General features: G+C 33.9%; 4 protein-coding genes, 1 long non-coding RNA gene and 6 pseudogenes across 6 annotated transcripts; 3 read left to right on the top strand and 8 right to left on the bottom strand.

The window, feature by feature from the left end:
• Positions 1-1239: 1239 nt before the first annotated feature.
• LOC122607055 lies at positions 1240-8087 on the bottom strand (annotated as a pseudogene).
• Positions 8088-29968: 21881 nt separating this feature from the next.
• On the bottom strand, positions 29969-31441 carry LOC122606513. Its single transcript, XR_006324925.1, has 3 exons — positions 31295-31441; positions 30554-30638; positions 29969-30456 (listed from the first exon to the last, which is right to left on the bottom strand). It is a non-coding gene; the product is annotated as an uncharacterized LOC122606513 (long non-coding RNA).
• A 6045-nt stretch (positions 31442-37486) lies between these two features.
• On the top strand, positions 37487-41758 carry LOC122607054 (annotated as a pseudogene).
• A 3258-nt stretch (positions 41759-45016) lies between these two features.
• On the top strand, positions 45017-47092 carry LOC122607053. Its single transcript, XM_043779976.1, has 6 exons — positions 45017-45109; positions 45286-45388; positions 45896-46006; positions 46216-46254; positions 46464-46517; positions 46711-47092. Exons 2-6 carry the CDS (start codon positions 45294-45296, stop codon positions 47090-47092), a joined length of 681 nt encoding a protein of 226 aa, XP_043635911.1. The 5' UTR covers positions 45017-45109; positions 45286-45293.
• Positions 47093-47687: 595 nt separating this feature from the next.
• On the bottom strand, positions 47688-53142 carry LOC122607900 (annotated as a pseudogene).
• Positions 53143-53295: 153 nt separating this feature from the next.
• On the bottom strand, positions 53296-72931 carry LOC122607069. Of its 2 annotated transcripts, XM_043779988.1 has the most exons (3): positions 72852-72918; positions 56559-56908; positions 53296-53781 (listed from the first exon to the last, which is right to left on the bottom strand). In XM_043779988.1, the coding sequence occupies exons 1-3, from the start codon at positions 72910-72912 to the stop codon at positions 53602-53604; spliced, it is 591 nt and encodes a 196-aa protein (XP_043635923.1). In that variant the 5' UTR covers positions 72913-72918; the 3' UTR covers positions 53296-53601. The 2 variants fall into 2 exon arrangements, with proteins under 2 accessions (XP_043635923.1, XP_043635924.1); XM_043779989.1 differs by lacking the exons at positions 53296-53781; positions 56559-56908 and adding an exon at positions 69281-69766 and having other exon boundaries at positions 72502-72931.
• On the bottom strand, positions 63695-69050 carry LOC122607071 (annotated as a pseudogene).
• A 13455-nt stretch (positions 72932-86386) lies between the features above and the next one.
• LOC122607052 lies at positions 86387-88968 on the bottom strand (annotated as a pseudogene).
• A 695-nt stretch (positions 88969-89663) lies between these two features.
• On the bottom strand, positions 89664-93835 carry LOC122607198 (annotated as a pseudogene).
• A 12248-nt stretch (positions 93836-106083) lies between these two features.
• LOC122607051 lies at positions 106084-106497 on the top strand. Its single transcript, XM_043779975.1, has one exon. The coding sequence runs from the start codon at positions 106084-106086 to the stop codon at positions 106495-106497; it is 414 nt and encodes a 137-aa protein (XP_043635910.1).
• A 3613-nt stretch (positions 106498-110110) lies between these two features.
• Positions 110111-116188, bottom strand: LOC122607196 (periodic tryptophan protein 2-like). Its single transcript, XM_043780123.1, is given in 8 exon segments — positions 110111-110547; positions 111124-111351; positions 111835-112179; positions 113144-113515; positions 114140-114232; positions 114311-114345; positions 114348-114561; positions 114919-116188. Coding segments are annotated over 8 exon segments (2685 nt in total). The 5' UTR covers positions 116146-116188; the 3' UTR covers positions 110111-110376.
• Positions 116189-117655: the final 1467 nt, after the last annotated feature.

Raw genomic sequence — 117655 nt, 5'->3', positions numbered from 1 at the left:
ACTATATATATAATTCTATTGCTTTAGGCATTTGTAACAAATTTTGATAAACTATTTATATTCGTTGGAATTTATTTGAATTTGTAGTATTTTAAATATTTTACTTGTATCTCTCTAATATCAGATATATAGTAGTAAAATACTAAAATATTATACTTACCTATTGCATTTGTCCCCATTCGGTAACAATACGAGTACTAAATACCTAGTTGCATTCATGGAGTGACTTCATAGCATGCAAAGTCAAATAAGCTGAAAGTATAAAGTAATTACAAATTTATGGGCAGGGCATAACCATGGTTCATCAAGGTCATTTCGATTTGAATCGCCAGATATACAAAGTACGTATTGTAGAAATATTCCACTTGGTGTTTGTGCTTCTCTTCTACCTGCTGCTACTCCTCCTTAAGTTCTCTAGAAATATTATGTTGACAGATTTAGGAGACAATTGATTGGATATCCCTGTCATTGCATTTGTAACAAATTTTGATGATAAAGGTTTGATGTACTTTTTCCACGTGAACCCGGTAATAGGAAACCAGTGTGTAGTTCACATCAAGTCATAATCCCAGCCTGCATGCTCACTGTTTAAACTGTTGCTCTGCAAAAGATGGTACAAAGTCTGAAACCGGTAATTGATTGAATACCGGTTTCAATGTCCTTTTTCTGAAACCGGTATTTCAAATACCGTTTTCGAGCCCAAAATTTGAAACCGTATTTCAAATACCGGTTTGACCTGGTTTTATAAATTTTGTTTTTCAAAAACTTGTTTGACAAAACACCCTTATAGAATAATACCGTTTCAAAAATACAGTAAATACTAAAGACTTTCTATTAGGGTCTATATAGGAATTCAGGTAAAAGAATTTGCACTTAAAATCATTTTGCGAGGTGTAAGCTATATATGCGTAGGTCAATTTTTTAGGACTTTTATTTTAGGCTTCCCTATTATTTCTCATTAAAGAGAAAATTCAAACATAATAATTAGCTCTATCACATCTAAAAGACTAAATAACACATTCAATTTAATCAATGTATTCACAGCAAGAGTTAATTTTGTGATAACTGATAAATAGGAAAATGCTTACAACATAGAACCTTATATGAGATGATCTAAGAATGTTTGTAACAAATAGGCCATGGCGTAGTTTTAAACGAAAAACCACAAAATCCTGCCTTAATTACTATTATATCCTATAACCTACACACATTTCTAACAAATTGACATCTCAAACGTAATGAGCCAACTCTTTGCAAGCTTCCTGCAAATACTATAACATACATTGTAGATACGTTATCATGGCTTGGAGCTTGTGGAGCATAGATATCGAAGCATATACTCATTCGAAGAACATGTGTCACCTAAATCTTGATGTACCTTGTAATTGCCTTCTGCAATGATTTGAGAGAAGAGCAGATTCCGCGCTTTTGCTGAATCGAGTGACCATGGCATTTGGACACGCTCCTGTAAAGCAAAGTGATTACATATTTTGTAGTTTATATCAAACGAATCTGAAACCAACTAGAGAGTATAGTAATGTAATAAACTGTTTTTTCAACTCATTCACTTGTCAATTTAAGTTGTGTTTTCTTCTTCTTACTGGTCACAGAAATAATAGCTAATAGGAGTATAGAACAAGTTGATAGTCTCCAAAGATAATTTTATTCATCCGATAACAAGTGCTTTTCAATGCACCTAAACTCGGTTCATTATGACCCATACCAAAAAGTATTAATTCTGACCTATTACCCAACACACCGGTTAACATTTTATATCTGATTTAGTTGGTATATAAAAACCAGAAGCTGAAAACAGAAGGGATTATATTTGCCCAAAGTAGATCGTTAATCACTAGATTCGAATATGTAGTTTATTACTAAAGATTTTCTGTAATGATATTTAATAAAACTTAACTGAAATATTTTCAAAGAAAGAGCAACAAATGATTCAGGTCAACCCATCTTGACCCATTGCACACCCCCCTCTGGATTACAACGAGCCGGGTATGGGTCGGTTTTAGTAATCCTGGACCAGACTTAACGCCCCCCCGTCTTTAGTAATTAACTGTCGGGTAACGGGTTTCCCGCGGTATAACAGGGATCCGTTATTATTTTTATTATTTTATATCCTATCTCTTCTGTTGTGTATCCGGCGAGTGTGCGACTCACAGGCCAGCAGGCCCTTACAACTCTTTGTCATTCATTTTGGTGGACATTTTATTGTTTGTATTTAGAATCGAGCACATCAACCGTTTTAGGAATAAACAACAGTACATTAGAAATAAGTAAATGAACCCTCACTTTTTATTAAGTCTTCCTTTTATTTTCTATTCTTCTTTTTTGAAAAAAAAACAAATAGACACACTTCAAATCGTACACATATATCATATTTATTATGTAATGTAATATAAGGGGTCGGTAAACGGTTCGGACGGTTTCGGGTATACGGGCCAGGTATATGAGTTTTCATCTAAAACCGTCCCCGTCCCGGACCCGCAAAAAAATTAATATCATCCCCATACCGGTCCTAACCACCCGTATACCCGGCCCGAACTCGGCCCAAAACATCGGGTTTTGGATTTCCCCATAGGGGTACGGGTTTATTTGCGATCCCTAGGCACAATTAATTTACAACCTCTCTAGTATGGAGTATGCATATGATACCTGCACCATCGAAAATAAATTCCAAACGGGGGCATTTTCAAAATCTCAGCAAAAGCCTGAATCAATCTATTAGATATTTGAAAGGGACTGACGCAACTACAGGCTTTATGTCTACAGGGGAACAGCAATGATACACTTTTGATTAAACCGTCATCATTTAAGCGTAAACTTAGATTAAAGCTCTGCTTGGTTGATCTTCACCAAGCGCTGCATCAACTGCCTGTGCGTCAAAAAAGGTGAAATTATCATTAGTGGAGTCCATCACCATCAAATAAACTATTTTTTGTAGGGCTTTGTATGATTGAAAGTGGCATAAACTAAACAGCCAGGCCACATAATCAGTTGCAATATATAGGCTGTCGAAAGTAGTTTTTGCATGTCTCTGTCTGAAGTTGGAAAGATCAGATGTTCAGTTGTTTGAATAATACACAATTATCATTGTTTCAAAAATTAAAAGAATAGAAAGCTATCAGAATGGCTATTCTTCTTGATAAGAGACTAATGTAGAACAGGAATGAATGTGTTAGAAAGGTAACTAGGTAACTAGGAACCAGAATCTGTTTAGTTTAAACAAATCAGTGTAAAATGCAACGTTTACTCATAAACTGATACATTAATCAAATTTTCTTACCTCTGGCGTAACATCTATGTCAAGATCTGTGGGATCAAATATAAATTATCATCCATTGAGTAAACCAAAACCCCTTCTGTTGTTGCAGCTGACCAACTTCGCCGTAGGTGCAATTCTTATGCACTTGTTCTAACTATAGGCCTTCCCGGTTAGCCACCGCTCCTGGCAGATCATAACTTGACTTGACTCGTGTTTGTTTATCAATCCATCATCTATATCACTATCACAATCATCAATTAAATTCAAAGGACCGGCATCAGTCATTCTTGGAATTCAAAACATCTAGAACTCCATCCAAAGACATATTGAGGGTTATCTGAAATCTGCGCAGCAATACCTGCAGATTCAACAGAAATGACATTTTAAATAGTCTACTATCTGAATAACGATGAAGAAATGGCGGAATTTGACCAATTTGTATGAACAATCACAGAAATGAAATCAAAAATAAAAGATATGATTTGCTATGTATAAACTAAAGCTTTCTTGGCATACTAGTAGCATGTCAATTCAGCCCCATATACAAGGTCAAACCCGTAAATCTGAAAAATAGAACTAAAACAAAAATGGCCAAACTAGTCGAAAATCATCCAAGGGATTTGCTAAGTATTAAACAATAAGCTTATTTTGGCATACTAGTAGGCACGTCATTAAGCCCCATCTAAAAGGTCAAACCCGTAAAATAGAACTAAACAAAAATGGCCAAACTAGTCGAAAATCATCCAAGGTGTATTCTTTTATGCATAAGCCTTCTGATCATCAGCAATACACTAATTGTTTTTACTACATATTTACATCCTAAGGTCGACCCAACCCCACCAACAATATTTTGGCCAGTACCAAAACAACCTTTAGACCTAACTACCAAACCATCTATTTTGCCACCTCTACATATTTACTAGTCCACCTCCGAGTCAACAGAATACAAGATGACACCCCTCATATCCAGTATATTCGTAGCATAAATATCTAATCTAAAATTGATTGCTACTTATTGATAGATTTCGTTCCTTGATATATGACAAACACAGAGGTGGTCAAAAGGACGATCAAGTAACGAGTCAGGTGACAGACAGGTCAAATATTTCTTTACAAGTTGGACAGGATTACACCTACCTCTTTTGGTCTAAAAACATAAAATCTGATTTTATGAATGATTATTGGTAAAAAGATAACGGAACTTTATTGTTAGAATAATAAAGTTACGAGTAGTTCTTTATGTTGAATAGATAAGGTCTCAGCCTCTCAGAGATTAAGATATGTCCATTAGCAAAATTCCACTCATTTGACCCATTTCCATTAAGAAGATTATGTTTTGGCCCCGCTGGTGATAGAATATAACTCAATCAACGAATTCAAAAGAAATCAGGTCAAAATTCTCAACTCTGAATATCTAAGAGAAAAGTGATAGCTTCACAAACAGAATCAGTCAAAAATTCAGGAAAAAGGAAAGGAAAGAAGAAACTAACCTGATCAGCAACATCATACATACAGATGTATCTACTACTTCCTCCAGCTAATATGTAATTGCCATCAGCAGAATAAGCCAAAGTTGTAAAGAATTTGCCAGATGAAGAGTGCTGCTGTTCTACGATTAGTCATCAAGCGTCCTCCGGAAATGTCTCGACGCCCCTCAATGGTGTACATTAGCATGCCACCAATTGGATCCCAGAAATGAATTTGACCATCCAATGTGGTGCTAGCCAATTGCTTACCATCTGGACGATAAACGACTTTAAGAACATCATGAGTGTGAGGAAATGCTTCTACAGAACCTTTTCCATCAAACACATCCCACAACCAAACAGTTTTGTCCCATGAAGATGAAGCAAGAATTGCCTGTAATAGGAGAAAAGAAAAAGTAAGCAAGTAAAGAAATGAATTATTATTTGAAATGATAATGGAAATGGACTTTTTTGAAAAAATGGAACAGTTTATAAAATTAGCTAATAGAATGTATTTACATGGAAGGAAGTGAATGGTTAGCAAAAGTAAATAGAATTAGCACGATTATGTTCAAAAGAGGATAATACTTGATTTTACCCTTAAAAATAAAGTTTTGCTGCCAATGGGGTTGGTGGCCCATCGGCAAGGCCCTTGACCTTGGGGAATTCCACCCAGATTCTAGGCCCACTTCCTATATTTGTAAGGGTGGATTATTGGGAGGTTTTTCAGAAGTCCTGGGATAACAAGACAATCGTGTAGCTTAGGAATTAGGAGTAGGATAGTTGGATAGTTTGCTGCTCTAAAAACAAAGAGTTTTGCTGCAGTTGGTATAAAACTTCTATCCCAACTAATCATGCTGTTACATAACAAATAATTAAAACCGAACATGTTTATTAAAAGAAAAGCAACTATTACCACAACTTCAAGTCGTGTTAATCATATGAACAATCCCGAATGCAAATCCAAGCACATAAATATTTACAACATGTAAAGATCCACAACTTACAGTTGTAGAGAGAACATCAATCCATGAACTGGACCTTCATGCCACTAAGAACATCCAACAATCGACCAGTCTTCATAGACCAGACAAAGATCTAAAGAGAACAGAAAATGCTGAGTCAAAACAGCTCACAAAAGAAGGATAGTCAAAAATCACATTTAGGGATTGATACCTCAAATGAATCGAGCGTTCCAGCACAAATCACTTCCCCACTTTGATCCGCTGCTAAGGAAACAAACTGTCTAGAAGAAGGGGTGGTGAAAGTTCTAAAATTACGATAACGAAACAGATCCCATGCACGAACAGTTCCATCTAGGGATGCACTTAGTAAACAGTGGTTGCTAGCCATAAAATGCAGTGCAGTAACTGCATTTGTATGCTCAGAGAATGTCACAAAACAGAATCCCGAAGATACAGTCCATACCTATAACAAGCAAACAAATTACAAAATTTTCAAGTCATATGTTCAAGGGTGTTAAGGATTGCTCTTTCAAATAAGATTTTGCAATTCGCAAAACAGCTTTTTGAATAATCATATCTCAACCTTCTTTTTCAATACTGCATTTTCTCTCTAGGGTAACACAGAGAAATCACTTTTTGTAACTTGTTTGCATATTACTTTCTTCTGATTACTTCAATTTTGCATACACAATAATCATATGATCTCTACTAAAAAAAGCAATCCTGAACAATGAAGTGTGACAACATGAAAAATAACCAGAAATGTATATATAACTATTAACCCTAGAGAATGATATAAACACCCTCTTCTAATCAAGAGTAGACAGTGTATCTCAAAAAGTAACGAACCTTAATTCTATTATCATCAGCACCAGTAGCCAAGAGTTGGGAATCTGGCGAATACACAATGGTATTAACATCAAAATAATGACCCTGTTGCTTCAATATAACTTTCCGACTTCCACTCCCAAACAAGCAACTGCCCAAGTTTCGCACACCCAAACATCAACCAATTCCCAAGATCATTAAAAGTGGCCGTAGTTATCTTTCCTCTAGATATCGACAACAAATGTATACAAACAAAATCCGGCATCTGATACAATCCAAACACCCCACTCGAAACCGATCTCCAATCAATTGTTGATTCATCATAAATATATATATATATATATTCACGAATTAAATTCTATATACATCAATCAATACATATACACATAATAACAACTCAATTAACTGCAGCACATTCCACTTAATCCTAATAAAGCAGTAAAATAATAGCTTCTAAGTAAATCATAAAAGCTCTAACAATTCTAAACCCTTAGCATTGATTTCAATCTTACAACTTTAGAATATATAGATAATAATAGGTAAAACTAAATAACTGATTATATAGATAAGATTTAATAGATTTAATGATAGTCACTATATTGTAACACTAACTAATTTCTCAACAACTAACTCCAAGCTTTCTAACTTTGCCCCTTCACTTGAGTTCTTTAGTATGGTATTTAAAGACATAATCTCCAGTTTCAAATCACAAGGTTGTTGACTTTTCATGGTAAGCATCCATTGCATGCCATTCTGTAAGCGTATTTCCTCTCTTCAGCTGATAAATTCAACTTATTTAACTCATCTTCATTAGTGAAAAGCTCGAGGTTACCCCGATTGAATAGATCTGTCAGTTCTTCACTAAATGGAGTACAACTTCCAATTTTCTTGCTTGTTTTGTATGTGAACCCCACTCCCAGAGTAGGGAGCAACCAACAGCCCAAACATATTCTCAATCACAAATGACTCGTTTAAAACTCTGTTATAAACTTTGGCCACAAATAAGTTCCGGGCTGATTCACTGAATACTTGAATTATCATGTGACAACTAAATTCGAGTTTCTTAAGCTCATGTGGATCGAGTTCTGAATTACCTAAAGTTTTCATCACATAGTCATACGCTTCTAGTATTTTCTCATAGCATAACCCGTTGTATGCACCCCAATTGTCTTTATCATACCCAAACCCGAAATGTATGTGTTCGGACCCCTTTATAACCAATTTCATATGGTCCGGAGTACCTTCTTTCTCATGCATTTCAAAAGGAGCTGTAAAGGTAGCTCCGTCGTCGTTACTTGTTGCGACCACTACTGAAAAAAGATTATCTCGCCTCATATAATATTGTATAACAAAGTTTTTATAACGGTCATCTCCATCAACACGGACGTCATACAGTTCAACCTCATCTTTACTCAGAGTTTTTGTTCTGTCATTTTGAAGTCTTGTCCTTGTTATACGATGAAACTTAGCGATGTCTACACTGAAGTCTTTTCGCCTTTCACCCAGGTACATGTTGATGGGTATGCAATCTTTATATTCATCCTCTTGTTCCATAATAGATCAATCTCTTATTTTCTGTTAGATAAAATCAAATGCATCGTTATAAATATATATTCCAAGCCAATCATTTCCGTCTAAAAACAACAAATAGACGACAATATTCGTACAGTTTAACAACTATTTTTTTGAAAGTTTCTACAATAATTAGTAATCACATCAATAAAATGACATATAATCACATATATCACAATAATCCAAAATATACTGTTCTATTGGATTTTAAAAAAAAAACAAAGATAAATTATCCAGAAAACACATAGTTATATTTGAAAAAACGACAATCGGGCGTCGTTTTGCTCGCATATATACAAAACATTTTCATAACACAAAGTCACATACATACATACATATATATATTTGATTAAAAAGGTGAATTGTATCGATTATTATCAAAATATTTACAGCTTACAAACAAATACTGAAGCTATCAAACTGAAACTATCAAAACGACAATACACTGTATACAAAAAAATAAAAATAAAAACATGAAGATAACATAAGAAATGTAGTAGATACCTGAAAAAGAAGGGGGGGGGGGGGGTTGATGAACAAAAGTGAGTGCACGCGCCGACCGGAAAATGCAATGAGAGGGAGAGAGACAAAGACAGTGGTGGTTTATTTTTGTTTTATTTATTTCCCTAAAATATTGTAAATCTGGGATCAATTGTGAAAAAGGGTTTTCTTGTAAAGATTTCCGTACAATTGGACAAATGCCGATTTGCTGACTGGGCCACTAGTCATCTAGTCAGGGAACAATTATTTCTAACCATGATCATGTAAAAATGGTTATACTTTTTTTAATAAAATGTTTGTTTATAGTTTCAAGTAGCACTCTTAATTTAATAAAATACCTCTCTATCTATATATAACCCTTATAAAACATATTGAATTATTCTATTTTAAAAAATTCAACACTTTTTTAATCTTAATTCCCATATACACGTAATTTATACTTTTATACTATCTAGTAAAAAAACAACTCTCTTTAAATGTTACAGTGGAAAACAATCTAAAATATCATTAATGATTAAATTACACCACTATTCTTTATCTTTTAAATCAATTACTTTTACATCAATAATCTACACCACCACACCGTCGTTGCCACGACCACCACTGCATTATGCGGGTACCGTGCTAGTCTATACTCCTTTATAAAGGAACTGGATTTAAGTAATAAGAACTTGATATTAAGACTAAATTACCCTTACAAAACAATCTGACACAAGTACACACCTTGAAACCTTTACTCATTCGTCGCCCCCCTCCTCTTTCAACCCTCCAAAATTTTTCACGTCCCCGCTTCAATCCACCATGGTTGTCCAACGAATTTTAATACACCGTTCGTTGGAAGAGAAAGGGGGTGAGGAGAAGTCATTTTAATTCAATCCAATCGACTTCAAAATTTTCAATCCACCCGATTTCAATCTACCGATGTTGATGGCGTTGCGGCCCAACGGAATTCAACATGTTTATTTCAACCGCAATGGGTTTATATTATTTTGCAATTACCATCCGCAATTGGTAAATATTTATGATTGGTATTTTTTGCTTAACTTGGATTTGTGTATTTTCTTAGAACATTTTCAATAATCTTCATCATAATTATTATCTTTATCCATCCATTTACTACAACAAACTAGATTATTTTCCCGCGTAATACGCGAGATAAATATATTAGATTTCCATAATAACTCATGGTTTATTATTTTAGCATGTGTTCACAAGACACATGTTTAGAAAAGTTATATGAACGGAAATTCTCAATAAATAAAGAATAATATATTTAATAGTCATCAATGAAGTATGAAATTTACAATTTTATGATTAAGATTGAAATATTAACTTCATTAATGCTTCTAAACATGTGCAATGTGAACACGTCTTAGAATAACTTATGACATAAGAAATGAGTAGTTATAGATAAGTCATATTGAAATATGATAATTCATTATTAAATAAGTATTTTGATACCAAGGATGGCCAATAAGATATGTGTTATATCTTTGTAGAATGATATTGTAAAGTTAAATATTAAATTCTATATTTACCAATGTCAAATATCAAATTATAGGTAATATTGTAATAAAGAAATGTCACACCCCACCTTAGGCGGAATCGTAGGATATGACGAAAAGACATAACGTAGCACATGAAATTTATAATAGAGTTATACTAAATGAAATCAATATAGTAATTCCCAAAAGCGGGATAAGACTAGGCAACACGCCCAACAAATAGCAAATGATGTAGCAAATAGAATTCAATGTTCAAATGCAACTAGGAGTCCATGAAGGATCTCTTTATTAGTCTTCCTAAAGTCCTTATACTCAGTCTCCTTAAGCATTGTTATTACCTGAAAATGGATACTCGAAAATGTCAACATAATGTTGGTGAGTTCGTAGGTTTAAAGGAATATAAATGAATTTGTTGTGCATGATATATGAGGTTTGGACAATAGTGTAAATATAAACATGTAGTAGCATGTATGCATACCAAATACCTGTAACACCCCGACTACGGCGGAAACACGAGATGTCACAGAACGACATGGTACAAAAGGTTAATTGGAAAACATCTTAAATAAAGTCTTAAACCATTCCAAATTACACGATTACATGGTTCAAAGTAAAGTGTTTAAAATCATAACATAAGTCCAAATCCGAATAAAAGATAAACTTGTTTGCATTACAAGTCTTCGTTCGCCATGCAAACACATGGTCCAAAAGCGGTCCATAGGCAAACCTACTGCTCTAAACCTGAAAAGCATGAAGAAAAAGTGTCAACTACGAGAGTTGAGTGAGTTCATAGGTTTTTAACTAATACAATAAGCATATATACACATCATTACAACATAAATTAGGAATCACCAATTTAATGAATATTTCCAATTCATCCTTTGATAATCGTTCGTTCAACTCAATTTTAACCCATGTAAATAAATTCTTGTCATATGACCACAAGGTCTAATTCCATTATCTTAGATGAGTAAGTACTTGAGCCACTACTACTACCATTTTATTCAAGTCCGATTACAATCCAATAATTCAATTCATAGCACAAGCTGTCAATCAAGTGCCGTAATAATAATAACAATAATGATAATGGGTCGTGCCATGGAGACGCCCGATTATCTTAAGGTAGTTAGAACACCCGGGGGCCAGACTAGAAGTGGAGGTTGTCACGAAGGCAACCAACCTTCCAACGGTACGCTTTGGGTGGGCGGACGAAACCTAGTTGCGCAACTAACTAACTACAGGCCTCCCCTTTCGGAGTAAATAGTAGTGTACCGAACGACGCGGTTTGACAGAACTCAAGCTCATCACATAAATTCTTTATTAACATTTCATACTCATATATCAAGAATCATTTCATATAACAAACTCTCTTTCAAGAAATATTCCATATATATAAAACAGTTTCATTTATCATGCTTTTCACCCCGAAAGTAAAACACATAAAAGAGTTTGAAAGGGGCTATGACTCACTTGATTTGAGAGTAAAGGGGGCTGATCAAATACGAGATGTGTGCCTAGCGATGTCGTTCCCCAAGCAAGCCTAAACCATGGTATTCAAATATACACAACGTAAGTGCGTATTACATGAACTAGTGAACTAGATCATGAGACTTATGCTAGTAGGCTTGCCTATCTTTGGTTGTTACTTAATTATGGAATCAAAGTGTATTATGATGCTCAAGATGTTTGGTTAAATTGGGATTGATGGTAAGAGTAGTTTTTGCGTTAAGCGTTTTTGCGCGTTTGTTGGAATTTTGGTAATTCGGCTTTGATTCGCGAGATTTCTTTTGCACACTTTGTTTTGTACTATTATTTGATATTGGTACAGTAGTATTTTGGATTTTAAAATATATTTTCTGATTTATATTAATTTCCTTGATTTATTATTATTTAATTAATTATTCATTCCATTTATTCATTAATTAATTAAATAATTCCTTATAATTATTCTTAGGTTCTTAAATTACCTTTAAAATTCATAGATAATTATATTTTGATTATCTACTGAGTATTATGCTTTTAAACTTGTAATATTATTTATTCATTTATTTATTTAATAATAGTGATTAATTAGTGATTTTTAACTTAGTTAGTTATTCTTAAATTATGTAGAACTTGGTTCTTTCCTTGAAATTAATTTTCTCCAGTAGGTTTAAGTTATTTTAACCCTATTTATGTGATTTTGTCCAAGTTCATTATTTATATAATTTATTATTGATTTATTTATTCCTTAAAATCCCTTTTAAATTCATTAAATTATAAAAACACTTAGAAATCATCACAAGAGCTTTTGTCTAAAATCCCAGGCCCTTTTTAGGCAACTTTTATCAGATAAAATTTGTAACCATTCAATCTCTCTTGTGTTCTTATAATTTGAGGACTTTTAAACATAAAATCGTTTACCGAAATAGTGATTTTTGCCTCATTTCTCAACCAATTCAAATGCTTCAAAAGGGATTTTTGTTCTTGTTTCATTTTGTCCAGAATGTCCCTCATATTTTGATGGACTAAGTCGTGATTGTGGTGGTGGTGTGCTATGTGTAATTTTGTGCTTTCGGTTGGTGATTATTTGACCCGAAAAGACTATTTTTGAGCTTATTCTTGCCATGCATCAAATAACTTGAGTTTTATACTTTTAATATGTCATATTTCCAGTATGTTCATCACATTTTCATGGTCATATAGTTATGGTGCATGTGTGTGCTCAAAATGCATTTTAACAAGTTTTCGGTTTTCGATTTCAAGCCTATTTTGCCTTGTTTGGTTCCATAGTCATATTTTTGTTATTACCATAACTTTTCCAGAATATTAACTTTGATTTTAACACATTTTTCACTTATGACAAGCCTAGCTTCATCTCATAATCCAAACAATAATCCAACCTTCTTAAATCTAGCATATATGCACTTAAATCAATACTTTTTAACATAAAGCTTTAACTATCAAAAATCCATCAACATAAAAATATATTTTTCATGCAATATTCCAGAAATATATATACAAATATTTATACATCATGTTCATCTTTTTATATAAAAAGTTACTTTACAATCTATCAACATATATCCACCTTTTTGATGCTAGCTTTTATAGATCCAACACTTTATCAATGAAATCTATATTTTTATAAATATTTCCAGAAATATCACTTTCATAATATGCATGAATATAGCCATCTTTCAAAAGAAAATCACATCAAAGACTATTAAACTTATATTCACACTTTTGGGTCTTAAACTAGTTGAATCCTTGGATCTTTCTTCATGGATTCAACATGCATGAGCATGGAAAGAAAGATCCTATCAACTTTGCCCTCATCAAGTGTATATTCAAAAGAAAACATAAAGAAAACACAATCTTTTAATAAAACCTTTTTAATATAAACAAGAATAAGATTAATCTAATAAAGAGATGAAGATATATACCCTTGAAGAACACTTCTTGATGATGAAAATATGCAGATTTTTGTGACCCAAAAAGTCTCCAATAACCCTTGTTTCAACCTCAAAACAACCCTTAAACCTTAGCCTAATCAAACCCTTGCTTAGCCTAACTTAAACCCTTATTATTATCAAGTATTAAGGTTGATTTTTGTTGGTGTTGTTCTTGTTTGTGGGCTGCCAAAAAGAGAGAGAAAAGGGAGAGAAGAGTTTTTTTTTTTGAGAGAGAATTGATTAGTGTGTGTGAAATGGGAGTGTAGTGTGTGTTGGAGTGGTGAGTTCCAAGACTTAAGGCATGCAAAATTTGAAATGGATGGATGTATGTGTGTGTAGAGGGGGCCGGCCTAAAGGGGGAAATGGAGGGTTTTACCTTTTTTTTTTTTTATATAATTTTGTTGTATAAGTATAAGTGTGGGTATATGTTAAGTGTGGATTTAATTTGTAAGTGTTTTGTTAGTAAAATATAAGTAATTAGTTGTTTTAGTTAGGAATATGTATATGTGTGTATAAGTCATGTATATCTATGTGTGTGGATATATTTTTGTATTTTTAGTTGGTTTCATAGGTCATTGGTTGTAAATTTGTATTAATTTTTAAGCTTATATGCTTACTTATTAAGTTTTCGACGCTTTTACGTACCTAACATTTCCAATTATATTTTTAGTTGAAAATTTTATTTATCATGATCATATCCTCTTGATTTGGTTATATTTTTGATTTGTTGGGCATTCCATAGGAATTTTGGTTGGTATCTCAATTTGCGAGTCTTAAGTTATTATTATCGTATCGATTGATCACTTCCTAGAATATTTGTTCCGAGGTATTTTCATTAGGGAATTCTTTTACATATCATTAGCTTTAGATTACTAATTTGGGGCATTACCTACTAGCTTCAAGTATAACTAGGGCTTGCGGGAACGTAAACAACCTAACTAGCACATATATAATATTAAAAGTACGGTTGTTACATCCTTACCCCCTTAGAAGAATTCCGTCCCGGAATTTGAGTTTGCTTAGGGAGTAAGTGCGGATATTTCTCACGTATGAAGTCCTCGTGCTCCCATGTAAATTCGGGTCCGCGCTTTGTATCCCATCTGACTTTAACGATAGGGATCTTGCTCCTCTTAAGGCGTTTCTCATCGCGGTCAAGAACTTCTATTGGCTCCTCGCGAAATTGGAGCTTATCTTCCACTCGTAGTTCCTCGAGTGGGACTACTTTTGAATCATCCGCCACGCATTTCTTTAAATTGGACACATGGAAAGTGTCGTGAACATCTCCCAATTCTTGAGGTAATTTCAACTTATAGGCCACGGGGCCTATTTTAGCCACAATTTCAAATGGCCCAATGTATCGAGGACTTAACTTTCCTCTCTTACCAAATCTCACTGTTCCTTTCCATGGTGACACCTTTAGGAGCACTTTGTCGCCAACCTCAAATTCTAGGGGCTTCCTTCTTTGATCCGCATAACTCTTTTGCCGATCTCTGGCGGCTTTAAGCTTTTCTTTAACGATAGCTACTTTGTCCGTTGTTTCTTGGACAAAATCGACGGTAGCTAGACTTCTTTCGCCCGTCTCTATCCAACACATTGGAGACCTACACTTGCGTCCATATAACGCTTCAAACGGTGCACATTGTATGCTAGAGTGATAGCTATTATTGTATGTAAATTCAGCATAAGGCAAGTGCTCATCCCAGCTTCCACTAAATTCTAATGCACAGGCTCTTAACATGTCCTCCAACGTTTGTATTGTGCGCTCACTTTGTCCATCCGTTTGGGGGTGGTAAGCCGTGCTTAATGCTAGTGTTGTGCCCATTGCCTCTTGCACGTGACCCCAAAAGCGTGAGGTAAATCTACCATCCCGATCGGATATTATGGACAAAGGTACACCATGTAGTGTTACAATTTTCTCAACGTACAAGCGAGCTAAACGCTCGGTGTTCCAATCTTCTTTGATGGGAATGAAATGGGCTGATTTCGTAAGACGATCAACTATCACCCATATAGCATCATGACCTTTCTTTGTTCGAGGCAACTTTGTCACTAGGTCCATTGCTATTTGCTCCCACTTCCATTCGGGAATCTCTGGCTGCTTTAATAGACCAGACGGCTTTTGGTGCTCAGCTTTGACCATCGCACAAGTCATGCATCGGCTCACATATCGGGCTACGTCTCCTTTCATTCCAGGCCACCAAAAATCCCTTCTTAGGCCTTGATACATCTTATCCGCGCCCGGATGAATTGAATATTTCATATTGTGAGCCTCATTCATGAGTATATCCCTTAAACCATTCACTTTTGGTACCCAAGCTCTTCCCTTGAAGTATAAGATGCCTTCATCATCCTTGTCAAACCTCATTTCCATACCACACAATGCTTCGTCCTTAATGTTCTTCCCTTCAAAGGCCTTTGCTTGGTCTTCTAAGAAACGATCTCTTAGAGACATTCTTACTTGTAAGTGGCTGATTCTTGCCCTTTGCACCTTGGTATTCACCTTCCTACTAAGTGCATCGGCAACGACGTTTGCCTTCCCCGGATGGTACTTGATTTCACATTCATAGTCATTTAGCAGCTCCATCCATCTCCTTTGCCTCATATTCAGCATCTTTTGATCAAAGATGTGTTGCAAACTTTTGTGGTCGGTGAATATTGTGCATTTAGTGCCATAGAGATAATGTCGCCATATTTTCAAGGCGAATACTACGGCTCCTAACTCCAGATCGTGTGTCGAATAATTTTTCTCGTGTGGCTTCAATTGTCTAGACGCGTAGGCAATGACCTTGTCTCTTTGCATAAGCACGCACCCAAGTCCTTTATTCGACGCATCACAATATACCACAAATCCTTCCATTCCATCCGGCAACGCTAGTATGGGTGCTTCACACAACATGTTCTTAAGCGTTTGGAACGCCCGTTCTTGTTCTTCACCCCATATGAATTCTCTTGACTTTTGGGTCAATTGGGTCAGAGGTACCGCAATTTTAGAGAATCCTTGGATGAATCTTCGATAATAGCCTGCCAATCCTAGGAAGCTACGCACTTCCGTTGGCGTCTTTGGTGCCTCCCACTTCTTAATCGCCTCTATCTTGGATGGGTCCACATGAATTCCTTCTTCGTCTACGAGATGTCCAAGGAATTGGACTTGGCGGAGCCAAAATTCACACTTAGAAAACTTCGCATACAACTTCTCGTCTCTAAGCAATTGCAGTATTATTCTTAAATGCTTCTCGTGTTCATCCTTACTACGAGAATATATCAAAATATCATCAATGAATACTATGACGAATTTGTCCAAGTATGGCCTACAAATTCGGTTCATTAGATCCATGAAAACGGCAGACGCATTTGTGAGACCAAATGGCATCACCAGAAACTCGTAATGTCCATAGCGCGTTCTAAAAGCCGTTTTAGGTACATCTTCTTCTCGTACCCTCAACTGATGATAGCCGGATCTAAGATCGATTTTCGAGAAATGCGATGCTCCTTGAAGTTGATCGAACAAATCGTCAATTCGTGGCAGCGGATACCTATTCTTGATCGTCAGCTTATTCAACTCCCTATAGTCTATGCACATCCTCAGAGATCCATCTTTCTTTTTGACAAAAAGAATTGGAGCACCCCATGGCGAAGAACTAGGTTGGATTAATCCTTTATCAAGCAATTCTTGTAATTGCTCTGAAAGTTCTCGCATCTCGGAGGGCGCTAGCCTGTACGGTGCTTTAGCTACGGGGGCTGCCCCGGGAACTAAATCAATCGTAAACTCCACCTGCCTCGTGGGTGGAAGTCCGGGTAGTTCGTCAGGGAACACATCTAGAAAGTCCCTAACTACCATGACCTTATGAGGATCCTTACTTTTTACTTGTTTATCCACTACTTGTGCCAAGTATGTGTGATATTCCTTACGTAAATATTTCCTTACTTTCATAGATGACACTATCTTGGGTTGGACTCCCGCCCGATGGCCTTGTATTATGAGCACCTCATCATTATCCAAGGGAATTCTAATGACTCTTTCATGGCAAAGTATTTCAGCACGCATCTTAGACAACCAATCCATTCCTACTATCACATCAAAACTTCCTATCTCGATGGGAATCAAGTCTATACTATAATCTTTCTCGTCTAAAGTTAACGTACAATCAAAAATAATTTCCTTAGTCCTATACTCGTTTCCATTAGCATATTCGATATAGTAAGTTTCATCAAGCTCATTAGGTTTCTTACCAATCATATCCTTAAATTCAAAAGAGATAAAACTTCTTTCGGCACCAGAATCAAACAACATAGAGGCATATACATTATTTAATGGAAACGTACCTACGATGACATTCGGGTCATCACGCGCCTCGTTCACTCCCATTGCATAGAGCCTTCCTCCTGCTTGCCTTCCTTGGTTTCCTCGGTTTCCTTGGTTGTTGTTATTCCCTTGATTCCCCATGTTCGCTTGATTCCCACCATTTCCTCTGTTCCCACCATTTCCTTGATTCATTCGGTTTCCATTGCCTTGGTTCACTTGGTTTCCACGATTTCCGACATTCCTAAAGTTCCCACGGTTACCATTTCCATCCCTACGGTTGCCTTGTGCCCTTCTCAATCTAGGACATGCATTCCTCCAATGCTCGGTACTCCCACATTCATGACATCCATTCCGAATCCCTCCAACTCTTATTCCACTTCGACAAGTTGCAGCGAGATGCCCAAATCGGCGGCAAATCGTGCACTGCTTGCATTCATCACGATGGTGGTTCCCACAACGGTTGCATCTTGGTGACTGCCCGTGGTTCGGGTCGGGGTTAGCTTCATTGATACCATAATTTCTCACAATCTTCTGCCTCTTATCAGGCCCACTCCCCTTATAATCACCGAATCGGCTCCCTCCACCTTGCTTCGAACTCGCCTCGCCTCGCGAGTACCTCCCAGTCCTAACTAGGTCATTGACTAGCTTCGTCGACAAACTCACAGCTTCTCCCAGTGTGGCGGGGTTCGCCGTCGTGACCATCAATCTCACTTCGGGTGCCAATCCATAAACAAACCTTTCCACTTTCTTTGCTTCGGTGTTCACCATGTCCGGCACTAACACACACAACTCATGGAAGCGAATCGCATACGCCTCCAACTCCATTCCTTTCATGGTGTGATTCCAAAACTCAATTTCCAACTTCTGAACTGCTGGTCTAGGGCAATACTCCCTTTTCATTTCTTCTTTGAACTGGTCCCATGTCAATGCATTCATTGTGGCGACACTTCTCGTGGTGACTTGGAGGTTCCACCAGGTTAGTGCCCTCCCTTGAAGCTTACTTGCTGCAAACTTGACACGGTCGGCGGGTGTACAATCAATGATGTTTAGTACTGCCTCCATGCTTTGAAACCAAGACAGCAACCCAACGGGACCCTCCGTCCCATAAAACTCCTTTGGGTTGCAAGACGTAAAAGTCTTGTAAGCATTTCGGTCATTGGCATTTCCTCTACCTTCTTGCCCTCTTGCCATGTTGATGGTAGCAGTGACATTCTCAGCAATTTGAGCGGCGATGTTCGGCATGGCATCATTGATTTGTTGGGATATGAGAGTCGCCAACTCAGCCCTTCGCTTAGCCTCTTCCTCTTGGCGTCTAGCCTCAGCGCTCGTCTCAGCATCGACCCTTCTTGGTGCCATTTCTCTACAAAGGAGAACATAGTTTAGTTAGGCGTATTTAGAATTTTAAGTCGTAACCCGATTCACAACCTTTGATCACACTCGACTAACTCCTAAGTTTTCCTAACGTATGAAGGTCTCGTTTGCACCTATAGGTCAGTATATACCTCTATTCATGTTCCATTTACTAATTGCGTCACACACATCCTCATGTATAGTTTAAGCGGTTACACAACTAAAATCATGTCAACCATGTTTTTATTTTTCTTCAGAAAATTTCCAGAACCTAAGTGCGAACTTGGGGCACGATTTAGAGGTTCGAGATGAACGATCTGGGAAAAACTCATAAAATATGAAATGTAGCCCAGTGAGTTAGCTTTCTTCTCCAACTGGAATCAGGTCAAAAGGACACTCAGAGCTCCAGATATGGCCGTTCTACCAAAAGTGGTCAGAACTGATTTCCTGCTGTACTATCTACTTTGCGATGGCGATAACTATAATATTATGGTAATAACACATCAAATATCAATAACCAACACATAGCATTCATTCATATTCTTCCAAATATATTTCTCAAAACTTGCTACATGTAAAAAGAAGTGATGCATCAATATCCAAGAAAAGAAGTGATGTTTCTCATAATATATATTCATCAAATAGGCTACTTATGATAAAAGATTAAAAAAAAAATATAGTTATATATATGAAAAGAAAAGATAAGTAATTTACCCCAAGATTGAAGATCACTCCTTAGATACTAAATATCCAAGAAATCTTTAAGATGTAGGCTTAAATATATGATTTATAAAATTTTGGTTTTAGTGATGTATTCCACGGCAGAGAGCAAAAATCACAATTGTGGTTTAATTTTTTTTTTTTTTGTTTAAGATATTCACTTTATATTTATTATGGAGATAAGTGTTTTGAAGTTTGAATATAATTAGGATACAATAGTATATAATCTATCAAGAATTCTAATAGGATTATGATTTCTAATACAAGTTAGAGACTATTATAAAATAATGATTTTGGTGACGGATGTCACAAGAAACATGAAATTACAATGACGAAAGTCATTGAATATTATTTTATCGATCTCATTTTAGATGTCATAGTTTGACTTTACAAGTCTTTTTCTTTCAAATTTGACCGTAAATGTTTTCGATTTTGTTATATAACACTTGATATTAAATATATAAATAGATTGAGTTTTATACCTTTTTTATTGTTATAATTTTTATCAAATACTATATAATACAAAAAATCTTTACGGTCAAAGTTGAAAGAAAAAAACTTAAAGAATCAAAATATGACATTTAAAATAGGAAAGAGGGAGTAACTCATTTGTTTTAAAGTCATATTCATAATAAAAATAATACATAACTAAAAAAATATATAACCATCATATACATGTTCATTGGATGACAATATTACCATTAACTTTTGCAGAGACCTTTTAATGTATTATTTGAAAAGACATGTTACGAATTGCACTTTTGCTCATCATATGAAGGTGATTTCATTAAGGATAGACTACATTATCTTGACCGCGTCTGTTCTACCGCACATTGGCATCTCTAAAAAACAACTTTACAAACACCTCACTCCCAAGTATCGAACCCATTACCTGTGAAAAAACCATGGATACATCTGCTAGCTACTGACTTCCTTTGTTTTTTATAATTAATGTGTGGGTAAATATGTTAGGGGTATTATAGTTTAAAAAATAAAAATACAATAATATAAAAAAAATTAACATGTTATTCTCAAAAGTGAGCACTAATTAGAACCAAAAATCAAAATTAAGTAAAAAATGTAACATTTATCTTGCGATGGATGGAGTAATGTATTTTCTTTTATAAATAAAAATATTAATATGTATATATTAGTGATGCTTAACAATCAAATTTGATTTATCTTCATATGAATGTCAGTGAGGTATTAAATTTACTTTTCTCATAGGTCTTGGGTTCGACTCTTAGGAGTGACAAGCCTGTGAGTTTTTTTTTCTTCTGAATTACCTGTAATGGCTTATGTTCTATATCTCGTAGTCTAGAGTACGTGCAGGACTTCACTTTTTTACGGTGAGGTGTTACCTGATGTTGAATACAAACTAACTGTTTAAAAAATATAATATAAATAATTTTAAATATAATTTTATGTTATTAGTTACTTTTTTTAAAATAAGAATAAAATAATACATTACATTACATTACATGTATGCATATGTTTTCAAGTCACATCAGAATTAAACATGGTTACTTAAGATTTTATCCCTTATTTATTTGTTTATTTAGAAAAAGAAAATATAAATTACATAGAAATTAATAATGCTACGGAGGCAATAGGAACAAAATTTTAGTTATGTAAACTTTCAAAAATTAAAAGTAAATATACATTAAAAATAAATATACAAGAGAGATATATTTTGACTAATCATATAAAGTGTAAGTATTAATGTCATCATTTAAAAAAGTTAAAATAATTAAATTTGATCTAAGGGTTCTAAATCAAAGTTGGAATTCATCCAAAGGTTCTTATTTGTTTAGGAATGAATTTAGGACCTTGTTATATATATTGATAGATATATCATTTTTCACACTTGTTTTTTATTACTTTTAAAAAATGTGAAAATTTTCGTTAATTCAATCACATTTATAAGTGTATAGAAATAATTTACATATAACGGTGTGAAGAAATTAAAAAAATCACAATATTTATACACTTATACATGTTTAAAAGAAAAGTTCACACTTTCAAGTGTGTAAAAACTTGTCAATTGTTCACATTTAAGAGTGTGAAAATTAATTTGTAACACCTATTTTCTTCACACATGTAGAGTGTGAAGAAACTATGTGTTACAAATTGTCTTTCACACTCTTAAGTATGAAAATATTTGACAATTGTTCACACTTTTAAGTGTTAATATTTTGTTTACACATTTATAAGTGTGAAAATATTATAGTTTTTAAAATTTATTCACACTTTTAAATGTAACTTTTTTTTTTTACACATTCTTATATGTGAATAAATTCATAAATTTTTTTACACTTCTTATAACCAAATGTAAATAATTGATTTTTTTTTTTGTAGTGATTGTTATTTTTACATGGATACAGTAACGTTTCAATATTTGATGGCTCAACTCTTTTGTCCTTACAAGTCATTTATTATTGATTATTGATATGTATTGTAAATAGTCATGTAAGCTCGGTTAATGTGCATGTAAATCTTCGAATTCTTATGGAGTTTTAGATGAGATCGAATAGGGTAATTTTTCATTCCCAAGTTCATATGATCAGTAGGGTTTTAAATATTCCAGTTGGGTAATATTTTGAATGGGTATATTCGAGTTGATTCAATGGATGTAACTTCAACTATCGGTTGGTATCATTGTTCTTTATATATATTTTTTTGGTTTTAGCAATCTTATATTCTCTTGATCACTTCACACCGCTATCATGTGGTTTGCTATGTTATATATACTGTTATTTGTAACGGATCATGACTTTGTGATCATTTCGTTGTTTGTTAAGAAAAGAAAGAAAAAACATGATTAGATTTGTTTAATGGAATTGATTGTCGTCTTAAATCAAGATTTTGTGTGTAAATTTGCGACGTTGCAGGGATTGATTATGCCAGCATTTCTATAATGTTTGATACAACCTCAAGTAAAGCTAAAACTATGCCTGTTCGATGACCTGCTTATGGAAGGGGTAAGAACTTAACTAAGAACCAATGTTTTTAAACCGGCCGGTCGGACCGAACGGACCGCGGTTCGATCGGAACTTTGAAGATGTCCGGTTCAACGCCCACCGGTCCGTTCATTGAAAGTGAACCGGAACAAACCGGGATGGGATAAACCGTGCGAATCGGGACGAACCGGATCGCTTTAAATCAGTATTAAACCGGTCAAACAGTCAAATATATGAGTGTTTCGTCGGAATAACAGGCATAATGACTGGAGGAAGCTGAATCTGACGGGCAGCGGTGCATGGACGAGGTCGTCGGAGATAAGTGGAGTCCGGCTGGTGACTTTATTGTGTCGCCGGAGATGGCCTTGTTGGGTTGCCGGAGCTGCTTGCGCGCATAGATCCGCCGTTGTTGGTCAGGCTGCCGCTGTCATTGTATTAATATTATTGTTTGTTTGAGATTTGATTGGATTTGGTTATAGAAAGAGAAGAAGATGGGGACTTCAAAAGTCTGTTCCACTATCTAATATTCTATGAATTGGATTAAAAAATTAAATAAATATAAGTGAACGTGTGCAGTGGAATGGTGGCACATTTTTAAGAGCCATATATTTCCTATTTTAATTATGGAAAATAATTTAATCTAACTAAATATTAATCGACCTAACTTATGGGGAAGTGATAATTGTACAATCATAAGTAATACATTTACCACACAGAAACAACAGTGACTTTTACCGTATGTTGAAAAACTTATATTTTGTGGTAAACTAATAATAAAAAGAAATAGTACATTTATCATTTCTCTAACTTATGTGTCTAAAAATCAACCTAATATCTTAAGAATATGACATGTGGATTCCACTGATTCTCTTTCCTAATTTTGCCCCATGATTTTTCCACTTGTCATCATCCTATAATTAGGTTGATTTTTAAGCATACCAATTAGATTGATTTATCATTATCCATTAATTATATACTATATAAATTAATATGTATGATATTGTTCACTATAATAAATATATATAACACATATGTATTGCGATAAGTAAACTCAATTATAAGTTATCTAATATATATATATATATATATATATGGGGATGAGAATATAGTACTGTTAGATACTTAAGCTTAAATGCCGGATATTTACATATTAATTTTTTAAACCATAAAAATCATGGGAGACCAGACATTTATTCATTAAACAATAAATAATAAAATATTAGTATGTGAGGGGTTCCACACCTAAGCTTAGGTACTGGACAACTTTATATTCCCTTTTCCCATATATAATATGTGTATATATGTATATCCCGGTTCAATTCCGGTCCGACCGATCCGACCGGTCTGACCAGTGAAATGTTGTCATACCGGTTCAATGTGCGATCTGGTTTTCAAAACATTGCTAAGAACCGACCATACATATTGTATAGTCGCTTTCATGTAGAGTTATCACATAGTATTAATAAACAAAAGTAACTACAGGAGACGCGAGAAGCAATAGAGCAGTCAGAAGTGGGGCTCCTTAAAAAAGCGTTGCCCATTGAAGTACGAAAATTTGGCGTTGGCTGAGTTAACCAAGATTAATGATAATTTTGGTAAATATAGCAAGTATTTGGTCGTCATAAAATTATACAATCTATTAACTATAAAAACTATATATATGCATCTATCGACGTATAAAATTGTATAAATTCATACGCATACTCACATTGTGGCATACACATACTCTAATCGACCTGGATTATGCACCTTAAACGTGGGGTATAAAGAAATTTTATATAATGGGTAGTTGTTAGAAAGTGCATGGTTTTAAGTACCATCTCATTTTCAATTCATCTTTCAATGTATTGTTTTTGTCAAGATTTCTTAGATTTATGATCATTTTCGCAATGGGTCCATCAAACGATGCCTGCTCCAGTTGTTCAGGTTAGAACTTTTATTTTTTAGAGTTTAATGTTTCGTATTGATAACAAACATGTCTTATGCCAAGATAGGTGGAAATTGTATTTGAGTAATATATTAAGTGAAATAAAAACTTGATAAAGTAATGGATAATAAACGAAGACCATGCTAAGATCAGTCACATGACATATGACAAATGGTTGTAAAATTCACTTTGTAAAAGCTTATGTATATAAGTATTTATCATTGATTGTTTTAGAGTAGAGATTTTTATATCTATAGTTACTTTAAAGTTAGTGATAAAGGTAAGGTCGAACTAGCATATAATAATGGATGTTGTGGTATGTTGATGTATGGAGCTATGCAGTTGAACAACTATGCATTAACAATACATTCAAAGCAAAGCTCAAAAAAGCAACTCAATGCCTCAAAAACGCAGCTCAACGTATAGTAATATAGATTGAAAGTTTACTTTATAATCTTTAAAACATTGGATTGATAACGGTTGGTTAATGTAGAAGACAAAATCTCGGTTTATTTTCTACATTAATTAGATTAAAATTATTGGTTGCATTGCATGTGTAAGTCTACTCTATAGAACCCATTCGTTTTTAGTCATAAATTCACGCAACGGGAAACTTACCGCCACATTTAACCATCGTTTTTTAGAATTAACGCTGCTGCAACGTGCGGGTACCCCTCTAGTCCCTTATAGAACATATTAGACTCCATATTTTAGGAAATTCAGCAATCTTTTCAATATCTCCATATTACCCCTCATTCATACATTACCTCTAATTCTAATTATATCTCTAAATTCAATCAGACAAAACTCGTACCAAGATCTAACACACAGTCATTTTCTTTCTCTCTTTACTATTTACACACACACATATTGATTCATCCCCCACTGTTTTATATTATCATCACCGTTTAACCGCCGCAACGCGCGGGCACCAACCCTCGTCCCTTATAAAACATATTGAATTATCTTATTTTAGAAAATTCAATATTTTTTTATACCCAAAATACCCCTATTTCTTAATCTTAATTTTCCTATACATCTAATCTATACTTTTGTATTGTCTAATAAAAACTCTCTTTTTAAATGCTACATGGGAATATTATTTAAAATAACATTAATGATTAAATTACACTCTCAGACTTTTATCTTTCAAAATATCTTCATTAACCTTTTAAATAAATTACTTTTACATCAATTATCTACACCACTTGACGCCGCCACCACCGCCACCAGTCCCTCCCACCACCACACCGTCGCCGCCACGACCACCGCCGCATTGTGCAGGTACTGTACTAGTATATATATATATATAAATATTAAGACAGTAGGAATCCTAGCCTTTTAAGCCATCCTTCCTAAATCAAAGCTGTGCTTAAATGTTGCCACATAAGATTTATCCTATGTGGCATCTCCATGTTTTTTTTAAATTATCAATCTTTTTTATAAAAAATATAGTATAAATTAGAATATAAAAACTATAAAATTGGATATATCGTATATGAAAAACAATATATTTATGGGATTGATCAACATTAATTTGGCAAGAATATTACAAATCCACAAATTCTTACATACCCTTTATTATTATTGTTGTTATTATTATTATTATTATTATTATTTATTTTTATTTTTAATAAAATCGTCACTTTGTACGTACGATTACAAATTCTATATTACTAAATCCTTATATTTGTTAGAATTGTACGTACGATTACAAATTCATTTGTTATTGATTCCATTTGTATGTATTTAGGATGAATGGTAATATAATCTAATCACATTAGTAATTTTATAAAAAGGGTTTTTTTTAAGCTTTATTTTGTGTATGTATATAATTGTTATTTAACAAATAGTTAAACATTCATCAAACTCTATGTAGTCAAAAGATTCAATCATCATGATGTGGAAATAATATACTCTATATGAACTAATAGACGATAATAGATGTATCAAAATAGGTTGGTTCAGAGTCCAGACATCTTCACCTAATTCTTGATCATATACTCTATGAACTCCAATAAATCGAATTCGCGTGTTTCAACTTTACATGTAGGTCTACACTACACTTCATTGTTTTGTTTTGTTGACCTAATTGTATTTTGTGGGTATTCGACCAACTATAACAATTCTTTAAAGTATAGACAAAGTCCTCAATGCCAAATTTCAACCTGATTTTAGGTCTATTTGTATCTTAAAACATTATGCATGGAGTTCACGTTACATAATCTATCATCCAAAGATTAGAGGTCACTATATTTTTCATGTTTCATAATATAGTTTATTATTATACTGCTTTTAAAAAAATCGCATATTGCGGGTAAAAGACCTAGTATATATAATAAAAGAGTAGTTATTCGAGCTTTTTTAGCCCTCCTCCACAATTCAAATGTATTCTTAAACATTGCCACGTAGGATCTATTCTATGTGTCATCTCCATATTTTTTTCACAATATTTATTTCTATTTATTTATATTAAATTAATATATCCAAAAAAATCTTTCAAATCTTATAAATCCAATATAATAATTCAATAAATCCTGTACAAAATATATGAAACAAGATACTATATGTATTTCACTAATTACATCCAATTTTATAGCTAATCATTACTTTTATTGACGGCCATTCAAACTGATTTTTTCAAAAACCCGAATCAAAATTCTACATATATGTTACAAATGTTGGCACATATCATCAGGTATGCAATGTATATGGATTTTTTTCTAATTTTATATTTTTTTTTTATTATTGATTCATTATTTATTCAAACTTTATTGATATATGGATGTTTTTTCTTATTATAACTTATTGTTAGTTATTTTACATTTAAATTTTATTGTGTTATACAAAACTCAAAAAGACGATTGGATGGAGTAAAAATATAGTTTCTTTTATTTTCTTTTTTAAAATCTAAATCTGAAGATAAGTAATAATTATATTTTCTATTATAATGAAAGCTTGATTTTTAAATACACGAGGTCTTAAAACCCGTGCGTTGCACGACCAGGATGAATTATATTTGTTTTCGCGTAGTAGTTGTATTTAAAAAGTATTCTTTTGATTGTTAGCGTGTAGTTTAAAAATGATCTATACTAATACGATGTTGAGCTGTGTGTAAGAGTAAAAGTTATTATATGGACACAAATGTGAAAATAGAATGTAATGAAGTAATCGCAATATAATAAACCTTTTACAAACATCTATACATAAAACAATTCTACTTCTACCTACAAACCTTTTCATCATAAATGAGAAGTTGGTACTCATGTACTTGTTATTCACGCTGATCACATCTGAACGCTTAAAAATCGTGACAACAATCGGGCCAGAAGACTCTTTGTAAAGTTGATCTAAAGTAAATTGCATCCTTTTTCCTTATGTTGTTTTGCAATAATATCATTACTCTTCCCCATTTGAACATGTATATTTTGGCTAGGGATACATTTACAAAAACTTAATGCTTTCAGGAGGGAAGAATGTAATGTGAGATGTGAATGATGGATTTCTCATATATATAAACCCTTACCAGGAATCAAACAAATTCTATAACTCCTAACTCAATAAACTCTTATTAACCATCTACCTATTTATCACAAACCTCACGTTTACATATATACATACATTTACAAATATATATACATTACTTAGTCTCTTTCACATTCTAACCTTTGAACTTCCTAATCATCATCAATATAATCAATAACTACTCTTCCATTAATGCACATGTACCTAATAATAAACTACATAACAAATCAAAAATTTACTACCCATGCTGTATACATTTGTATACTACGCAATTAGAGGTATAACAACAATTATGAAGATGGATTATTTAAGTTTTAGAGTTGATTCATGACTCAACTTTTATATTAGATGAGGGCTTAAAATGCGTGCATTGCACGCTGAGGAGAAATTATAATTGATTTCGTTTGGTAGACGCCTTTAAAAAATATTAAGTTGGTTGTTAGCGTGTAACATGACAATGATGCGTAACGAAGAGATATTTTTTTTTGAAAACGACCACAATACCATTATATTGACATTATATTTACGTGTATGCATAACCATTGGGTAATAGTCTAATGGCCACCAGCCGCCACTTTTTATGAGCGGTCTTGGGTTTAAGTCTTGCCGATTAATAGGTACCAAATGGTATATGGGATCAGGGGGTTTCCATCCAATTATTTTTTTTTCTTCTTTTTTTACATCTATGCATGATTTTTTGGACAGTCTTATTTTTTCGAAAATGACTTCAACATGTCAAGGTGACACCCTATCACTTACATATATCCCTTCCCTGCCCCTATCAAGAAATAGAACTGGTTAATTTTAAGGCAGGGGGTTGAGAAACTCAACGACGCTTATACAAATAATTAGAAAAATCAAATTCAGTTGTCAACTGTTATTACGCCAATTAGGATTGACTACGGGTTCGAACCATAGAAGCATACAAAAGTTAACCACCATCAACTTGATTCTATATCTGATCAACTCAAATGTTGGTGTTATAATATCATGGCCGGATTGTTATATAATGTTTGTTACTACCTTGATATCTACAGTATTTATTACTCATTATGTTTCACTTGAACCATGGGATATTAACAATTATAATTATAACTTAGAAGTATAATAATAGGTGTTTGTTTTTCCAGAAAATAGTTGATCGTTTTTCTCAAAGTTACAAACACCCACTGTTAATAGTTTTTTATATTATAATTTAGGAAATACGACTATCATGACGCTGAAACAAATCCGAATGGATATCATAGTTAGATCCTAAAGAAACCATTTGGCGTATACCCATTACAAAAGGATTAGGTTCGGATCCAAAGATCATAAAAGAGGTAGTTATTGTTTAGGAATTACAGAAACAAACAGTTTTATAAAGATGACTTATAGTTCAATTGCAATTATATAACTACGCTCAAAGTGAAATCTTTCCTAAAAAACGTCTTGCATCTGGCAATTGTTCATTATAGTTCTCCAATGAATCAATCCCGTCACACAAAGGACCAGTGAACTTGATGAGATATCATTATCAATCCATCAACTAAAGGTATTACCAAAATTGTAAGTACCCAAGATATTGCACGACCAACAAACTCCTGCTTGGAAAATTCACACATCGAAGCCAGCATATGTTATGCTAAGTCAACTACGTACTTCAGAAAGAGTGATGATATAGTTTTTAGATCTCTTTTGTTGCGTTTGATCATATTAAAGTAGTATATATATGTTAGTTATAATTCATTCACATCTACTTGGACTGGTGCTTCAGTAAAGATCAAATCTCGTGGCCGGCACCAGAGAAGCTGCACCACCCAATTCATACCATACACACCAGATATTCACTCTCGTTTTTGTTCTAGACCATAAGCTTGACTTGGACCACCAAAGTTATACTCCTCTGCTGATCTCTCCCTGCTTAGAAATAGGCTCCCAAATTTTTTGATTGCATACTCCTCACTGGCCCTCAAGAAGTGTCCTTTTAAAATCTATGTCAAATTTCCAATTCAAGGACCTTCATAAGAACAAAAGGACAATGTTTACCATCAGGTGGGTTAGATGAGACACCAAAGGGTACCATTGCAGCCAAATTAATTCCCGAACTTGGATGAACAACCAGATGAGAGTGTTGTAATATTAATCTGCATTGGGAGACAGTAATACATAAATATTACTCAATTAATATATTTGTAAGAGAAGCATGTTACCATCAAAAATCAGAATGGTATGTTGAATTACCTTATTCAAAAACATAAAACCGCTATTGAATGCTTATGATGGTGGCCGGGGCTTTTGATGTCAAACTATACATTCTTATAGCCTCCTATGATACAAATTTGAAACAAAAAGATCAAGATACGACTTTATTGTCATTGCATTTAAAAGAATGATAGTCAAATTTTATTAAAGCAATGAGAGGGTTGATTCAATGATCTTTAAGGGAAAGTGAAGTAATTTTATGCATGAACGACAATGTTGTCGGGCTCCAAAAGAACTAATACCCCAACCCGTTGGGAAATACTTGAAACTACAGTCGATCCAGGCTTATTATGAACACCAACGTACTTCTTTATATTTCACCTTGCGCCTTTTTACCAATTAAAAAGTCTAAAAGCTCAATAGCTCATACATGTTCCAGTCTATTGACGTATGCTTGCAATAGGTCTCCAATGTGATTTATGAATTGATGAAATAAGCATGATGCAAAGAAATATCACGACAAATCAATGTAAAACATTGTACTGATAAATAATCAATATACGATATAAATAGTTTCAATATTACTGCAATACACTAATCATCTAAAAAAACCAATTTAACAAATAGAAACAAATGAGAGAGACAGTAAACAATGATGTGTCCTGATTTGCTTCCATAACAAACACAAATATGATGTTTACGAAACAAACATTTAAAAACAAATTACTATTAGAAACAGCAAGGAGTTACTTGAGAAGAAGAAAGACTTAAGGTATTTACCCTCATATAGCAACTGAATTTGAGCTCCTTTTGCGATTCATCTATAAATCTCGGCAATGGATGAAATAATCTGGAAGAAACAAACCGAAAAAAAATAATAATAATAATATATAATAATAAACAAACATTAAAATCAGGATTTGTTCATCTAGACATTAATAATGAGGTATTTTTTCTATTAAGATGGTTTTATATATCAAAAAAAAAAAACATTTGAGAAGGGAAGAATGTAGATGGGAAGTGAAGGATGGGTTCATTTTATATATAACATCCCATCATGATCTAATGGAATTCTATAACCACATCTCAATAAATTCTCATTAACCATCAACCCAATCAATAATAGCTCATGGAATCCTCATATATCATCATATATAGTGTATGTATAGATAATATCTAGAAACCTCATTATGTAAACAAAAAACCAATATAAATCATAGGAAAATAATAATGAATAGGATAAACAATACCATGGTGAGACTGATGGAATTCCAAAACCGTTTCTTCTCAATAAAGTATACTTATTTGGATCATCATTACCATGAAAACGAAAAGCGAAGGGTCATCATCACCAGGATTAAATCATATTATTAACACACATTATTAACAAACAAAAGAAGAAATTAATATCATGATATTGGTTTAGATTTGGTTCACACCTTAACTTTTATATTATATATATATATAAGGATATAAGGATAAGGATTTCAATTATTTTTACATTTTTTTTATATAAATGTTGTTTATTATAAATTTTATTGATTATCAACGTCAATTCTAAAACCATTAAAAAATCAATTTTAAATCAATTTTATGGTAAAAAACCTCGTATATATATATATAATTCTCTATCTCCAAGTGCTTACGTGGCATCTTCATGTCGTTTTAGTTTAACAGCTTGACACATCAACCACCGTATCATGTCCTTTTTTTTAATTTTAAAATAATATTCGTAATTAAATAAAGCAAGTTAATGTTGTTTTCTAAAAAAAGCCATGGGAAAGTTTCAAACTTGAGTTTATGCAAACGCAAGAAGAAACCAAACCATCACACCATTGATTCGGTTTTGTTTTATTTTTACATGCATCAAGATATATATCAGTAAAAGATTGGTACGTAGTTAGCATTTGAAAGAGTAATTAATTCCCATGTATTTAATTTTTTTTTTTAACATTATTTAATTTTTTCATTCTCTATTTTTGTTACATCTTATATTTTTGTAATAATTATATTTCTAATGAATTTGATTTCAACTTAGGTTAATGACTTTTTATTTATAATGAGAGTATTTACACATTCAATTCCTTTGGTGTTTAATGTGTGTAACATTAGTCCTCATAGTTCCAATCATCTAATGGGAAACCCTATACTACGTCTTTAAGAGTAAATACGCTATTATATATTTACTAGACATAGAAATTTCAGTTATCGTCAATTATTATATCATGAATGATACATGATCAGACTAATATGGTTCCTAACATATATTACTCCACTATACTATCATGGATACCACAAATGACAGCCATTGTGACTCTAAGGCTTCTCGAGCTTTATGGCTTGATCTCCTATACTCCTGAACAAAAAGCCGAGCTTAAGATGGGAAACGAGTCAACCCATGTCATAATTGAGGTTTTCACATTATTCATTCTTTTAACTGTTTTTAAAGCAAACTTCATTGTTTGTAAGATGTCATAGTTGAGGTATTCCCCGTCATTCATTTTGTTAAAAGCACTTAAACATTTTTCTGGGGTCCAACTTCATATAAATATTTAGACATAGAAATATTCAACATTAACCATAGCTTCCCTAAAAGTAAAAGATATCATACTTGCTTTCTTCGGACACTCTAATACATATAACTATATAAGTTAGTGAGTAACATGTTTTTTATAATGTACTACAACTATATTAAAGTTAAAATCCTTTGTTGTAGTAACAATCACAAATATAAGAGGTTTCCCTTTTTGAAGTTTATATACGATTTCAAGCTATTAAAGTTGAGAAATGATCCCTACACAACTATTTTTAGCCATACACAACATTGTATGCATTATATAGTTGTAATGTACAACCATATAATGCATACATTATTGTGTACGACAAAAACATGTTGTGTAGGGATCACCTCCCATTAAAATTATATTTTTAATTTTACTAATATGAATTATCATCCATATTTTGTGCTTATATGGTTATTAAAGTTAGTCCAAAGGTGTTTGATTAAATGTTACCCTGAGGAGATCCTTCTAAATAGGATGAAAAAAATTTATAATGTATTTACCTACTCTAGCATGATTGTCGTATTCACATAACCTGAAAAATTTATCTAATGTATTCACCTACTCTAGCATGATTGTCGTATTTACATAACTTGCTCTAGATAGATGGTCGTACAAATAGACAATACTGGTTCCGTTTGACACATAATTTGATTGCCAAGCCACCTCAAAATGGTCAAAGTTTTACATAAAATATTATTTGGATATATATGGCAATTATATAATTGTCATTCATAAGTTTTTGATTGGTCGGATACATATAATATATACAAAATTTGAAAGTTTAGTAAAAGCAACTTTTGTATTTTGACATTAACACTACATACATTCATCTATCAATGGTTACATTCACAGATATTAAATCCATGGGAAGTGATAATCGTACCATTTGTTTTGATGTTTTTACCATAATACTGCATTACTGACTTGTACAGTATGTTGTATATATTGTACATAACGTTGGATTGATTGAAAAGTATGGTATTAATATCATTTCTCTAAATCTATTTAAAAACCCGACAACATTATATATGGAAACAATATATTACAAACCAACCGTCTCGTATATAATATATACTATATAATAAAAAAACATCTCCTATGTTTTGAAAGTTACATGAAAGGAAATGACTAAAATATGCTTAATGGGTATATAACACAGTCAACCCTTTTTCTTTTAAAATATCTACATTAACCTTTTACATCAACTATCTAATATCACTCGACGCCGCTCACTATCACCAACATCCGTCCCCACCACCCCGCCGTCATCACCACGAAAACCGCCGCATTACACAAGTAACGTGCTAGGCAATGAGAAAATAAATATACACGTGCAACACAAGGACTTAACCTAACGCCGCCCTCCATATCTTTGGGGAAAATATTTACCCTTTGAAAGGGTTTTACAATTGTCACGACCAATTTATTTTCTCCGGCGAACCCACGGTGGCGCAATGACGGCGCTAAGCCCAACATTAACTTTCAGGCAACTCCCACGTCTCCACAAATTCCGCCCACCCCATTTTCCCGTCCATTTTCTTTTTCTTCAATAAAATCTTGTTATTCATTAAATGAAGATATTAAAAACCAAAAAATAGATACAAACACTATATCTGTAGATATAAAGCAAAACCCTGAAACTATATACAAATATAATGATAATAAGATTAAAAAGGCGAAACCTTTTTTTCCAAAAAGGGGCGAGACTTCGGAATTAGTGTGTGAATCTTTAGGGTTTAAGGGAAAAGGTGTGTGTAAAAGTGGAGGAAACTGGGTATGTTGTTATGTGTGATTGGGTGCTTCCCGGTGAACGGTTTCTTTGTCGGGTTACTCGAAATAAGAATAATTACTCTGAGGTTTGTTCTTTTTTTTTTTTTGAAGTTACTTGATTGATTTTACTTACTTGTATAGAGCTTGAATGCAATAAAAACACACTATATCTATAAAGGGCCGGCCCTGCTATCCATTACTAGGTTCATTTGGCAGAAATTTAGAGCCCATATTACACCTTTAAGGATTATTAAGCCCATAATAGTTATGGATTAGTATTTAGTAATTACTAATTAGAATAAAGAAACGGTTAATATTATTCCATTTGTGTGGTTGGAGCCGACTGAATGAACAAAAACAATCAACAATAGAAGTCTAAATAATTATGTATATTATAAAGGAATAGGACAAAGTCAGAAATCACATATCAAAGTCAAAGGGATTAAATGTCATCAGGTGATGTTTTATCCAATACTATTCTTTTTATTTTTATACGGAGTATTATCTATTTGCCTTTAGTCATCTACGAGAGCAAGTACCCGCGCGTCGCGGCGGTGAGATATTGAGGGTGATAGGTCATAAAGTATGATAGCCAAATGCCTTAACCGTACGGTTCCGCCCTCGGATTTAAAAATTCGTCGAAAATATATCGGATGACATCTCTAATGAAAAAGCATGAAATTTTAAGAACACCCATATAATTTTTATAATTTATCGATGTACGGTTTGTGAGATAAAAGATTTTGAATGAATTGGAGGAATAAATGATTTATGGAGGAGAGAGAAAAAAGATGATTGGTTGAGATTTGAGAAGAGAGAAAGGGTGTTTGGTAATATAAAATTGATAGAAGGGGCATTTTAGAGAAGTAAATGTTGAAACTTAAAATTTAGACAGACACTTTTTGCTTTATAATATAATAATAGTATAGATATCATGGCTCTGGTGCCCAAAATAGGAAAAGAAAAAACAACAAAAAGAACTTACCCAATCTTTACAACGATCTTTAAATAAGTATTTTATTAGACATGAAAATAATATTAATACAAATAATGTTGATGAAAAGAATGAAAAAACAATAATGTCAAACAAACTAATGTTGATGAAAATAATGTTGATAAAAGTAATGTTAATGCGAATAATGCACAAGAGAATAATATTGGTGAGAATAATGTTGATGAAAATGAAACCGGGTATGTTATAATTTCAAATCTTAAACATACGATTATATATTTATTTAATAAAATCGGCGTGGGGATGATCTGCCTAGCTTGAATACGTTCCAAACCCTTAAAACTTTTGTGTTGATTTGTTTAAAGTTTATAACAAGGGGCAAATTTTTGACTGTCGAGCCCTGAGCATCCAAATCCTCAGGACCGGTGCTTTTATCTTTATACATTCCCCAAATATAAAATATGTGGAAAGAAAACGGATAGACATTATTGAAAATGCATACAAGTCGAAAAACTTAGGTGCACGATTTTGTGCTTTGCATTTCATATTGACACATTGGGCATCTATAGCTTTATCTCATTGTACTTTATATGATTTTAACCACCACTAAGGTGGCCTAGTGGTCACTAGTCAGATGTCTTGATGTTTTTACAAGATATTTTAGGTTCAAACTTCCGTAGGTAAGCATTTGGGGGTGGTCACGGAAAGGGTTGTGAAATGGTCACCGGGATATCCTGGTTAGACTGTGTATATCCGAGTCAAAAGATTCAACTTCATAGGTAACCTGAACATAAAATTATCTATGTTTATTTAGTTGTATGTTTAATGTAAGTTTGTTAGGTTTATTGTGGATGTGGGTTCAAGTGGTTCTGTAATTTTGTAATGGTGGGTGTTGAACGATTGTTTGTTGGGGTACCAATTGCATGAAAAAATGATGTAGGGAAATTTGAAGTTATAAACATGTAGACGCTGTGATAGCTGCGTTAAGAGTTTTATGATATGATGTGGAAAAGAAGTGTGTCAACCTATCCTAAATGGATAGAGACAAAAAAGTTTAAATATGTTGCAAGTTATACGGGTTTCTAGTCATTTTCTATATGGTTTTAAGTTAGAGCATCGGGGTCAAGGTGGGATTTGATTTATTAAAATAATTCCTTGGTTGACTTTGAAGTTAAACCCTATTCATGGTTGACACTTGTCTTAAAAATAGTGAGTTGCGAAAATGAATGATTTTGATTGTAACAGAATGTAATGATTATGATTGCAATAACGTTGGTTTTGGATAAATGAAGTTTGCTTTTTAGTCATGTAAAATTTAGCAGTCAAATTATTAGTTTTTGGATCCTGATTTCCATACAAATATCACCAAATCTGCTTATTACAGGTGAAAATAATTTTACCTAATCTCACAACTCACAAGGCATTTCCCTTTTAAACTCTAACAACTTGGAGTAATTATCTGAATATGCAAACCTTTGAGTTTAGACAACAAAGCACATTAAAACAGGATCTCCAACAACCGGTTTTATTACCCACTATTATTTGATTTTAATTATGTAAGATCAAATAATTACTTTCAAAACGCTTGTCTTAACACTGCTTTTGGCATTTTGAAGTTTGATATCGTATAGTCATATGTTAGAATTGCAGGTGACGAAATTGAAGACGCTAAGTCTTCATAGAGATATGGTGGAAGGACCATGTGAATACGCTTCTCATTGTGGAGGCTGTAAGACGCAAAACCTATTATATGAGGCCCAGGTCAGAGCTAAGGATGTACAAGTACGAGACTTGGTGGTACATGTTGGGAAATTCTCTCATAGAGACCCAGAATATGAGAATGTAATGAAACCCAATGTTCCATGTGATATGCAATTTCACTACAGAAATAAGGTCAGCAAGAATCTTGCTTCATAGTGTGTTCAGATGTGTAATAGTATCTATTGCTTTATATCATTTAACATCAGCAAGAATTTTTTTAAGTTCTTCTTTCGTCGATGAGAAGAACGAATGATTTGTTGATTATGCAGATGGAATTTTCTTTGGGTCCCAAACGATGGTTGCCTAAAGAACAACTGGATGATAAAAGCCAAGATGCTAATAAGGTAATGTCAACAAATGCTCCTGGTTTTTTTTTTTTTTGATAACGTGTTAAATGTCGACAAATGCTTTTTACAAAGTGAACCTGCAAATAAGGTAATACTATTATTCGTTTTATGGATCCCTTGCTTATAGTTCTTGCTGGATAGAACAATTTTGTCTTTTGTTAAGACGACAGATTCATCATTGATCATATACACAGCCACACGAATTAAAACAGTGCATTTGATTAGGATTTCTTTTGTTTAAGTTGCATTTCTGATGTTTGCAGCCGTCCAAAATTGTTGGAGGGATCCAGAGCTAGGATTATCACCATATGATTGGCATTCTCATGATGGATTTATCAAGCACCTAACGATAAGAAGCGGAAGGTACTATCAGTTTTCACCTATTGGTATCACTCTATGATTAGAATTACCTTACATAAACTACCTTCTCTGTACTTCTACTGATAACTTTTCACAAATTGCTGAACAATTGCGATACGTTTTTCAGAGATGTCGAGACTCAGCTCCCACAGCTTATGGTAAATTTCGTGACATCTTCCTACAAGCCAGAGTTATTGAAGCCTCTTGTTGACAAACTTGCAGTGTTTCCAGAAGTGGTATGTAGATTTTATTCACATTTCACATTTTCAGTTGGGTGTGTTTGTTGCGAGGGAATAGTAATGGAGGAATGTTGATACAAAGTGATTTAAGATTTGTTTAAAGGTAGTGGGTTTGAATAGTCCCATGAACACTGTTTTTTTAGTAAAGCCTTCTGCAAGATATGTTTTTTGTTTTTTGTATATTGTAAAATCAATCTTGTTATCTCTCTCTATTCCAAAGGTACCGAAACCACATTTTATGAGTAACATGCTATTTCTATTATAACCGATAACCAAATCCGCCATCATTCTCATTCCCATTCGCATATAATAAACCCAAGCACCAGCTTATTCTTCTTTAAGAATATCTTGTTATATACGTTCATTGCATTACCTGATATTGATGGCCAGTAGATGTGGCAAAATCGGCAGGTCAGGTCTGGATTTCTAATGGAAACGGGTAATGTATTTGTCGTGTCCTGTAGTCTATTGCTATATAGTTAGGGATCAACTGTATTCGTAGGATTGAGACGACCCACATCGAGTTGGGTTGACCTGAAACATTTATTGTCTAGTTTTTGGAACCTCCCGAAGTTGGCTATACTAAACTAACTAGCCAAGTCTGTTTCTTAAATACTTTGAAATTTCTCTCTTCTTGTCATGTTCACAGTGAAAATAGTGTAGCCTCTCTCTGACGTAGTTAGTCATTATATGGAAATCATAGCATGGTCGTTTTTCAAGTAAAAATTAAAACACCATTCACACTGAAAAAGAAATATAATTGTTCTTTGTTTAATGTTTAGTAAATATTTATGTAATCTTTTATACGGTCCAAAAAGAAAGAGTTAGTAATATGATCCTCGGCTGTCTTATCTAGTTAAATCGTGTTAATTATTAATTTTATGATAATTTTTGGTGGACAGGTAAGCATCGTGAACAATATAAACACATCCGTTGGTAACACATCTGTTGGAGAGAAAGAGTACACACTATATGCGAAAGCTACTATCACTGAGATCTTAAGAGGATTAGCATTCGAAATTTCAGTGAACTCTTTCTTCCAGACAATTGCGCACCAGGTATGTAATCAAAGCAGAAATTAGATGCTTCACAAGCCTTCTAATTCATTCTGTTACTTCCTGGTATCTTCATTTGTATTCTTCCCCTCAATGGTTATGATGATGAGTGATGACTATAAATGGAAAAATGGGCAGATCAGATGGGTTGAATAACATGACGAAAATTGGGTCTCTGTATGGGTAAACTCTCAGGACAGATTATAACGAGCTGGGTCATTTTTGGTTGACCAGCCTACATATTTTTTCTGACTTTTCAGTTTTTTATAAGTAGTTTATACACTTGATCCCTTCACTATATGTATATATATAAATCATCAAATTCACTTTCAGCAGAAGACTGACCCATTTTGCCCTTTCTAGTTATTACCCATTACCAATGAAACATAACTCAAGTTAACCCATTTTGTTATACATGGATTCAAAATGCTGCCTCTAATAATGAAATGCACGGTGATGCAGGCTGAGATTCTGTACGAGCTAGTAGAAGATTGTGCTGGTCTGAAAGGAGATGGCTCAGATATTGTCCTCGACCTATTTTGTGGGACTGGAACCATCGGCCTGACATTAGCCAAAAAGTACCATCACTGAGATCTTTTAGGTTTTATCTAATATGTATTGAACACCTCTGAATATGTTTCTACTTTGCGATACGTTATTTCAGGGTAAAACATGTTTACGGTTATGAATTAGTCCCTGAAGCCATCTCAGATACTCGTCCGAATTCCAATCTGAATGGGCTCCACAATGCCACATTTATCCAAGGAGATCTTAATAAAATTAATGAAAGTTTTGGAAAGGATTTACCCAAAACCCGACATTGTCATATCAGGTTATTACCTGGCGTGCTCATTAATATTTAAAATTCATGCTATCCTAGGATATTTTTTTTCCGTTGATGAAACATATTGATGGAGAACTATCTATGTTTCTTTAATTAAAGTGATGAGTATTTTGGTCCCAACATGGGTGAATTGGGTCAGAGGTCCATATCCATATTTCTTTCATCTGAAATAAGATTTATAATAAAAGAAACTACGACAGTATTCAGTCTGTGTGTATAAAGATTAGAATAGCACAGGTTTTTTATTTTTTAAACCAAGTTTAATCACATTTACAGGGCAAGGTGAAAGCCTTATCTAATCTAAATAGATGATAATTTCTTTGTGTTCTCTTATATATGGCTCAATGTTGATTATCCTTCATTTCTAATGGGTCAATTAGGTTGAATGTCGTCCGAAGTACAATGAAATGAGTTAAAGCCTCCTAAATTGCTTTCTTATTAAGGTTACAATAGTTTTGGTAGAATACTCTTAATGTTTGTTGTCACACTTGGCCTTGACCCATTACCCCACCTTCTCATCCCCCCCCCCCCCCCCCCCCCCCCCCCCCCCCCCAGAGGATGAATTTATTTAACTATATAAACACTGATCAGAATACAATATATACTATGTGTGTACCCGAGCTTCTCTGCAATCTAAAATATTACTTAAAGAGTATGATTCTGTTAAAGTTTTCTTGCTCTCCATTTTTTGTCTCTGACCTTAACTCAAGGAATCTTCCATATCTGTCTGCAGATCCTAACCGACCCGGTATGCATACTAATTTGATAAAATACTTGCTAAACCTGAAAGCACCACGGATAGTGTATGTGTCATGTAACCCCGCTACATGCGCACGTGATCTTGATTATCTTTGTCATGGTTCGGTAAATTGTAAGTTTATGATAAACATTAGAGGCGGTAATGTGGACCCTTCCACTTATAAATGGGTCAGTTTGGGCTAAGTTTTATCGCTAACAGGTTAAATGGGTTGCCCAAAGTGAGTGTGTATTTTCATAAAACCTTTTTAATCATACGCAAAAATTTAGATAATTTTTTTTATAAAAATACTTTATTTTTTATTTAACACATCAGTTTGTTTTTAATTTTATTTCAATAGTACAAATTATCCAGTTTGATCTATTACTTAGCCCACCCTTCTAGGTACCTTGCACCAGTATTTGAACTGTTACCGTCTCTCTGCAGGTGGAACAAAAGTTACAGGGATGTTACACACTAAAAAGCGTACAACCTGTTGACATGTTTCCTCACACTCATAGAATGTGTTTGCTTGCTTGAGCTTTGTTTGATTGCAAATTTCTCCATTTCAAAGACTACAATTTTGATGAGAAGTCTGGTTAGGAAAGAAACGTAAACGAGTGTAATATCGTATTTCATAGCATATCTTTTCAAGCAAATGAACCAGAAAAATGATCCCTCATAATATCAAATTTGGTTTTTTGACGTATATTTTTCTGCTCATTCTAGGTTGTTGGCATTGATTTTGATATCCAATATTTTTACTTATATTGATATTGATGAGTATGCATGTTTCTCTTGTCATCCCATTACCTTTCAATGTAGCTCTATATTTAGTCTATTTCGTTTGCATCTCATGTGTGATGTAGATATGCAAAATCTTTAGCCCTAAACCCTAAACATTAAAACCCTAGTTGATCCATTGGTTGCTAAAGTAGACTCCAAATGTCATATAGAATTATAGATGTATGTATAATTCGACTTGAGTAGGACTTTATGGTGAGTCTTTGGTTGTGATAATTGAAATTAGAGGAAAGTACCAATAGGAAACACCTAACTCATGTTAAAACCGGGTCAAAGGGGTTGGGTTTTTATGGCTGGACATCCATGCATGTTATGTGTTTTTTTTTTAACTTAGTAATTAGTAGTTAACATTTGAAACATCATAATAATATTCAATTAAACAATATATGTTTTCTTTTACATTATGGTTGATGGAGGACTAATGTATCATGTATACCCTTTTTAAACCATCTGTATCTATCTATCTATCTATCTATCTATCTATATATATATATATATATATATTGTAGAACGTTTGTTTGGCGCTCTCCTAGCCTGTCATGTCAGAAATTTTTGATATGACATTACGAGAATGATCTGAATAACAAATCAACAACCACATTAGCAATTTCAGTGTTGATGTGTAGGGTTCACATAATCAAATGAGCCATGATATTAGAAAAAAATATAAGGATGTTGGCTTCGAATCCGCAACCACCCTTCCACAAATTAGCAATTTCAGTTGTGATTTTAACTTAAAAAAGTGGCACATGCATAAAAGAATACAACATAATTGGGTAAAAAAAATATAAAAAGAATTTGTTTCTTTTTTGAGTCGAGTCCTTTCATTTCAAGTTCAAGACATTTAAAGGAATTTCACAAATAAAGTTCTCTAGTGAAACAAGGTTTGAGTTTTGCAAAAGGGGAGGGTTTTATCACAACTAAATGTCGTACCTTCCGACAGTTTAGTTGGAGGTTTCCCCTTCTACTAATTACTGACGGTGAGAGGGCTCTCTAGCGCGGAATCGATTAAGACAACATTAGTTAGATCTTCTTTTACGAGCAGATGCACACCTTTTTTTTAGAAAAAAAAAAATTTAAAAGAAAGGATCGAACGTGAAATGTTGTTATCCATGCACAAAGGACTGTCAATGTATTTTTTTTAATAGGTAAAGATAAAACTTGACTTTGTAGGTAAACTATATAGACGACGGTCGTTAACTTTTTGTATTAAAAGATAAGGATAACTCACAATCATATTGCTTTCCACCTAGCAATAATTCACAATTTACACATATAAGGTCATCAGACTCAATTACTTCATACACAAGGCTAACAAGACATACTTTACTATCTTTACTAGCATCTCAATGCCCAACCCAACTTTTACATAATTCACATGCTCATCATTCTCTAAAGTTGGCTTCTTTCAAAATCTCATTTTACTTTCACAACGTCATGGTCACAACTCATTTTAATACAAAAATCACCAATTTATTATCTCGTCAATATGACCATACGACATTTTACTCAAAATCATTCTTTCCATCTTTTCATGATCACTACTATTTTGTCATACAACATTATTAGTCAAAATCTTTATTTTCTTGCTTTGACTATAAAACCATCAAAAACACTTTTATGAAATCATTCATGCAACTACACATCATATATATGCTCCATTACAAGTAAGAATTTTACGAAAAGCATTTCAACATAATCAACTATTTAAAATTCCTCAATTTATCAATTGGTATGAACCCAAGCTTGAAGTTAAGAAAATATTTCATTTTCAAGAAAAAAACCCCAATTTAATTCATAATAAGAACCCTAAATTGATTAATAACAAAAGCTCTTAGGCAAGATAACTATTTTTTTTTTTCAAAACTTAATTTCAATTAGTTGCATGAACCCTAATTTTTAAAAATATAATCAAACTTTGTTAAAGAAATCTTTACCTTGATAAAAAGGTTGGAGTTAAGAATTGGAGTCACAAATTTCTTCCCTTTTTTTTCTAATTTTCGTCACCCACACATACATACCCACAAAATCTCCCAACTTGATTACTAGACTTTTTGGAGATTATTTTCATATAATTTACTTATTATTTTAGAGATTAATCTTTTTAGAGATGCATGAGTTCTTGAATTTGAGAATAAGAGAAAGGGAGGAAGAAACTAGGTGAAGAAAATTGAAATGAATCATCAGGAGGTTCATATCCTCCTGCCACGTTTTTTACAAATAAAATGGGGTATTATACCCGCTATCCACTAGAGTTCCAACTAAATTAATCCGTTATATAAAAATAAAATACTAGGAAATTATTTTAATGCTAAAACTACAATAATGGTTTGTTTTATTTACTTTAAAATTTTTGGATGTTACATGTCAGGAATTTTTGATGTGGCATTACGAGAATGATTTGAATAACAAATTAGCAACTACATCAGCAATTTCTGTGTTGATGTGTAAGGTTCACATAAACAAATGAGCTATATATAAGCCTTTATATTAGAAAAAAAAATATAAGGATGTTTGCTTCGAATCCGCAACCGCCCTTCCACAAATTAGCAATTTCAGTTGTGATTTTAACTCAAAAAAGTGGCACATGCATAAAAGAATACGACACAATTGGGTAAAAAATATATAAAAAGAATTTGTTTCTTTTTTAATCGAGTCCTTTCATCTCAAGTTCAAGACATTGAAAAGACATATAAAAAAATTTCACGAATAAAGTTCTTTGGTGAAACAAGGTTTGAGTTTTGCAGAAGGGGAGGGTTTTATCACAACTAAATGTCATACCTTCCGGCAGTGTAATTGGAGGTTTCCCCTTCGACTAGTTATTGACGGTGAGAGGACTTTTTAGCGCGGACTCGATTAAGACAACATAAGTTAGATCTTCTTTTACGAACAGATACACAACTTTTTAAAAAAAAAAAAAAGAATTTAAAAGAAGATACCGAGCGTGAAATGTTATTCATGCACAAAGGACTGTCAATGTATTTTTTTACAGGTAAAGATAAAATTTGACTTTGTAGGTAAACTACATGGACGACGGTTGTTAACTCTCTATATATTAAAGGATAAGGATAACGGTTCTTTCTTTACGATATATATTTATTATTATTATATTAGTATAATTCTCTGTCTCTCATTTGCAGCCGCCAGCCTAACCCTCTCATCGGTTAGTTTTTTTCTTTCTTTGTTTTTAATTTATTTCTATATCGATTTCAGTTGGCACCAAAGACAAATAATAATATTTTCAATCTAATTGTTGTTGTTGTTGTTGTTGTTAGATTAGAGGTATATATATATATATATTGTAAGAATAATAATAATTGTGGCGTCCGGTATATATAGATCCCCCAATGGGCTTGGATACCGAGTCGGGTAAATCAGTAGCACCCATGGATTTGGATTCTGTGTCGGATAAATCATCACCACCACCAGCTGTCGAAGAAGAGTAATAATTTTTCTCTCTGTTTTTGTATATCGATTTTAGCTTGTTGTTAGATTAGAAGTATAATTAAAATTAATTTTTCTAACAAAACAAATATATCATCATCATCATCATCATCATCGTTGATGTATAATTAAGTAAGACATGATTATTAGGCTATCTCCAATGGGGTGCCCTTAGGTGTTCTTGGATATCCTTTGCCGTTGAAACTTGTCCAAAATTAAGGATTTTTTGAAGGATGCCCTTACGTGCCCTTACTTGTCCTTAGTTAATATATTTTTGTTTTTATTTGGAGGTAAAGGATACGTAAGGATATGTAAGGATGTTTGTATGGTTGGAGATAAAATTATAGAATTTGAAGGATTAATAAGGATGTATAAGGATTTGTAAGGATATGATGTGACAGCTCAAGCACGGCTAAGGGCGTCCTTAACATTGGAGATAGCCTTAAAAGCCAAAGCCGTAGTTAACAACCAACTAACAAATGGATCGCCTGATTGTAACGTACAGGAGGCCCATTAAGAGAGGAAAGCATCCGGTATTTGGTACTAGAATTGCGGATTCTGAAAAATATAGAGAAACTGCTTTGAATCACTATTCACAGCTAACTAAACCTGAACAGTTAGTTAGCCTCCTCCTATCTAATCTAATTTTGCATCTGTTTCTTTTCGATTTATTATTATTATTATTATTATTATTATTATTATTATTATTATTATTATTAAATATATAAACAACCCAACCATTTGTTGTATGTATATGCATAATATATAATGTTACCCGCCTGATTCTAATTGTTGTGGTTATATATAATATTGACTTGATTGCAGACGTAGGTGCTTATTAACGGCTTGCTCCTCAATCATATGGTGAGCCTATCTATTCCTTCTTTCACTTTCATTCATTACTATTTTGTTTCTTCAATTCTTTCCTCAACGGCTCTACAATTCTAAAATTATTAATTATGTTGTTGTATACGTAATAATGGTTTCAACTACTACTATCTATCTATATAATATATATATATATATATATATTAGTAATAATCCAAAGGTGTGTTTTGTTTGTTTCTCTGTAGTCAGGAGATGGATTTTCAATGGAAAAATAAAACGATCTTGAGCGAGGACGACATGTGAGTACCTAGCTAGTAATTTTTATATATACGACTAGTATAGATTGATATACGCTCCTGAGCGAGGACGACATGTGAGTACCTAGCTAGTAATCCAAAGGTGTGTTTTGTTTGTTTTTATTGCCATTGATTCCTCGGTTCAGTTACTCTATTACTATTATTTTAACCATTTGAGAGATTATTGTTGTTTTAGGGTGAAGATAAAGGAATTGGCATTAAAGAAGGCTGAGAGTATAGGCGAAGACGCCTCTGCGCAACATGCTCGTATCAGAAAGACAGCAGTGCAACCATGCATAATTAATGATGAAATAAGAAATGAAATAATTAAGAGAGCTCAAGATTATTGGATGAAGATGGAGGAGGCGACGAAGTGTCTGCGGGAAAACCCTTTCAAAAATAAACTCAAAAATAAATCTGATGATCAAGGAGCTTGTTCAGTAACAAAGTTCCATCAGTCTGATGACCAACAAAGAAAAAGAGTTCAGGTTGTTGCCCAAAAGAAAACCACACCATGCACCAAGTATATCCGTGTCAATAGAAAAGAGGTCCGACATAGGTGCGACGCAGTTTCCTGATCGCAAAATACAGTCTAGGCTCGACTATGGTGCAGGTGGATGGATAGTGTCAAAGCAGTTCCCGTCAAAACGGGTATTTCTTTTTGAGAATGGATTGGGGTTGACCAAAAACACATTTGTGCACTTCTTTATAAAAATAAATGGTTCAGTATGATTACAAATTTTCAGGAAAGTGATTAGAATGTATGAACTCAAAATATAGTCTAGGCTTGTGACCCGTTTCACCATTATAAAACAATTTGATATTTTCGTTTAGTTTTTGAGCTAATTTATTTGTTTTACATGTTTGACCCATCAAAGATAGCACATAACCTTAATCAACCCATTCATAATCTATCAAACATATCCTTTGATATGTATGTTTAACCGGAAATTATGGCATTCATCTTGAACCATTAAACCAATGGCTCATTGCTTGATAACTTTTGAGATTGGAATCATCATGTTTTAAATTAGTAAAATCTTATCATCAGGTTTGCAAATTGAATAGTCCAAGTTCAGATACACCGAAGCAATCCAAACCAAGTATCGGAAAAAAAGAAACAAGTCCCAAAAAATGGAACTTTAAGTGCATTTTTAACCATAGAAATCAGTATGTTAAAAGTGTTTTAGAGCATTAATTATATATGAACATATTACATGGCTATCAAGCTGTTCAATAATTGATTGTGTGGTAAAGTGTGGGCAACATCACGACCAAGTAACCATAATAATAATACACAAATCATTTACAAAGTGTTGAAAGCACCGACTTTAGCAATCTATTTATTTCCTTATACCGTCGAATTTCAACTTCCTTGTTTTGACACGACCAGGATACCCTTTTTCCTAATCTTTTCTTTTCTAATTTTTTTTGGGGGGTGATTTTACGTTTTCATGACAATTCCTTTTATGGTATATCTCCTACCATTTAGTTCTGAAGGGCAATCTGCATCCTTTGGATGAGAAAAATCAATCGGTTCATCGATAAGATATCTATTTTTAATGGCAAAACTGATCAATGGAAAAGCAATCCTCCATCCATAACCCAATTCACAAACTCATCAGCGTATTCGCCTGCCCTAAGGTTCCTACCACCTTGATTTTCTTCCTGAGAATAATACAAGTAATCATTAGTTTAAGTGACAAACAGAAATAAGACATAATGAATAAGTTATGAGCTATACAACTTCAAAATACATATAGAACTTTGGTAAACGAAAAAGAGAACTAACTTTTAAATGCAGACATGATTCAGAACCACATGGTAGAGGGCCCGTTCCATTGACTATATTCTCAGATGATTGACCACCATAAGAGGAGCCTGTGAGAAGTGACCTGTAACATCACTAGTGTTGGTGATGGTAGCAATGGAAATGTTGGGTAAAATAGGATAATGCATAAGGTGGGCGATTTACCACCTTTCGAATATCTTCACATGAATTTCCAGATGAAGAAATCATATCAACATCCAGAAATTTTGAACACTTACAAGAATCCAAACGTTTGTTGTAGAATATGCGATCACTGTTGGGATAATCTTCAGCATGGGCATTTAGGAAAAGCTGTTGACCAGACATTGCAGGCATATACCTGCATAGATTTTAAACCTTAAAGCCAAAACTAACCAACGGCTGTCAATTTCAGATGCAAAAGAAAGAAGCTTACATGTTAATCACGGAAAATTTCAATAGATGACAAGAGCAAACCTTGAATAGGATGAATCACTTTCACAAGTTGAGATTTCAGGCGATGATTCTGATAAACCGTTCCAACTATCTTGTCCTTCATGATATGAATGCCCAGACTCTCCATCCTCTGTCCACGATCCATGGGTGAGGTGGCATCGCTGATAATGTTGCCATCTGACAGTGACCTTTGAAATGGTGCCCTGCATATGCAGGAAATCAGATTTCATCTCAACGTAACAATTCTATATCGGTTTAAGGAATACTTTATGGCAACAATAGTACAAAATATATCAAACAAAGCAATGCACCTTGCATTTTCCTCAAATGAGCTACAGCCACGGTTTCCAACAATGTAATGGCGATCAGAGTCCAATTGCCATAATGAGGGTCTACCATGGTGTGGCCGATAATGGCCCAGGAACCTGCTCCATTAAAATCCCAAACCAACAAGCACCAAAATTTTAAAATTTGTTAGAGAATAATATCTAAAACACCTACAACACCAATACGTATATAAATCTCGTCCTGTAGTCTAGAAATATATACTGGAGACATGACTTGAGGTAAACTAGCAACGTTGCACTGTCACTGACAGAATAAACTACAAAGTGAGATTGATCTAACTTACACATTGATCACGTCCTGTGTTTGAGCATCCATATAAGCATTACTGTAGTAGCGTTGTATAGTTCTGAAGAACTCCTGGGACTGGGTAGCTGCTTTCCATTTCTCTGACTAAATATCTGCGTAGCAACATTACTTAACATGAAATTCCAACTGAACCATGCTATAAGCTCTTCCATATACGAGCTTATAGCATAAACCTGACCACAGCCTGCATCAACTGTCAACAAGGTTATACTACAGCACACAAATCTGAGTTGACATTACACATGATCTTGGATAATGACTGAGTTAGCTTAATACCTTATTTTGAGCTGCAGATCTACCATACTGTAGAGCAAGTGTGTCGCCCATTTTCTCATAAACTTCCATCAAATTATAGGCTAGAGGAGAATCCAACCCAATAGTTGGAACATCTAGGTATCCTAATGCATGCAGTTGATGGCCAAGTGCAGCCCAACCATAGGCATATTGGGCAACATTTGTTCGATCCAGACAATCGATACAATTTGTTCGCAGGACCCCAGTCTGATACTTAAAAGGCTTGGAACTGTGTTTCCTACTTTCATTGTTGGATGTCACCATCACTGTTCTCAGTACCACAGTTCTGCAAATAGTGATCACCACCACTTCCGTTTCTGTATCAATGATTAATAAAAAGAGCTAATGGTCAAAATCCACAAAAACAAGCATTGACAGCGATTACAATGCTCTGACTCCGAGCAATATGATAAAAACCGTGAAACGATAAGAAGTCTATTACAAATAAAAATATGTCAAAAGTAACTTACTCAGATTGATTTGATAACTTTTGTGACTTTCTACTTGGGGTTACTCGACAATAAAAGAAGCCAGTTAGGTCCAATGCATAGGTAGCCACTTTACCCAAAAGCGCCAGCACATTTGTAAATCTATGAAGAAACCAAGACCAATCGAGTTGTGTCAGGAAATAATGTCAAAAAGAGGCCACAAATGGAAAAAAAAAAAATCTGAAAAAACTTACTTTCTGGAATATTTGTTCAGATCCCAGTGAAGAAACTTCAAGCGGCTTTCCCGCGGGTAAATCTCTATTAATCGACTCGATAGCCTTAGCAAATTCCACTCGAGGAAGGGACTCCCTGGTTTTTCTTTCCAAGTCTGTTGAGAAAAACGGTGACACAAATGTATGAAAGGACTCTCAGACTCTAAATGTCAGACCTAAATTGAATAGGGTTGGTGACTTTACAACACGTGACGTGACACGACCCGCGACACGACACTAAGTAATCGGGTTTGGGTTGAAGCATGGGTTGTGTCATAAATGGGTCGACACAGCTAACACGTTTAATATATGGGTTGGGTTTGGATTGACCTGCCAACCCATTAGAAACTACCAATATAAAAATGTTTAGTTCTAGAAAAACTGCAACTATTTTATGTTTTCTTATAGTTCTATCTTTATATCCAATATGTATATCCAAAGCATGTATTTGTGTTTACCCAAAGAAAAGTATGTATTTGTTAATAATTGGTTCATATTGCTATGTTGGCAGTTGTTGTCATTCGGTCCACTCAAAGGGCCGCTATGTTCAGAGACTAAAAGGGCAGCAGGTCTTATTTAGTTGAGCTTAGTAAAACTGGCCCAGTAGGGAATTAGGGCAGAAGGCCTTAATTCTATTAGGTCCAGTTTTAGCTTTCTTGGGGAACAATCATTTAACCTAATCAGTAGCCTATAAATACACATATCTCTTGTACATGTAATTTTGGTTTTGGTGGAATCATTAAAGAAAAACCCACTTGCCCCCGTGGATTAGTTCACACAGTTTAGTCACTTTAGTGAGAGATAGCACGTTAAATCTTGGTGTTCCTTGTTCTTTCCTTTTCTGTTTTTATTCCAGATTCGTGTGTGTGTGTGTTATCAGAACCTGTTAACTTTATTCCTAACATGTTGGCCCCTCGGATCATCTCGAGCTCGAATCAAACATGTCTATGAACAAAACTCAAGACACAAACTCACACATTGTATATAGTGAATTCTGTTGCGTTTAACAACACACAAACACTTGTATTTATAGACACACATACGAACCATTGTGACTGTTCATGAAAAGTCACAACTTTCCATAGATTACTACCACTGTGACTGTTCATGAAAAGTCACGACCCTTCATAACTAACTTCCTCTAACCGAAAACTACCATTCGGTTATTAATGTTTACATTAACACATTAGACCCCTTACCTTATACACTTTATCTATACGACTCTAGATACACAGATAATTAATTATATAACGACCCCTAAACATGGATTAATGAATTAACATCCAACACATATTACATTACGTGCGGATCTAAAATATGGAACACCTCAGTTTACAATTTTATCATGTGTATTTTGATTAATATGGGTTACATGGGTGAGTTGGGTTTGGGTTCAAATTTTGGACACAATTACTAAATGGATTGTGTCTAGATTGAGGTATATGAATCCGGTAACACGCAACCCGTCAACCCGAACACGACACGATTGCCACCCCTATATAGAACAATATAGAGAAATTTTCACTTACCTTAACTAAATATAATATAGTAACTGGATTCCCATATCTGTTGTAAAGATTCTGAAAGTGGAGCCTGGTGGCTTCATAAATCTGGTCTTTAATTGACACAAAAATGAACAAGCAATCGTTAGTAAACTGAACAACATTTACACTAGACAGTGTGAGTGTTGTTATTCTTACAAATAATATCAGGCTTCACTTTCAATCTTGAGGTTTCCTGCGACAAGAATAGGGGTATTGAACCTCGACTTTGAACAATGGAACTAACTTCAACAGCCATTTTCATTCACCCCTCTTTTCAAGTATCTACATCAGAAATAGAAAAATAAGTAACAAGTACATAGAATTCATGATTTCATGGAAACTATACAACTATCAACACAAGTTTCCCTTTTTTCAACCAGATAACAAAGAAGATAAGAAAAAGAATGATGAAACTAATTTGCAAATCCAAAGGTCACTCTATTAAATGATTAAACGACAGTAATAATGTCATAAACTCCAAGAAATGTCCAAACATTTGATACGCCTGACCAATTAGAAATATGTAAACTGAGCTTAAATGGATGTCACGTATATCCCCGTATACATACAATGTTGATATAAAGTTGAATACACGCAATTGACCTATTTAAAGTTCGACACATACTATAGATTTCAAGCTATACTTTGATACTTTCCAAACATTAACCATGAAGCAAATGGTAAATGTGCATTGTCATCAAAAACATAGATTCATAGCAGCCATTCTTTTCATATGCAGCCAGAAAAATAAATCTTAGATAAAGAATGTTAGAACCTGGTACCAGCATAATGAGGGTCAAGTGGAATTACTCTCCAGATATTAATAGTTTGACCTGTCACAGTGTTACATGTCATAATGTAGACTTATAACCTTATATAGAACTCTATCACAAAGACTTCAAGATACAATTGTCTCCAAAAGACAACTATTAATAATAACAGAGTAAATTGGTTCGGTAACTACTAGGAAGATATTTGCAAAGGCGCACACACCTTTCATCCTTTTGCTTCATCATTTTTGTAGCGGCACCGGCAATCAACTCAGCAATCCATTTATTTACTGCAAGTTTGTAACTTTATCAGTATGAAAACTTGTTTCCATAGATATAATGTATAAAAAGAGAATCTCTAAAAGGAAAATAGATCAAAGGGTCTAAGTTTACCCACGATTTAATTTGAAGAGTATTAAACTAAGGCTACTAGACTTAAATTTAAGAGCTGTTGTGAGGAATTGAAGGCTGCATGGAAAATAAAGTAAAGGGCAATGATAATGCAGAATTAAATGATCGGGAAGGCTTGATATCTCTAATGATGATCAGCCCATTTTTTACAAAAGAACACGAGTGGCAAACGACATTAATTTCATTAAACGGTGTTTGAAGGAGATAGAAATGACAGTGACACACACAAAATACATAGTTTCAAAACAAACATACTTCCAACATACATAGTTTAGAAATGACAGTGACAAACACAAAATATATATTTTCAAAACAAACATACTTCCAATATACATAATTCCACGTTAGAATAAAAACGATTAGAAGAAGAAGCGGACATCTAATTATACAAACAACGGCTGCAACGCATGTCCTCTTCTGTAGCCCATATTGTGTTTTAAAGTTGAATGTGCTTTCTGGGTTGTGCTTTTTAGAAGCTATCGCGCTCACTCATTTCAATTGCATCAAAACTAAAAATATATCGATTGAAGAATGGGATTTTTGAATCCTTAATAGCAGGCATGTTCAAGATAGCATCAGCAAACCCCCCTTCATGCATAGTATTAAGCATCAGGTTAATGAGGCTGTCGATCCTCAATTGCACAGCAACCTGATATGAGAAGAGAAAATCGTGAAGCAAATTAAACAATAAACATATTCATAAAGGAGCTGACAATACACAAACATATTCATAAAAAAAAAGTTCAAATTAAAGGGCTAATCAATGGAAAGTTAAAACAACTTTTGTGGGCATGATGTGAAATCAGTCATTGCTTAAGTGAAATCTACCTTGGCAAACCACGTGTACACTGGGATCCCACTTAACCCCTCCCAATTTATTTATTATCTGTATAGATAAATAGATGTGATCATATTTTGCAGCCATTTTCGTGATGCTATAATGAAAATTGGTTGCTGGTTTTTTTGATGTGGTCATAGGTCAATAAAGGAGGAGAGTCGGCAGGTGAAAAAATCAAGTGACTTGAAGGGAATTGCTAGATATAAGAGCAGATTAACAGAACCTGTCTTGTCAGCTCAAGATTCTGTGGAAACTTGGACAATGATACTTCTCAAGCAATAAAAGAACGTAAGTTACCTAATAATATGGATTGGCAGTTAACAAGCTTCAAATCCTATAACTCAAGAATACTTGAAAGTCTTCTCAGTGTGACCTTCTCTAAGTTGTTAAATGTTCTTAAGGTATATTCCTTGTGGACAACTTTCGGCCTTGTTCGAGAAAAAGCATACTCAAAGTCAGCCATTACTAAGTAAATGGGCTGCCGGGCTGGGATTACCACTTGTAGTTTTTAACTATTGAAGATTGTTTGTCTGCAGGTTGTTAATTTAAAGCTGTCTCAAACTCGTTATCTCGTGGAACTTGATTTTGCTATAAGGGATATTTTCAAAAGTAAGTTTGGTCCAAAAAATACTTACACCCACTCCTGCTTAGTTTGACTCCAATAATACATTGTAGATCTTATAAATCTTGCCGAATAATAGGTACAAAAAAGTGACAGCATAACAATTTTTAAAGCCGTTATCTTAAAAAAGGTGTTAACCTGTTATGAACATTTTATGAACCAACCATCACCAAGTTTATGGTTTACACATGTATCTGCAAGCATCTCAACAAGTTGCAAAACCCAATTTTGAAAGAAAAGGTTCAGCAAGGATAAATGTTTATACGTATATATAGATAATGTACCGCTGGGGCTGGGCACTTGCATAGCAAGATGGATAAAGTTTTCACGAGATTAATTTATATACATTTTTGAAGTTGAAATTATTTGCTCTAATGGAATCTTGCAGCTATTAATTAGACTCAATCACTTACTCAGCTTTAAAGCAAGTTCAAAAAAGAATCATTAGGGTTGCACTAGAAAGCAAGACCATGACAAGGATAGTTATGTATCGGTTTAAATCTAACTCTATGTTGTTAATAACGGTGGTATTTACCGATATTTAGCTATTAAAATTTCGGTTCTAACGGTGTTATTACAGGGTTTTTTTTTTTTTCCCTTTTTTTGGCCCAAAACTAATAAATACTTGATAGTCCATACTAATTTAATAAAAGCCCAGCAGCTCTCACCAGTTCAAGCGAATGAGCTATCCATCTAATATTTTAACAGAAGATTTTTTTTAAAAAAAAAAAAGAAAAAAACAAGTCCAACCCTAATTTTTCAATCAATCGATCGATCTACACACAGCAGCTCCCAACAGTTCTCAAGCGATCCATCACAGCAGCTCCAATCAGCTTGACTTTTAAGTTTTAATATTAGTATCAAGTATTAATTATTTTGGAATACATCTTAATATATACTATAAGACAGTTGAACTAATGACTAATTAACCAATCACATCGTTCGATTTCATCAAATTGACTTTTGATGATGTTAAACTACAAATTAAAAATCCTAATAATCATTATCAGAATATATTATTATATTAATATTTATATTAATTTGTAGAAAAAGTTTCATGAATTTATACTTTTTTGTTTTACATCAATAATTTACACTTTTTAGCCCTGAATACTTAATTTATATTTATTTTTAGCTATCAACTTGAGAGAATTTTTTAAAATTTACAATCATTTAATTAAATAAACAAAATTTAACCTATGAAATATTTTCTACAAAAAATTATTTGAAAACCTAATGACTTATTAACAAATATTAGAAGAGTCCCAATTGTTATCAAATTATCATAAAACAAGTGATTGAAAATAAACATATGTTTGTTATGAACGCGCATCATGATTAAATACATATACTTGAATGTCAAGTTCGGGATCACAAATATGTTTATATTTTAATTCTTAATTATTTTTCTTAATAATATCACATTATGAGTACATATGTTTCAAAATATATTATAATAGAGAAATAGTTATATATAACATGTGCCTTGTGGAATGACTACGACAAACAATTCCATCAATATGTCTAGGCTAATAATGACAGTGAGGAACCTATGATTATTGTACTACAACTTGCAAAATATAACACTTAAAACCGTGTTTTTTTAAAAAATTGTAAGCTTTTATGACTTAAATGTATGAAGATCTAATATTGTTAATATCGTAAATCTCGTGTCCAGTGTTAGACACGGGTCTAAAATCTAGTACATATATATATATATATAGACACATACATATAGCATAATATTATAATAACCGTTATACCGCCTCTATAACGGATATATCAAATATTGGTCCTCGCCCGTTATAACCGATATTCGACTATTAACAGCATAGATCTGACCATCTCTGAGGTGAAGGCGAAGTGGCGGGGGTAACAGCATAGATGTGATGAATGATATATAAAAAGGAAACTAGAAAAAAAAAAAGAAAAGAAAAAAAAAGGGGGGGAATAAGAGGCGGCGTACATTGAGAAGTAGAACAAGAAGGATGGGTGTCATATCTTGGACAAATTGGGTATCGAACTCCATCAACTTCTTTGCAAGGAGATCGACGCCGTCGTCATGTTGATGAGTTCTCATGATGTTGAAACGTCCAACGCAGTATGTATTAACCAATAAAGCGACGTCGCTTGGGCAGGTCACTTTTCCAGTATAGCTTATATCTCTGGGATCCTCATGACGAAGACTTGGAACCTCTTCCTCCTCATCATATGCTATGCGCTCATCCGTCGCTTTCAAATAGCCATACATGCATTCAGACTCATAGACACATTTCATATCCATATTCACAAACTCATTGTCCGTACAAAAATAACCAAACGTCGGCGGCGGCTGCTCCTCCGATGATGATTTGGACATGGTCGGTCGATGATTTGGAAATAGAAACCCTCATTTTCCCCCGATCAACAACTTATATTCCCAATTTTTATTTCAAATCAGTCCACACTAAATACTTACTTGATACTTTCAGCCCTTCATCTACATAATTTCAACTGCCAAACTCCCTTGCTTTTTTCTTCCTTTTCTTTTTAGAAAATAAACCATACTATTAGATAATACTGTTATCTCACCGATTTTATTTGTGTAGGTGCCTAACTTGTACTTATTTATTTCTTGCATTCTCTTTATGTAAATTAGATATCTATATATTGTATTACCCTCAATGTGAAATACTTACAGTTAAATTGTAATATGGTATCAGCCTAAAAGTGGTTGACCTCCCCCACCTATCTTTTCGTGTCTCATCCGTTTCTTCTTCCTCTCACTTCTTTTCAACTTCCATTCTGTGTTTTTTTTTTTTGCCTTTCCTTATGGCCTCTTCCTCAACCGATCCTCTTCCCTTAGCACATATACTATCAATCAAACTATCATCCACCAATTACCTATATTGGAAAAATCAAATGACACCCATCTTAACTATTCAGAATCTTCTTAGTCATGTTGATGGCACTGAGACAGCGCCTTCTGCTCTTATTACTCAAGGAGATAAGGAGGTGTCCAACCCAGCATATTCGGCTTGGCTCGCTGCTGACCAGAGAACCATTATTATTCTTAATGCTTCACTCACTGAAGAAGCTATTTCAGTGATTATTGGTCTTTCTACAGCACGTGAAATATGGAGTGCTCTTGAAGCCGCCTACAGCAATTCCTCAGTGGAGCGGGTTCAAAATTTAAGGGATCAACTTCGCCTCCTTCGTAAAGGCGATAAAACCGTAGCAGAATTTGGTCAATCTTTCAAGTTTCTCTGTGACCAACTTGTTGCTATTGGACACCCGGTTGATCCTGTTGACAAATTACATTGGTTTTTGTGTGGTCTCGGTCCATCTTTTGAAAGCTTCTCCACAACCAATCGTGATGTCCGCCCTATCCCTACCTTTTCAGTTCTCTTGGCTCGTGCGGAAGGTCATGAGCTTTTTGTTAAGGCTCTCCACGGCTCGCCAACTCCATCTGTTGCCTTCACGGCACACTCTACTTCTATCAGGCCACCGCCTTCTGTCCAAAACAGGAACCGTAGTGGTCGTGGTGGCCATGGTGGTCGTGGACCGTTCACTCACATGAACCGTAGTCCTGGTTCTTCCACTCGGCCTAGACGACCCCCTCATTGTCAACTATGTCGCACTCAAGGTCACTATGCAAATGCTTGTCCGCAGCTGCCATCCTTTGCTAACGTTACTCCTTCAACAGCAACCGATGCTCATTTGGCTAATGCTTTTCATGCTCAGTGCCATGTTACATCACATGAACCTGATTGGTATTTTGATTCTTGTGCATCTGATCACATGACTCCCTCATCCGCGACTGTGGCAAACCCTTCGGCTCCCAAAGGTAATCCAAAGGTCGTTTTTGGTAATGCCAACACCCTTCCAGTATCTCATGTTGGTAATTCTAAACTTATGGATTCCCTCAAACTGAAAGATGTTTTGGTTGTTCCCAACTTAACTAAAAACTTACTTTCGGCCAGCAGATTAACTGCAGATAATGATGTGGATGTTTTATTCTCATATCCTTACTTTTACGTTCAGGACCGTCACACCAAACAAGTCCTGGCTCAGGGTTGCCGTGAAGACGGCCTGTTCGTTTTACACAGCACCAAGCATGAAGCCCTTGCTGCTAAGTCTTCCATTCCAAAGGCCTCGTATGAAGTTTGGCATTCTCGTTTGGGACATGTCCATTTTGATATTATTATTATGTTAAGAAAACTTGGTTATCTATCTTTGACTTCTATTTTGCCTAAGCCGGCTTGTGTCCCCATGTCAAATTGCGAAAGCAAAGCGTTTGCCTTTTGATATTAATAATAAACGTGCGTTGGAACCATTGGCATTAGTCCACTGTGACCTTTGGGGACCTTCACCAGTCAAGTCGTCTGATAACTACTCGTATTATGCACTATTTGTTGATGATTATTCTCGCTTCTCATGGCTTTACCCATTGCGTGCAAAGTCTGAGTTTTATGATGCACTCTCCATTTTTGTGCCTTTTGTTCAAACCCAATTTTCCAGGAAAATTAAAATCTTTCAAAGTGACGGTGGGACCGAGTTTGTTAATCATAGGGTGCGCAAACTGTTTGAACAAAATGGCACATTGCATCGCTTATCATGTCCTTATACACCAGAGCAGAACGGGCGTGTTGAACGGAAACATCGACATGTCTTCTAATCAACCTTTCTTCTACTAACTTCAAATCACCAAAACTAGTTCCTTCTTTTGGAACCACGTATACAATGGTAAACAACTAAAAGGGTAAGCAAATGCTTAGTGAATATGTTTTCATACAATCATATAAACGAATGAGGGCAATGCAATTGCATATACATTATGGCACCGTCGTGCCATATCTGTAATACTCACCTTTGTACCAATGCATTACATGGATCCATATAAGCAAATGATTACAATCACAATCAAATATAAACAATAACAATGCTCCACATAAGCTATGGCCACTACTTAGGCCCTTAATCAAAGACAACCCCTACTTAGGCTCAACGCTAAATCAATTACCACACACGGAATCCACCATCGTATGGTAATTGACCCAACGAATATACAAAGGTATGCAATTATACTCACATCCTTCGCGACACAATAATCAAAATATACACAACAAGCTTTTAACCTATTCAAACCATCACAATACACACATAAGACAATATTGACCATTTTGGCTAACTCAACCTACCTTACAATATTCACTAGCATTTTAATTCAACCATCTTATTTTGCAATTGTGTTTCATTTCTTTCAAAAGTTCACTTGATGAATTCAACTCATCAAGTTCATCATCACTGTATTCAACTAGCAAAAATCATCATTCTTCCATAATCAAAGTTTCAATGTCAATCATTCAAAATCTTAATTAAATTCATCATGCAACTCGATAACAAAAGGGAAAAATCATATAATAACCCAATTCTAGCAAAATCCCTCCATTTGAACCTCCCAAGAACCCTAATTCTCAGAAATAAAAAGAAATTAGAATGAAGGAATCAATATGTTAAAGAATGGAAGAGGAAAAGTTTAACTATTAAATTCATATTTTACCTTTTTTCCCTAAAGAATGGCCACTATCACCACCACACTCTCATTTGTGCCAAGTTCAATTTTCCTATAGTTATTATTTTATTATGTTATGAGCCAACTGAATTGAATAATTGCAAGAGTGAGATGATTTTATTGAAAAAAAAAAAGAGATGAAGGTTGAAGAAGGTTTAAGAGAAGATAGTGGAATGGTGAATAAAGAAGGAAGAGCATGGCTGGCATCCTAAATGAGATGCCATGCCCCATCTCAAATTTTTGGTGAAAAAATATCTGTTATCCGCTAAAGTTCCAACCATATTAACCTCATTCCAAAAATTAAATATTAGGAAATAATTAATGTCAAAATATAAAAAAGATTAATATATTACTTTATAATTCTTAGGATGTTACAGTAGAGTTATTTTCATGCAAATATCCAATAATAACGAATATTCTAAAATCTACACAAGTCAACTCATTTAATAAGAGTATAGGACACAGGGTGCTGCAGCTTGGGGGCACTTCAATTTTAGTACAATGTAGTTTTTTAAAATTTAAATGGCATATTTGTAATTTTTTTGTAAAAGTAAAAAAAAATAAGTAGGAAATAAATATAAATGTTAACTTTATTGTCAACTTGTCATAAACTTATTTGGATGTCATTGGTCATCAAACATTAATTTTAAGATAGATTTTTCATTAAGAGATTAAAAAACTCGAGTGTTTTGATTTTTAATAGAAAAAAATGAAGTATAGTTTAAGAAAAAAACTTTCGTTGTTTGGGTATGTAAAATGTGTAATACATTATAGTGGAACTGTCTATAGAAAATGTATTTTCTTTCAAATTATTATATATTTATCACAAACAATTTATTATAATTATCATAATATATACAAGCTAATTATATCCAAGAAGTATACTTTTGAGGTTTCTTGCATTATATGATTGAATACGTTTTCATTTAATAAGACCTTATTCGATACGTGTGGTCATTATTTATTAAAACAAAACTAGTATTTTAAATATGAGTGTGAGATCTGGTGTAGATAACAAATTCTTTTGAGGGTTTATTTTCTATTTTCAAGCTAGGGCCTTTTTTTTCTTCATTTTCGGATACGACTTTTATAAGTATGACAAACAACTTATAATTTTGCCCCCTCACAAAAACTTTTCTGGCTCCGTCTCTGATAGGACACAAGCTGATAGTCTCCAAAGGTAACTTTATTCATCCGATAACAAGTGCTTTCAATGCAACCTATATCGGTTCATTTTGACCCATACCAAAAGTATTAATTCTGACCTATTATCCAACACACCGGTTAACATTTTATATCTGATTTAGTTGGTATATAAAAACCAGGAAGCTAAAAGCAGAAGGGATTCTAAGTTGCCCAAAGTAAATCGTTAATCACTAGATTCGAATATTTTAATTATTACTAAAGATTTTCTGTAATAATATATAACAAAACTTAACTGAAAAATTTTTCAAAGAAAGAGCAACAAATGATTCAGGTCAACCCATCTTGACCCATTGCACACCCCTCCTCTGGCCCAATTTACAACCTCTAGTATGGAGTATGCATATGATACCTGACACCATCGAAAAATATATTCCAAATGGGGGCAATTTTCCAAAAGCTCAGCAAGAGCCTGAATCAATCTATTTAGATATTTGAAAGGGACTGACGCAACTACAGGCTTTATGTCCACTGGAGGAACAGCAATGATACACTTTTTGATTAAACCGTCATCATTTAAGCATAAACTTAAGATTAAAGCTCGGCTCGGTCGATCTTCACCAAGCGCTGCATCAACTGCCTGTGCGTCAAAAAAGGTGAAATTTTCATTAGTGGAGTCCATCACCATCAAGTAATCTATTTTCGTAGGGGGGGTTTGTATGATTGAAAGTGGCGTAAACTAAACAGACAGGCCACATAATCAGTTGCAATATATAGGCTGTCGAAAGTTGTTTTTGCATGTCTCTGCAGTCTGAAGTTGGAAAAATCAGATGTTCAGTTGTTTGAATGATACACAAATTATCATTGTTTCAAAAATTAAAAGATAGAAAGCGACCAGAATTGCTATTCTTCTTGATAAGAGAGACTAATGTAGAACAGGAATGAATGTTTTAGAAAGGTAACTAGGTAGATTTGTTGCAGTTTGTACGAAACAGATTATCCAAAACGCAAAACCCTCTATCTATTAATTTGATAAAAGTAATAAGAATCTGTTGTAGTTTAAACAAAAGATACCTCTATCTATAATCGATACTAGTCAAGTTGGGATAATCTTAAGGAATCCTTCCCCATCTGAACATAAAAGTCATAGTTGAGGGACACGGAATGTAAAAAGAACCATGTAGCCTCAAGTCCCGACTCTTATAACTACAACACTGAATTCTATCGTTATATGATGTAGATGGTATCTTTTGTCCATACCTCCTTTCAACACTTGGTAAATTAAAGGAATTTAAGGAATAGATGATCACGGAACTGGACCTCCTAAACTAATAAGCATTTGTCATTTAAGTAGATTCAAACTTAGATAAAACGTTCATTTTGAGTTAGGATCTATATAGGACTACAGAAATTATAATAAATAAAAGGCTCATGGTATTAAACTCACTTTTTCTTAAAGGTATTATAACAAATTTGCTTTTATATGGCCTACAATCCTGTGCCCAATGGCCATCAACTCTGTAGATAGTCACATAGAAAAGTATATAATTAGTCTCACCACAACATCGTCAACATATTTATTAGTGTCCTCTATTAATGCAAGCAATCTCTTGACCGTAGCTTTCATTCCTTCCATATCACTATGCTAATAAGAAAAAACCGAAGGAACCCCATGTATTGAAAAAAATGTTTATTATACCCTTGCTACGTTAAGTTGATTCCCATCATCTATACTCCCCTTATAAAGAGTATTGGATTTCTTAAAATTCAGCACTTTTTTTTTCTCAAAATACCTTACTTAAATATAAAACTCTTGTATACTCTCATTTCCCCATTCTTTTTAATCATTACACATTCTCATCGACTTTCTATAACCCTCCGCCACTGCTCTCTTTCTCCACCGCCGCAACGCGCGGGTACTATGCTCGTTACTTAAAGTCCAAATCTCAACAAAGAAAAAAGAGTTCAGGTTGTTGCCCAAAAGAAAACACACCATGCATCCAAGTACATCCTTGTCAATAGAAAAGAGGTCCGACATAGGATGCGACGCAGTTTCATGATCGCAAAATACAGTCTAGGCTCCGACTATGGTGGCAAGGTGGATGGATAGTGTCAAAGCATGTTCCCGTCAAAACGGGTATTTCTTTTCGAGACTGGCTTGGGGTTGACCAAAAACACATTTTGTGCACTTCTTTTATAAATAAAATGGTTTCAGTATGACTACAAATTTTCAGGAAAGTGATTAGAATGTATGAACTCAAATTTGTATGATTACAAATTTTGTGCACTTCTTTTAGAATGTATGAACTAAATGCACCGAAGCAATCCAAACCAAGTATCGGAACAAAAGAAACAAGTCCCAAAAAATGGAACTTTAAGTGCATTTTTAACCACAGAAATCAGTATGTTAAAAGTGTTTTAGAGCATTAATTATATATGAACATATTACATGGCTATCAAGCTGTTCAATAATTGATTGTGTGGTAAAGTGTGGGCAACATCACGACCAAGTAACCATAATAATAATACACAAATCATTTACAAAGTGTTGAAAGCACCGACTTTAGCAATCTATTTATTTCCTTATACCGTCGAATTTCAACTTCCTTGTTGTTTTGACACGACCAGGATACCTTTTTTCCTAATCTTTTCTTTTCTAATTTTTTTTGGGGTGTGATTTTACGTTTTCATGACAATTCCTTTTATGGTATATCTCCTACCATTTAGTTCTGAAGGGCAATCTGCATCCTTTGGATGAGAAAAATCAATCGGTTCATCGATAAGATATTTATTTTTAATGGCAAAACTGATCAATGGAAAAGCAATCCTCCATCCATAACCCAATTCACAAACTCATCAGCGTATTCGCCTGCCCTAAGGTTCCTACCACCTTGATTTTCTTCCTGAGAATAATACAAGTAATCATTAGTTTAAGTGACAAACAGAAATAAGACATAATGAATAAGTTATGAGCTATACAACTTCAAAATACATATAGAACTTTGGTAAACGAAAAAGAGAACTAACTTTTAAATGCAGACATGATTCAGAACCACATGGTAGAGGGCCCGTTCCATTGACTATATTCTCAGATGATTGACCACCATAAGAGGAGCCTGTGAGAAGTGACCTGTAACATCACTAGTGTTGGTGATGGTAGCAATGGAAATGTTGGGTAAAATAGGATAATGCATAAGGTGGGCGATTTACCACCTTTCGAATATCTTCACATGAATTTCCAGATGAAGAAATCATATCAACATCCAGAAATTTTGAACACTTACAAGAATCCAAACGTTTGTTGTAGAATATGCGATCACTGTTGGGATAATCTTCAGCATGGGCATTTAGGAAAAGCTGTTGACCAGACATTGCAGGCATATACCTGCATAGATTTTAAACCTTAAAGCCAAAACTAACCAACGGTTGTCAATTTCAGATGCAAAAGAAAGAAGCTGACATGTTAATCACGGAAAATTTCAATAGATGACAAGAGCAAACCTTGAATAGGATGAATCACTTTCACAAGTTGAGATTTCAGGCGATGATTCTGATAAACCGTTCCTACTATCTTGTCCTTCATGATATGAATGCCCAGACTCTCCATCCTCTGTCCACGATCCATGGGTGAGGTGGCATCGCTGATAATGTTGCCATCTGACAGTGACCTTTGAAATGGTGCCCTGCAAATGCAGGAAATCAGATTTCATCTCAGCGTAACAATTCTATATCGGTTTAAGGAATACTTTATGGCAACAATAGTACAAAATATATCAAATAAAGCAATGCACCTTGCATTTTCCTCAAATGAGCTACAGCCACGGTTTCCAACAATGTAATGGCGATCAGAGTCCAATTGCCATAATGAGGGTCTACCACGGTGTGGCCGATAATGGCCCGGGAACCTGCTCCATTAAAATCCCAAACCAACAAGCACCAAAATTTTAAAATTTGTTAGAGAATAATATCTAAAACACCTACAACACCAACACGTATATAAATCTCGTCCTGTAGTCTAGAAATATATACTGGAGACATGACTTGAGGTAAACTAGCAACGTTGCACTGTCACTGACAGAATAAACTACAAAGTGAGATTGATCTAACTTACACATTGATCACGTCCTGTGTTTGAGCATCCATATAAGCATTACTGTAGTAGCGTTGTATAGTTCTGAAGAACTCCTGGGACTGGGTAGCTGCTTTCCATTTCTCTGACTAAATATCTGCGTAGCAACATTACTTAACATGAAATTCCAACTGAACCATGCTAGCATAAACCTGACCACAGCCTGCATCAACTGTCAACAAGGTTATACTACAGCACCCAAATCTGAGTTGACATTACACATGATCTTGGGTAATGACTGAGTTAGCTTAATACCTTATTTTGAGCTGCAGATCTACCATACTGTAGAGCAAGTGTGTCGCCCATTTTCTTATAAACTTCCATTAAATTATAGGCTAGAGGAGAATCCAACCCAATAGTTGGAACATCTAGGTATCCTAATGCATGCAGTTGATGGCCAAGTGCAGCCCAACCATAGGCATATTGGGCAACATTTGTTCGATCCAGACAATCGATACAATTTGTTCGCAGGACCCCAGTCTGATACTTAAAAGGCTTGGAACTGTGTTTCCTACTTTCATTGTTGGATGTCACCATCACTGTTCTCAGTACCACAGTTCTGCAAATAGTGATCACCACCACTTCCGTTTCTGTATCAATGATTAATAAAAAGAGCTAATGGTCAAAATCCACAAAAACAAGCATTGACAGCGATTACAATGCTCTGACTCCGAGCAATATGATAAAAACCGTGAAACGATAAGAAGTCTATTACAAATAAAAATATGTCAAAAGTAACTTACTCAGATTGATTTGATAACTTTTGTGACTTTCTACTTGGGGTTACTCGACAATAAAAGAAGCCAGTTAGGTCCAATGCATAGGTAGCCACTTTACCCAAAAGCGCCAGCACATTTGTAAATCTATGAAGAAACCAAGACCAATCGAGTTGTGTCAGGAAATAATGTCAAAAAGAGGCCACAAATGGAAAAAAAAAAAATCTGAAAAAACTTACTTTCTGGAATATTTGTTCAGATCCCAGTGAAGAAACTTCAAGCGGCTTTCCCGCGGGTAAATCTCTATTAATCGACTCGATAGCCTTAGCAAATTCCACTCGAGGAAGGGACTCCCTGGTTTTTCTTTCCAAGTCTGTTGAGAAAAACGGTGACACAAATGTATGAAAGGACTCTCAGACTCTAAATGTCAGACCTAAATTGAATAGGGTTGGTGACTTTACAACACGTGACGTGACACGACCCGCGACACGACACTAAGTAATCGGGTTTGGGTTGAAGCATGGGTTGTGTCATAAATGGGTCGACACAGCTAACACGTTTAATATATGGGTTGGGTTTGGATTGACCTGCCAACCCATTAGAAACTACCAATATAAAAATGTTTAGTTCTAGAAAAACTGCAACTATTTTATGTTTTCTTATAGTTCTATCTTTATATCCAATATGTATATCCAAAGCATGTATTTGTGTTTACCCAAAGAAAAGTATGTATTTGTTAATAATTGGTTCATATTGCTATGTTGGCAGTTGTTGTCATTCGGTCCACTCAAAGGGCCGCTATGTTCAGAGACTAAAAGGGCAGCAGGTCTTATTTAGTTGAGCTTAGTAAAACTGGCCCAGTAGGGAATTAGGGCAGAAGGCCTTAATTCTATTAGGTCCAGTTTTAGCTTTCTTGGGGAACAATCATTTAACCTAATCAGTAGCCTATAAATACACATATCTCTTGTACATGTAATTTTGGTTTTGGTGGAATCATTAAAGAAAAACCCACTTGCCCCCGTGGATTAGTTCACACAGTTTAGTCACTTTAGTGAGAGATAGCACGTTAAATCTTGGTGTTCCTTGTTCTTTCCTTTTCTGTTTTTATTCCAGATTCGTGTGTGTGTGTGTTATCAGAACCTGTTAACTTTATTCCTAACATGTTGGCCCCTCGGATCATCTCGAGCTCGAATCAAACATGTCTATGAACAAAACTCAAGACACAAACTCACACATTGTATATAGTGAATTCTGTTGCGTTTAACAACACACAAACACTTGTATTTATAGACACACATACGAACCATTGTGACTGTTCATGAAAAGTCACAACTTTCCATAGATTACTACCACTGTGACTGTTCATGAAAAGTCACGACCCTTCATAACTAACTTCCTCTAACCGAAAACTACCATTCGGTTATTAATGTTTACATTAACACATTAGACCCCTTACCTTATACACTTTATCTATACGACTCTAGATACACAGATAATTAATTATATAACGACCCCTAAACATGGATTAATGAATTAACATCCAACACATATTACATTACGTGCGGATCTAAAATATGGAACACCTCAGTTTACAATTTTTATCATGTGTATTTTGATTAATATGGGTTACATGGGTGAGTTGGGTTTGGGTTCAAATTTTGGACACAATTACTAAATGGATTGTGTCTAGATTGAGGTATATGAATCCGGTAACACGCAACCCGTCAACCCGAACACGACACGATTGCCACCCCTATATAGAACAATATAGAGAAATTTTCACTTACCTTAACTAAATATAATATAGTAACTGGATTCCCATATCTGTTGTAAAGATTCTGAAAGTGGAGCCTGGTGGCTTCATAAATCTGGTCTTTAATTGACACAAAAATGAACAAGCAATCGTTAGTAAACTGAACAACATTTACACTAGACAGTGTGAGTGTTGTTATTCTTACAAATAATATCAGGCTTCACTTTCAATCTTGAGGTTTCCTGCGACAAGAATAGGGGTATTGAACCTCGACTTTGAACAATGGAACTAACTTCAACAGCCATTTTCATTCACCCCTCTTTTCAAGTATCTACATCAGAAATAGAAAAATAAGTAACAAGTACATAGAATTCATGATTTCATGGAAACTATACAACTATCAACACAAGTTTCCCTTTTTTCAACCAGATAACAAAGAAGATAAGAAAAAGAATGATGAAACTAATTTGCAAATCCAAAGGTCACTCTATTAAATGATTAAACGACAGTAATAATGTCATAAACTCCAAGAAATGTCCAAACATTTGATACGCCTGACCAATTAGAAATATGTAAACTGAGCTTAAATGGATGTCACGTATATCCCCGTATACATACAATGTTGATATAAAGTTGAATACACGCAATTGACCTATTTAAAGTTCGACACATACTATAGATTTCAAGCTATACTTTGATACTTTCCAAACATTAACCATGAAGCAAATGGTAAATGTGCATTGTCATCAAAAACATAGATTCATAGCAGCCATTCTTTTCATATGCAGCCAGAAAAATAAATCTTAGATAAAGAATGTTAGAACCTGGTACCAGCATAATGAGGGTCAAGTGGAATTACTCTCCAGATATTAATAGTTTGACCTGTCACAGTGTTACATGTCATAATGTAGACTTATAACCTTATATAGAACTCTATCACAAAGACTTCAAGATACAATTGTCTCCAAAAGACAACTATTAATAATAACAGAGTAAATTGGTTCGGTAACTACTAGGAAGATATTTGCAAAGGCGCACACACCTTTCATCCTTTTGCTTCATCATTTTTGTAGCGGCACCGGCAATCAACTCAGCAATCCATTTATTTACTGCAAGTTTGTAACTTTATCAGTATGAAAACTTGTTTCCATAGATATAATGTATAAAAAGAGAATCTCTAAAAGGAAAATAGATCAACGGGTCTAAGTTTACCCACGATTTAATTTGAAGAGTATTAAACTAAGGCTACTAGACTTAAATTTAAGAGCTGTTGTGAGGAATTGAAGGCTGCATGGAAAATAAAGTAAAGGGCAATGATGATGCAGAATTAAATGATCGGGAAGGCTTGATATCTCTAATGATGATCAGCCCATTTTTTACAAAAGAACACAAGTGGCAAACGACATTAATTTCATTAAACGGTGTTTGAAGGAGATAGAAATGACAGTGACACACACAAAATACATAGTTTCAAAACAAACATACTTCCAACATACATAGTTTAGAAATGACAGTGACACACACAAAATACATATTTTCAAAACAAACATACTTCCAATATACATAATTCCACGTTAGAATAAAAACGATTAGAAGAAGAAGCGGACATCTAATTATACAAACAACGGCTGCAACGCATGTCCTCTTCTGTAGCCCATATTGTGTTTTAAAGTTGAATGTGCTTTCTGGGTTGTGCTTTTTAGAAGCTATCGCGCTCACTCATTTCAATTGCATCAAAACTAAAAATATATCGATTGAAGAATGGGATTTTTGAATCCTTAATAGCAGGCATGTTCAAGATAGCATCAGCAAACCCCCCTTCATGCATAGTATTAAGCATCAGGTTAATGAGGCTGTCGATCCTCAATTGCACAGCAACCTGATATGAGAAGAGAAAATCGTGAAGCAAATTAAACAATAAACATATTCATAAAGGAGCTGACAATACACAAACATATTCATAAAAAAAAAAGTTCAAATTAAAGGGCTAATCAATGGAAAGTTAAAACAACTTTTGTGGGCATGATGTGAAATCAGTCATTGCTTAAGTGAAATCTACCTTGGCAAACCATGTGTACACTGGGATCCCACTTAACCCCTCCCAATTTATTTATTATCTGTATAGATAAATAGATGTGATCATATTTTGCAGCCATTTTCGTGATGCTATTATGAAAATTGGTTGCTGGTTTTTTTGATGTGGTCATAGGTCAATAAAGGAGGAGAGTCGGCAGGTGAAAAAATCAAGTGACTTGAAGGGAATTGCTAGATATAAAGAGCAGATTAACAGAACCTGTCTTGTCAGCTCAAGATTCTGTGGAAACTTGGACAATGATACTTCTCAAGCAATAAAAGAACGTAAGTTACCTAATAATATGGATTGGCAGTTAACAAGCTTCAAATCCTATAACTCAAGAATACTTGAAAGTCTTCTCAGTGTGACCTTCTCTAAGTTGTTAAATGTTCTTAAGGTATATTCCTTGTGGACAACTTTCGGCCTTGTTCGAGAAAAAGCATACTCAAAGTCAGCCATTACTAAGTAAATGGGCTGCCGGGCTGGGATTACCACTTGTAGTTTTTAACTATTGAAGATTGTTTGTCTGCAGGTTGTTAATTTAAAGCTGTCTCAAACTCGTTATCTCGTGGAACTTGATTTTGCTATAAGGGATATTTTCAAAAGTAAGTTTGGTCCAAAAAATACTTACACCCACTCCTGCTTAGTTTGACTCCAATAATACATTGTAGATCTTATAAATCTTGCCGAATTATAGGTACAAAAAAGTGACAGCATAACAATTTTTAAAGCCGTTATCTTAAAAAAGGTGTTAACCTGTTATGAAGATTTTATGAACCAACCATCACCAAGTTTATGGTTTACACATGTATCTGCAAGCATCTCAACAAGTTGCAAAACCCAATTTTGAAAGAAAAGGTTCAGCAAGGATAAATGTTTATACGTATACATAGATAATGTACCGCTGGGGCTGGGCACTTGCATAGCAAGATGGATAAAGTTTTCACGAGATTAATTTATATATATTTTTGAAGTTGAAATTATTTGCTCTAATGGAATCTTGCAGCTATTAATTAGACTCAATCATTTACTCAGCTTTAAAGCAAGTTCAAAAAAGAATTATTAGGGTTGCACTAGAAAGCAAGACCATGACAAGGATAGTTATGTATCGGTTTAAATCTAACTCTATGTTGTTAATAACGGTGGTATTTAGTATTTACCGATATTTAGCTATTAAAATTTCGGTTCTAACGGTGTTATTACAGGGGTTTTTTTCTTTTCCTCTTTTTTGGCCCAAAACTAATAAATACTTGATAGTCCATACTAATTTAATAAAAGCCCAGCAGCTCTCACCAGTTCAAGCGAATGAGCTATCCATCTAATATTTTAACAGAAGATTTTTTTTATAAAAAAAAAAAGAAAAAACAAGTCCAACCCTAATTTTTCAATCAATCGATCGATCTACACACAGCAGCTCCCAACAGTTCTCAAGCGATCCATCACAGCAGCTCCAATCAGCTTGACTTTTAAGTTTTAATATTAGTATCAAGTATTAATTATTTTGGAATACATCTTAATATATACTATAAGACAGTTGAACTAATGACTAATTAACCAATCACATCGTTCGATTTCATCAAATTGACTTTTGATGATGTTAAACTACAAATTAAAAATCCTAATAATCATTATCAGAATATATTATTATATTAATATTTATATTAATTTGTAGAAAAAGTTTCATGAATTTATACTTTTTTGTTTTACATCAATAATTTACACTTTTTAGCCCTGAATACTTAATTTATATTTATTTTTAGCTATCAACTTGAGAGAACTTTTTAAAATTTACAATCATTTAATTAAATAAACAAAATTTAACCTATGAAATATTTTCTACAAAAAATTATTTGAAAACCTAATGACTTATTAACAAATATTAGAAGAGTCCCAATTGTTATCAAATTATCATAAAACAAGTGATTGAAAATAAACATATGTTTGTTATGAACGCGCATCATGATTAAATACATATACTTGAATGTCAAGTTCGGGATCACAAATATGTTTATATTTTAATTCTTAATTATTTTTCCTAATAATATCACATTATGAGTACATATGTTTCAAAATATATTATAATAGAGAAATAGTTATATATAGCATGTGCCTTGTGAAATGACTACGACAAACAATTTCATCAATATGTCTAGGCTAATAATGACAGTGAGGAACCTATGATTATTGTACTACAACTTGCAATATATAACACTTAAAACCGTGTTTTTTTAAAAAATTGTAAGCTTTTATGACTTAAATGTATGAATATCTAATATTATTAATATCGTAAATCTCGTGTCCAGTGTTAGACACGGGTCTAAAATCTAGTACATATATATATATATATAGACACATACATATAGCATAATATTATAATAACCGTTATACCGCCTCTATAAAGGATATATCAAATATTGGTCCTCGCCCGTTATAACCGTTATAGATGTGATGAATGATATATAAAAAGGAAACTAGAAAAAAAAAAAAGAAAAGAAAAAAAAGGGGGGGGGGGGGGGGGGGGGGAATAAGAGGCGGCGTACATTGAGAAGTAGAACAAGAAGGATGGGTGTCATATCTTGGACAAATTGGGTATCGAACTCCATCAACTTCTTTGCAAGGAGATCGACGCCGTCGTCATGTTGATGAGTTCTCATGATGTTGAAACGTCCAACGCAGTATGTATTAACCAATAAAGCGACGTCGCTTGGGCAGGTCACTTTTCCAGTACAGCTTATATCTCTGGGATCCTTATGACGAAGACTTGGAACCTCTTCCTCCTCATCATATGCTATGCGCTCATCCGTCGCTTTCAAATAGCCATACATGCATTCAGATTCATAGACACATTTCATATCCATATTCACAAACTCATTGTCCGTACAAAAATAACCAAACGTCGGCGGCGGCTGCTCCTCCGATGATGATGATTTGGAACCATCCTTATTATCCATGGTCGGTCGATGATTTGGAAATAGACCCTCATTTTCCCCCGATCAACAACTTATATTCCCAATTTTTATTTCAAATCAGTCCACACTAAATACTTACTTGATACTTTCAGCCCTTCATCTACATAATTTCAACTGCCAAACTCCCTTGCTTTTTTCTTCCTTTTCTTTTTAGAAAATAAACCATACGTATACAACTTATTTTTGATGGATATATTGTCCTAGTGCTTCTTCTATAACAACATTATTTGAAAATTTTACTTAAATTGTTGTATAACCATAGGGTATTAACTTTAATTTTTTTTAACCCCAAGTTAGCTCAAACACATAAGTGCTTAAAAACCGAGCCGAAATAGACCCAAACCGAAATCGAAAAATCCATAACCCAATAATTTTAGTTTTCAAAAACCAAATTATATCGGTTTGGTTTCAATTTTAGTCAAACCGACCCAGACCGAACCATATTCGCCCTACTCTAATCCTATTATACTCTGGTTACATAATCGATCAACGCTCGTATGTAGATCTAAGACCGGATCCTCCCCAATTCCACAAAACATATGCCATCTTTTACGATATCCAAATTGGTACAATAGACAAATCTAAACACTAAACAAATGCGACTAATGCACAAATGTAACACCGCAAAATTTTTAAGGTAAATAAATTCACCCCTTTTTATAGTTTTGACATTAAATTAATATCCTAGTATTTTATTTTTGATTATGGGGTTAATTTAGTTGGAACTTTAACGAATATCAGGTAAAATACCAACTAATTCTGGACATAGGGTGTGGCATTTACGAGGAGTGTCAGCCATCCTCCCAATTTGTATTCACACTTCCATTTAATCTTCTTATCAATTCCATTCTTAAGCAAAATCCAATCCTACTTTCAATCAAGAAATTAATCAGTTAGAGATCAAAATAATCAAATTATAGTAAGAAGTTAGTTTGAAAAATTGTGTGCCTGTCGACATTATCAAGAAGAAGGATAAAGAACTTGAAATCCTAAACCTAAATTCTAACTCTTTCTCGGATGTAAGGATTTCCATAACCTAGTTTTATTCATTAAGTTCGTCGGAGCAGCTCTGATTCAAAGATGGGATATGCCAACCACATGCCACGCGTTCTCTTAGCCACTAACAGACGATACGCGGGAATGGATCGATGGCCTACCAAAGAATAGCATTGATAGCTTCGAGGTGCTCAAAAGCAAATTCAGGTCCCAATTCAGCATGCAGAAAAAGCACAGAAAAACTCATATCTCTATGCACAATATCAAGCAAAAAGAAGGCGAAAAGACAAGGGACTTTATTGTTAGGTATACTTGTTATCGAGAAAAGCCCTTAATCCTTTTGGATTGCCGGCATAAAAACCCCGGGAGGAAGCAACCGTCCCTGCCTTTGTTCTCTTATTAATTATTGTTTAAATGATTACAATGGTGGAACTTAGTTGATCGATTTATGCTAAGTGTGTGAGAAAAATATGAGAGAGTAGAGAATTGAGTTAGTGTGAATGTAAGTAAGGAGGTGAAATAGCATATTGCTATGTGTTTAGTATCGATCAACCTTATTCATTTATATAGACCTAGTGGTTAACTAACTATGCGAAATATCTGGGATTTTCCGATCTTAATATTGAGACGTTGGAGAGCATCTTGACTTGCCAAGTGAATGTTGAAGTCTTTTCTCCTCATGTTGAAATTAACTAGAAGTCCGATTATGCTACAAGATCAAGTCTTCTTTTCTTGTGGATGAATAAACGCATGTGTTATATTTGAATTGCACCGTTAGTCAAACGACCGACTCGATTTAAGAAAAGATAAGACTCTTTTTTTTTCGGGACTTGACCACTTCACTTTGAACCAACTTCTGGATAACTTGAGTTTTATTTCATATTTAAAGAACCTTATCATTAGAAAGTAGATTCTAACACGTTTTCATGGATAGCTTGAACGTTAAAGACAGAGTTACAGTTTCAAAGTTATGAACGTTTCAAAATTTGAGTTTTCTACTGAACGGTAAAAAGTTGTGTCACATCCTCCAAAGGTTGCAGCGCAACTGAGTCAGAGAGCTCAGTGGCTTCACAGTTGCGTCATACCATCCAAATGTTGCGACACAACTTTGCACCTGACAGCAAAACTTCCATTTTTGACACTTTAATCAAATTGCAACACTTTCAAACTCTAACACAAGCTTCATTACACATAATTCATAGTTCAAACCATTACATAACATGATTTCAAACATATACCAAGTATCCATATGTTCAAACAACCGTTTACACAACCACACGGGTCATTTACCCAAGTTAACGTTTAAGCAAGACAACCATACTTTTTTTTGAAATCAAAAGACCAAACCATGACTATTTTTGCAGAAATTTACTAAGAAACAAGACTACCAAATTATCAAGAGCATCATGAGCCATATTGTAACTGTAACACCCCAACTAAGGCGGAACAATGAGATGTACAGAAAGTCGAGTATTCAAAACAAAGGATTATAAATAACATTCACCATAGTTTTATTTGATAAAAGGATTTACAAATGTACACGCATGTGAACCAATTTCCAAGTACAAATGCGTCCACCGTACTTAAATATTAAGTTCACGAAACAAATAACAAGCACGTGAAGTAGTATACTACAATGATCAAGGCGGATTCCATTGCCTATCACAAGGTTTGATCTTTGACTCCAAAGGGCAATGCAAATATTCATGAAGCATATAAATCCTCAATGCTTAAGCTTATTTCCTGAAAAGCATGAAGAAAAAGTGTCAACTACGAAAACGTAGTTGGTGAGTGCATAGGTTTTTATATAAATCTTGGTACATCACCGTTTTAATACTTAGAAAAACTGATTACCATTACATTTCGAAATATCCAAACCATATGATCGACAAAGTTTTCATATCACATTATCAAGTTTCCAAATACCATAATGTCATATCAAGACTTGGAGAATCTATAGTAAAATTTCAGGTCCTCATTTGTCAAATCATCATGAGAGAAAAAGTATATAAATTGATTAATCGTATATCATACCAAAATCATTCGGTTACCAAAATCATTTCAATATCACCAATTTCAACGTCTTTCAAGATATCATACGAGGGACGATACCCAATCCGTATGTCCAAACAATTTCCAATTCTCAACAATATTAATATCCCTTTTACTTAGCCACAAGGGCATAATTTACATAATTTTGATGAGTAAATGCTTGAGCCACTACTACTACCATTTTATTCAAGTCCGATTACAATCCAATAATTCAATTCATAGCACAAGCTGTCAATCAAGTGCCGTAATAATAATAACAATAATGATAATGGGTCGTGCCATGGAGACGCCCGATTATCTTAAGGTAGTTAGAACACCCGGGGCCAGACTAGAAGTGGAGGTTGTCACGAAGGCAACCAACCTTCCAACGGTACGCTTTGGGTGGGCGGACGAAACCTAGTTGCGCAACTAACTAACTACAGGCCTCCACTTTCGGAGTAAATAGTAGTGTACCGAACGCCGCGGTTTGACAGAACTCAAGCTCATCACATAAATCCTTTATTATCATTTCATACTCATATATCAAGAATCATTTCATATAACAAACTCTCTTTCAAGAAACATTGCATATATAGAAAGTAGTTTCATTTATCATGCTTTTCACCCCAAAAGTAAAACACATAAAAGAGTTTGAAAGGGGGCTATGACTCACCTTGATATGCCGCATATTATACTCATCTATCCAAAATGGGTACTTCCCATCTATAGCTTCCTTGACCATATATCCATTTTGTTCCTCCATCATTTCTCAAGCCAAGACTATCCCTACGATAGGACTAATATGCGTAAGTTCCTATCTTAAGCCATCACTTAGAAATGCCATTTTCATTATGTTGCTATCAATTGTGGGGTCCAAGTATATCGGTAACACTCGCATCGTTTTGGTTGTAGAGATTGATGGTGTAAAGGGTTACTTTCATTACATGTGTAGTTATAAGTTGTTAGATTTTTGGCAACTTGGCTTCATTTGTGGTTTCACTTGGCACCTTAGGTCATCATGTAGAAATATCTTATTAAGTTATGTTATCCTTATCCATCATTTGTTGTGTAACCGATTTTAGCGTGAATTAACATTTGTGATATCAATATATATATCTTGGTTAACATAATTACTTACGTCAATCTCACTTAATTATCTTTGTTTTATTTTGATTACACTTATCTCATAAAATTCGTTTAAGTGTTATGGGCCATTATCAATTGGGCCTTAGGTGTCATGGAATTTTAAATGTTTTGGGCTTACATTAGTTATTGGGCTTTACCTTATTTGGGTTAGGTGCATAATGGGTCATAGTGGTTATTGGGCTATAAGGCTTGTTGGGCCATGTGGGCCTACTGATTTGTGTTCCTTATGGGTTCATTATTTGGGCCGGGTTAGCCCATTATGGTTCTTAGTTCATTACATAGCCCATTATGCCATTTATAAGATTACTTACAAATTTTCTGTTTTATACTTTATTTTTAAGAAATGGTAGCTACTATTTTGGGGTCAATACGAATTATTTGGACCTTCATGATTTTTACACAGTGACTTATATGTATCTAGTATTTTTGTAAATTTTTGGTGAATTTTTAGATGATGTTTGGTGTCCTTAAAAATTATCCAAACACAAACTGTCCCGAATGGGCACTGCTTGCGACCTCAGAAGTTTTATAAAAGTTCTTGATATTCTGATTGTTAGAAAATCCCATGATTTTATTTTAAGTTCACAACACATTGAAATTACTTTCCACCAAGTATGACTTCCTGGAACTTTATGGATTAGGAGATAAAATTGCTAAAGTTCATAAAATATTCAGACAAATTACAGTTTTGACCAGTTTTAGTAGAAAAATCATATCTTTCGTTTGGTTCAGTATTTTTGAGTAATTCCAGTTGGAGGTTAATCTTAACTCATTTTTCTACAACTTTTATTTTGAAAGTTTCTCTTGAAAATGTCCTCACATGTTCAGTTTACCCGTTCTAAGACAGGAGATCAATTCTGTCAGAATGTTTATTGGTTATATCAACTCACCAATGGTTTTGTTTGCTTGCTTTAACCTCTAGATTCCCACTAACAAAATTATTACTTTATTTTGTATCTCTTAACATCAAATATGCAGATTTCCATCAAATTTCAAGTTCATCAATCATCCTTAAAAGATCCATCTCAAGACCCAAATCAAAACAACTCAAACTAGTGTAAATCTAAGCATGCATGTAATCATCTCATCATTTTAACAACAAATCTTTATCCATCTTCAATTCAACAACTTAAAAACATATTTTATATGAAAAACTCCAGAAATATATTCATCAAAATATATAAAAATATGACCATATTTCAAAGGAAAAATCACTTTAAAATCTATTTAATCTATGACAACACCTTTGGGTCTTAAACTAGTTGAATCCTTGAATCTTTCTTCTAGATTTCAACATGCATGAGCATGAGGAAGGAGATTCTATCAACTTGCCTTCATCAAGTGTATTTTAAAGAAGAAAATCAAAGAAAAACATGGTCTTTGATAAAGATCTTTTAGTATTTACAAAAACAAGATATATTAAATAAAGAGATGATGAGTTATACCCTTGATGAACTCAAAATGGAGGCTGTTTTGGACAGCCAAACCCACGACCACATGACCCCAAAATGGGCTCCTTAGCTTGCTTTAACACACCCTTGAATGATCTAGCATGAACCCTTATTATTATAGTTGATTCACTTAAGATTTTTGAGCTATAATTTGTGTTGTAAGAATCGAAAAAGAGAAGAAGAGAAGGAGAGGAAAGTGCAGAAAATTTGAGAGGAAAAGAGAGAGAGAAATGGGATGGAGTGTGTGTTGGAAGTGTGAAAGGAGTGATGGTGGAGTGAAAGGTGTGAAGGGGTGTATTGGGAGTGTAAGAATAAGTGGTGTAGTTGATTTTTGATTGGGTAAAGGGTTTTGGGATATGGGGGCCGGTTTTGGTTAAGGAAAAATAGAGGGGATTTTTGAATTTTAAAAGTATAATGTGAGTGTATATGTGTATGTGTATGTGTTGTAAGTATGGGTGCATGTATGGACTTGTAGGTTAACTAGTTATTAGTCTTTTAAAGGACTTGTGTGATTATATGAATATGTATATATATATGGCCGTATATATGTGTATGTGTTCATATATATTTGTGTTTTAAATTTGTTAATTGACTCTTTGTTTATAAACTTGCATTTTATATAAGATATATGTATACTTATTATTATTCAACAACTTTGAATGCATATTAGCTTATAATATATTTTTAGATGGTCATCATATATATATATATATATTTGTGTTTGCATATACTTAGATTCTCTTGATGTTTAAATGGTTGGACATCTATAAGGATTTCTTGATTGTTATCTCAACTTGTGAGTCTTGTACAAATATTTATGTAACTCAACTTCTTGAAATAAAATTTTTGGTTCATTGACATTTCACCAAGTTTGATTAGAACTAATTTATAGTTTGAGATTGTATTGAATGATTATAGTTATTATTTAGGGCATTTCTAAGGCATTTCACTGCACTAGGGGGCAATTATCACTATGCTTGAATATCTAGGAGGCAATTTCTCTTAATGAACCTCTAGGGATCGAAACCTAGATAAATATAAGTAAGTAGTCCTAGTTTGAGATTGAGGGTTGTTACAGTAACAACCCTCCTTTTTAATATTATATATGTGCTAGTTATGTTGTCTATGATCTCGCAAGCCATAGTTATTGATTAATGCCCCTAAATTAGCAATATAAAGCTATTGATTAATTCAAAATTCAATCTAATAAAAATACCATTGAACAAAAACTTTATTAATGTTTAATCAAGTTATAAATAATTAAGTGATTTTCACAAGTTGAAATAACAATCAAAATTCATATAAATGTCCAACAAATCTAAGTTATCAAGCCAACAAAATTATACTTGGACATGAAAATATCATGAGCATCTTAAAAATATTTATAAGTTTCTCTAGGTACATAAAATCCTTCAATAATAATAACAAGCATATATATGTGTAATATAACTTCAAATTTATAAATAATGAGTTAAGTAACAAATTTTAAAACACAAACCTACAATTATATATATATATATATACATGACACATACATATGTTAAGACCACTAATTAACATACTTGTACAAATAAATACATATTACACTTAAACATACACCGACACTAAATAATACTACACTACATACAAAAAAAAATACATACGCTTTAAAATACAAAATTTAGACAAAAACCCCTTCCTTTTCCACTCACCAAAGCCGTAACCCTCCCCACTTCCCATACAACTCCTCCAATCAAATTTAATCCTTCCTTATACTCCCCATACAATTAACACTCAATATACTTATTCTTCCAACACACACACATACATTCTTACACTCCAAAAACCACTTTTTCTCTCTAATTTCGGCAGCCACAAGCAAGGAGAAAAGCAAGAAAACTCCATATAAACAATTGTTAATAATAAGGGTTTAAGTTAGATAAGCAAGGGTTATATTAAGCAAAGGTTTAAGGGTTGTTTTGAGGTTAGAATAAGGGTTATTTGGAGCAAGAAAGGCCACGAAAATCTGCATATTTTCATCATCAAAAACGTGTTCTTCAAGGGTATATAACTTCATCTCTTTACTAGATTAATCTTGTTCTTGTTTATATTTAAAGGTTTTATCAAAAGTACATGTTTTCTTTCAAATATACACTTGATGAGGGCAAAGTTGATAGGATCTTTCTTTCCATGCTTATGCATGTCGAATCTATGAAGAAAAATCCAAGGATTCAACTAGCTTAAGACCCAAAAATGTTGATATAGATTAAATAGCTTGTAAAGTGAGTTTTCCTTTGAAAGATGAGCATATTTCTATACATTTTGTTGAACATATTTCTAGAGTTTTTCACAAAAATATGTTTTTATGTTGTGGGATTAAAGATGGATAAATATTTGTTGTTAAAAAGATGAGATGATTACATGCATGCTAGAAATTAAGAAGGTTGGATCTTTTGTTGGATTGTGAGATGATTATAGGCTTGTTCTAAGTGAAAATATGTTTAAAGGGACCATAATATTCTAGAAAAAAAAATCATAAAATATTAAGGATGTAAAGATTGAAATAAAACAAGTCAATATGTGCTTGAAATCATGAACCGAAAGTATGCAAAAATGCATTTTTAGTATACAAATGCACCATGATCAAATGAACATAAAAATATATTAAACCTAATGGAAATAAGTTGTTTCAAAAGTTTACGATTCAATTCATTTGAAGAATGGCAAGATTAAGCTCAAAAATCACCTTTTCGGGTCAATTAATCGCTAACCGAAAGCACAAAATTGCACATATCACACCACCACCACTATCACAACTTGGACTATCAAAATATGAGGAACTTTCTGGAAATAATGAAACAAGGATAAAAATCCAATTTGAAGTACCTAAATTGCTTGAGAAATGAGGCTAAAAACACTAATTAGGGTGACGATTTTCATGCTTAAAGTCCTCTAATAAGCAAGACACAAGAGTGGTTGCCTTCGTGACAACTTTCATTTCCAGTCCGACCCGAGCGGTGCTCTAATCTACTTTAAATTTTAATGGCCATCTCCATGGCACGACCCAATTATGGTTAAAGCACTTGATTGACAGCTTATGCTATGAAATGAAATATTATATCGGTTGGGACATGAAATGGTTTTAGTAGTGGCTCAAGCATTTACTCATCAAATTATGTCTTTGGCTAAATGAAAATGATATTATTTGTGGATGGATATTATGTTTTGAACATATGGTTTGGGTGTGTATATTTTGATGGAAAATTTTGGAAACCTTATGATTTACAACTTCATAATTTGAAGTGATTGTACGTATATTTGGTTGTATAAACCCATGAACTCACTCAACTCTCGTAGTTGACACTTTTTCTTCATGATTTTCAGGTTTAGAGCAGTAAGTTAGCACTATGGACCGCCTCTTGGATGTTGTGTTTGCTTGTTACATGTTGGACTAGTAATGCAAACATTTGATCTTTTGTTATGAATTTGGTTATGTAATGATTTCTAAACGTCAACTTTAACTATGTAATCTTTCGGATTTGAACGTCATCTGGAACTTGATGTTGATGTTTTATGTCTAAATCTTTTGTTACCATGTCGTTCTGTGGCATCTCGTGTTTCCGCCTTAGTCAGGGTGTTACACATATGAGGCAGGATAACTAAGTGTCTAAAAAAAAGATCCATTCTTTCAAAAATGGGCAATACCTCCAAGTCTTCTAATCAACCTTTCTTCTACTAACTTCAAATCACCAAAACTAGTTCCTTCTTCTGGAACCACGTATACAATGGTAAACAACTAAAAGGGTAAGCGAATGCTTAGTGAATATGCTTTCATACAATCATATAAACGAATGAGGGCAATGCAATTGCATATAGACTATGGCACCGTCGTGTCATATCTGTAATACTCACCTTTGTACCAATGCATTACATGGATCCATATAAGCAAATGATTACAATCACAATCAAATATAAACAATAACAATGCTCCACATGAGCTATGGCCACTACTTAGGCCCTTAATCAAAGACGACCCCTACTTAGGCTCAACGCTAAATCAATTACCACACACAGAATCCACCATCGTATGGTAATTGACCCAACGAATATACAAAGGTATGCAATTATACTCACATCCTTCGCGACACAATAATCAAAATATACACAACAAGCTTTTAACCTATTCAAACCATCACAATACACACATAAGACAATATTGACCATTTTGGCTAACTCAACCTAACCTTACAACTATTCACTAGCATTTTTAATTCAACCATCTTATTTTGCAATTGTGTTTCATTTCTTTCAAAAGTTCACTTGATGAATTCAACTCATCAAGTTCATCATCACTGTATTCAACTAGCAAAAATCATCATTCTTTCATAATCAAAGTTTCAATGTCAATCATTCAAAGTCTTAATTAAATTCATCATGCAACTCAATAACAAAAGGGGAAAATCATATAATAACCCAATTCTAGCAAAATCCCTCCATTTGAACCTCCCAAGAACCCTAATTCTCAGAAATAAAAAGAAATTAGGTTAAGGAATCAATATCTTAAAGAATGGAAAAGAAAAGTTTAGGGTTTCAATTCACATATTCTTTCCCTTTCTTTTCCTAATTTCTGGCCACTATCGCCACCACACTCTCAATTTTCCCAAGTTCAATTTTCCCTATAGTTATTATTATTATTATGATGATTGTTATTCCCCTAATTGAATTTGAATAATTGCAAGAGTGAGATTGATTTTATTGAAAAAAAAAGAGATGAAGGTTGAAGATGAAGAAGGTTTAAGAGAAGATAGTGGAATGGTGAATAAAGAGGGAAGAGCATGGCTGGCATCCTAATGAGATGCCACGCCCCATCTCAAATTTTTGATGAGAAAATATCTGTTATCCGCTAAAGTTCCATCCATATTAACCTCATTCCAAAAATTAAATATTAGGAAATTAATTTAATGTCAAAATATAAAAAAGATTAATATATTACTTTATAATTCTTAGGATGTTACAGTTAGAGTTATTCTTCATGCCAAATATCCAAATAATAACGAATATTCTAAAATCTACACAAGTAACTCATTTGAAAATAATAATAACAAGATTATACCGTTAGTAACATATTCGGTAAGTTACAAGAATATTATCAATATCAAGATCTTAGCATGTAAGGATATTGATAATTTAGGATATTGGTACATGAAATTTCACCCATAACACCTTTCTTATAAAATTACTAGATCGCACTATTTTTAATTTGATTCCCCATCGTTTCAATTTCATCTTTTATTATTTTTCAGCAATACTCAAAAACAAACTTTTTTAACGCTTTTTTTGAGGCATGCTCGATCATATTGTTATACCACTAAACAAGTTCATCCTATCTTCTTTTTCTACCTTTTTCTACTTTTTATATACTATATTATAAAACAAATCTATTTTTAATTTTTAACATTAAACTTAAAATTTCAATATTGATTTTAAGTTTCAACAATGTACATATTCTGCACTATATATCATAGTCAGTTAGCCACTTTACATCAATAACTTTCACTACTCGCCGCTGCCGCCACCACCAATCTCCGCCGCCGCTCGCCGCCACTACCACCCGTCACTGTCACCGCCGCCGTCGCAACGCACGGATATTTTTCTCTCGTATATTATAAAGGAAAAGGGCAATTTAGATATATGCTTAAAGATTCTTAAATATTTGCAGACAATTTTAATAAAATATATGAAGCAGTAGGTGAGAAGAATCACTAATGTACCCAATTGTTTGCATGTTATTCGATGGTTGCGTGCAATCTCAATTGCCAATCTTACTATCTGCAAATGCAACAAATAAACCCGAATTATGTCTCCAACCCGAAATAAACCGATTCAATGGCGCAGGGGCGGATCTACAGTATAAGTAAGGTAGGTCCTAGGACCTACCTTAATTTCGAAAAAAAATAGAAGTAATGTGATAACTTTTTTGGAGGACCTACTTAAAAAATTTGGTTAGGACCTACCTTGATATCCTATCCTATTCTTGTATATAGAAATAACAACATGTATATTTGTTGTTCATGTTACCGGAAATAGGAAAAAAAATTCCGATCGGCAGCTGACGAAGAAGATGAAGTACAGATTTTGGATGCAGGGGTATTGTTGTGTCACTGTGTGTAGTGGTGTATAGGCGTAGTGGCGTACAACATGTGGTCAAAACTATTGATATATTTTCATTTTAGACCTTAGATTATTTAACCTTTTCAAAAGTTACACTTTACCCCTTCTGTAGTTTCATGAGTCCATTTAAAATTAAACTAATGAGTTCTGTATTTATTTTTACTCTTTTAAGCAACGACAATTTTAAAAAATATATATGTTTAGAGCCTACAAAAACCTTTTCAAATTGGATCTATCTATATAAACTTTTATTTGATTATATAAAGTGTTCTCTAAATAAATTCATCATACAAACATATATTAATTTATATTTAACATATTTCATATGCTAATTCTTGTTGGTTATTAATTATTATTTGTCATATTTAACATATTTGATATGCACATATCAAAAAAATTTGGACTCGGTTTGACATACATCATCGATTTCCTAGTTTTATTCGTTATCAATTATTCACTTTTTACCAACAAATCATTTTTAATTTGATTTGTACAATAAAGATTACTATTTTAAGGTTTATTCTCGAGACGGACATCTGGGTCCAAAAATTTTTTTACATTAACACTTCTCACGGACAACCTTGGGTAATGGCAATATGTGCATTATTTATAATACTGTAAACTGCCCCGTATAGAATTTGTGTATATATATGTTTGCATTTTGACCCGATAGGTCACTGCGACCAAATTTTTTTTCCCCCCTCGCTTAGTCGTCATTCAAACTCAATGACCTACCTAAGTTGAAATGCTAGATTCGCCACTGCAATGGCGGTGGGAGATTAATAAAAGCCGATTAATCTAGGTTGCGAAGTATTCACAGCAAGAGTTAATTTGTGATATATAGGAAAGATGCTTACAACATAGAACCTCAAACTATAGATGAAGATGATCTAAGAATGTTTGTAACAAATAGGCCCTGGCGTAGTTTATGGAAAAACCAACAAAATCCTGCCTTAATTACTACTGTATTTATAGTAATAACCTACACACATTACTAACAAACTTGACATCTCAAATGTAACGAGCCAACTCTTGGCAACAGTGGCGAAGCCAGCAATTTGATACGGGGAGGGCAAAAAATTTTTTTTTTTATCTGGACAGTGGTCGAAAAATGGCTGCGAAATAACATCAATTTAGTTCATAAACAGTAGCATGAAATTTTAAGAATACCCGTATAATTATTATAATATATCGATGTACGGTTTTTGAGTTAAAAGATTTTGAATGAATTAGAGGAATAAAATGATTTATAGATGAGTGAGAAAAAAATTGGTGGCTGAGATTTTAGGACAGAGGCGAAAAAAATGAATTGTTGAAATTTAAGGTTATTATAAGTATTATTAGGTGGAGATGTTTAAATTAGTGAATAAAGAATAGGGGTATTTTGGGTAGTTCAAATCATTTTTTCTTAAAAAAAAAGGAAAAATACTTTATAAGATTGTATTAGTTATTAAATATATAAATAATACACTTGTTTGATTGGAATAAAAACCTACGAAGTAGTAAAAAAGAAAATAGAATGAATAAATTAAAATACCTTTGTTAGATTGAAATAAGAAAAGGAAAATGAAAACTATTAAACTTCCATAGTTGAGGCTCTGTTAGTCCAAGAAAGAATGGCGAATAAAAACATATTTGTCATGTTGTGCAAAGTAAGAGAATTTGGTAGGATGGGCCAATGTTATTTTTCATTTTATTATGGTGGGATGAGCCAACTTCATTATAAACCCAAAACTTTATCATTCCTCTACATATAATAACAGTATAAGTAGTCTGCTGGGGCGGGCCTTGACCCATCCTAATGCCAATGTGGCTCCGCCCCTGCTTGGCAATCTTCCCAAATACTATAACATACGTTGTAGATAAGTTATCATGGCTTGGAGCTTGTGGAGCATAGATATCGAAGCATATACTCATTCGAAGAACATGTGTCGCCTAAATCTTGATGTAACCTCGTAATTGCCTTCTGCAATGATTTGAGAGAAGGCAGAAGATTCCGCGAGTTTTGTTGAATCGAGTGACCATGGCATTTGGAAAGCTCCTGCATAGTAAAGTGAATTACATTTTTTGTAGATTATATCAAACGAATCTGAAACAAACTAGAGAGTATAGTGAAATGTAACGAACTGTTTTTCAACTCATTCACTTATCAATAGCTTAATAAGAGTATAGGACACAGGGACTGCTGCAGCTTGGGGGCACTTCAATTTTAGTACAATGTAGTTTTTTAAAATTTAAATGGCATATTTGTAATTTTTTTGTAAAAGTAAAAAAAAATAAGTAGGAAATAAATATAAATGTTAACTTTATTGTCAACTTGTCATAAACTTATTATTTGGATGTCATTGGTCATCAAACATTAATTTTAAGATAGATTTTTTCATTAAGAGATTAAAAAAACTCGAGTTGTTTTGATTTTTAATAGAAAAAAATGAAGTATAGTTTAAGAAAAAAACTTTCGTTGTTTGGGTATGTAAAATGTGTAATACATTATAGTGGAACTGTCTATAGAAAATGTATTTTCTTTCAAATTATTATATATTTATCACAAACAATTTATTATAATTATCATAATATATACAAGCTAATTATATCCAAAGAAGTATACTTTTGAGGTTTCTTGCATTATATGATTGAATACGTTTTCATTTAATAAGACCTTATTCGATACGTGTGGTCATTATTTATTAAAACAAAACTAGTATTTTTAAATATGAGTGTGAGATCTGGTGTAGATAACAAATTCTTTTGAGGGTTTATTTTCTATTTTCAAGCTAGGGCCTTTTTTTTCTTCATTTTCGGATACGACTTTTATAAGTATGACAAACAACTTATAATTTTGCCCCCTCACAAAAACTTTTCTGGCTCCGTCTCTGATAGGACACAAGCTGATAGTCTCCAAAGGTAACTTTATTCATCCGATAACAAGTGCTTTCAATGCAACCTATATCGGTTCATTTTGACCCATACCAAAAAGTATTAATTCTGACCTATTATCCAACACACCGGTTAACATTTTATATCTGATTTAGTTGGTATATAAAAACCAGGAAGCTAAAAGCAGAAGGGATTCTAAGTTGCCCAAAGTAAATCGTTAATCACTAGATTCGAATATTTTAATTATTACTAAAGATTTTCTGTAATAATATATAACAAAACTTAACTGAAAAATTTTTCAAAGAAAGAGCAACAAATGATTCAGGTCAACCCATCTTGACCCATTGCACACCCCTCCTCTGGCCCAATTTACAACCTCTAGTATGGAGTATGCATATGATACCTGACACCATCGAAAAATATATTCCAAATGGGGGCAATTTTCCAAAAGCTCAGCAAGAGCCTGAATCAATCTATTTAGATATTTGAAAGGGACTGACGCAACTACAGGCTTTATGTCCACTGGAGGAACAGCAATGATACACTTTTTGATTAAACCGTCATCATTTAAGCATAAACTTAAGATTAAAGCTCGGCTCGGTCGATCTTCACCAAGCGCTGCATCAACTGCCTGTGCGTCAAAAAAGGTGAAATTTTCATTAGTGGAGTCCATCACCATCAAGTAATCTATTTTTCGTAGGGGGGGTTTGTATGATTGAAAGTGGCGTAAACTAAACAGACAGGCCACATAATCAGTTGCAATATATAGGCTGTCGAAAGTTGTTTTTGCATGTCTCTGCAGTCTGAAGTTGGAAAAATCAGATGTTCAGTTGTTTGAATGATACACAAATTATCATTGTTTCAAAAATTAAAAGATAGAAAGCGACCAGAATTGCTATTCTTCTTGATAAGAGAGACTAATGTAGAACAGGAATGAATGTTTTAGAAAGGTAACTAGGTAGATTTGTTGCAGTTTGTACGAAACAGATTATCCAAAACGCAAAACCCTCTATCTATTAATTTGATAAAAGTAATAAGAATCTGTTGTAGTTTAAAATATAAAATTATCATCCATTGAGTAAACCAAAACCCCTTCTGTTGTTGCAGCTGACCAGCTTCGCCCGGTAGGTGCAATTCTTATGCACTTGGTTCTAACTATAGGCCTTCCACGGTTAGCCACCGCTCCTGGCAGATCATAACTCGACTTAACTTGTGTTTGTTTATCAATACCATCATCTATATCACTATCATAATCATCGATTAGATTCAAAGGACCAGCATCAGTCATATTCTTGGAATTCAAAACATCAAGAACTCCATCCAAAGACATGTTAAGGGTTATCTGAAATCTGTGCAGCAATACCTGCAGATTCATCAGAAATGACATTTTTAATAGTCTACTATCTGAATAACAAAGTGAAAATGGCGGAATTTGACCAACTTTGTATGAATAATTAACAGAAATGAAATCAACAACAAAAAGAGATGATTTGCTAAATATTAAACAATAAAGCTTATTTTGGCCTACTAGTAGGCATGTTAATTCAGCCACATATAAAAGGTGAAACCCGTAAAATCTGAAAAATAGAACTAAAACAAAGATGGCCAAACTAGTCGAAAATCATCCAAGGTGTATTCTTTTATGCATAAAGCCTTCTGAATCAATTCCGCAATACACTAATTGTTTTTACTACATATTTGCATCCTAAGGTCGACCTAACCCCACCAACAATGTTTTGGCCAGTACCAAAAACAACCCTTTGGACCTAATTACCAAAACCATCTATTTTGCCACCTCCGAGTCAACAGAATGTAAGATGCTACTCATCATATCCAGTTATTCGTAGCATAAATATCTAATCTGAAATTGCTTGCTACTTAATTGATAGATTTCGTTCCCTTGATATATGACAAACACAGAGATGGCAAACAGGCATGTTGAATAGATTAGAAGGTCTAAGGGATTTAGATATGTCCATTAGCAACATTCCACTCATTTGACCCATTTCCATTAAGAAGATTATTATTTGACCCTGCTGGGGATTGAAATATAACCCAAATGAACGAATTCAAAAGAAAACAGGTCAAAATTCTCAACTCTGGATATCTAGGAGAAAAGTGATATTAGCTTCACAAACAGAATCAGTAAAAAAACTTCACGAAAAAGGAAATGAAAGAAGAAACTAAGCTGATCAGCAACATCATACATACAGATGTATCTACTACTTCCTCCAGCTAATATGTAATTGCCAGATGAAGAGTTGGCTGCTGTTCTACGATCAGTCATCAAGCTTCGTCCGGCAATGTCTCGACGCCCCTCAATGGTGTACATTAACAAGCCATCAATTGGATCCCAGAAATGAATTTGACCATCCAATGTGCTGCTAGCCAACTGCTTACCATATGGACGATAAACGACTGTAAGAACATCATGAGTGTGAGGAAATGCTTCTACAGAACCTTTTCCATCAAACACATCCCACAACCGAACAGTTTTGTCCCATGAAGATGAAGCAAGAATTGCCTGTAATATGAGAGAAGAAAAAATAAGCAAGTCAACCAAAGAACTATTTTAGAAAGGGAACAGTATCTATTTGTGTATGTAACTTGTGACAAACTACTATTGTATGAAAGAAACTTTAATTGAGTTCATTGTATGTAAGTAACCTGCTAAACTGAATGAATCGTGTAAAAATGCTGACGTGGAGGTCAATCATTGGGCCACGTATCAGCTTTCAGATGGTGCCATGTTAGTATCCGATCGTTTTTTTACACGATTTATTCAGTTTTATCAGGTTATTTACATACAATGAACCCGATTGAAGTTTCTTTGATACAATGGTAACTGGTCACAAGTTATATATACACACACAGATACTTTTCCCTTTAAGAAATAATAACAGAAATGAACTTTTTTTGGAAAGGGATTAGTACCCCATAGTGTAAACAACTTTACACGAATTGTTATAGTGTGTATCGAACTTTAATCTTGTGTATTATATGTAATGAACTTCAAATCTTGTGCATTGTATGTATTCAACCAATTAAAACTTGACAAGTGGCAACTTATATGGTTGCCACATATACTCGGATACATACAATGCACAAAATTTGAAAGTTTATTACATACAATACACGTGATTGAAGTTCGATACATACTATAACTATTTGTGTAAAGTTGTTTACATTCTAAAATACTAATCCTTTTTGGAAAAGAGTTAATTACAAAAATTGTCCCTGTCGTTGACCTTCACTTGCAACTTTCGTCCCTAAGTTTAATCAATTACAGTTTTAGTCCAAAAAACTTTACCCTATCAACACTTTTGGTCCTGGGTGGTAACGTCAGTCTAATATGTCATCACATGCCAATCACATGATGGGTATTTTTGTCTTTTAATGTCACAAGGATCAAAAGTGTCGTCTTTGTTTTACAACAGGACTAAAAGTGTAACTAACTATAAACTTTTTTTTTAATTAATTTATATCCATTATCAAAAGTCATTGTCCCATCTATTTATTAAAAATACAAATTGAATAGTCATCATCATCTATATCTATATCTTCCAGATGTTCAGATCTATGAACAGATGCAACAGGAGAACAAAAACAAAAAATGAAAAAGAAGAAATACATACATTGATTTCATACAACGCACACACACCTATGTACATACACATGCATACACACTCCAATACACACATATACATCAATTCACACACATACATGGGCAAGAGCATAAAACAAAAATGGAGATATATAACAGAAGTCATTAGAAGAAAGGAAGAACGTTCGGGTCAACCAAAGTCATCTGGGTCACAAACTTGTTTGTTCTCACGAAGAAGAATAAGAAGACTCGGTTGTTGACCGGAGTTGACTTACAGATCTGAATAGAGAAGTCGAGATCTAAGGTGAAACAAGAATGAGAACATGATATCGAGACTCATACCCAAGATTCCTTCACTGATCATGGTCGATTCATGTCTAATTTATATTTGTATTTTCGGTTTTTGTGATTTTCGTATATATATCTGTCAGTGGCGAAGCCAAGATTTACATCTTGGATGGGCCAAAATTAAACTAGGAGTACTAAAAGCTAAAAATTGTTCGAAAAAACAAGATAACATAATATAAAGAGAGTATACACTTTGTTCATACAACTATTTAGGAAGTTATAGCTGGCCTCTAAAGTCATTAAAATTATCTAAAATGCTTAAACATGATATTTAACTTGTGTAAATATAAAAACAGAATATTTAGTTATTGATCCATATTTTTGTAAATAAAAAGAGATGTCCACATGGTAAATCGAACACTCTTGAGATGTTTTATCCATTGTCTTTTTTTTTTTTTTTTTTTATTCTCATATTTATTTATTAACCAATATTTATGTAGATAAAACCGAGATGGTAAATCATAGAAACGAATTCAATGATCAAAATATAATATACCCTTCTTATGTAAGAATGTTAGTTAAAGATAAGGAGTAAAAGAAAGGATAATAGGTGACGCATTATTCATAATTCATCATAAACTCCCGGATGAATTTGACTCTTTTATACTTGGATGGCCCATACAAACTATGAGCCAAAATTTGATAGAAATGTACATGTAAATCTTAGCATTATCAAAAGAGTTGGGGTGGGCCTTGGCCCATCCTGGTGTATATGTGGCTCCGCCACTGATATCTCTGTACATAATCTGATTTACAAGTTATATATGAATGAAATTATACTAGAAACAATTTATGGTTAAAACCCATTGTCTCCTTTACCAAGCATTCTTAAGAAGAAAAATGAAAAAGAATAATTTAATGTTACTATTAGGTAATGGTGGTGGATGGTTGTTGTTGATGATGAATTTGGAGGAAAAAAAAGGTAAATAAGTTTTTTTTGGACTAAAAGTGTAATAACCGGAAGAAGGGAAATGACGAAAATGTCCATCATGTGGCTGGCACATGATAGGGTTTTAAACAGACGTTACCACCCAGGACCAAAAGTGTTGATGAGGCATAGTTTTTTGGACTAAAACTGTAATTTATTAAACTTAATAACGAAAGCTGCAAGTGGAGATCCACAACAAGGACAATTTCTGTAATTAACTCTTTGGAAAAAACTGAATAGTTTCTAGAATTAGCTAATAGATGAACGAAATAATGTATTTACTTGGAAGGAAGTAAATGGTTAACAAGAATAAAATAAAATTAGTATGATTATGTTCAAAAGAGAATGATACATGATTTTACCCTAAAAAAATTAAGTTTTGCTGCCAATAGGGTTGGTAGCCCATTGGTAAGGTACTTGACCTTGGGGTATTCCACCCGGTGACTAGTCTCACTTCCTATATTTGTAAGGGTGATTAGGAGTAAAATAGTTTGTCGTTCTAAAAAAATGGAGTTTTGCTGCAGTTGGTATAAAACTTACTACCCGAACTAATTATGCTGTTACATAACAGATAATTAAAACAAGAACTTGTTTATCAAAACAAAAAACAATTATTACCGTAGCTTCAAGTCGTGTTAATCACACAGTTCCAAATGCAAAATCCAAACACATAAATATTTACAACATGTAAAGATACAACTAGAAATCACAACTTACAGTTGTAGGAGAGAACATCAATCCATGAACCGGACCTTCATGCCCACTAAGAACATCCAACAACCGACCCGTCTTCATAGACCAGACAAAGATCTAAAGAGAACAGAAAACGCTGAGTCAAGACAAAAATCACAAACGAAAGATAGTCAAAAATCATGTTGAGGGATTGATACCTCAAATGAATCGAGCGTTTTAGCACAAATCACTTCCCACTTTGATCGGCTGCTAAGGAAACAACTGTCTAGAAGAAGGGGTGGTGAAAGTTCTAACATTTACAATAACGAAACAGATCCCATGCACGAACAGTTCCATATAGAGACACACTAAGTAAACAGTGGTTGTTAACCATAAAATGTAGTGCAGTAACTGCATTTCTATGCTTAGAAAATGTCACAAAACAGAATCCCATCGACACAGTCCATAACTATAACAAGCAAACAAATTACAAAGATTCCAAGTTATATGTTCAAGGGTGTTGAGGATTACTCTTCCAAATAAGATTTTGCAATTCACAAAACAGCTTTTCAAAAAATCATATCTCAACCTTCTTTTTCAATACTGCATTTTCTCTCTAGGGTAACACATGGAAATCACTTTTTGCAAGTTGTTTGCTTATTGCCTTTTCTGATTACTTCTATTTACATAAACAATAAATCATATGATCTCTACCAAAAAAGCAATATTGAACAATTCAGTGTGACAACATGAAAAAAACCCAGAAATTTATATATAACTATTATCCCTATAGAGAATGATATCAACACCTTAATTTTGTTATCATCGGCACCAATAGCCAAGAGTTGGGAATCTGGCGAATACGCAATGGTATTAACATCAAAATAATGACCCTGTTGCTACAATATATAACTTTCCAACTTCCACTCCCAAACAAGCAACTGCCCAAGTTTCACACACCCAAACGTCGACCAATTCCCAAGATCATTAAAAGTAGCCGTCGTTATCTTCCCTTTAGATATCGACAACAAATGTATACAAACAATATCCGGCATATGATACAATTAAAACACCCCACTCGAAAATGATCTCCAATCAATTGTTAATTCATCAAATATATATATATAAATATATATATATATATATATTCACAAATTAAATTCTATATACATCAATCAGTACATATATACACATAATAACCACTCAATTAACTGCGGCACATTCCAAGTAACCCTAATAAAGCAGTAAAATTATAGATTCTAAGTAAATCATAAAAGCTCTAATCAATTCTAAACCCTTAGCATTGATTTCAATCTTACAACTTTAGAATATATAGATAATAATAGGTAAAACTAAATAACTGATTATATAGATAAAGATTTAATACATATAATGATATGTTAGAATATGAACACATAAAACATACAAGATCACGAATAAGCGCAACGGAAGAAATCGAAACATATATGCAATCACATTAATTAACAAAGAGAGAATTGAGATGTGTACCTTATATGCAAAGATCCAATTGAGATAATAATAATAAGATTATTATTAATACTTAGGGTTTAAAGCAAAACCCCTCCACGATCGCACACTAGACACCCCGAATAATGTATGCTAGTACCCCGATCACGAACCTAAACAACCCTTTGTTTAAAACCCTAAACTTAAAGTTAAAAACCGAAAACCCTTCTTGGAGAGGGGGTTCGGTCGAACCAAAGAGAAGAGGGAGAGAAGAGAGGATATTTAATGTGAATGAATGAATGAAAACCCTTGGAATTAACCCTTATATTTATAGGGTAATATTAGGTTAACTTTTCATGGAGATTAAGCAAACATCAAGGCTTTGGAAAGCCTTAATGAGTCGTCCCCCTATATGGACTTAGGTCCAAGTCCACTTTCCAATTTTCACATTTTAATCCTCCTTTTTAATCAATTAAATATAATTAATCCTTTAATTATGTTTAATTAATTATTTCGTGATCAAACTAATTAATATATTAAATATATTAATTAGTTTCGAAATCACAAGGTCGTTGACTTTTCATGGTAAGCATCATGTTGCATGCCATTCTGTAAGCGTATTTCTTTTCTTCGGCTGATAAATTCAACTTATTTAACTCATCTTCATTTGTGAAAAGCTCGAGGTTACCTCGATTGAATAGATGTGTGAGTTCTTCACTAAATGCAGTACGACTTCCAAATTTTCTTGCGTGTTTTGTAAGTGTACCCCACTCCCAGAAGTTGGGAGTAACCAACGGCCCTAGCATATTCGTAATCACAAATGATTCGGTTAAAACTTTGTTATAAACTTAAGCCACAAATAAGTTTAGGGCTGATTCACGGAATTAGCATGTGGCAACTAAACTCGAGTTTCTTAAGCTCATGCGAAGTGAGATCTCAATTACCTAGAGTTTTCATCACATATTCATATGCTTCTAGTATCTTCCCATAACACAATCCGTTGTATGCATCCCTATTGTTTCTATAATACCCAAACCCAAAATTTACGTGTTTAGACCTCTTTATGACCAATTTCATATGGTTCGTAGTACCATCATTGTCATGCATTTCATAAGGAACTGTAAAGGTAGCTCCGTCATCCTTGCGACCGCAACTGAAAACAGATCATATAATACCTTTTCAGTAGCGGTCGCAACAAGGACAATGGAGCTACCTTCACAGTTCCCTATGAAATGCATGACAATGATGGTACTACGATCCATATGAAATTGGTCATAAAGGGGTCCAAACACGTACATTTCGGGTTTGGGTATGATAAAAAACAATTGGGATGCATACAATGGATTGTGTTATGGGAAGATACTAGAAGCATACGAATATGTGATGAAAACTCTAGGTAATTCAGATCTCACTTCACATGAGCTCAAGAAACTCGAGTTGAGTTGCCACATGCTAATTCAGTTATTTAGTAAATCAGCCCGAAACTTATTTGGGGCCAAAGTTTATAACAAAGTTTTAAACGAATCATTTGTGATTACGAATATGCTAGGGTTGTTGGTTACTCCCCACTTCTGGGAGTGGGGTACACTTACAAATCACGCAAGAAAATTTGGAAGTCGTACTGCATTTAGTGAAGAACTCACACATCTATTCAGTCAAGGTAACCTCGAGCTTTTCACAAATGAAGATGAGTTAAATAAGTTGAACTTATCAGCTGAAAAAAAAAAATACGCTTACAGAATGGCATGCAACGGGATGCTTACCATGAAAAGTCAACGATCTTGTGATTTCGAAACTGGAGTTTATGTATTTAAGTACGATACTAAAGAACTGAACTGAAGGGGGACAATTAGAAAGCTTGGAGTTATTTGTTGAGAAAATCATTGGTTTTACAATTTAGTGACTATCATTATATGAATTAAATCTTTGTCTATATAATCAGTTATTTAGTTTTACCTATTATTATCTATATATTCTAAATTTGTAAAATTGAAATCAATGCTAAGGGTTTAGAATGGATTAGAGCTTTTATGATTTACTTAGAATCTATAATTTTACTACTTTGTTAGGGTTAATTGGAATGTGTTGCAGTTAATTGAGTTGTTATTATGTGTATATATGTACTGATTGATGTATATAGAATTTAATTCGTGAATATATATATATATATATATATATATGGTAGAGATCCTGAAAGAAGGTGTCTTAAGGAGAGAAGAAAAAGAAGGTCTTATAGGCCAATTAGAACGCAACATGTGTCAAAATGAAAAAAAAATGAAAGGTGGCATTTTGGTAAATAAATCAAACTTTTTGAAGCTTGGTCAGCCTGGGTTTTGGGTCAGCTTGGTAGGTCAGCTTCAGCTTGGTTTGGTCAGCTTGGGTTCTGGGTTAGCTTGGTTGGTCAGCTTGGTCTGGGTCAGCTTGGGTTCTGATCAGCTTTGTTGGTCAGCTTTGTTGGTCAGCATCATCAGTTTGTTCAGCTTGGGGTGAGGTTGGGTCAGGTTCGGTTAGATTGGGGTTAAGTCAGCTTGGGGTCAACTTGGGGTTGGGTTGGGTCAGCTTGGGGTCTGGGTCAGGTTGGGTCAGCTTAGTTTGCTTGGGTTGGGTCAACTTGACACAATCTACACAAATGTAGATTATGGTTTTGGGTCAGCTTGGGGTTAGCTTGGTGTCTGGCTCAGGTTGGGTCAGCTTGACACAATCTACACAAATATAGATTAATGGGCAAATTAGTTTTAAAGGTATTTAACTTGTTCATTTTTCTTAAAATAGGTATAAACCAAAAACACCTTCTATTTTAATACATGAAAGTGTAAATTTATCCTAATAAGGAGATTAAAAATACCACCTACCATCTAGACGGTTTTGTCCTAGGTAGATTGTCACGTAGGCCAAAAACTTTGACCAGATTACAAAATTCTTATGTCTTTGACCATGCCCAAATGATCTTCATCATCATCAATTCATCATAACCCAGATCTATTCATTACCATCCCATACCACAAATTTTGTTCTTAAAATTCACCATTTTTTTATGATCCTATATCAAATCCTTAAATCATAAATTGTTCCAAAACAATAAACACAAATTTGAATCATCAAACATATTCAGCTAAAACAAATCTCCGTATCTTTGATTTTTGGATCTAAGTAAATCTCCATATCACCACCACCACAAAAGCTCCGGCCACACCGTTAACCGTCACCACAAAGATCCGGCCACCCCATCTTCACTGCCACCATAAAAATCCGGCCACCCCAACACCACCACCACTACAAGATTCTACCATGCGTACACCGCCTCCATAGCTACCATCACCGCCAACCTTTACAAAATAACAAACTCTAATTCATATATATACAGCAGATAAAAAAACAGAAAGAGAGAAAGATTATTTTGTTTTATGTGATTTCCGGATCCCACCTTCGTAGATCGATTGAATTTTTCAAAGAGAAGATGATTTATTTGTGTTGTGTGAGCTTGGACTCTTGGAGTGATAAATAAATATGGCTGGGATAGAATAATAAAAAAAAGGTTGAGGAAGTAAAATGGCAATGTTCTGATCAAGATTTGGATGTGAATTTTGTTTCAGAATCTCATCACATTATTCTTGTATTATTATTGTTATTAAATAAGCTTTATATAATATCTGATGTGAAATTAAGTGTTATTACCACATTATAGTAAAAAATGACATGGAAATACATAGATGGCAAAAAAGTCAATGGTCAAACTGGTAAGTTGGCTTAAACACACAAAACCACATTTTAAAAACCGGATGGTGGTTTTAATCCCCATTTTAGACCAAATTTACACACACTTAGATTATATTAGATGGTGTTTTTGGTTTATACCTATTTTAGTAAAAATTAACAAGTTATATACCTTTAAAACTAATTTGCCCTAGATTAATCTACACAAATGTAGATTATAGGTTTTGGTCAGGTTGGGCCAGCTTGGGGTTGGGTTGGGTCAGCTTAGGGTCTGGTTCAGGTTGGGTTAGTTTGGTTATCTTGGGTTGGGTCAGCTTGACACAATCTACACAAATGTAGATTATGGGTTTTGGGTCAGCTTGGGGTCGAGTTGGGTCAGCTTGGGGTTGGGTTGGGTCAGCATGGGGTCTGGGTCAGGTTGGGTCAGCTTGGGTTGGGTCAGCTTGACACAAAACTACACATAATCTACACAAATGTAGATCCCAAGCTGACCCAGATTCCAGGTTGACCAAGCTTACCCATAACCCAGGCTGACCAAGCTTACCCATAACCCAGGCTGACCAAGCTGATCATAACCGAAGCTGAACCAGACCCAAGCTGACCCAGAACCAGGCTGACAAAAGTTTGATTATTTACAAAAATGCCACCGCGTTTTTTTTTTAAATCCACATGTCACGTTCTGATTGGTTGATAAGACCTTCTCTCCCTTCTCTCCTTAAGACACCTTCTTATTTGATGAATCAACAATTGATTGGAGATAGTTTTCAAGTTGGGTGTTTGAATTGTGTTTTATGTCGAATTTTGTTTGTATACATTTGAAATAAACCAAACAATCGGACGTCATTTTGCTCACATATATACAAAAAATCTTCATAACACAAAGTCATATATATATATATGATTAAAAAGGTGAATTGTATTGATTATCAAAATATTTACAGCTTACAAACAAATACTAAACTATCAAAACTAAAACTATCAAAACGACGATACACAATATATAAAAAATAAAATTAAAAACATGAAGATGATATAAGAAATGTAGTAAATAGCTGAAGAAGAAGAAGGGGAGTTTGATGAACAAAAGTGAGTGCATGCGCCGACTGGAAAATGCAGTGAGAGGGAGAGAGACAAAGAGTGTATGTAGTAAAATGACAGTGGTGGTTTATTTTTGTTTTATTTATAAATTATTTCCCTAATATATTGTAAACCTAGGGATCAATTGTGAAAAAAGTTTTTCTTGTAAACAAAGATTTCCGTACAAATGACTTAAAACTATTTTCTTTATGGTTTTGTCAAATCAACACATAATATATGCTTTAATTGAGATGATTTAAGGTTGCTAGGCACATGTATGAATGTAATCTTCCTATAGTGTTTTCTTAGATTATTATGTGATGATTGTTTGTAATATGCTTGACATGCGTATAATATTTATAAGATTGATTTAATTGGCAATCCTTTTATACAGCATGTGGTCATCTTACTCGGCTTTTAAGCTGACACTTGTTTGGTTAAAAATGTTATGTCTCCTCAAGTTGATCATTGAAGTTTTCTTAGAGTGAGTCATAGGTAGATGGTTGCTATGACCAAGACTTATTGTTGCCATAATTTTGCCTCATTTTTCCTAGACATTTATTTATTAGGTTAATTAAGACTTTATTGTCATTTGATTGTTTATGGATTTCTTGAATTGTCGTGGTGATGCAATAAGTAACACCAAAACTATGATTGACGTTTTCGGAAATGATTATGTTTTAAAAGGGACCTTTCCGCATTAAATAATTGTTTTATTTAAAAAATTTTGAAATCTAAATTTTTAAAGTTGGGTGTTACAACTTAAAAGGGTAATACACGAGATGTGATCCTAAGGTGCCAACTATTATGATGGAATGTGTTACTTACAATGACTTGTGGATTTGGCATTCGTTTTTCGGTCCTACTGGATCGAACAATGATGTCAACGTTTTGTATCAGTCACCTTTGTTTCAAAACTAGCTTAATGGATCCGCACCAGAGAGTTCATATACTGTAAATGGATGACATTACAGATGTGGATATTACCTTACCGATGGAATCTATCCTAGGTGGGCTACGTTTGTTAAGGCATATCCGCATCCAGTAGAACAGAAAGAAAAGAACTTTAAAAGACTACAAGATGTTGCAAGATAGGATGTTGAGCGGGAGTTTGGTGTTCTCATGGGAAAATGGAAGATTTTGGACCGTCCCCTCCAGCTATGGACAAAGGAGAAGATTGGAAAAATCGTCGCCACGTGTACAATATTGCATAACATGATCATAAAAGATGACGGGAGGACAATATCACGGTTCACATTATGGATCCACCGGTTGCCAAGAGTTTATAACCGGAATGTGGTTTGGGAGTTACAGGACAATGACGTGCATCATCGGCTCCGATATGATCTGACGGCGCATCTATCGGGTCTCGACTTATCCTACCTTAATGACCTAGCAGCGCAGCCACCATCCATCGAGAGTTTGATTTAGGTATTTTTTTTATCATATAGTATTTAAATTTCTAATATGCTGGTATGTACTTTTTAAATTACGTTTATGAACGTTTAGTTTAATTTAATGATATGTTTAAGTTTTATTACAAAAGAAAAAAATGTTTGCTTTAATTAAATGAAAAAGAAATTTTTTTTTGGGAAGATTAAAAAGTGATGAATATCAAAGAAAATGATTGGGAGGGTTGGTTGGAACTTGAGAGGGTTGAAAAGGTAAAATGAGTTGAATAGATGTAATTGGTGAAATTTGAAAGTAATAACTCCCTATGCCCTTACTAAATTATTTCTATTACCTAGTTATTAAAATAAATATATTATACATAACACACTGAGGTTTTAAAATATAAAAGTTATAGATATCAATAAATGTATTCAATTACTCACATAGGGACCTCCAATAGGTACTAACAAATAAGTGACCCCAACTTTTTAAATAAACACCTATTTGTTACATTTATTAATCAAAATAAAAGTCATTTCTGTTTCCCAAGCAAAAAGCATTTAAAACAATATATTTTCTCTCTTTTCGTTTTACCTATTCTACTATATTTCATTTTTCTTTATCACTAGAGAGGAAAAAAATTAAAAGGAAAAAGATAAAATAAAATGATAAATGACTTATAAAAGCCAACACGGGCCCGAATGACATCGCTAAAAAGTCAACGGGCCACGGTCAATAATATAGGAGGTGGAAGATGAAATGGAAAGTCAAAACTTAACTAGATACAAAAGTATAAAGTAAGTATGACTCGAGTGTCGACAAGGAGGTGGTGAATTGAAAACTTAAGTAAACTTCTTAAATTTTGAAAATGAACTTTGTTAATTAAAAGAAAAGATTTTTGAGATTTGATATTTAAGCTACAAAAGAAAACATAAATTGAAAATGACAACTAAACGAAACAAATAACCAAACAAAATGAACAAGCAATCAAATATCAACATATATGTTCACTTAGACATGTTTTCCCCTATCGTGCAATATTCATGGTTGATTTAAATAGACAATGAAACCAAGTTGACAAACACTTGTTTATGGGACTTGACCTTTGTTTGAGCAACAGCGTGAGACAAACATCTATAACAATTGCCTAGACGGTTATCTACCACAAAAGACAACGTTGAAATCATTAGAAACGATGAAAATAAGTATTGCGGTCACAAATATTCCCCATTTCAACCGTTTGACATGAAAAACGATTCAAGAGGCTTTGATCAAATACAACTTGGTGTCCTATTATGTATCCAATCCAAGCTAACAATTTATAAAAACATTTAGACATTCATCTTTTATTGCAATTACAACTTATTAATATACGAATCTTATTTGACCAATTAACTCCAAAGGCAACATATGATTTTATGTTTATAAACACCATGGTGAAAAATCACCAACATATACAAGTTCAATCAAATGGTCATTTGTAAAGCACTAAAACATGTCATGTTAACCAAATTTATCAACTAATCAAAGTTTAACCCTAAAAAGTCAAAACCCACAAATATATGTTTATCAACCAATCAACCATAAACAATCAAGGGAAAGACATTATATTGTCTAAGCAAACATATAAGAATCACTATTCCATATCATTAACACAAACAATCAAATACACACATAGACATATGCAAATCATGTTTATAATAATGAAAATAAGAGTAGAAAATACAACCCACAAATAGAAATGGATGGATGGATGATGAAACTATCTTGTATCTTCAACCCCAATGAAAAAGCCTCAAATCTTGAAATCAAATTGTCACACTTTAATTTTTAGATGAGAATAATAATGGGTTTAGATCTAAAATAAAGATAGTGGTGATGAGTGAATGAATGGAGTTCCTAAATGTGTATTGTTGATAAATGATAAAAAGAGAAAAAGATAAGAAAATAAAAGTGTGAGGAAGTGTATGTCAATAAAAATAGGAGCCTTATTGAATGAGGAGTGATGTAATGTACATTAATTGAAGTGTATAGTTCTCTATTTTAGTGTATGAAACTTAACTCCCTAACCTTATTAAATGTGTCTGTCACCCTTGATGTCGTGTCCCACTTTTAGCCGCAAATTCTAAATAACAGAGAAACAACAATTAAATGACTACGTGGCTGATCTCCTTTTCTTCCTTTTTTTTTTATTTTTAATCCGAAAATCATCACCACAAGCAAAAAAATTTTCTTGCTCTATTCGTCATTGATGGTCTATATATTATGTGCTTTACATGAATTTTTCTTTGTTGAAATCACTTTGGTGGGGGCGGTCAAGTGGTCAACGCCATTCATTCTCCAAAATGAAATATCTCCTCAAAGTAGAAACCGAAATTTGTGAGGTAGTAGGCTCTTCTCTCACGGCTGGATTGTTGGGCCCAACTAAATACAAATGGGTCTTGGCTTTTGGGCTAGAGTACCTCGGCTGGAAGTCTGGAGCAATACAAGCATAATATATAGGGATTAATCACTGGATGACTAATGTACTTTTCTTTTGTATATGATTGGCTATTAAACCCAAAATATAAATGTGTATTACCAACAAACTTTTCAATTTGTACATGGTTGACCATCACCTTCAAAACTACTTCTCCCTCATATACAAATCTACAAACCGCTTCTCTCTCATCACAATAAACTCAGATTCTGGCCATGTAAAAAAAAAAGAAGAAAAAAAAAATACTTATTGTTATAAAATGTGATATAATATTGTGGATGTTTTAGAGATATCATTTCCTATTATACCTTGTCTTGGAGCCTACTCCAAAGTTGTATATATATATATATATATATATATATATCCCTCGTAATGTTGTTAATGAGACAATTCTTTAATACGTTATCAAGCACGATCGATTCTACACAATATGAGTTTACGGCACTTTCGTTTGAGGTACATTTTTTTTACAACTTGTCGTAATATATGGCTTATGTGTATATCATTAACTGATTACACATGTCTAGTAAGTAATTACAAAGCATTCTGTTTCTTTACTACTTGTATTATTTATAGGGAAAAAAGAATATAAGGCTGACACTTAAGCTTAGGTGTAAAACTCCTCACATACTAATATTTTATTATTTCTTGTTTAATGAATAAATGCATGGGCTTCATGATCTTTATGGATTAAAAAAACAACATGTGAATATTCCACACTTATATAGAGCATGCATGCAATTATGGGTTTTTGATATTTCAATAACACAAACGACTTGAGTTTTATTTTAAAATTTTTTTTATAATGATGATCCGAATTGCTACAAACAGTATCTGAACTTGGATTTTTTTGTGTTTGGATCTACGGTAGTGAATTTGCGTGACTTGATTTGTTTTGTCCACTCTCTTATACAAACAATGATGGTCCGGATTTGTTGCCAACAGTATCTAAACTTGGTTTTTCCATGTTTGGATCTACTGGCAATGAATTTGTGTAACTTAATTTGTCTTGTCCAATCTTGTATGTAGACAATATATATGTTGGGAAAAGGGAATATAAGGCTGTCCGGCACCTAAGCTTAGGTGTGGACCCCTCACATACTAATATTTTATTATTTCTTGTTTAATGAATAAATGCATGGGCCCCCATGATTTTTATGGATTAAAAAAACAATATGTGAGTGTTCCACACCTAAGCTTAGATACCCGACAGCCTTATATTCTCATCCCCATATATGTTAAATCATATGTTACATATTGAGTTTTCTGTATGAAATTTTGATATAAATTATATGCGTAAAGCACTTGTAGCTCTTTTAATTAATTCATTCCATATATGATTTGCTAATTACGTTGTTTAGTAATAATGATATGTTCTTACTTAGTTACGTTGCTTAGTTGTTATACTACTAATAATGCATGGTATGGTTACACGAGAAATATTCATGTGTCTGCATTGATCTTATGCCATGATTGTAGTTTTGTTTTACAATTTGTAAAAGAAAAAGTTAAAGCCGGTTTCATGATTACAGCATAGCTATTATGGAGTGCGTTATTTTAGGACCACCTCTTATTTTAGGACCAATTAGTACATGTATTTTTTGTAACTTACACACCACCATTATCATCTACTACGATGTACAAGACTTTTTTTGTAAGGCGACGGACCCACCGGAAAATCATATGTAAGTTAACTTACATGTTAAGTTAACTTACATATGATTTTCCGGTGACGCGGTGGTCAGAAAATCATGGTGGTGGTCGGAGATGATCATGGTGGTAATCGGAGATGATCATGGTGGTAGTCGGAGATGATCATGGTGGTGTGTAAGTTACAAAAAACATATGTCTTAAAATTGGTCATAAAATAAGTGGTCTTAAAATAACTTGCACCTAGCTATTATATATATTCACTTTTATTTAACTCCTAATTTACATTATTGCTTATAAAAGAAAGTGATTCTTTTGATTTTCTTAACATCATGCGTATAGTATGATGTAAAAACATTATTTTACAGTAACACCAAAAATATATGTTTTCTAAATGGCAGCTCAAATTTATGTGTGGCAACGGACAATGTTTAACTTCATTGTTGGTCAAATTTTAAATGGTTATATTATTAATGTGATTAGCTACTGTTATCATAATTTGTGAGCATGATAGGGTAAGAATAATTCTATACATTAATCTACTAACATGCTATATGATTGTCAATATAATAGCTACTGTATTATATTTTACATCCGTTACTTTTATGTATGTCTATAGTTCATTATGTCGAATCTTGCAAAGCTTGAGTTTTTGGCCCTATACATTACTCGAAAAAACTACCTATCATGAATATTGGATGCTGAAATCCACTTAGCGGCTAATGGTCTTGGTGAAACAATCAAAACTGACAATAAATGCACTGATCAAGAAAAGGCCAAAGCAATGATTTTCTTACGCCATCACCTCCATGAAGCTTTGAAAAATCAATAACTCACTGTGAAAGATTCACTTGTTCTTTGGAACGGTTTGAAAGACCGTTATGACCACTTACGAACAGTAATACTGCGGAAAACTCGTTATGAATGGAGTCTCCTGCGATTGCAAGATTTCAAGTCTGTCAGTGAATATAATTCGACCATGTTTCGAATTACTTCTTTAATGACTTTATGTGGTGAAAAGATCACTGATGAGGAGATATTAGAAAGAACATTCTCCACCTTTCATGCATCAAATATTGTTTTGCAACAACAATATCGTGAAAGGAAATTCAAAAAGTACTCCGATTAAATATCATGCTTACTACTTGTTGAGCAAAACAACGAGATCCTAATGAAAAACTGTGAGACCCGTCCCACTAGCAGTGCACCACTCCCTGAAGTAAATGTTACTTCATATAATGATCAAATTCGTAGTCGGAGACGTGGAAATGATCGTGGGCATGGACGTGGTCATGGACGTGGTCGTGGAGGTGGTCGAGGACGTGGTAATGGTCGTAATCGTGGCCAAGGCCGTGGATATGGCCGAGTGGATTCTCGTGATGTTACATTTAAGCGTATGGCCAACCACCGAAAATGGCATGACAATGGAAACATGAAAAACTTTGAAAGAGATGGCAATGTTAAGCCTAATAGTTGCTATCGTTGTGGAAGCATAAACCATTGGGCGCGTGCATGTCGCACGCCTAAACATCTAGTGGAACTTTATGAACAATACCTTAAAAAAGGAAAAAAAGGACAGAAGTAAACTTTGTTTAAGATGATGGAAAAATTGATAGCCCTATTGGTAAAGACTTTGATGGTCATGAAGTCCAAGCTAACACAACTCATTTGGACTTCGGAGATTTTCTTGACAATGAGTGATCCATAAAACAACACCAACAACAATTTACTTATTTTAATTTTTTTTTTAAGTTTGTCTTACATGGTTTTTATTTAAAGACATTTTAGCATTTTTGTTTGAACTTGTGATGGTAAATTGTTTTGTTGGTTGACATTTTTATTATAATTTTGATATTATGAAATAATTTATTTATATATATGTGTTGTTTTTTTGAAGAACATGGATTGTAAGAAGCATTTGGCTCTTGATGATGATGTCATGTGTTTAGTGGATAATGCAACTACACATACAATTCTCAAGAAAAGAAAATATTTTGTTCATTTGAGAATAATAGAGGGAAATGTTAGCACAATTGTTGGTAGTGCAAAATTGATAAATGGCTCCGGAAGAGCAAATATAGTATTGCCGGGAGGAACATATTTTAAGATTGATAATGCACTATATTCCCTCAAGTCTCAAAAAAAACTTGATAAGTTTTAAGGATATCCGTAAGAATGGATACCATATTGAGACTACAAATGAAGGAGATTGTACCTTCATATTACTCATACGATAATGGGTAAAAAGCATGTGTTAGAAAAATTACCCAGATTTTCCTCCGGATTATACTATACTAAGATTCATGATATTGAATCAAATCTTGTCATGAAACAAAACGACTATGGATAATTTTATTATTTGGCATGACTACGATGATGCGAAAAATTATATCAAAAACTTGTGGTCATTCTTTAAAGAATCAAAAGATCCTTGAGGCTAAGGATATTACTTGTGCCGCTTGTTCACAAGGGAAATTGATTACTTGCCCATCACAATCTAAAATAGACAATGAATCTATTGGTTTTCTGGAACGGATACAAGGGATATATGTGGGCCTATACACCCACCTTGTAGACCATTTAGGTATTTTATGGTTTTAATTGATGCATCTACTAGATAGTCACATGTGTGCTTATTATCAAGTCGCAATATGGCATTTGCACGACTACTTGCGTAATTAATAAGATTGAGAGCACATTTTCCATATTATCCAATAAAGACTATTCGTTTTGACAATGCCGGTGAGTTTACATCCTAATCATTTAATGATGATTGCATGTCTATTGGGATACGAGTTGAACATCTCGTTCCTCATGTTCACACACAAAATGGGCTAGCTGAATCGTTTATAAAACGACTTCAACTCATAGCAAGGCCATTGATGATGAAATCAAAATTACCAGTTTCTATTTGGGGTCATGCTATTTTACACGCGCCAATGCTAATTCGTATCAGGCCAACAAGTTACCATGAATTCTCCCCATTGCAATTGGTTTTTGGTCAGGAACCAAATATATCCTATTTAAGAATTTTTGGTTGTGCGGTATATGTTCCAATTGCTCCACCACAACGTACTAAGATGGGACCTCAAAGGAGGATCGAAATATATGTTGGATATGAATCAATATCTATAATAAAATATTTAGAGCCATCAACGGGGGATTTATTTACGGCTCGATTTGTTGATTGCCATTTTGATGAATCATTATTTCCAACATTACGGGGGGGGGGGGGGGGGGGGGGGGAGAACAAACATCTGGGAAGTGAACTAAGTTGGAAAGAATTATCATTGTCTCATCTTGATCATCGAACTAAACAATGTGAAATGGAAATTCAAGGGATAATTCACTTGCAAGGATTAGAAAACCAATTACCAGACGCATTCACTGACCCCAAAGAAAGTGACTAAATCACATATACCAGTTGTTAATGCTCCAGCTAAGGTTGACATTATAGCAGCGCAACCTAACAATGCTAATGAGTCTAAGGTACGCTTGAAGCGTGGTAGACCTATCGGTTCTAAAGATAAAAATCCTTGAAAGCATAAAGAAGCAAATGTCCAAGATGGCCAAGTCGAGGTAATAGAAAAACCAAGAGAACTTTCTGAAAAGACATTAGACATGATGGTTCAAGAAGAACCTCAGGTACCTGATAATGAAGAGATCTCAATAAATTATATCATGTCTATTAAAGTATGGAACCGAAATGAAATCGACGTCGATGATATTTTTGCATAAAATGTAGCACTAGAAGTGATGGAAAATGATGAGGATCAAGAACCAAAATCTGTTAATGAATGCATGCATAGAAATGATTGGACAAAATGGAAAGACGCAATTCAGGCAGAATTGAACTCTCTAGAAAAAAGAGAAGTTTTTGGACGGATAGTCCTTACACCCGAGGGTACGAAACCCGTGGGGTATAAATGGGTTTTTGTGCGGAAAAGAAATGAGAAAAATGAAATTGTGAGATATAAAGCTAGATTGGTGGCACAAGGATTTTCGCAAAAACCCAGAATTGATTATGAGGAGACATATTCTCCGGTGGTGGATGCAACAACTTTTCGATATCTTATTAGTCTGGTAATATAAGAAGGTATTGACTTGCGTCTAATGGATGTAGTGACTGCCTATTTGTATGGCTCACTTGATACTGAAATTTATATGAACTCCCTGAAGGATTCAACCTGCCTGAATCATGTAAAGGAAGTTCTCGAGAACATTATTCGATATTATATGGATTAAAGCAATCTGGATGCATGTGGTATAATCGCCTTAGTGAGTATTTGTTGAAAAAAGGCTATAAAAATGATTCAGTTTGCCCATGCATATTCATAAAAAGATCTGGATCTAAATATGTTATTATTGTTGTATATGTGGATGATCTAAATATAATTGGAACTCCCGGGGAACTATCAAAAGCGGTTGAGTATTTGAAAAAGGGGTTTGAAATGAAAGATCTTGGAAAGACAGTTTTGTCTTGGATTACAAATTGAACATCTTAAAGATGGAATCCTTGTGCACCAAGAATCATATATAAGAAAATTACTCAAAAGGTTTTCTATGGATAAATCATATCCATTACATACTCCAATGGTTGTAAGCTCACTTGATGTTGAAAAGGATCCATTTCGACCCCCGAAAGATGATGAAGAAATTTTTGGTCGAGAAATACCATATTTAAGTGCCATTGGAGCATTCATGTTTCTTGCTAAGTCATACAAGACCTAATATAGCATTCTCGTTGAACTTATAAAACATATGAACCAATAGGTGAGAAGAATTACTAATGTACCCAATTGTTCGCATGTTATTAGATGGTTGCGTGTAATCTCAATTGCTAATCTACTATCTGCAAATGCAACAAATAAACTGAATTATGTCTCCAACCCGAAATAAACCAATTCAGTGGCGGTGGAAGATTGATAAAAGCCAATCTAGGATGTGAAGTATTTATAAGAGAAAAATTACAATTTACAAACCCCAACTTTATATCAGGGGTACAACAGGAAATCTGGTAAAAGATATTGTATTTAAATTTTTTTTGCCAAATGTAAGCTATATATGCGTAGGTCAATTTTTATGACTTTTATTTTAGGCTTCCCTATCATTTTTCATAAAAAAATTTCAACATGATAATTTTGCTCTATCAACAACTAAAAAGTAACACACTGTAAATGAGTCGATTAGTCAATGTATTCACAGCAAGCGTTAATTTGTGATAAATAGGAAAAATGCTTACAACATAGAACTTTAAACTATAGATGAAGATGATCTAAGAATGTTTGTAACAAATAGGCCCTGGCGTAGTTTATGGAAAAACCAACAAAATCCTGCCTTAATTACTACTGTATTTATAGTAATAACCTACACACATTACTAACAAAAATTGACATCTCAAATGTAACGAGCCAACTCTTTGGCAATCTTCCCAAATACTATAACATACGTTGTAGATAAGTTATCATGGCTTGGAGCTTGTGGAGCATAGATATCGAAGCATATACTCATTCGAAGAACATGTGTCGCCTAAATCTTGATGTAACCTTGTAATTGCCTTCTGCAATGATTTGAGAGAAGGTAGCAGATTCCGCGAGTTTTGCTGAATCGAGTGACCATGGCATTTGGAAAGCTCCTGCAAAGCAAAGTGAATTACATTTTTTGTAGTTTATATCAAACGAATTAAACAAACTAGAGAGTATAGTGAAATGTAACAAACTGTTTTTCAACTCATTCACTTGTCAATTTAGGTTGTGTTTTCTTTCTTACAGCTCACAGAAAATAATAGCTAAATAGGAGTGTAGGAGTGTAGGACACAAGCTGATAGTCTCCAAAGAAAACTTTATTCATCCGATAACAAGTGCTTTCAATGCAACCTAACTCGGTTCATTTTGACCCATACCAAAAAGTAATAATTCTGACCTATTACCCAACACACCAGTTAACATTTTATATCTGATTTACTAGATATATAAAAACCGGGAAGCTAAAAACAGAAGGGATTATAAGTTGCCCAAAGTAAATCGTTAATCACTAGATTCGAATATTTAGATTATTACTAAAGATTTTCTGTATGATATTAAACAAAACTTAACTGAAAAAACTTTCAAAGAAAGAGCAACAAATGATTCAGGTCAACCCATCTTGACCCATTGCACACCCCTCCTCTGGCCCAATTTACAACCTCTAGTATGGAGTATGCATATGATACCTGACACCATCGAAGAATAAATTCCAAATGGGGGCAATTTTCCAAAAGCTCAGCAAAAGCCTGAATCAATCTATTTAGATATTTGAAAGGGACTGACGCAACTACAGGCTTTATGTCCACTGGAGGAACAGCAATGATACACTTTTTGATTAAACCGTCATCGTTTAAGCGTAAACTTAAGATTAAAGCTCTGCTCGATTGATCTTCATCAAGCGCTGCATCAACTGCCTGTGCATCAAAAAAGGTGAAATTATCATTAGTGGCGTCCATCACCATCAAATAAACTATTTTTTGTAGGGGTTTGTATGATTGAAAGTGGCGTAAACTAAACAGCCAGGCCACATAATCAGTTGCAAACTTGCAATATATAGGCTGTCGAAAGTAGTTTTTGCATGTCTCTGCAGTCTGAAGTTGGAAAGATAAGATGTTCACTTGTTTGAATGATACACAAATTATCATTGTTTCGAAAATTAAAAGATAGAAAGCGACCAGAATGGCTATTCTTCTTGATAAGAGAGACGAATGTAGAACAGGAATGAATGTTTTAGAAAGGTAACTAGGTAGATTTGTTGCAGTTTGTACAAAACAGATTATCCACAAAGCTCTATCTATTAATTTGATAAAAGGAATCAGAATCTGTTGCAGTTTAAACAAAACAGTGTAAATGCAACGTTTACTTGTAAACTGATACATAAATCAAAATTTTCTTACCTCTGGCGTAACATCTATGTCAAGATCTGTGGGATCAAATATAAAATTATCATCCATTGAGTAAACCAAAACCCCTTCTGTTGTTGCAGCTGACCAGCTTCGCCCGGTAGGTGCAATTCTTATGCACTTGGTTCTAACTATAGGCCTTCCACGGTTAGCCACCGCTCCTGGCAGATCATAACTCGACTTAACTCGTGTTTGTTTATCAATACCATCATCTATATCACTATCATAATCATCAATTAGATTCAAAGGACCAGCATCAGTCATATTCTTGGAATTCAAAACATCAAGAACTCCATCCAAAGACATGTTGAGGGTTATCTGAAATCTGCGCAGCAATACCTGCTCATTCAACAGAAATGACATTTTTAATAGTCTACTATCTGAATAACAAAGAGAAAATGGCGAAATTTGACCAACTTTGTATGAATAATCAACAGAAATGAAATCAAAAACAAAGAGAGATGATTTGCGAAGTATTAAACAATAAAGCTTATTTGGCATACTAGTAGGCATGTCAATTCAGCCCCATATAAAAGATCAAACCCGTAAAATCTGAAAAATAGAACTAAAACAAAAAATGGCCAAACTAGTCGAAAATCATCCAAGGTGTATTCTTTTTTGCATAAAAGACTTCTGAATCATTTCAGCAATACATTGATTGTTTTTACTACATATTTGCATCCTAAGGTCGACCTAACCCCACCAACAATATTTTGGCCAGTACCAAAAACAACCCTTTGGACCTAATTACCGAAACCATCTATTTTGCCAACTCTACATATTTACTAGTACACCTCCGAGTCAACAGAATGTAAGATGCCACTCATCATATCCAGTTATTCGTAGCTTAAGTATCTAATCTGAAATTGATTGCTACTTAATTGATAGATTGTGTTCCCTTCATATATGACAAACACAGAGATGGCAAACGGGCGATCAAGGTAACGAGTCAGGTGACAGACAAGTCAAATTTTTCTTTACATGTCGGATGGGATGACACCTACCCCTTTTGGTCTAAAACCATAAAATCTGATTTTATGAATGATTATTGGGTTAAAAGATTAGAAGATCTCGGGGATTTAGATATGTCCATTAGAAACATTCCACTCATTTGACCCATTTCCATTAAGAAGATTATTATTTGGCCCCGCTGGTGATAGAAATATAACCCAAATCAATGAATTCAAAAGAAAAACAGGTCAAAATTCTCAACTCTGGATATCTAGGAGAAAAGTGATATTAGCTTCACAAACAGAATCAGTAAAAAAACTTCACGAAAAAGGAAATGAAAGAAGAAACTAACCTGATCAGCAACATCATACATACAGATATATCTACTACTTCCTCCAGCTAATATGTAATTGCCATCAGCAGAATAAGACAAAGTCGTAAAGAATTTGCCAGATGAAGAGTTGGCTGCTGTCCTACGATCAGTCATCAAGCGTCCTCCAGCAATGTCTCGACGCCCCTCAATGGTGTACATTAACAAGCCATCAATTGGATCCCAGAAATGAATTTGACCATCCAATGTGCTACTAGCCAATTGCTTACCATCTGGACGATAAACGACTGTAAGAACATCATGGGTGTGAGGAAATGCTTCTACAGAACCTTTTCCATCAAACACATCCCACAACCGAACAGTTTTGTCCCATGAAGATGAAGCAAGAATTGCCTGTAATATGAGAAAAGAAAAAGTAAGCAAGTAAACCAAAGAATTATTTTTGAAATGATAACAGAAATGAACTTTTTTTGGAAAAAATTGAACAGTTTATAAAATTAGCTAATAGATTAACGAAATAATGTATTTACTTAGAAGGAAGTAACTGATTAGCAAAAGTAAAAAAAATTAGCATGATTATGTTCAAAAGAGGATAATACTTGATTCTACCCTTAAAAATAAAGTTTTGCTGCCAATGGGGTTGGTGGCCTATCGGTATGGTCCTTGGGGTAATCCACCCGGGTTTTAGTCCCACTTCCTATATTTGTAAGGGTGGATTATTGGGAGGGTTTTTCAGAAGTCCTGGAATAACCAGACAATCGTGTAGCTTAGAAATTAGGAGTAGGATAGTTTGCCGTTCTAAAAAAAATAGAGTTTTGCTGCAGTTAGTATAAAACTTCTATCCCAAATAATCATGCTTTTACATAACAGATAATTAAAACCGAAACTTGTTTATTAAACAAAAACAATTATTACCACAGCTTCAAGTCGTGTTAATCATATAAACAGCCCGAATGCAAATTCCAAGCACATAGATATTTACAACATGTAAAGATACAACTAGAAACCACAACTTACAGTTGTAGGAGAAAACATCAATCCATGAACTGGACCTTCATGACCACTAAGAACATCCAACAATCGACCCGTCTTCATAGACCAGACAAAGATCTAAAGAGAACAGAAAATGCTGAGTCAAGACAACTCACAAAAGAAGGATAGTCAAAAATCACATTTAGGGATTGATACCTCAAATGAATCGAGCGTTCCAGCACAAATCACTCCCCACTTTGATCCGCCGCTAAGGAAACAAACTGTCTAGAAGAAGGGGTGGTGAAAGTTCTAAAATTACGATAACGAAACAGATCCCATGCACGAACAGTTCCATCTAGGGATGCACTTAGTAAACAGTGGTTGCTAGCCATAAAATGCAATGCAGTAACTGCATTTGTATGCTCAGAGAATGTCACAAAACAGAATCCCGACGATACAGTCCATACCTATAACAAGCAAACAAATTACAAAATTTTCAAGTCACATGTACAAGGGTGTTAAGGATTTGCAAAACAGCTTTTCGAATCATAACTCAAGTACTCAACCTTCTTTTTTAATACTGCATTTTCTCTCTAAGGTAACACAGAGAAATCATTTTTTGTAAGTTGTTTGCATATTACTTTTTCTGATTACTTTTTCTGATTAGTTCTATTTCACATAAACAATAATCATATGATCTCTACCAGAAAAGCAATATTGAACAACGAAGGGTGACAACATGAAAAATAACCAGAAATGTACATATAACTATTAACCCTATAGAGAATGATATAAACACCCTCTTCTATTCGAGAGTAACAAACCTTAATTTTATTATCATCAGCACCAGTAGCTAAGAGTTGGGAATCTGGCGAATATGCAATGGTATTAACATCAAAATAATGACCCTGTTGCTTCAATATATAACTTTCCGACTTCCACTCCCAAACAAGCAGTTGCCCAAGTTTTGCACACCCAAACGTCAACCAATTCCCAAGATCATTAAAAGTAGCCGTAGTTATCTTCTCTCTAGATATCGACAACAAATGTATACAAACAAAATCCGGCATCTGATACAACCCAAACACCCCGCTCGAAAACCCCACAACGACCATCTCTAATCCCTTATGATAATCACAAGTCGACAACTTTGCCGGCGCTTGCATAAAATAATCCTTCTTTACCAATTCCCATTTCCCTTTTTCCATACCTCCCTCACCATCCAAACTCTTCCGTTTTCTCACATTCCCACCCCCAACACTCACGTCGTCAACCTCCATATCCCTTCCCGGAGTCCCTGGCGAGTCCGGCTCACCCATTTCTCTTATCCCACCTTTGTACTCCCACACAAATATCGCACCATCACGTGATAAAGTATACACCTTTTTAACCTTCTTACTAGTTGGTTCGACGCCAAAAAACGCTCCAACTATCACATCTCTATGTCCTAAAAACATAAACGGCTTATTACCCTTTTCACCCTTTTCGTTACCCGTATCATCCGCCTTCTTAAACCGCGTTTTCTCATTAAAACGTAACAATCTAACGGTCAAATCCTTAGACCCAACAAGCAAATAATAACAACATTCATCAATATCATAATTCCAATCAATACAAGTAACTTTATCATTACAATTAGCAAAAGTTTTAACCAACTCAAAAGGAAAAACCGACTTACTAAAACCCGGTGACCGCCAAATCTGAACCAATTTCCCTAACCCGACACCGATATACTTGCCATCGGGACTAAATTCCAAACAAGAAACAGGTTTCTTGAAAGTGATCCTGTGCAGGACAACTCTGCGTGCGACATTGATCAACTGACAACGTGAATTGTCGTCAATTGTTACGAGGAACAAGCCGTCAGGTGAGACGGCGAGTCGGGATATGTTTGATGATGATTGAAAAGGAAACGTTGTCGTTTCGGATTTGATTAAGTTTGTTACTGAAACACGACTTCCTGTTGCGGAAATTAAATGGGTGTTGTTTGAAACGACGACGTTTCCACCCCTGTATGGTGCTCCTAGTAGATTTTGGAATCTGTAATTCATGTGTGCTTGTTTTTGTGTGTGTTTTTGTTTTTAGGGTTTTAGGGTTTGAGGAAAAGGGGTGGAGGTAATGTTCTGTTTTTCATTTCTTAAACCCTAATGTTTAAAATTTTTTAATCACGGTCAGCAGATTGTAAAAATATTTTTACTGTGATTCTTGTTTTACTTTTGTGAATGGAAAAGTAAAAAAAGAGAGAAAAGAAAAACTATTGTAAACCCAAAAAATCGAGTATAGAGTAAAATTAGTGTAGGCCCAGAAATCAGACCGATTAGTTTTTCAAAGTAAATTTCACTTTTTCACTTTCTTTTTCAATTAATTAATAAACACTATTAATCTTATAATAGTTTATTAATTACTTCATAATCAAATTAATCAATATATTACTTTAATAATATAAATTAATTATATAGAGTTTACGTGTCATTTCATGTTACCTCGTAGGCTTAAATAATTACTGGACATGTATTTATTTAACGTGATCACGTACCAAAAAACTTAGTATTCTCTTTCGAATCATAAGATCACTATATATATATATATATATTAACAGACTTCGTTTAGATAAAGTGGAAATCAAGACTTGCATGTATCATCTTTAGATTTTGCAGAAGAAATAAACGCACCAAACACTAAGAAAGCAAATCATAGGAAGATGAAGTCCAGATTATGATAGAATGCTTATTTTGACATCACGTAGTACAATCTTAGGAAAAGATTAATATACATGTTCGGAAAAAAACACATGGCATCATTTGATTGGGTATTAGTATCTCTTACTAATATAAGTATGTGGTAAGAAAATCTTGACCATTGTAGTGTATATTTTGGACAAAGTTTGACTATTGGAGTAATTTTCCCTTTATTTTTATCTTGTTTGGTTACCGGTCCTTTTTAAATCTCATTGCGATTTTCCTTTTCTATTGCCATATTGCTATGAGTCACTTTGGATATTGGTTATGTTATTGAGAATAAGCCATCTCATTGAAATTACACATGAGTCTTTACAATTAACAATTTAAGATCATTAGCTTTTGTGTTATTTAGAGCCACAAGAAGGGCTTACTACTTTGTAGCTTATTCATTTTCAAAATATTAAGAAACTTCTTTCAAAAAGCTCATCTAATTAAACACCTTTAAGGAGCCTAATACCTATTTATAATATAATTAAGCTATTAATCTCTTTAAAAGACCAAATATTTTGGAATCCAAATTCCAAAATGTGTTCATTAACTTCTTAGAGACTCGAACTTTATTGATTTGTAGAAGGGATAGTGTACCCAAAATCACCAACGTATGGTATTGATACGTCTATGGACTTGGCAATCCAAGACCACAAGCCCAATGATAGCCCAGCTACATACTGCAAGTGGGTCTGAGTTAGTGGGCCAGTGGGGTGGATTAGTGGATAGCACTCCCACAGTCCCAAGTTGCATGCATATTTCACTTTAATTTTCATGTTTACATTTTCTTTTCTTTTTTGGAATAGCATTTTCTATTTATAAGCAATTAAAA

Source organism: Erigeron canadensis, chromosome 7, assembly GCF_010389155.1.
Source record: "Erigeron canadensis isolate Cc75 chromosome 7, C_canadensis_v1, whole genome shotgun sequence".
Lineage (NCBI taxonomy): Eukaryota > Viridiplantae > Streptophyta > Magnoliopsida > Asterales > Asteraceae > Erigeron > Erigeron canadensis.
This window is presented reverse-complemented; position numbering and strand designations above follow the sequence as displayed.

Bases quoted from the DNA above. Each gene is read 5' to 3' on its own strand.
- LOC122607053 (XM_043779976.1), top strand. From the start codon at position 45,294: ATGGGCTTGGATACCGAGTCGGGTAAATCAGTAGCACCCATGGATTTG. The intron at 46,007-46,215 runs GTTAGTTAGCCT...ACTTGATTGCAG, and splicing joins CAGCTAACTAAACCTGAACA to ACGTAGGTGCTTATTAACGG. The intron at 46,518-46,710 runs GTGAGTACCTAG...TTGTTGTTTTAG, and splicing joins ATCTTGAGCGAGGACGACAT to GGTGAAGATAAAGGAATTGG.
- LOC122607069 (XM_043779989.1), bottom strand. From the start codon at position 72,912: ATGGATAATAAGGATGGTTCCAAATCATCATCATCGGAGGAGCAGCCG. The intron at 69,767-72,501 runs GTACGCCGCCTC...TTCTCATATCAG, and splicing joins TTCTTGTTCTACTTCTCAAT to GTTGCTGTGCAATTGAGGAT.
- LOC122607051 (XM_043779975.1), top strand. From the start codon at position 106,084: ATGAAAAACTGTGAGACCCGTCCCACTAGCAGTGCACCACTCCCTGAA.